The sequence below is a fragment of the Hirundo rustica genome, chromosome Z (genome assembly GCF_015227805.2).
Source record: "Hirundo rustica isolate bHirRus1 chromosome Z, bHirRus1.pri.v3, whole genome shotgun sequence".
Classification (NCBI taxonomy): domain Eukaryota; kingdom Metazoa; phylum Chordata; class Aves; order Passeriformes; family Hirundinidae; genus Hirundo; species Hirundo rustica.
Window position 1 is genome coordinate 72,239,253 of NC_053488.1, and position 130,740 is coordinate 72,369,992.

The window sequence follows — 130,740 nt, forward strand, 5'->3', positions numbered from 1 at the left end:
CAGAATTGGGGATACAGTGAAACGAACCATAACATAAACTTCTTACAAAAATCTAATAAAACAGTTCTGCACCACCACAGGGGTGGCACTCCTACCAAGACTGGAAAGGTAGGACCAGAATACATGGGTGTTGGTGGATGTGATTTTCAAAAGCCAGCTCAGGAAACAGGCAGTTCTCCAAAAGTACCTGTTATAACTACCCATGTAGAACTCTGCAAAATGGGCCTGGCTGAAAAATGCTGTTGATCCAGGACAGAGACAAAAAGACATTGTGCAGGTACTGTTGTGTTCCTCGGAGGAATGGTTTTTCCCTCCAGAGTCCCCCTGAAGCCTGTGCTATGTAGTTTAACCCTTTTCTCCTATCCTGCCGGCTTCTGACCCTATTGGCTCAGGGCCAATATCTTTCCTTGGCCCAAAACTAGATATACCCCTGTCTTTTCCTGTTCGCGCTCTCTCTCTCTTCTCGGGCTCCTGGAACATCACATCAAGAATAAAGCTTGGACTGGAGCTGGGGTGAGAGCCACTCTTTTGAAATCTTTATTCTGTCTCTCTGAAATATATTTCCCTAAAAACCCTGAATGACTGAGCTAGCGAGAGCCGGGGGGTGGCAAGAGGGAGTATATTTTCAAGGTACCACACAGCTAAAGTCAACGCTCTCTGCAAAAACCTATGCTAGTTTCTCTCTGTTTCCTTCTTTCTATCAGTAGAGAGTCCACTTGCAGAGGTCCTCCTGGAGAGTTAAATTCACTGCTTAGAAGGAGTGAGACAGCTCTTTTTTTGAGAGCAAAAAAGCTAAATTTGAAAGCAGGTTTTCCATTACTCATGTGGTGGTTTACCCTGGTTTGATGCCAGGTATCCCCAAAGCCTCTCTGCCACTCCTCTCCACAAGTGGCATGAGGAGAGAAAGGAAGATGAAAGGTTCATGAGTTTAGACAAGAAAGAACAGGGAGAGATCACTGCTGATTACTATCATGGGCGAAACAGACTGAACTTGGGGATATTAGTTGAATTTATTACCAGTGAACTCAGAGCAGGGTAATGGTAAAACATATAGTCAAAAACATTTCTCCCGCACCCCTCCCATTTTCCTGGGGTCTGTCTCCTCTCCCAGTGGCACAGGGAGACAGGGAATGGGGGTTGTGGTGAGACCATCACACATGTCTACTGCTGCTTAGGGAGAGGACCCATTCCCCTCTTCCAGCATGAGGTCCCTCCCATAGGAAACTGCTCTCCATTGACTTCTCTAAGATGAGTCCATACCATGAGAAACAGTTCTTCAAGAACTGCTTCAGCTTGGGTTCCTTTCCACAGGGTGAAGTCATTCAGGCACAACCTGCTCCAGCGTGGGTCCCTGTCACAGTTTAGGAGTGGTATTCCACAGTTTAGTTTCCCTCCGAGACTTTCCAAACCACCCTGCTGCTCACTCACTCCCCCTCCCCTCTCTTCTGCCCCCACTGTGGGTGGCCAGAGAGAATTGGAAGCAGAAAAGGCAAAGATCACTGGTTGAGATGAGAACAATTCACTGGAAACAGCAATGAGGTAGGGAAAAAAATAGGAACAGAAAAATATTTATGACAAGTTATTAATATTGTAGAGATAGAGGGTGACATGAAAAAATGCTCACCAAGCATGGGACAATCAAAAACAATGTCAGCCAAGTTCCCTATCCTGCTACACTTTCTGGGTTTTTTACCATGAGCCATGCTCTCCTTCCCAAAAGTCCATCTTCTCCACCTCTGGCTGTGACTTGAAGTAGTGTAGAATAACAATCTAGACATGCCTACATGGCTTCAGGCCCTGCCCTGCCCCCCCCCCCCCCCACTGTAAAAAAATTAACTCAGAGTCCCCCAACAAGGTCATGATTCCAGTATCAGGAAACCTGCTTCAACATGGGTGCCTCCCTGCATGGGTCTGCAGGTCCCTGATAGGAGCCTACTCCAGAGTGAGCTTCCCACGGGGTCACAGCCTCCTTTTAGGCATCCCCCTGCTCCAGTGCAAAGCTCCTCTGTGGGCCACAGGTGGATCTCTGCATCCCCCACAGATCTCCATGGGAAGCAGAGACACAACTGCTTCACCATAATCTGCATGACGGGCTGGAGAATGTCTTCTCAGGCGCTTGGAGTACCTCCTCCCCCTCATTCTCCACTGACCTTGGTGTGTGCAGAGCTCTTCCTTTCACTTTGCACTCCTCAATTCTCTGAGCACATCTGTGCAACTATTTTTTTCCTTCTAAAATATGTTACCAGAGTCATTATTACCATCTGTGATTGGCCCTGGCCAGTGGCAGGTCGGTCCTGGAGCCATCTGGTGTTAGCTCTGTTGGACACAGAGGAAACTTACAGCTGCTGCTCACAGAAGCTACCCCTGTAGTTGCTCCACTGCCAAAATCTTGCCATGCAATTCCAACACAACTCAGTTCATTCCTGAGCTTTCTTCTGACTCAAAACTAATTTCAGACAAAAGGGCAAAAATTACCTCTTCTCCAGCTCTTGCTTATCTCCCATGTTCAATACTATGTTTTCTCTTTCCTACCTAAAGCAGGGCCCAGTCATGTTCAAGGCTTTGAAATTCCTTATGCTCTAGGTATAAAATTATCACCTGCCATTATCAGTCTATTGAATGACTGTCCTGGTTTGGGACAAATTTGGGAGAAAACCCCTGTATAGGATCCCTCTAAGGAAGCAAACTCAAGTGGCCCCTCCCTCCAACCGGTCCGCTAAAAAAACCTCTTTGGAGAAAAGTGGAAAAAACTATTTTACTAAACAAATTAAGTGCATACAAGTATAAAGAATGAATAATATGAAACAATAAAACCTTTCCTTCTGAAGTGAGATGGCAAATTGAGAGAGTTCTTGTCATGGCTGTAGCTCGGCTCTCTCTGAGTGTCTCCTCAGTCCCAGTCCCTCTGGCGCTGCTGGAAAATGCCGAGGTCCAGGCCCCGGTGGGCCGCAGGTGCAGCCCCCAGTGCTCCCCTGGGTTTTCTGTCCACAGCAGGTTTAAACAGTTCCAAGAAAAAGGGAAAAAAAACAGTCCAGGGAACTTCTCTGCCCTAGCTAGCTGAAACTAACTAAAAGCAAAAAAAGATCTCTGTCCTGCAGTCTCTCCAAGCCTCCGCCGAACACCCCGAGTGTAGAGGAGTGTGGAGGAGTCAGGCAGTTTTCTCAAAACAAACTCCGCGCTTCTCCTTGCTCTTAGAACCAGTCTTAAAGGCACAGGACTCAATATAAGTCCTTATATAAGTCCTTATATAATATAAGCACAAACAGAACAGAGAGCTGGGGATACAAGCATCATAAAGTTACCCTAGGACAATGACTTATTCAATAAGTAGCTGTTCATGCCTGTCATCTTCCTGAGGAGACTGAACCCTCCACACACATCTCAAGTTGCCTACTGTTAAATTCCCCACTTTCTCTAAATGTAGGATAAGGAATAGTTACATCAAGAGAAAGGGCTTGCCCAAGTCAGCACTAAGTCAGAAGTTACATGAGAACTGATTCCCAGCTCCTCTCTCTCCTCGCACCCAAAGCACTCATTATTCAGGTGCAAAGTGGATGTGGAGTCCAGCTGCATGCATTAAGTAGCTTAACACAGGTCACCTTCCTTTTGATTCCCGGTGTGCAGAGTTGCCCTGCATTTTTTAAAGGGTTTCTTTTCCCATCAGTGTCTTGAAAGTATTGAGAAATTTTCACCTGCACTCACATTTTCCACTCTATTCTTTAATTCATTGTTCCTCCAGAGTCTTTGCTTTTGCATGCTTGTTTGCACTCAGGACCACTTCACAGTCTCACTTCCAGTTCAGCATAATATCCACATCATTATGAAACCCACATACAGCTCCCTGAAAAAATGTACCATATATTTCAGGAAAGGAAACAAGAGTTATTAGTCTTGTATTTTCTGTTGTAGTGGATTTCTGATTTACAATGTCCTCCTTAGAGACTGATATGTGCTTTTTGTTCCACTGCATGGTCAACCCAAAGACAGAAAAGGGGAAGTAAGACTAAGTACTTGCAATAGCAGAACTGCTTGATGGAATCTGCATTTAAATAAAAATATATAGATTTTGCAGGACATTGAATTAAAGAAAGGAAGTGTAATCTGATTCTTATCTCATCTCTCCCTCCAATAACTTACTTGAATTTACCTTTTTTTACCGTCTCATTTTTTTGCAAAGAAGGAAAATGTGTAATGCTGGAAGTGTAGGGTCTGTTAGTTGGTTGGATGCAAATATCAAAATTAATAAAGTCAAGTAAAGTTAATAAAATTCTGATCAGGCCTCATCCTTGGATAATCATATTGTCTGCACTAGAGTCATTTAAATGAGACAAGTACCTGATCCGGGATAATTGTTTTGGATGGAGAAACATTTTATTAAGGTCACCAGAATTGTCCTGGCTACACTGACAGGCTTGAAATTATTCCCAACCTGCTCAAGTTATAGAGCTGCCACTGCAAATGTAAATGACAAGTACTGAGAAGGGAAATAAGGATTATTCAGCAGGCAAGAGCACCCCAGCCAAACAACACTGGCCTGAGTATTTGTGTTCAGAAAGTGGCAAAGAAGATCTATTCTCCAGCATCAGCTCAAGCATCATCTCTTAGCACTGTTATGTTTCCTGGCCTCTTAGAAATAAAATTCATGCAAACCTTGGGGACAAAAATTTTTCTGACAGGTAACACCTTGCCCAGACTGTGAGTGGTCACCCCCAGGGTGTGATATTTTAAAATTACCTACCCCTCTGAAGCCTGGTTGTAGTTTCTTACTGGGATATATTTGCCCACCACAGATAAACACAGGTCTTTAGATCCTTCAGAAGTCTTACTGAGTTCAAAAATGTCTGTTGGCAGCTCCAAACCTTCTAGAGAGAAGCTGCTGCTGCTGGGCACTTTTCATCCCCTACATGTGAACTTTGACACAAGAATAAGCAAAACCAGCACGCTTTTTTTTTTTTTTTTTTTTTTTTTTTTTTTTTTTTTTAGTATTAGTGAAATTTCAAGTTCTCTGGATCCTTTTCCATTCAAGGCAATGGTTTCTAACTAAGAATCAGGCTCAGTGAAAAAAATAGAAAATCCACCAAATGCTAGAACGAGAATTTCTTTAAAGGCATTTGAAAATAAATTACTGGCGGAATTAAATCTGCACTGTCACTTCTGAGACTGGCTTCTCAAATGAAAATGCTAGCCTGAAGACCTGTGTTTCATCTCTTTATTATTCAAAAGAATTCAAATCAAATAAAGCTATAAGAAATTAGGGTGGGTTCCTCATATTAAAATTATCACTCAAGTGTTAAATTTTAGTGCTTTATTGCATTACGCAACTTTCCAGGTTGCCTAACTGATGCGATATAAAGTCAGAGAATTGGTGAAATGCCAAGAAAGACACATTATCTGAGATCAGGTTCCAGGCCCTGAATGCAAAATAGCTGTAACCAAGAGCTATGTCTGTAGATCTGTGATTTGGTGCAGAGGTTTCCACAGGTCATACTGTAATTTGGATCAAATATCTATTTCAACAATAGATACGTGTGCAAATTCCTCCAAATCCAACCTATTTTTCATCTCACTTAAGCCAGGAGATTTAAGGCCCTGTCTTATTTTCTGGTGTGCTTTTCCTCTGTTTTATTTATAAACTGCTTCTCCTCAGGTCTTCAGACTGGCAGTTCAACAAATCAAGCAGGCCCTGCTAATAACAAGATGATTTGGCTACAGCAGTTGACCAGGCAATAAAGTTAAAACAAATCCTTCCTTCTTCTTTACAAACGTACGGCTTCTCCAAAGGGTCTTACACACGACTTGTTCTTGGAATTTACTGGTGATTTCATAAATATGAAATTACTTATTTTATTAACATGAGAGAGCATGTCAACAACTCTATCAACACTTAATTAACATGCAAAAATAAAGTTGGTCTCTGTAGATGAGTATTTTCCCTCTTCCAGCCAAATCTGTTCTTCACAGTTCTGCAGTGGCATTGGCCTAGCTACAAACAATTACAAAAGTCAGGAATGGTGTATGAAGAAAACACCCTATGCAGTACTGTAAGGAGACCACAATAATCAAGGGAGCCATAACATGTAATCTGAAATTGATTAGGACAACAGTCTAATTATATCCTGGAGAGACCCAGAGTAACTGTTCAGGTCTTACTACAAAACTATTCAGAGGCAAATGCAAAATATCTTTCTTGAGAAACAGACACAGCATTCAGGAAGAGCGTGCAGTCTAACTCTTGCAAACTAAAAACCACTGCCACTGCAGATCCAGTCAGGTGGAGCAGTCAGGTGGGCACAGCAGGCTGAACTCACTGAGGCACGTCTGAAACCTTCACTGCATCTGTGCTCATGAGCTAGCTCTGGTTAGTGCTTGCTCAGAACATTAGAGTTCGCTGAACCTCCAGAACAGAGAGAGGAACAAGGCTAGATACACCACAGGCACTGAATGCATTTGTCTTGCCAGAGGCCTGTAGTAGTATTCTCAGCAATCTTCCGGCTTCACCAAGATGCACCAAGACAAGTATTTCTCCCTTGGTGTGTGAAGTGGGTTTTCTCTTAGTGAAGCTGTTCTGCTGCTCATCTAGGTGCTTTACATCTGCTTTGCAAAAGCCTCTTGTCTCACAGTGACGCTCTGTGTTACTTGGAATACAGAGTCTTAGGATCCACAGAGAACTTTACCTAAAAAGGGACATCTTCCCTATGGAGAGTGCTTGCTTTTCACATCAATTATCATCTAAAGAGAGCCCACTTACACTGTGGGTTGAATTCACTGGGAAAATACTCCCTTACTGCTGCTTGACTGTTACTCAGGAATTCCATCATCTTCTTTGACTGCCAGTGATACAACCTGGTTCTGCTAAGTGGGAGATAGATAGAGGCTAATGGACATGCCTCCACTGAAATGTAGGAAAGATAGCAATTCAGACTTGAAATTGTTAAAAGATCCATGCAGTGACCAGACCTACTCCTGCCTCGAAGGCCTTTGTTCATGCATTCAAACTTCATTACAAACAGCATTCCTATGAACCTCTCCCACCACAATTCTTCATCAACCAGACTAATTTGTGTTCTTCCCTCACAGAACTACTGCAGCTAGCTAGGTTGTAAATCCAAGCCCATCTGCCTCTATATCTCCACAATGAACACTGAGAGGAGTAGGAAGAGAGGAGAAGAGAAACTCAGAGCCCATCTAGCCAGAAAGCTGAAGGTACTGACCGCTGCAGACAGGCAGAAATATCCCAACCCATGCTTTAAAATCTCTTAATGGGCTCTCAATTTGGCCCCAAAATCCATATCCTGAAAGGTGACAGAGAAAATCCTATGAATAGTGATAAAGTTAAAATCTTTTGTACTGCAATTGCACATTGAATTCAGCTGCTTACGTTTCAGTGATGCAGCCCACCACAGAGTGAGCCTTCACTGATGCAAGGATATACCAGTGATGTGCATTGTCAGTGATAAGAGCTCAAAAAGAGATTCACAGGAAAGGCCTGCATAGCTGAACCAAAGTAAAATACATTTCTTGTGAACAGAAAGCCATGGACGTAGGTTAAAAACATGCTAGAGTCCTTCTACAACTAGAAAACATTCTCTCGTGATTTTCTTCTAGGTTCATTCTCGCTGAAGTTCACATGACAAATCCAGTGGTCAGGTAAATGTGTGCTCCTGCAAAAGCAAAAGAAAAGCCAGTTATTTTACAGTCACTTCACCTAAGAACTGGATGCAGGGGAAGAAGAATGAGGCGCACAGAGACCTCACCTCATGTTGATGCACAATGTACAATGGGCTCATAATCACTAATTCCAGCTGACTTTCCATTCTAAAATAGGAACACAATACAATGAATTCCAACACCAGACCAAAATAAACGACCAAAAGTCCTCAATTTTTGATGATTAAGGAAGAACCAAACTTGCCTCACAAGCAGGGCAAAACAAAACTGGCAAAAAGAAATCCTTCCAGAGCCAAGTACAGAACATTGCCTGTGTTTATACTCATCACAGGGCAAATATCCTAAATATTCTTAGCAAAAGGGAGAAGGTGTGCCAATGCCAGAGATGGACCTCAAAACATTACAAAGAAGTAATATTTAAGCAGTCAGCTGTTGTTATCTGTGAACACAAAAACACAAAAAAATTACTCCACTCACCACTCTGATTTGTATAATACCATTAACAGGTTTATCCATTTGGTCAGGCAGGAATAATCTGTTATTGATCTGACAAGATATCGACATACGACCACACATCACACATCTTCAATTCTATAACAGGCCAATAGAAAATCCCAGGGCATGCTGAGGTTTTTCCTCACTGACAGTGATGCATCTAAAGAAAAGTAACAAGTCCTCATGCATGGAAAAAAAAGTTGAGGAGGATTCCCACATATTTCCATAATCCCCTTAAGAAATACCATGGAAAGTTTGTGCAGTTGTGCAAGCCCACTCAAATATCTCATAATACATTTACTTATTCTCACGAGAACAATCTCCTTTTTTTTGCCTTTTTCATTAACTGGAAAGCTCCAAATAAACATCTCTGAAGCTATGCTTTTTTCCTGCAAAGACCTGACCTAACAGCTCTGGTTAACTTATTAAGGCTTGTGCATACATCTGTTTATTACTTTTTTTACCTCTTAAATTTGTCTCTCTTGCTGAGCAGCCCTTAAGTAGATATCACTATAAAACAGGGATCCTTACATTCCACACATATTGGAGTATGGTGAGCTGATAATGCTGCTGTAATGTGAATCAGGCAGATAATCCTGCAGCCATTTGGAAGGTGGAAATTTTTTACTTTAAGGTAAAAGCCTGGCTGACAAACCTTTGCCTAATATTTTTATGTTTGGTTATTCAGCTTAAGTCATATACAGAAAATCCTGTTTCTGGGTTAACCATCCAGACTTTGTCTGGGTCAGATGTAAGTTTGATTTCTTGTATATGTTAGATTTCTGGTTTATGTGATCATGTGTTTGTGGTCGTTTGACCCTGGCCAGATGCCAGGCACCCACCAAAGACATTCTATCATTCCCCTCTGCAATTAGAGGAGGGAGAGAAAGGAAAATGAAAGGTTCATTGGTTGAGATAAGGACGCGGAGAGATCGCTCTCCAAATACTGTCACAGCAAAACAGGCTTGACTTGGAGAAATTAATTGAACTTATTATCAATCAAAATCAGAGCCGGATAATTAGAAGTAAAACAAATATCTAATATCAGTACCTTCCCCAACCCCTTCTTTCTTCGCAGCTCCACCTTCTTGCAGCAGCACAGGGAGATGGGAATGGGGGCTGTGGTCAGTTATTCGCATTGTTCCTGCCACTGCTCAGGGAGAGGAATCCTTCCCCTGCTCCAGCACAGGCTCCCTCCCACAGGAGACAGTTCTCCATGAAATGCTCCAGACTGAGTCCTTCCCATGGGCTACAGTTCTTCATTAACTGCTCCAGAGAAGGTCACAAGTCCTGCCAGAAAAGTGCTCCAGCACGGGCTCCTCTCTCCGCAGGTCCAGTAGTCCCTGTCAGGACCCTGCTCCAGCATGGGCTTTCCACAGGGTCACGATTTCCTCTCAGTTATCCACCTGCTTCCACATGGAGCTTTGTGGCTGAGGGTGTATCTCTGCACCCTCCATGTAATTCCTAGTTCTGTGGGGGACACAGCCACTTCACCACGGTCTTCACCGATTTTTTCCTCCTTACAGACGTTACCACGGAATCATTACTTCCATCTCTGATTGGCTCACGCTTGGCAGGTGCTGAGTCTGTTCTGGAGCCATCTGGCATTGTCTCTGACAAATACGGGAGAAGCTTTCAGCAGCTTCTTACAGCAGCCACCCCTGCAACTGCCTGCCCTCCCCTCCTCTGTACTAAAACCTGGCACTGAATACAAAACACAGCATTTCATTTCCACAGTGAATTAGACAAAATACAAAGAAAATAAACTATGAAATGGGGTTAAAAGTAACAAAGACATTTTACCAGGCAAAAGGAAAGTTTTGCAAATTATCAGGCCCATATGCTGCTCTTCACATTCATGGATTTAACTGCACCGTGAAAGACGGGATCAGCAAAAAGCAGGACTGGTTCACTGAACTGCTGAATATGATACAATTTTCATAGCTGTGTAGAGCCAGTGACAGAATAGGTGAAGTGACCTTATAGGTAACTCAGATAAAAATGCCTAATCCATGCCCTGGATCTTTGGCCAGTCTCCGGTGAAGAAAGACTGTCTTCACCAAAGTTGTTGATATTTTTTGTATGAATATCTGGGCTCATAAAGACAGTCAGGAAACAATGACTGATGGATATTCTCAATCTCAAGTCAATGCAGAGACATAACTTTTCTGAAAGCTGTATTTCCTAAGGATTCAGCCCTCTGCTGCCCATTACAGCAATACCTAGGACGCTGACCTGCAGTGAGCCAGACATTATCTGAATGTTCATGTTTCCAAATGGCCCATGTCATTGAATATTTCCAACCAATTCCTGTATCTCATGGCAAAACCACTTTCCCTGACCTATTGTGTAGGTGGTTCTGACAGATGGGAATGTTGGGTAGGTTCCACACTTCATACTTGTAGGAGGGTTAGCTCAGGTATTTCTGTAGAACCATTCTCTCCAATTATCAAATCCCAATCCCCTAAGTATTTTCCAGGATCTCTGTTCTGAAAACCAGTCTAAACTCCCAGAATGCAAAACCTTTTAATAGAAACAGCTCTGCATTGATGTAGAGCCAGATTTTTTCTGCTTGTTTCATATTAATCCACAATTTCATTGTATAAAGTTACAAAAAATTAAATAACATCCAGTTACAGAATTTTGAAATCTGTTCTGAAAAAAGGAAGGGAGCAAGCCCACAATTAGCATGGTCCTTAATGCAGTTTCATAAAGCCTATAGCAATTAAGTTGCAAAGTGCCATAATTTACGTGAACAAACAAAAACAGGAGTGGGTGTAGGAGTGTTTTCTTCATAAACAAAATAAATGTCACAGACAGCTCTGATACAAGACAGTACAACAAGCAACAGCAGGGATGGCATTGCTCAGTGAGTCCGGCTACTGCCTGCAGACATTCAGGTTCTTTTCAGATGAGCCAGGATTGGTGAAAGTGAGGCTGGAAAAGGATGGACTGTTTCTATCAGAGGTTCACGTGCCAGGGACAACAGTTAAAATACATCCAAATCTACATCAGTGCCTGGCTCCAGAAAGGGCATCAAAGAAGCAAGATGGAAGTTGAGAATATCACCTCACATTTTAAGTGACAGCATGTGAGTACACTACTGAAACATCAACAGGAATGTCAAAAATCTCTGTGTTTTTACATTTTACTGGGCAGCAAATCAGTACAATGAAAGGGTTCTTAAAGGAGACCCATAAATGACAACTCTGCTCTTCTTCCCATTGTTGCAAGAAGTGTCTGGTCCCCAGAAGAAGAGAAAAGAAGAAATCCCTCTCAGAAGCCTTTTTTGTGGAACATGTGTCCTTAACTTAATTGGAAAAAGCTGCACCCTCATCAAATATCTCATCAACAGCTCGTGTGGCTGCTCAAGACAATGGGACCAGTTATATCCAAAACTCCCTCACAGCCTTTGGGCCAACCTGTCCAGTTCTGAGTGTATAGGGTAGGGTTTAGCCCAAGTTTTCCTATGAACATCTGGTCCTTCAAGTGCTAGGGAGAACATGCCATTTTCCCAGACAGCCTTTCAGCTAACTGCCTGACAGGTAAAGGCTCTGGAAGCCCCAGATTTCTTCAGGCAGGCCGCTGGAAACTAGGAGAAACTTGACTCAAATGTGAATTCATAAGCTGCAAGGGAAATGTATTATTTCCCCTTTCTCATAAGTGTGAAAAATATGTGAAAATGTCACAATATCCCCTTTGGAGACAAATTGCAGCTTTAACCAGCTCACCTCTGAAAATTGTCAGTGTTCTGGCATACGTGATGCCACTCTAGACAAAACAAGCATAGCTCATCTTCCCGTCTGTGCACACAAGCTACAATAGCCAAGGCTATAGAGAGGAATTACATCATGGCTCAACCTCCTATCTCTGATCCCTTCACCCTTCCCTCATTAAAATTGGGAAGAGAATGCACATTATCATCAGCTACAAGGAAGGCTTTTACTGGTAAAATAGTGTGACTAATGGTGTTTAAGAATAGTAAACGGCCTTTAGAAGCATTAAATTCCCCAACAATTTCACAGCTAAAAAACTGTAGCAAAAGCAGTTTTGCTAAAGTTCTGTAAATGTCACATCAGCATTTCATAAAAATGTTTTCCAGCTGTTTTCCTATATTTTAAGTAATATTATGTAGTGAAAGGGCTGAAGCACTTGCAGATGCCAAGCTTTCCTAGAAGAATAAAAATATTCCAGGAAAATTGTTTCGTTATTTCCAAGTCCTGTAAAATTTCTCAACATTTTTCAAAAACATGCATTGGGAAAGACTAACAGCAGAAGACATGCCTGAACAGCTTCCGTACTTGGCCGGGGCCACCCACTTCACACCAGAATCCCCCCCTGCTGCATGAGCCCTTCCAGAGCAGAGGGAGAAAAGAGAAAACCATGGTGGGCATTGTCCACGCAATTGGATTTGTCACCTGGTGCACAACAAGCCACTAATTACGCATTGACAGAGACATTGATTACTTTTTTCAGATTTGTGCTGTGCGCACAGAGGTTTTTCCACAAAAAAAGCGTATTAGTAGGACCCTCAGCACCACTGTTTATACACTGAAGTTCGAAGTTAGTAACTTCCCAAGTACAGCCCACTTGTTATGACTGGTTAATAGTTTCCATTTAAGCCACGTAATCCTAACTTCTACACATGCCCAAGGGAAGGCATGTGTCATTCTTACTTTTAGGCGTGACTTTCAGTATTATAATGCTGAATAGTTCCTCTAAGGGATACATGGACCTTGAGTCATTTGCCATGTTTATTCAGTGACATTCATAATAGACATACAATATCTTCATTTATATAGATAGATTCTTATAGATTGGTTTCCGGATGTCCTTGACTAAGAAATGCTAACTGTTTGTTCCACTGATTAGGAGTCTTTTCTTCCTGATATAGGAGAGTCTTAATTAGCCAACCTAAAGTATTTAAAGTACATCCCAACTTAAGATAATTTCGACATATTCCTCATGCTGCAACAGTGGTACTGAGAAAAACTGTTAATTTTCACTCTCAGAAATCACTCCTGCTGGCTCAGTCTAGAATGGAAAAGGGCTCTACTGTAAATTAGATATAGTCTTTAAGGTAAAATCAAGAAAATACAAGCAATTTTGCCGAGACATTTGAAGTTCAGTGTCTTCTCTGTGCTTAATTTTGCTGCTTCACTGTACAGAGAGATTGGGTGTATATATGAGTATTGTACTTCTGCTTGCATCCAGAGCCAGAAATATCTATGACTCATGCATGTTAATCTTCACCTCCTGTGATCATTAAATTCTACCAAAATCCTTTCTGCTGGGGAAAACTTCCCTTTCTAGCTCTCATGGATGCAAAGAAATGTGAGCGCCCTGTTCACACTTCCCAGGTTTGAAAGAGATGAAAATTTTCTCCACACTTTTCACAGGTTTTGTAACCTTTTTTAGGCTTCCCACCACCATAAACAGTGGCAGTGCTTGGTCCCACTGGGAGAGTCTGGCCAGGGTTTGAGCACTGGACCCACAGTGCGACTGGAGGTGAATGCACCATAGAAAACACTTGTGACAGCATGGCTAAAAACAGCAAAATATACACGTACACACTCATTCAGTCTCCTAAAAGAGAATGGTGGGAGTCACCCAAATGTGTCACTCACAGCTTCTCCTGGAGGAAACTGTGAATAAGGAAAACACAAACCTGTTTTTAAACCCTGGTGGGTTTTTTTATTGTTTGTTTGTTTGTTTGTTTGTTTGTTTGTTTGTTTTGTTTTGTTTTGTTTTGTTTTTTTCAACTCCCCTGCCTCAGCTTTGAAGAAGGTGCATCTGATGTCCTAAATTGTAAAAGCCAGCAACAACCAACTTCTTCCGTCCTTGATTTGCAGGTACAGTTGTTAATCTTCTGTGGCTCAGGACAAGCTTGCCTTTACAGAGCCATCACTGCATTCTCAACCAAAGCAGGGATGAAACAGACACGTGCCTTGTCCCCCCACACCTCCCAGCAGCTAGCTTCACTCATCAACACCTGCAAAACCTCTCAGAGAAAGAATTGGGTCCTGTCTGGCATTAGGAGGCCAAACACGGTCCCCAGCACTGCCATCCACTGAATTAGAAGTACCATGACAGCACATGCCAACCCAGCTCAGCTTCAACCAACACCGGAACACCAGTAGGTCTTAAAAATGTTTTGAATTCTCCTCTTCCCCCTGGATGGAAGTTATTGCAAAAAAAAATGTAATGCACAGGAGTGCTAGAAAATATCAAAATCATTTAGAAATAAAACAAAGACTTGGAACAGACTACAAACCCCTCTGCTCATGGTCTGATGTATCTGGCAGAAAGCATAACTGTGACATTACAGTTGCACTGGACATGGCGACAAATGACGACTAAAACAAGTATTTGTGACTTTTATCTTTAAAACACTTCACAGGTGTTAAAAGAGTCAGAAAAGTAAATCTCTTGGGCAGGTCTGTATTTCATTACTGCATAGTCAGTGCAAATTCACTGAGACAAGACGCTGAGCTTCTTCTCACGGATAGCAGTTTGGCTCCTTATGAGAGATAGAACTCTTGCCAGCTTAAGCAGTAGATGGACATTCCTCTTGGATTTGATTTGATATTTGCATAGATTGAGTAAATTTTCATATCCACTACAGTGCCTGTCTGTCCTACTGAGGTAGTTGTATTCGAGCATGTATCTTTCTCCTGCAAGATTTCACAGTTTTGCTGAGTATGGCAGCTCAAAAAATGCCCCACAGCATCTTCTATAAACAAATCAGCTGCTTTTGCACTTGATGCCTATGGATCTTCCTTCATCAACATGGATTATTACTTTTTAAACCCAGACATACTAGCCTTGTGAAGATTTAAAGCCCTCAAAGGACTGAGTAGCTACAATTGCAGATTTGACCTCGGCACTGCACTACTTTCAAGTAGTTTCCTACTTGTTAGTAAGCGTCCTACTTATGGAAATTTTTCTTCAGCACAAATAACACAGGAGGCTACTAAACCTTTCACAGTACTTAAAAGCATGTTACAGGTGAATGCAAGAGTTCATATAGTCTCACCCTCCTGCTGTACTAGCTAATTTGAGTTATTTCAGTAATTTGAGTTATTCAAGTTGCTTTGTATTTAACCACAGGACTTGGGACCTGGCAATGTCATATTTCAATTACTAGTACCACATGCTGATTTCACTGGAATTTTTAAATGTCTCAAATTTATTTGGGCTGAAATCTTCTGATGCATTTCATTCCCAAGGTGGTCTGAAATAAGAAATCTTCTCACAGTTGCTTCTAAATTCTGCTTCCATACAAGTCATATCACTTCTTAGCATGTTTCAAATGCAAACTGGTAACTCAACAGTTAACCTTATAAGACTCACTTTTTAGTTCTCTTATATCTAGTCAACCAATCTGAGACCACTAATGGGACTATAAAAAGGAAATCCACATAATTGATATACTTTTCACAGTGTGCAATTGACTGAATAGAAAGTTTGCTAAGCTACAGCTGTTCGTACACTGCCTGGTTCCAGTAATGCCATCACCATAAGAAAACACTGAGGTCTGACTTGGTCTTTCGTTCTCTCTGGCTGTGGATTCTGTCGTCCACAGGATACACTGGAAAGTTTGTAAGAGCTCACATGGGAAAAGCTGGGCTCCATGGGTATGAGACCTCAGCTATGAATGCTTATGCTTCACCAGCTAAGGAAGGACAGGCTTTACAGATTCCTATTTCTATTCCTGTTAAGGAACTTTTATCCAGAACACTCCTTTGAACTACTTTTTAAAATCCAGAGTTAAAAAAATCAGGAAATGCATTATTAGATGAAAAAGACTTTTATTAAATCAACACATCTACAGTTTTCTTATTCACTGCCTCAAATTTGATTTCAGAAATCTTCAGAAAGGGGATAAAGAGAAGGTTTTGTAGTCCAGATACTGCTGGGTTAAATAAAAGCTCTTCTAATGCCTTTGAAATAGAAACTGTGTCTTCACACATAATAAAAGTCCAATGAAGAACAAATCCAAAAGAAAAAGTTTTCAGTTTTCCACTCCAGTGTACTTTCAGATTAAAGGAAATCAACAGCAGCTGTGAGATTCACATCAGAAAGATCAGCTTGTTTATGTATAAGCACAGCTCCCCGACCCCCTGAGGATGTCTGTGCCATTCCTGGGAACAGGTTGGACTGGCCTGAGGGCAAAAAAATTTCAAGAACAGAGTACTCAGCAGTGATATAGACTTTAATCTCTGGTAAGCTGAAGACTTGGTGGAAGCAAGGGAAAGTCCCATACTTTTGCAGAACCTGTTTTTTAATTTCCTCTCTATGCAGTAAAACTCAGAGAATACATATTTTCTTTTCTTTTCTTTTCTTTTCTTTTCTTTTCTTTTCTTTTCTTTTCTTTTCTTTTCTTTTCTTTTCTTTTCTTTTCTTTTCTTTTCTTTTTCTTTTCTTTTCTTTTCTTTTCTTTTCTTTTCTTTTCTTTTCTTTCTTTTCTTTTCTTTTCTTTTCTTTTCTTTTCTTTTTTTTTTTTCTCTTTTTTTTCCCTAGCTTTAATTATTCTGCAAAATTCATTTTTCTGCTTGGAGAGGTGTTCCTTCTTACAACAGAATGGGGTTATCTCCCTTAGGAGAAATGTTTTAATATATTCATATGGACCAAGAAATGGACTATGTACTTCTGTTTACCAAGGTACTCTAAATTGTTGAATTACATATATTTGTATTTGACAAGGCCATGGAGAAACTCACCAGCAGGCTGAGCCTGGGAATCTGGAGAGGACCTGGTATGTCAGAGTTTGAAAAGGTCCGTTCTTCACAAGAGTGCACTAAATTGTAGAGGTAAGGATCTGGGACACGCTTGGCTCAAGTGGGCAGGAGAGCCAGAGATGCAAATACTGGTCACATAGTGTGTACCACATTAGAACCATTCTTTCTCAAAGATTTGACTGCTTAGAGGAATATTTTCTATTATAGATTTAGACTTTCTTTTTCTCTCATTTTATTGCTGCAAGCATTGACTCTTTCCAGCAACTCCTCCTTGGCGTATTTCTGGATTTGGAAAAAAAAAAAAAAAAGTCAATTCCCTTCAGAGATCTATTTTCAGATTCAAACTTATTAGTAATTCAAGCTCAACTCCATCTCTTATCCACACCTACCAAATGCTGTCTAAGATACTTGGCACACAAACACAGGAGACTGAAATGGGGGAAGACTAGGAAATCTCGTCTTCCAGACTGTCAAAATTTTATTTTCAAAAAGAAAATACTTTCCTTTTCACAACAGAATCCTTCATGACAGAGCATGAACACAAACACCTGGGCAGGGCTTTGAACAGAGTACACTGAGCCATTAGTAACTTGTAATTATTTTCTTCCTTTAGTTTCCAGAGTTGTCTCCCTGAATAAATGGTACACATCGTGAAGATGATTTCTTCATGACAATTTAGCTGTGTTGATTCTGTGATTCGGAGTTGATTTTCACAAGATTTGTTACATTTCATTTGGAGATCAATGGGCTACATCTCTCAAACTGTCAAGTTACGGGCACAAGCACTGACAGGAGTTTTGTTTCAATACAAATTAAATTGCATAAGAAGTCAACAAAGTTTAAATATCAGATAATACTGAGAGACACACATCAGCACTAAAGCACACTAAATGATTTAGTACATACTGTAATAAGCAACAGAGAGTAAAATTATTTTTAAGGTACTCTAACTTGCCAAAATCTTACCTGACTGTCCGTAAAGTATTGTAGCCTCCAGTTTATAGCAAATCTCATCTAGAAGGAGTCAGCTGAGACTACTGAGTTTTAGAAAACAACATACGGACAAGCAGACAAAACAGCATTCTTCCATTCCATTTTTTGTAGAAATCAAAGTGTTCTATATGAGGTGGTATAGTTTTCCTCTAAATGCTTCTTAACAGAGGAATCACCAAAAAAAAGTCACATTTCTTACCACACACATAGAAAATGGATTTAGAAAATCACATACTGTTCACACTGCTCCTGCATAAAATTTAACCTGCTGGGGTGCCTTGAAAATTCTCCTCCATATATTCTCTGCCAAGTATCAAACTCCAGAACTTCAACTGAATGAGAATGGACAACTTACACATGTTCTAACTTTCCTTTAACCCATAAAATCCTGAAGGCTCTGCAGAAAACATTACCAGAATAATTCACAATTAATTCCCTGTGGAAAACTCTGGACTACCCCTTAAAATTCCTTGTACAACCTCTTAATGTCTTTTTGTATGTAGTACATGATGAAAGACAGACCAGGTATTCACAGATGCTGTCTTCCCTCAGCTACACCTAACACATAAAATGTTTCAAAAAAAAGGTGAGAGAGGAATATACATTTTTGGGATCAGGAAGAACCACTTGCTAGCAGTGATCTTTGTTCTGGCTATAAAGGGGTTGAGCTAGGAGGGACAGAGTTTGCTGATAAAGGCAGGAATTATTTCACCAGCAAGATCACTCAACAATTTAGATTTGGAAACAGGGACCGCATAACTGAGTGTAATACCACTGTTACAGTGCTGTACCTCACAGTCATCTGCCTATTTGAGTGGGCACTGCAGAGAAAACTTATTATCCTGGTCTTCTGCTAATGATGGTGAAAAGCTTTCATAGGGCTTCCTGAAGTGAGCTGCAGAGGTGGAGGTTTGACTCCACTTGGCAAGTGACAGTCTGGAAATCTCAGCAGAAAGGGTCATGCACCTCTCCTCTGCAACTTACCCTGGCTCTCTGTGGCAGCCCAACACCACTGACATTCTCTTTTGGGAATCACCATTGTGTCTGTGTGATGAGAAATGAGAATAGTCTTGGAGAGGCTGGAAGGTCTCTAAGAAAACAAACCTGGATAAGAAAAGCAAATGAATGAATATAAAGCAGGTTATGTGTTCCCAAGAAGACAGCAAGGAAGAGGCGGATGGGAAAGAAGGCAGTACCTATCCAATCTGCACACACACATGGCAAAAGACAGACCCATCCAAAACATAAAATTCAGTGAAAAACTAAAAACCAAATCATTGCTGGTGGTGAGGGTGGGGGGAGTCTCTCTAAATCCTGATGAGAGAGTTGGTGTAAGTCTCAAGGAAGACCATAGCAGGTGAATGGACAATTGCATCAACTAGCCAAAGGATACAGAGCCAGTCTCTGTGATCAGTTAAACAAACATAAGTGCAGGAATGATCAGTGGATCCCGGAGAAGGATAAACACAACCCAAAACAGTCATCAGCCTACAGCCAGTTGTAAAAGCTCAGTTTTCTGCCCATAAACACAATGGTGCCCATAAACACTTTTCAAGAAAACACAAGCTTTATATTTTTCTTCGTTTTAAAAACATTTGTAATTCAATTTTGGTACTTAACTCACTTCTTTTGAAATGTATGTGTATGTGTAGGCTGGTGGTTTCTTTTTTCCTGTTTCCAGTCCACAGTTTATTTTTAGACCTAACCTTTTGTTCTGAATCAGGAGGGAATAATAAAATAAAGCAGTGAAAATTCCCACAAGGCAGAAAAAGAAAAAAGGAGAAAAAATATGTTGCAGAACACCAGCTTTTGAGGATGACACAGAGCAACCTCACCCTACCTCAAGCCCCTAGGAGATCATCCCCGTAACTTTTCCTGTGGCATTATTTTAGCTCGCCCTCCCTCCCCACAGAGTGCTGTAGCCCTGACTCTCAGAAGCTTTCCTCCCTGACCACATTACACAATGTTTCTGTTACTGTGCTCATTGCAGGTTGTTGCAATGTGCAAAAGCCCCATAGCAGGTGAGCTAGCTCAAACTTCCCCATCTAAAATCAGTTTCATGGGTTGGTGAAGGCCAGAACAGCAGGTTAGAAAATCTAATTGCTTAGAAAATGCTGTAGTCTCAAAACATCCTTTCGGGACATAGGGAAAGAGGGAAAAGTTTTACTGAAATAATTCCAAATAAAGAAATCTGCTTTATACAAAACGCACACAAGCAATTCTGTGTACAACTGACGTCACTGCTGACAAGTTAAGCTGTTTATGTTACCAGAGGGGGGGAAAAAAAAAACAGTAATGGAGAGCAGGTTTTCACTTGCAAGTGGAATTTAGCTTGTTTTTAGGATAATACCATGGACACAAGTTTCTCATGTTTACTTCCTTAGTCTCTCATTTCAAAAAATATTTTTCACAAGAGATTGATTCCTTTGTTTACAATGCAACAGGCACAATTTGGCAGGACAACAGATGCTGACATTAGAAAGCTAGACTTTGCATTGTATCAAAATTTAAATAGGCAAAACTACTCTAAATCACAATCTGCTTTGGCATTCTCCAAGCTCTCCTCAGGTGCAGAAACTGCACCAAGAGCCACCTATTGTCATGTGGTTCAGAGATTGCATCGGCTCTGGAGCACTTACTCAGCATGGCTTGAAAGAAGCAACATTGGCCAGAGACGGACAAAAATGCACACTGCACATGGATTTTACCATTCTTTCCGTGAAAATTTTTTTCCTAATGTCCAACTTATATTTCCCTTGATGCAACCTGAGACTGTGTCCTCTCGTTCTGTCAGTTGCTGCCTGAGGAAAGAGACCAACCCCCACCTGTCTACAGCCACCCTTCAAGAAGTTGTAGAGAGTGATAAAGTCATCCCTGGGTCTCCTTTTCTCCAGGCTAAACAACCCCAGCTCCCTCAGCCGTTCCTCACAGGGTTTGTGTTCCAAGCCCCTCACCAGCCTCGTTGCCCTCCTCTGGACTCACAGAATGTCTAGGTTGGAAGGGACCTTCAAGATCATGGAGTCCAACACATGACCTAACACCCCAACTAGATCATGGCATCGAGTGCCACATCCAGTCTTTTTTTAAACACACCCAGGGATAGTGACTCCACCACCTCCTGAGGCAGACCATTCCAATACTTGCAAGAGCAGTGACTCTCAGAGTCTCAGTTCTTTCACAAATGTACTGCCCAGATGACAAACCCAGTCAGCTCATTCGCTGCTTTGTACTTGCTGACTTCAAGCCTTCACAAGTGCAGGGGTTTGGCCATGACTCAGAATGTGGTTGCTAAGCTGCACCTGCTTCCTCAAGCACACCAGCTGGGAAACAGCTGCCCAAGCAGAGCACACCTATCCATTTCACTCCATCCTCCCCAAAAGATGTCCCACCATCCTCACAGGCAGTAGACATGTGGGAGGATGCCTGCTCAAGGGCACTTCCCAGGAAATTAGGTATTGCAGGCCATAACGCAATCCATTTTGCAAAAGGAGTAAAAACCTCACAGGAAGCCGTGCCCATGTCTTGATGATGAGCATCCTTAGATGCCAGCTTTCTCTGTTCTGCTTCTGGAATAAAAAAGGAATGAATGAAGTAATTTTCTAATAGAGAAAAATCTGCCAGAGGAAACAGACTGCAATGAAACATTTGCAAACACCGTTTTTCTGGCACAGAAACTCCTGTTTCTCCAGCCTTGTTCCCAACTACTTTCAGCTGCTTCCTGAGATAAAACAGTCCCACAAGGTCCCCAGATGGTCTGTGTCTTTGTCTCTGGCTCTTCTAATTTTACCAGTTTCCCCTATCATCTGTACACTGAGGCTCTTGACACAATCAAGTGGAGCCCCTGCTACCCATCTGCTGGCAAAGTTCTGCTTCAAGGCAAACCCCCCTGAATTTAGCAAACTTTTTTCTTCTCACATATAATCAAGCAAGCTGAGCATATGGACAAGGCAATTCAAGGGTGTTAAAGCCAGGGCCAGGAGATGGCATTTGTTTCTATTCTGCGCAAAGCTCTGTCAACAGAGAGCCAAAAGATTTTATCACTCAAAGTCTCCATGTTTGGAGGGGGGTTTCTCCCATGGCACAACCTGACAACTCCTGGTTCACGCCAGGAGAGACTCCATCTCCAAGCATCTAGACACATTGAAGCTTCTGAAGAAGAATTTTCCTGTGTTTTGCAGAAATTTGATGCATATCATCCATCAGTATCTGGGTTTTATCTACAACAGAAGAAAGTTCAAAAACCCTTCTAACATTTCATTCCGATGGTTTATGTGAACTCCAGAAAGCTTTGGAAGTACATACATTTTCACCACTTGTACATAATGGCTGAAAGGATTTATTTTGTTTCAAAACAACTTTCCCAAAGTGTGATTTTTGGTTTTTGTTTTGTTTGTTTGTTTGTTTGTTTTTTTGTTTTTGTTTTGGTTTGTGTTTTTGTTTGTTTTGTTGTTTTTGTTTTTTTCCCCCCAAGTGAGATAAACCATAGCATGATTAAAAAGATAAGACTATTTCTTCTCTGGTGACCTCATGTGACTGTCTTGTATATGTACAGGTTTTGCAGTTTGCCTGGTTTTCCTCTTATGGTTTCAATGAGTCCCAGTTTCCACTTGATTAAAGCACAGAAGAGGTTAGAAGCTATCCCTTTACTTTTTTCCTAACTATTAGATGGTGCGTCTTTGAAAGGGCCTCATAATCCTCTTCTCCCAGTTCATGGATCTCACTTGCTGGTGCATGTACCACAACAGCTTTTCTTCATAACATCTTTTCACCTCTGGATCATTTTCCCTTCTCTTTGTGTCACAACAATGCACAGACACTCTCTATACTGCCATGTGAGCCCTGCAAGAAGAGCAAGCAGGTCATTCTGAATCACATGCCTGATAATTCAAACCAACACCAGGGCACAAGGGAGATGAAGAGGCATGCTCAGCTAAGTGCAATTCTGTTTCCAGGGTGTCACAGGGCCTCATCACAGTGGAGCAGTGGAAACTGTGAAGCTGACTGGTATCACAGAGGTGTCTAGGAATAACTGTGGTTCAGCTTATTAATCCTCAGAGGCTTGGGAATTGCAAAAGAGGAGATGATGTCACGAAAATGTTGTGACTTTGAATTCATTCTACCAGCATCACTAACCATTCAACCTATTTAGGGAAAGCCAGCTCTCCAGTGAAAGAACACAGTGAATTACCTAGAAATTCACAAATTGAGCTCTATGGTTTTGGGGGAGGGCTGGATATATCTGTATGCCTACACTGGTCTTTTAAAAAATATACAGAGGACAGGAAAGATCTGTGGTGCTCTCACAGCTCTTTTTCAACTACCTTTCTTTTAGTTCAATAACTAAAAGAAAATGCCTTTGTTACTATGAGATGAACACTGCTAAAAACTGAACAGAAAATTATGGAATCAGTGATAACAGCTTTGGAAAGGGTGGAATTCTTGGCTTTATTTTTTAGAACTTCAGAAGCCTTTATGATCTGAAGAAAAGGTTACAATTTTTCTATTATATCAACAGAGAAATAATCACAAGGTGTTGAACACTTAATGCATCTCTAGGCCATAAGCTTTCCAAGGTGGCAATAATTACATTTTCCTGTCTGCAAGGCCTTTACTGTAATGAAGCCTTCACTCTATTCTTCACTCTATTAGTCACACCTAAAATGATAACTTTCTGCTATTATTACTGATGATTGTGCAAGGCTTTTGGCAATGTTTGGTACCATGAGAGAAGTTTAACTTCTGATAACTGGGACAAGAATAACACAGGAAAGTTTCACATAAGGGTGTACGTGTCCTGGGGAGAAACTGCTGGAGGAAGGAAGGCAGGAGGGCAAGAACAACTGAGGCAGTCGTAGGGCAGATGGGATAAGCAGTTGTGATGGCCAAAGGTAAATGTAGAAAACTACGCTGGATGCAGCTCTGCAATCAAGTGGCCAAGGTGTATCCCCCAAACATTTGTTTTCTTGTGTACTGGGAGAGAATTAGCTTCACAAACAGAAGCTTCACTACCATGGGTTATTTTTTCTCTCTGCCAGAATAGTTTGGCACCCATAAAACACCACCACAATGAGGGATAAATATCCATACCACTGTGTGTTGCTGTGTGTTATTTGGTTTCATATTAATATTGGGTTTTATAATGGTTTCTTCTGTATCCCCCCACCCATTCCCCTGGAAATTGTAATATCCCAAAGTCTGTCCCCGCCTTTCCCCCAGCCCATCTCCCACATTGTTCCCAGCCCCCTTCCTTGAATGTAATACAACCCTGTTCCACTCCCACCATATCAGGTATTGGCTTGTCCCTGCCTTTAGCTCCTTCCCTGGATATAAGTCACAGACCATGCAGCCCCTGCTCTCTCTTGGTTTGGGACAGGGCTCCTGACCCAGGCTGGGACAGGAACACAGAAGAAAGACTGAATAAAGGCCTGGTTTCACCCTTGGATCAAGTGCAGACCCTCCTTTGCATCAACAGGAACTCACTCTCTCTGCTAAGGGAAAGGTTCTCAGATGCTCCTGGGTTTTGGGACCCTGAGGAAAAATCCTCCCAACTGTGGTTTTTCTCTCGAGCTAGCTGGAGCAAAACCAGAGCCGGGGCTCCATGAGGGAGACAAGCCACCACCTTGAGTCTATCATCAATTCTCCTCTGTAGAAGCAACTGGTTTTGATTTGAAAATTAACAAACATGACCTGGGTGATTGTTTTTATGTTTCTGCTTCTTTAATTTGTATTTATTATTATTTTATTTATAAATAATTAACAAGGAGATGGAAATTCTTCTCATTTCTCCACTTTAGCCAAAAATCAGACTATGGATAACTGTGTGCCCCTCCCAAAAAGCAGCATTCTGTCACTAGTTCTCCCATTATTCCTGAATAACTTTTCATTCCTCACCTGATTTCCTTCACACAACTTTTGTCTTCATTCTTTGCCACTCAGAGTTGAAAGCTCCTCTGTTCCTTTTTTGCCCAGAGCTCTAAAGGACAGTGAAGGTCCTGTGTGTCCATCTCTCCCTCTGATTTTTTTCTCAGGCAAATCTATATTTATCTGACCTGATTAACATGTCCAGACTCTGCTGCTGACTGGGAACCTCTCTAGAGACAACCAGGTCACCAAGAGCCAAGAGCCATGAGACCTTGGGAGTCACGGGCCTGCAAACACTCTCTCTGTATCTGGCAAATTCACCAAGAGTCTTCTAATCAACTGAGTTTACGGGGCATGGATAAACCACAGGCACTAAGGACAAGTCACAGTGGTGTTTGTCAAGGAAATATGTGCCTTACTAACTTATTTGTGTTCTTGGGATGGCCTGGTAAACAATGCCAATTTGAAACAATTCTGATGGCTTTCAACACAACCCTTGAGAGATACAACTCTACTGCAGCATGGCAGGCTAAAGCCCTCATATAAACGGTTGAAAGAGAAAAGATAAAGAGCAGGAGAAAGTGGGGGGTTTATTTCAACAGAGGAAAATCTCAAGGGAAGTGCCTATCAGTGACCTTTCAACACAGTCCCAAATAAGCTGTAAAAGATCAGGAGAGAAGAGGGAGGCCAGAAACTTCACTAGGCTAATCACAGTTATCCAGTTATGACTTTATATATGTATCTGGTAATATCAAGTGACTAGTCAATAAAAGAGCAGATTAAATTCTATGTGGATAAGCATAAATTTATGTTCATGGGTGGAGAAAATACTGCCATCAATTTAATATATAAAATGATGGTATCTGAATCAGGAATCATATCTTAGCTGATGATACACCAAAACCACCAGCTCTGTACTCAGAACTATTCTAAACCTTCACATTCTCAGAATTATTACACAAGGAGTGGAAGACACTATAGAGAACATAATTATTAGCTTCCTGTAAAGATGAATAAATCTTGAGTTCTCTGCACAAGTTGCCATGACAGCTCACTAGAGCTATAGACCTGTAGTTAGGTAAGTATGTAACTACGTAACTCTAATCCAGATATAAACTACAACTTGCTTCCCTGATCTGTTAACTGTTGCCATTGAATTTATTTGTTATGCACTAGCATAGCACAGCATCTTGGAGACAGCACTACAGGCCATGAAATGTGTAGAATTAATACCTGAAGGAAGGAGGAGTTTACAGGGTAAATAACTCTTGGGACACTGTATTCACTCTTTGCAGCATGTTTTCTAGGCCATATGCAAAAAACCTATCTAACTATAGAGTATAAAGCCTAGCATGCGGGAACAGAAGCACCTTACAAAATCAATAGTGTCAAAAGACGGACATAATTAAAAACAGAATCACTATAATCCTGCCAAGACTTGGCTCTGGCACACTGTAGGAAACAAATCAGAGCAGAGCTGTTCCAGTGGGTTCATCAATATCCTAGTCAAGCTACGGTAATTTTCTAAGTTTTGCTATTGCCTCAATCAAGTAATGCTATTTTCCTCTTACTTCCTTTCCATTTCCTCTAAAGAAAAATATGCTCATTTCCATATAATCTCAAAATGCACAGGTTCCAAGTCTTAAAAGTAACTTCTGGCTGTTGTCTGATCATAAACCAAACTGTCTTTCCCCCTTGCTATGCACCACATTTTCACTAGAAGTTTCAAAGTTTTACACCTAGTTTGTTTCAGTTTGTGCCAGAGAGAGGCTTAAAGCAGAAGTGAATGCTGTGAGCAGCTGAGGTCCTAAGGCATCTCTCCATCTCTTTTATTTCATTTCCATTTTCAAATGCGTTTTAAGCTGTCTTGTGTTAGTAGTGATGGACCAATCACAGCATACATTATCATAGCATGAGAGAGGCTGAAATCTTTACTTCTTCTAGCTGAACTAGGAAAATTTCCTTCTCTCCCTCTCAGACTTTCTACTTTCCCAAAGTGGGACGGAAGCACATTCAAACAGATGTCATGAGTGTGATGGCAAATCAAATTCAGCTATCAGACAGAAGAATCAGAAGCCTGAAATGGCCAATCTTCTGAAGCACCCTGCAGAGCTATCAGTGAAATGTGTAGCTATTTGCCCTCATCCGTAATGTGCCCTGCACACACACTGTGCAGTGAATCTGAGAGCGCTGCATTAGGGTCCTTGTCAGGCAGGGGAGGATAGTTTCTTGGTTTTGCTAAATGAAATTCTTCCCTGTTGATATGGCTGTCAAGATTTCCAAGCAGCTTTCCACCTTCCCTTGTGCAGTTCCATGAGAGCTGTCCCAGACAGCCTTCTCCAACTACACAGCCTCAGGAATCTTATGCATGCAGATCAGAGCTGCTGGTGACTAACCAAAATGTTTGCAAGAGGTATCATACAGTTTGTGCCTCCAACTGCTTGGCTGCTTACCAAGTGTCACTCTAGGTTACTTTGCTATTAACTCTTCTTTTAAAGAGTCTGCAGTCTGTTCCCTAATGAGGCAGAGAAGCTGGCAGTGAGGGCCTTGGGATAGTTCCTCAGAAACCTCCTCGAAGCCTCCGGCTCAGACCTGATCCTGCAGACCTAATGAATAACAGCGACAGCTGTGCCTCCAACAGGTGGAAACGTCTGCTTCTGCAGAAGATGTTAATTCACATCTTACAACAGCAACATCAGCAGCACGTGCAGGTGGAGGGAGCCCGAGGGAAGGTGAAATTTAAAGCCAGCCAGAGCACAGTGGAGCATAAGTGCCCAAGTCTTTGTCTGCGAGCCTGCAGACCTTAGAGGGATTTCATTCTGTACCAGCCCAAAGGGACACAGTTTACTTGTGACAAAGTTTGTGTGGAGGATGTTCCTCCCAGCTCTCCCCAAGTTTTTTCTATTTCCACTGAGGTGAATGTTGTGAAAACAATCTTCCTGTCTTCCTGGAGATGCAACGAGAGGATGCTCTACTGCAGATAGCTGCAGGTTTGACTACACTGCTCAGCCAAGTCAGACATGAACTATTCTTAGTCGAAAGCTGTGTTGGGATTTCAGATGCCACAAGACAAGGATCCATCAAGCAACAATCAAAAAGTGTGAAATACAGTATTTCACTTAGAACCATGTTACATGATTGGATTCAATCTGTAAAATCAATGTGCTATTCAAGTGAACTTGCATCCAAATCTGTTACAGGGATATCACTTTCCCATAATTTTTATAATTAGTCTGTCACAGCAATACTCTCTCTTCCCCCAGCAGAGAGGTGTCAGGAACTCCACTCTTATCTCCTCTTTAATCCTCACTGTGACTAAGTTTTTTACTTCTCTAGTGAGAAAGGAGGGCTTCAAACAAAATAACTCAAAACTCCTCTTCTCTACACATACTACCAAGTATGGTAAGCTTAGTAAGCAGTGATTGTGTCTGTCCCAAAATATTCTAGTCATCAAAACCTGAAATGATTTGTTCTTCCCATCTCTGAGCTTCTTTCTTTGTCTCTTGTCCAGGTGGAAATGAAGACAATGGGAGGATCCCATCCACTCTATTGCAAACTCCATAGAAGAGCATTGAATAGAAGACATGCACTATTCCTAACCAGAGAGAAAGATCTTATCTGTAAATCCATGAGCAGGATGTTTTAAAGTCGAGTTTTGTTTTCTTAAACAAAACTGTGTTATTTTTATCCATTTCTTACAGCTTGGCAGTACAATAAAAATTATCTATTCTGATGCTCAGTCCTTCTAACAGCAATAAATCATAGAGAAATAAGAAGTGCAAGTATCAAAATAAGCAGTGGTGCTTTCCCCTGTACTAAATAACCAGCTTGACTTCCTTAGTCTTGATAGGTTAAAAAGTTTAATTAAAAAAGAACACACTTATCAGACCGCTTGCAGAAAACTCATTTTACCATAAATTTTAAGATAGAAACTCTCTCCTGGGGCAACTCTAATTCTGTTTTTTGACCTGATGTGTGGAAGTAGACTAAGCAAAGCAAAGGTATAAATGACTCAGGCTAAAGAGGATAGCTGGGAAACGTGCAGTGACACACTCTGCATTAATAAAGTAATAAGAGAATGGCTTTCACCCTCAAATAAGGTGCAATATACAACAATTTTGCAGAAAAAAATAAACTTTATTTTGCATTGGATAAAGAGATATTATAACACATCCCATAACATTACACAAAATAGATGTTTCTTGACTATTTGTAAGGGTGGTTTTGTTTTTTCTTTTTTATTATCCACCCAAATTACATTACTGCAGTTTGACTTTCAGGCTGCAGCCTCCAAAATTAAGTAATGGAATTTAAGTGAGGGATAAAGTCATCGATTGGTGCCGAAGTAGTTTCACTAATGTACTTTGGGTAATCCTGCCAGATGGACTGGCTCGTAGCATTAACCAAGGGCAGCCAGAGCAGCCAGCTGCCCTCACAGAGCCTCGATCTTCACTGTCAGCAGGAGTGTGCTTCACTCTTCACAGTGGGAAGGATCTGGTCCGGGGCGTCAAAATTTAAAAAAAGGACCCTGATTTTGTGAAAGGTAAATTTTATGGTGGCCCAGTGATGTAGTTGTGGATGGGTGGTGCAGTGCAGGCACAGAATCACAGAAATTACTAGGTTGGAAAAGACTTCTGAGATCAGCAAGCCCCACATTTTGACCAATCAAGACTACTTGGTCTCAGTGCCATGTCCAGTCTTAGCTTAGACACCTCCAGGGATGGCGACTCCACCACCTGCCTGGGCAACCCATTCCGATGCCTAATCACCCTTTCTGTGAAGAAACTCCTTCTAATGTCCAACCTAAACATCTACTGGTGCAGTTTAAGACTGTGTCCTCTTGTCCTGTCACTTGTTGCCTGAGAGAAGAGGCTGGCAACAGCGTCTTCCAGGGTGTTGTAGAGAGTGATAAGGTCACCCCTGAGCCTCCTTTTCTCCAGGTGAAACACACATAGCTCCCTCAGGTTCTTCTTGTAAGACTTGTGGTTCAGACCCTTCACCAGCCATGGTCTCGCTCCAGAGGGAGGAGCCTTGTGAGAAAGCAGTCTGTTCCAGCACTGAGGGGAAAGTCTGAAAGCACAGGTTTCCCCAGAACCAGAAACAAAAATTCCTGTGTAAAAATATGCCTGGACCAGATGTCTTAAATGCCTTGTGCACTGAAAATGCATCACCCAAAGTATGTTATATGGAAGTGAAAAGTTAAGTGTGAGTCACTGCACTACAATTTACATGTATTTAATTAAATACAGTACTCTCCCATGAGGAAATGTGAGTATTCTCATAAGAACTGTAAGAGATGGATGCGTAGAAAGAAACATAGTAGATTTTTGATATAACTAAAAGCTAAATGATTAATGTCCTCTTTTGGACCACCTTTTTGCTTAATCAAAGATGTTTTATTTATTTTATATGTTTTATTTAAAAAGTGATCCAAAATGGATGGATCATTTTTTGAAACCTCAATATATTACTCAGAAATGCTTATATATTTTAGTTTGTCTACATTTATAAAACAGCAGCAGACTGCAAAAAGAATTATGTGTTTACTACTACAGCTCTGCTAGGGGATCCTCAGTAGCAGTTTGTATTGGCAGGTCGGGGAATGCAGAAGAAATATGAACACTGAAAATGTATGTGCTGTGAGCTAGCTGTTTCAGCTGCCTCTCTAAAAGAAATCTAACACAAATTTTTGTTCAAATAACCCATGACAATGCTACAGCAGATTTGAATGAATAAAATCATCTAGAAACCAAGATCAGAAAAAGCTGCTCACGACAATACCTCAGGCTTTAGGACTGCTTTATCTTCCCATTTCTACATACCTGGAGAGCAATGCTAACCAGCATGGACAGGGTCACGGGAGAAATCCATCAGCAGTGTCCATGCACATATTCATCTCCCAGGTCACTTCTGTTAGAGGCTCTGACAGATGCATCCCTAAATCTTTGCAGCCACAGTGTGAAAAACAGAGACAGTCTGCATGGAATGAGGATGCAAACCTCTGCAATGACAGAGGAGGAGTTTTACTCAGTTTTTCACCAGCCTGCCCCTGACCACTGGCCAGGCCCTGGAGCTCTGAGTGGTGACCATTGGCATACAATGGGACCGTGCTGCTGGGCAACTGCACAGACACTCAAATCAAGGAACTCTTTTCTTCTGAAAACCTAAAGGAGCTGCATGTTAATCAGTTAATCAAAGCACAGCATTACCAGAGCATAGTTGTCCAAAAGACAAAGCAAGGTGAGGAAAGAAAAAAGGATATTTCTTCTTCAATGCAGTGAAATTTCATAACTTCCAAAAATTGCTGCTATAAATTTAGTCTCAGAGAAATACAGCTGATGACTCCACAGTTCACATGCTGCACAATGGCCAACCTGCCAGTGTCTTCCTTCTAGCACTCATGTATCAGTTCTTTGTCATCCAGCTACAGGAAGAGATCAAACAGGCAGCACACGGAGGCAACTATGGACATGACTATTTGGTGTTCGATCACTTTGGAAAATGCTAAGGTTTACATCCATGGCCCACAAGACGAGAAACTCTCAAATAAATGCTCCCTGGGGCAGAGACTCATCCTCTCTCTCTCAGAAAGAATCACAACTTCTAAGAGTTAAGTCAGTGTCTTATACCTTGAAAATTTTCAAATGCTCTCTTCTGTCTCACAGGTAATAGTACTGAACAGCAGCACCACTAGATCACACCACGCAAAACACGAGATACATATATACTTTTGCAGGTGTCAATCTCTCAGTATCATTTCTGATTTTTTTTTTTTTTTCTTTTTTTTTCCCCCCCTCAAAGAAGGAAAGGCTTTTGTGTAGAGAGGCCTTAAGAGAACAACCCGGGCTTGTATGTCTTCTCTGTGTTTACCTTCTGAAACGCTAAAAGACACAAGCACTGCGAGAAGGAACCTGCTGAATTATTTGTGTTCTGGTAGAGGGTCTGAAGGGCAAGAAGAGAAGAAACCAGTGATTCTTTATTTCTGCCATTACATGTCTTTGCTAAATCTTGAATTGAAGTGATCCCCGCAGAGGGTTCAGAGTTGACGAGTGACACATAAAGGTCACTCACGGCTTTGGCGGTCGGGTCAGACACTCCATCCCACTGTCCCTCCCGATTATCCGTCTCCTTGTCAATTTGCCCTTATGGGAGCTGCGGAGCAGGCTTGACTTCTCATTCCTTTCCAACAGTGCCGCTTCCTGGTTTAACGGAACCACTGCAGTTTTTCATTTATAAGAAAAGCTGGGATGAGGACTGGACATGTGGTTGAAGAAGGAGGAAGTCAGATAAAATTTGTTCATATCCTCAGGAAAATTTCAATAACTGTTTTGTTGCCAGTCTAACTGGGCTCAAATCTTCCATTTACTCTTCCTAACTAAATCTGTGGAGCAGCTACAATATGCTTCAAATGTCCCCTGCTAGCTCCCTGGGAGAGATGAGAGAATTTCTGCTCGCTAAAAAGCCAATGTATTACTCAATTAGCCCCTTGAATTTTACATATTTCTACTATCTTCTCATAATTTCATATACTCCTTTGGAAAGTTAAATAAAATTTGCAGCTATGGAATACACAGGAATTTCTCTGGTTTTCCATAGCTGAGTTTATTGCAGATATCTCAACTGAAAGTTTCCTCGGGCCAACAGTTAATTTGCTTCAGATATTAGATATGAAATCTCACAGAATCCTGCAGTCCTCAAGTGTCTCTCTAAGGTAGGAAATGGTCAGCTGCAGGCCTAAAAAAGAAACATTTCAATATGAAGGGACACCATGAATATTTAATCATTTGCATTCATTGCTTTTCAGGGTACCAGAAATATCTGGAGATCATATCTGTCTTTCTCCAAATATAAGACAGGTGGTGCTAATGAAACTGCAGTGGGTGGGTTTTAAAAATACCTCCCTGCAGAGATTTTTAGGAGTGGTTTATGTGACTCTAATGCAGCTTTCCTCCAGTATTATTTATAACCAGCCCAGCCATCTGCGGTGCCCTTGAAATATTTCATTATGTCAGCATATAGCATTCTGCATACACTGCTGGTTCCTTCTGGTGCAAAGCAGTTGAATGAATTGTACTGCAAAGAGGAGCTTTAGGTTATATTCCAGAAAGCCAATGAAAACCTGGAAGAAGCTCCAAAACGATTGAGACATCCAGGACTAACTCGACTTAGACTCACAATCTGTTTCTATTGCAAATCTGGAAAAGATCAGCTTTACCTAAGTATTTCCAAACTTACTGCCAAGCAGACCATGAGAGTTCTGCTTGCCCTGTCCCCAGGCCCCTTCATTTTGTCCAGTATTGTAATCAGTGAGCCAAATCTATTGAAGTACCTTCATACCCACAGACTACACATAAAAAGCATGGCTTGATGAGAGAAGTTTTACAGAATGGTTAGAGAAAAGCAAGGCTGACCAGGATGAAGAGAAGACATCAAACATTAAACCAAAATTAGCTTTTTTTATGCTCCCTGGACTAGGATGTGCTCCACAGAACCCACCATTAGGTCAAGAAAATTGACTTTTGAAAGCACCAGGGTGGACATACACCCGGAATGTAAACCAGAAGGAGGCATAGCATAAAAAAGCCATTTGTTTAAGTGCTCTTTAAATGTCAGTCCTCCCTCCTGTGACATTTCACAAGAGTCCACCCCGACTGTGACCCCACTTCCAGCCTGTCTAGAAAGCCTGTTGCTTTGAAAAGCCATCAGGTAGCTGCCACATTGCTGTTAGTGCACTCAAAGCCTGTGGGCGGCTCAGCTTGTAATTTACTTTACCAGCTATAATCCTTTATTCTTGCCCTGAAGAAATATATTCCATCCCCAGCAAAGCTGAACACATGAGGAGAGGAATCTGTGTAAAGCACTTACCGAACCTCATGATGATCACCTACAGAGGCTTTCCAGGAAGAATTATTTTTCCTGCAAAGGTGAGCACTGCCATCACATTGTAAGGGACGGGAAGTATTTAATATAGGCATGCTTGATAGCATTAAAAGTAATAGGCCTCTTCTACAAAGTAGTGGTGGGCTTTTAAGAAACTTTATTCAAAATGTCTCGGAAAATTCATAAAGGCGCAATATCTTACTGCAGCTGAGCTGAGGTGTGCTTCATTGTCCTTTAAGGATAGCTTGCAGCAGTGAGCAATAAGAGAAGCAAGCAAGATCTGCAACTAGCTCTTGTCTACCCCTCCTGCATGTCCATAACAGCAAAACTGAATCACTTTCATACCAGGATGTTTTAGTTTTAGCCTTTATTTAATTCTGACACAGGGACACAATGGCAGGAAAATTAATGACTTTTGAGGACCCTTGTCCAACCCCTCTGAGGACTGTCCCAGGAGAAGCATAGGGTGTCATACCCACCCTCATGAGTCATTCAGGAGCAGCTCTCCAGATCAGGTGTCTGAGGAGTTTTGCTGTCTAGGGCTATGAGATGTTTTATGAAATGCATGGGAAAAGCAGTTCTGGAAAGCACAGGACTTATTATGGGATGTTTAGGGAAGGAAACAAAGGCAGGAAAAGGGAGAGGTTTAGGTGATTTGAAGGGTGAAAAAGCCATCATAAAACAGAGCTGTAAAGGGATTTAAAAGGATCAGGTTTGTGTAAACAGTCAGCTTGTGTAAACAGCTTGTCTATGTCTACCTATGTCTTACGGTGCTGATACCTAGTGTGCATCTATCGCATCTTTCCTAGTGAACTCCCTTCTACTCCTTTCCTGTGTGAGGGGCACTCAGTTCTGTGTGCGGGTGTCTGGAGGATGGTGAGTGATGTCTGTGCTGGTCAGTACCAGGAGCTGGAACACAGCTGTGGCCTCCAAGGCATGTATGCCCAAGCAACAACAACTGGGGAGACTGGGATTTGGTGTCTAGCTATTGAACATGCATTCAGTCCACCTTGTACTGGGTAAATGCTTTCTGTGAATGACTACAGCTGAAGCTCAGAGGCCTCAGCATACACAAACACACACAAGAAAGTGCAGTCAACATGTTCTGCTACTGGTGCCAGTTCTGAGCTTTTGTTTCATCTTTGGTTTCTAGTTAAAAGTGCCTGTGTTTCTCAAAATTTTTCCCTAACAAACACACTTTTGTGAGCAGTGTGCTTTTCAGCATCTGGGGGTTTTTCTGCTACATGCTATGCATGGCTTTGGCTGCTCTGAAACAAGCTGCAAATGGCTAGCAAGGAACATATTTTTAAAATAGACCCATTGCACAGTAAGGCTAAAAGCAGATGCATGAGTGTCAAGGAAAGTGCATATAGCTCAGCTTTCATGTCTGTTATCAAGAATTCAGGTTTATACACAGTGGAGAAGAAAACCAAGAAGCTTCCTGAACTACAGTTCTAATGATTAAAGAGATGTGTTAGCATATAGCCAAGTGTACAGTGATAAAGTCAGCTGTCCCTAGTGCATCATATTATCTGCAGCCATCTTCTACCCCATCCACTACTCTTTTTCCTGAGGCTGTCTGGCTGGTAGCTATCCATAAAGCTACAAGGTTGTCTGTGGATACCCTTCTTGCTACTTCCAGGGCTTACCTCTCCCACTGGCCACCTCAGAGGCGATCCAAGGACCCTGGAACCCCCCAGGACACAGTTTCTTCCCCCCAACCCTGACCCCAGCGCCACCCCCCCGCCCCCGAGCCCCATTGCAGCTGTGACTGGCCACCTCAGAGCCCCCTTTCTAACCAAAGACCTCACTCCCTTACAGCCACAGGACTCAGTAAGGGCCTCCTTGCACAGCTTCTGCACTAGGGCTGTTGGGTCACCAGGAAGTGTGCAGGGGCACACACCCAGCACCTCCAATATGCAACAAGACATTAAGTGGTACACGACACAAAATCCAAAGCAACCTCATGTACTGGAACAGGCATGTCCCAACTCATCTCTCCTTTCCATTGTGTTCTTTTCCAATTACACAGCACTCAGAGGTGTGTAGACTTCTCAGACATCACAAGTAACCCCTGTGAAGCCCATATTTCTTTTGTTGTCTAAGCACAGACTTCACTGTTTCACAGTCAGCTCACCCTTCCTGATGACCTTCAGAATCTCCTGTAGAATTCCATTACGTTCTTTGACTTCAAATTAAATCTATCATCGGTAACAGTGGCTGTCCTCTCAGATCCACAGCCACAACAACTACATTTTATATGTTGCAGGCATTTACTGTGTTGGGCAACACACAGTTCTTACCTCTTCCATGAATTATGGATAATGATTCATTAGTAATAAAATCAGCCTCCTCTCCAACCCTAATACAAAATCCAGAAAAAAGTAGATAATTTTTAACATTATGAGTACCTGTGTCTGCAGAACCTGATAAAAAGAAAAAAATAGGCATGCTTGATATTGTTAAAAGTGCTTCATCATTACATCTGCTTACAAAAATCTCTTTTGAATGCCTGAAAACTATGTGCAGGATAGATTGTGAGCAGCCTGGCTTGAGGCCTTTAAAAAAAGGCAAAACCTGTTCAAAAGTGTGGAGAAGAGAAGGGCAGAATCTCTGACCTTTGCCTTCCCCCACCCACTACCGCCTGCTGTGAGACATCCCAAGGTGTCCAGGAGCCAGGCCTCCAGGAGCTGACGCTGCCACCTTGAGAAGAACCCTCCAATCCTTCTTCCTTGGATCGAAGTCTTGAGTGAGTTGTGGAAACCTCCCATCTCCCTGCCCCTGCCTTCAGTGATGAGATGTACTTCGGTGATGCGAGTGTACTGAGGCTTGACCACAGGGATCAGGCATCGCACCTGCATTTCGGGGGATGGGCGGCTGCTTTCCAGCTAAGCTGCTCTTGAGATTGGAGAGGGCAGATAAGATGCTTCAAATGGCAGAAAATAAGAAAAAAAGGCACAAACTGCTTTACCCCAGCCTGATAGGAGTGGCAAAAAAAAGGTAACAACAGTGTGGTGGTAAGCTATAGCATAATTTTTTAAGTAATTGTAGCTTTTTCTACTTTTCTCTTCTTTCTCTTTGCCTCTCTTACTGTTAAGTAAAATTTATCAAATTCATTGGTATCAGTGTTTAACCTCGTTTTGGTTTTATTCTTGTTTCTGGGAATAATTGAACCTTTGAGTTCGTCCTGCTTTATTCACAGTTTTCTTTGCTCCTCCATGGTGCGGGTGGATTGTAACAGCACCAACAGAACTGACTCCTGCTCCTAGCATGAAGCAGGAAGCTTTCACCAGCACCACTTACAACATGATGTGCAACATCAAATGGGCCACAGATCAGAGTAACTGAACAGGGAAAGATGGAGAGATGAGGCCTTGTCATATCCAGCAGGGACAGCTCCCACGCTGCAGCAACAAAGGCAGTGAAACAAGAAAATAAGGCCCAAGGCAAGTTGAGAGCACACTTTCTTAAGAAGGACCCTCAGAGATCAGACAAACAATACCAAGATACCAATTAGCTATGGAAAATGCTGAAGGTGGGACCCTTCTAGTATCTCAGACCTGCAAACTTTCATTAAGGCAATGTGATGTATCCCAGCTGCCCATCCCAGCCAGGTGAGCAACTAACTCCTTGCACCTCTTTAGCCTCCAGCCATTCTGATTAAAACTGGCAGAGTTACTTGCAAGACTGTGAGCCTGAATAGACAACCTTGTCGGTAAAGGATATTCTAATCTCAGAAAAGCTCTTGAAGAGAGAAATAGTGAAGCAGACCCTGTCATATCAGAATGCACAGACTTGGGAGTGCTTGTTTTCTAGGGAAAGAGGAGACAGTCATCAAAATGAGAAGCCTGTTTTCTCTTGAGTCACAACAAACAGGATCTGTTGAGGTGCTAGTGAAGCCTGTTATCTCTTGAGCCACAACAAACAGGATCTGTTGAGGTGCCAGTGGCAGACGATCCAGAAACAACTCATTGTTTTTCAAATCAGCATTGACCATTTTTAAGCAATGCCCACTGCAATGGCTGCAATAAAATCTAGAGAGACCCCCAAGGCTGAGCATTTCTGTTGAAATCATCTAGTCTCAGGTGTTGCAGTCCATAACACTGACATGGAGAAAGGAATCTTCTCCAGAAGTGTGAGAGCAGGCCCACGGGATACATTCTACCTGACATCCAGATTTACTAGTGTACTGGTCTCTTTCCAGGCACTTCTGGAAAACAGCAAAATACATTTAAACAATAATCCAAGTAATGCTAATACAAGCCATTGCAGATGGTTATAAAGGCATTGCTTAAATGGGAAAACAGAAGCATTTGGACAATACATTGTATTACAAAATACACCAAAGCAGAACTTCTGCTCTGCACCCTGCTGAGAACCAGTAGAAAAGACCAGAAGTAGAGACATTATTTTCTGCATCAGTAATCAGCAACTGTTCCCAAGTGCAATGGAAACTGTCACATGGCGCAGCCTTAGAGCACCCAGAATCAAATTTGTGTTCTCTTGGAACTAGGATTCAGGAAAGGGACAGTGAACTGCATAAAAAGAGAAACGAACAAACAAGTAGCCTTAAAGAATTTCATGAGAACGAAGTTTCCCTTTCTTCAGCAGTGTGAAGAAACAATTACAACATACAAACAGGGGCAGAAAACAACAGGCAAGGCTTTAAGGACAGCATCTCCTCATGGAAACCACCCAATCAGTCTTCGTACTGAAGCCAATGGCTTTCATTTTTGTTCTGTTCTTATTTGCATGTAACCACTATTTTATCAACATGTAATCACTACATAAAACACACAAAGCACAGACATGTCCAATTCAAACCCTTCAGTAAAACACCTCTGCATAGTGACAAATGCAAGCATATTGCCATGTGAAAGACTAGACATATTTATACAAATGTGGACATCTTCCTCGTAGTAGTCAAATCTCTCAGACTACTCTTGTAAACCTTTTTCTCCACTAACACCAGATCATTGCTTGACTTTCTCAAAGAAAAACTAATCAAATGGAAGCCTAAAAAAATCAAGAACATAAAAAGCTAAACGAGGATGATATTGGAAATCAAAGACACGCAATGACTTGTTACAGAGGTATGTAGAGATTTGCACTGCAGAATACCTCTATTCATATGTGGCACTGGATTAAGCCTAACTTGAGTTGAGACCAATTAAATCCTGAGTGACTATGTCTACACACGGGTTTAAACAGCTGAATTTTTCTATCTTAAATGCACATATTCAATTGATATGGATTTTTTTTTTTAACAGATTTAATCCCAAGGAAGAAGTTACTGAAAAAAAAAGAGGTATTCCACTCAAAGCAATGATCTTTTATAGCAGAATTGTCAATCAGCAAAGTAAGAAAATATCAGTTTCTTATAAAATAAGAAATACCAGTAAAAACATTTTCATATTTTATTACCTCTGGGAAAAAAAATGTAGCTAGCTCCTACTGGCTGCAGGGTAGGTTTATGCTTTCTGGGCTAGTGAACACAGTTAGCACAATTTCTTTTTGTGATGTTTGGGAACTTCAGTCAACTAGGAAAAGGTTTAAGTCTTTATTTGTTAGAATAACACCACGTTCAGAAAATGAAGGGAGACAGGCCATCACTGGTTGCTTCACAGACAGATGGCAGCAAACAGTAGCACAGAGTTCAGGTAATTATTAGAACCACTTACAATTAAGTCATGGAAGACTTACAAAATGTAACACTTGCTGAATTAGTGCTAATTTTGATTCACTTTTAAGTGACTATACACAGGCAAGGGGACTTTTATGCAGTTAGTCTCTCATACTGATATTTAAATGAAGCTAGTAAGTGGCAAATGCCTAATTTCCTCAGGATAATTATGCATGGGTAATCTTAGTGCGAATAAGAAATAAGCATATGACTAAAACTTCCTAACAAACCAAAAGCATAAATACAGGTGCTGCCCTCTCGGCACGTAGAGCGGTTCACAAGCTATACACCTGCATTACTGCATGTAGATGCTGCAAGGAATTCAACTACTGTGACATCGGTTCTGCATTGTTAATGTATTCTCTCAAACAGTCATTTGTAAGGGCATGGTTGAAAGGAACACATACCGGTCAGGTAAGTACCTTTCAATCCAGGTACATAATGGCACCAGGATAATGCTGTTTTCCCTCTTGGTGACTGAAGCCATTTCACAGAACCACAGAATGTGTACGTTGGAAGAGACCTTCAAGATCACGGAGTCCAACACATACCCTAACACCTCAACTAGATCATGGCATCAAGTGCCACACCCAGTCTTTTTTTAAACACATCCAGGGATGGCAACTCCACCACTTCCCCGGGCAGACTACTCCAGTACCTTATCACTCTTTCCATGAAAAACTTTTTCCTAATATCCAACCTATATTTCCCTTGGGCAGAGCCTGAGAATGTGTCCTCTCATTCTGTCAGCTGCTGCCTGGAGAAAGAGACCAACCCCCAGCTGTTTACAACCACCCTCCAGGAATTTTAATTTCCTGTCTGGCAGTTACTTGACACATACTTGTCACAGACATACTGCCAGTGGAGTAATACTTTAGGCCATCCTTGTGTTTTGAGTAAAAGGCACATTTTATGACAATGCAATGTCCCACCATCTCTGTTTCAGTCACACTGCATTTATTCAGTACTATGATGACTGCTAGTTCCTTATGTTCCTGGGAGAAAAGGGGACAAAAACTTCCAGCCTCACAGCATTTCAGTTAGTTTCTCTGCTTTTATTAACAAGCATATAATATTCATTGGCAAAACACTGGATACAAGCTTCACTATCATAAAATCAAAACATTAAGCATTAATCCCCAAAAGGCTTATTCAGACAAAACTAGCCACCAGTAGTACAGAAATTACACAGCAACACAAAGCATAAAAATTTGTAAACTTTTAAACGAAGCTAAGCCAAAAATATGGTTTTACACTCTGACATTTCCAGAATCTTTATTACACCACATATGAGGATAAAAGGCTTAGTGGTTGCACTGGCTAATTGTCCCTTAACTGCAAAATTATCCTGTTTGCAGAAGGAAAGAACAAACTTTCCTTTTGTCCACATAAGTCACTTGAATTAAGGATTCCATCAAACCAATACTTTCAGTTTCAAACAGAAATAATAAAAATAGCGGAATATCAGTATTCAAAAATGAGGAGTTCTTCCTTCAGCCATACCTTTGTTTGAATGAATGATCCCACTACTTATTGTGGCACCATCCAGATTATTAGCAAAGTCACCAATGAAAATGTTCATAGAATTGGACATTTGGTTCCTACCCTACCAGCAGGACATGGACAGGTCATTGTGGCTTCAAAGATTTCCAAAAAACTCTAAACAGGATAAAGTATAGCGCAAATAGTAGAGTCATATCTTTAATTTATATACAAATAAACCAGTAAAACTTTACCTATTGACTTGCCACAAGACCCAAGTTCCTAAGTAATTTTTGTCCTGACTTCAAGTTTTGATTAGAGCAGAGACTGAAGCATTGTTCCATGTTCTTTAATGTTGTTCTCTGCAGCTTTTTCTTCAAAAACAGATCTCAAGACCCAAATAATAACTAATTATATTGTATGCAGGGAGACACATGTGGGAACAATTTCTTTCCCTGTTACCAACTTTAGGCAGACTAACTGAAGTTGCATTAATATTTTCAGTGAAACATCCAAACTGGAGTGATTACCTGAGGAAAAGCAGAAACTTGGTTTTTCTGTTCAGTAAAGCCTTCTGTACAAAATGTGTACCTAAGATTCATCTCACTGATGTACAGACTGGGTGGCTTTTTCCTATTATATTTATCTCAATGTAATATGCAGAATGCTGTAAAATAGCAAGTTATATTTATCATCTAGTAGAAAAAAAAATCTGTAAATCCCCTAGGACTGTGTTGTTATAAAGACAATAAGAGCCAGATAAGCTTTCAAAGGCTCATAGCCTATTGAAAAAAATAGCACCATCACAGTTGTAGTCTGATATTTTTTATGGTCCCATATCTCCTGAGTGACAGTGTTGTGTATACTATTGCACAACGAGTAGAAAAAATATTCCCAGGTGTGATGGTACACAAATATACCAGACCTAACAATGGCACAAAACATTTTCAGATAGGCTGCAAGTCTTGTCGATTGCTTCCACAATTCACATTAAGGTTTCTTGCAAGATCGTTTATTTTAAAATATTGCTGACAGATAGTTCTTGTACTTACAGACATTTTAAATCCCCCATTTCACTCTTAAAATAAAAAATGGTACAAAGCATAAAACACACACGCCCACCCCCAAGTAACAGCCTCAAATAAAACTCCATTTGAACAAGTGAGAAAAGCCATCTACATTCCTTTTAAATGTAATGGTAAGTAGATGCTACATTTACAATTTAAACATAAGCCTAATAAATGCATGTTTCAAACCTATTGCACAAAAGCATAAGTAATGCTCCTTATTCATACGAAACAAAAACATACAAATGAAAGCTACTCAAACTCAATGTAAAAGGAAGAAGCTTGTAAAAACATGTTAAAATTTCATTTTATATGCCCGTAAATAAAGCTGGACCATGGAAACCAAAAATACTTGGATGGTAAAATAAGACAGAAGGCTTAAAATAGAATAAATAATTTTATAAAGTTAATATTTAAACCCCCAAATCTTATTTAAATTTAATATTATATACTCTATCTGAATTCTTTATTTTTAATGTAAGTATATTTAATGAGACTCTACGCCCAGGTGATTCATCGGTCTCACTGCTGCTGAGGATAATGCAACAAGATACTTCCTTACTGCAACTATTTACCAGCGTAAGAAATTGTAAAAACTACTTCACAGTAATGGCATCTTCACAAAAGCCAAAATAAACTACTATGATCTCACCAGGACTAAGAAATATCTATGGCCGAGTCCAAATTTTAGTTCAACTTTGAACAGTATGAGGGTTACTTTACCCAATATAATCTTGATATAAATTGTCTCTTAAGTGTCACAGAAATTAAACAAGTCTCTGACCCAAAGAAGACCTTGCTCGACATTGTAGTCTTTTAGTGAGACTAATATAGTACAGACACAGTCACACCACTCCCAAGAGCAATTTTTGTAGTGAAGATGTTATCACATGTGATTCAGAAAAACAACTGAGTAATTTTGGAGTTTTTGTTGGTTTGGGGGTTTTTTGTTTGGTTTTCTTTGCGCTTTTTTTTTTTGTCTCTTTTTTTTTTTTTTATTTTTTTTTTTTTTTTTTTTTACTTTTTTTGTTTTTTTTTTAATGGTTCATTTTTATTAAACACATTGCAAAAGCAGTTACACACAATTACAAGCAAAAACCCCAGCTATAGGTATTAATACTGGCTTGAATTTATGTATCCATATAAACAGAGTTTTCTATATACTGATAGCACCATAACAAATTCAAGTGATTCTAAAGATGGTTATAAACTTAAAAGTTTTGTACTGTAAGTCGTTACAGCAAGAGATATATTTGAAAGGCTTCTCAATTTGTGTGTTTGTAATTAATTTCTCAGTTGCTCAAGTACACAAGGAAGTAATGAAATGCCAATGTAGTTTAATAGCACTGCGTCAATATCTAGTCATACAAAAGTTTTCTGCAGTACACACACTTGAGGTAGACAGATCTCATTTATGTGTGTATATTTTTAATTTGTGTGTGTGTATATAATATATATTCTGATTAAGGTGGTTAATCAGAATGCTGTCTGGCAGCTTTAGTTTTATGTCTACATCAGGTACAGCCACTGTGTGTATACTCTGGGTGCACAGAATGAGGACCCTTACAGTCATGTCCATATTCTCAGTGCTTCAGTGGCAAAGCCAGCCTCTTATTTACACTACAACAGTAACAACCACGTAAAAAACAGCTCCAGAGAGGCCCAGTATGTCAGCTTGTGTACACATCCATATCACCTGCATTCACTGCTTTCATGGAAAGTTTTAAAAATTATAAATACATGATGTCATTTGTTCTTTTCTGCCAGATGAAGTAATGCTAAACACAGAGAAAAAGCTGAAAATACACCAGCAGCAAGACAAAATCAGAACCAAATTTGATTCCATGAATCACAGACATGCACACACACAACGTCACACAAGAATAAGATGTGGAGCTCTGCATAACTTAAACATTCAAATGCAGCTATCTTAAGACTTTCACCTGCGAGGACAGCATCATGTTCTGGCCTTTGTACGGCTCTCCTTTCCAACTTCACAATTCAGGAGGTTCCCTCTCATTCTCTGCTCAAATAATTTTATTTTTTTTTTTATTTCCTTCCTACTCACATCTGTGGCTGTAATCAAAAATAAGGAGCTCTTTTGTCAAAGGTAAGCACAAACAGCAGCAAAGCTGGGAAAGGAGAACTGAAGACTCCAGGGAGGGAAATTAAGGGAAATGTGCTGAGGAATGCAGCACTTTGAGAACTCAGGAGGAAGAATATTTAAAATGCTTAGATTAATCTCTTGCAGTATCAGCTTCTGGTAACCAAGTAACACTTTCCAGCAGAAGAAGCGGATGAGCACAGCAAGAGGAAGCAGGGCTTCTTATCCAAAGACAACATTAAAAAAAAAAACAAAAAAACAAAAACAAAAACACAAAAACAAAACAAAACAAAAAAGAGAGAAAAGAAAAAAACCCACCACCAAAACAAGGTTTAATAATAAGAATAGCAACTAGCATTTTCAGCTGACAGGAAAACTCTTCCAAAAATCAGGTTAACTATTTCCAGCTGGCAGTATTAGGGCATACACTGTTTTCAGTGACTTCACACCTGTGCCAGACAAATGTTCTTACAATCATACTATGGACAAAACATAGTGGGTATAACTTGCAGAAATCACTTTCAACTACTTTTTTTTTAAAGCCAATTATTTCAAAAAGCCTTACAAAAAGTGCAGTGAGCCCTGCCAAGTGCCGTTGAGGGTGCTTTCTGTAACATACATAGTAATATGTGTATATAGATGTATGTACCCACACATACATGAATGTGTATCACCTTGCATCCATTAGGGCTGATGCAAGCAAAATTATTAGTTAAGGCCAAAAGGTGCTAAAATAATCTTGTCTTGATTCCCCCTTCCTCCTCACCCCATGTAAGCTAGGAATTGCAGTAAGGAAAAATGCTATGGTTTCATAAGAAAACAGCTAAAGAAATTTAAAGCTGCCCATAATATCTGAGGAAATTTTATTCAGTGAAATGAAAAATCTGCAATACTCCCAAAATTGTCCCAGAGCCACTGTTTCAATAGCTAGTGATAGCAAATTTTCTCTAAATTAAAAACTGATTTCTGCAAGCCACAAATACATAAGAAATGCTTGTTTCTTAAGAAATTCACAAATCTAGCACTTGTGAGTATTTATCATTACATGGTGCAATTCATACCATAGCAAAATATATATCACGGCACATTAAAATCAACTAAAATTATTTCTATTAGTCTTACCAAATTAACACGTATACAGAAGTATCTAAACTTTATTAAAACACAAGGTGAGGGAGAACAATAACTGGGCAAAAAATGACAAATTTATTGGTTTCCCAGATCTTCTTAAGTTTTCAATGCAGCATAATAAATTATTACCAGTCACTGTATTATCAGGTATGTTCAATGCTCTACAGAATAACTTGAATAAAGCCAACGCAATCAGGCATACTATATAAGACAATACCACTTTGCAAAAATATAGTTTTTAAAGATTTAGAATGCAAGAAGTAACTAAATGCAACTTGGTGTCAAAAGCAACATATTTATATCACCCCACAACACTACTTTTTTTCTGTGTGTAACTGTAAGAGACAAATCAGGCTGAGCTACATGGAACTGTGAAGTGTTTTCAGTATCTGTAAACTTAATGCTGGTAGTGTCTTGCTGAGTTGAAACTTCTTTCTTCCATACAAAAAAAAGTATAAATATTGTCTGCCCGGAAGTCTAGGTAACACATCCCTAGAAGAAATATTCAGGACAGTCCACTATGAAAGCCCTCCAGTCTTCCAAAATTATTCAGCTGGTTTGTGTCATGTGATTAATGATGCACTAAGAAGGTGCCAGATGATAGTCTCTGCAAAAAGCTCTGTCCAGAAGGACAATAAAGTTCCCTTACAGCAAGTCCATTTTGGGTCTATAATGTAGCAGTAGAGGTGCTTTCTGCAAGACAGAAATACCAGTAAGTTAAGTAACAAATCCAGAACTAATCTATTCAGTAGGAAAAACTTCTGTGTCATAAACTTCAATTAAAGATGAGAGCAGCTATATGATCTGTCAAAAATTCACCAAGACAAAGACAAGGTGCAACTTCACCTGTAGGGCTCAAACAAGTGATAAAGAACCCTTTCCCTTTTATCTCAGGAGCAGATCTGTTTATCCTAGAAAACTCCCTGAAGTAAGGGACTAGAAAGCAGCATTATAGTATGTGGTACTTAATATTTAATAGCCTTCACTTGATTCCTCTTCTGTGAAGGCATCCCTTGATTTTTTTTAATGAATAGGCAAACTTCTAGCAATCACAATATCCTGCACCATGGAGTCCTATGTCTCATGAAAACAATTACTTCAGCTTGTTTGTTCTGGACTTCCATGTGTCAGTTTCATTTTACATCCACCACCTCTTCCACTTGAGAAGGCAGTTTACTCTTCTGCTTTCCACATGACTCACAATCACACAAATCTCTCATAGATGAAGAGTAGACTGTACAGAATTGTACATCAATTATATGTTCCTGTTTGGTTCTCTCCACCACATCGAAAACCCCTAACATTTTCACTGTATCCTTTTATCTATACATACATTCAACTTCAGGTGTTTGTCACTCAGAACATGTAAAGACTTAATCCAATACTTTATTATCTATCTGTCACTAACCTAAATAATGACAATACTGTCACTGCACTGTTAATGAACTATTCAAATCCATTTTCAGGTTATTCAGAAACATCATATGAAACAGATTTCAGCAGGATTGCATTTGTGACATCTCTGCATTTTTAACACCAACCACTGACTTTATCCTGTGACTCTTACACAGGTCAATTATTTTTTAACTCCAAGACAGAAAAATGCTTCTCTACTCCCATGTGGACCTTTTCTAGATATGCATCCAAAGCCACCAAGTGATTTCACTTCAGTGTACACTGTATGCTCAGAATGTGTTGCTGCATTACAAATACAAACTTCTTGTTCCAACAATTCCATGTATACGGATACTAAAACTGTTCAGTGTTGACTTCTCTCCTAAGTGTTCTGTTTCACTATTCATTCTTACTGCCTGAAGGGGTTAAAAATAATTTTTGTAGCTTCTACTTCCTCTGCCAGACTTAATAACAATTTGACTGCTAATGCAGTGTTTCCTTTTCTCTTGCAATGAATACTTAATTGTCCTTTCCTTCATTTACTGGAAACAAAGAAATACTTGGTGCCTAAGGATGTCATAGTAGATATTTATAGAAGTACTTTTCATAAAGGTATACTGCAGTATTGTTCCAAATTACTGCTATTTTATAAACATTTTATTTGGCCACTGCATGATTTACATTGAACTGTTGTGTCATACCTTAAATCTCCATCTAGTAACAACTACAAACTTGAGCGTGTGGTCCTTGCCAAGAATCTCTTCATTGCATAATATGTCCAGCTGACAAAACAAAGGTAACAGTTAATTCATTGGGACCCAATACATCAAACAACACATTTCACATAGTACTACACATTTGAAAAGAGATTTTCACTCTGAAGATACTGGAACTGGTAATCCTGCAGTTACCCTGCAGACAAAAATCATACAAGGAACAAAAAGATAATATCTGCTCTCAACATAAAGTACTGAAAGACCATGTCAATGCCTGCCTAGGAAATACAGTATATGAACTTAATACAATACAATATATGAACTTAACTGCTTGACTTATCTTCCCAAGCACTAGATTTCACAAGTACTAATGTCCTTTCCTGAAAGCTTCACATGCTTTTAAAAAGGTTGAATACATGAACAAGGAGAGAGAAATCTCAAAGAAAGCTGCTATTTAGCATACTATGAATTTCTTTTTACTTAACACCAGCCAGTTGACATTGTTAAAAGAATAGACTTCTTAAAAAAAAAAAAAAAAAAACAAACACTGTCTGCCATATACTCATATGCTATATTTACAGGGGTTTTACAGATACTCAACAAATATTTTTTGTTTTCTATCTCAGTTTTAAAAAAATCTCGATATTACAAGTGAAACAGTGGGTATTATCTCAAGATAAAAGCATGAGGATCATATGACTACTAATCAGCTCAACAATGGTATCTGAACATGAACTAAAACCAGGGAACATGTAAGAAAACAGTAAGCTCCACCAAGGTGGAATATAAAGTGGCTTATATTAAAATGCTTTGCCCACAGCCTAGAAAGGCCTGAATGTACATGCAATCCACTTACATAGGAATAACTCAAACCTGGAATAGTCAGTATCAAGCAACCAAGTGACCACAAGCTCAAGTTCTCCTTCTATGTTACTGCTGAAAAGTTTTTCTTTCAGTAGAAACCAAATATTTTTAAGTCACAAATTGGTACAGTGGATTGGAGGGATTATATATATATATATACCAAAAGAATATATTAAAAAAACTTCTTTTGAACAATCCTTGTAGCTATGCAGCAGTTGGGCTAAAGCCAGGAGTCAACCACCTCCGAGCCAGCTGAGGACAAGACAGGATACATGGTTTTGTTTCAGGAAGACTGGCAGCATTTGGGGATATACTTGAACCATAAGACAGAGAGAGTTAGTTAGAACTGTACAAAGCTATGAAGGAAAAGTGATAGAGATGCAAATTGGCTGTTGACAAGTTTGAGCGGCAAGGTGTTGACACACTGGACTGGAAAGCAGATGATTTGATTTGGATGAAATGCCTTAATGAATTTCAGTGACTCAGTGTCATAATATGGAATTGAGAGATGCCAAGCTGACAGTCAACTGAGATGTCCAGAAACTGTGACCAAGATCCAGCCAGGTGATAAACAGGAGCTGCATTCATAGTTTGCCACTGTAAATTTTTGAATCTGGGCTAGGAGAAGTGCAAAGTATTGCCTTTCCTTCTGTATCTTTCAAGTTAAATTCTTCCAATGATTCCCTTTAAAGACAAGGAAAAAGTAGGCATTTGATTAATACTCTAGTTGTGGTAGGCAGCAACTTCAGATTGAGCTTCATGAGGAAGCAGAGAAAGTATGTGTGGTGCTTTCTCTTCAACTGGGCTTCAGTGTTCAAGTGTTAGTTTCTGTTTGGCCCCTGTAGAGTGCAAACTTCCTGAAACACTGAGGATAAACTCAACTACAACCTGTCAAACAAATCGCCTTGCCAGAGTCCATTTCAACACACGTGGAAGCAAATAACCAAGCCTTCTAGCCTTTATAAATGCACATGAAAAGATGCACTGCAAACTAAGTGGAAAGTTTTGTACAGACCCAAGAAAGGACAAGAAAATTGCTATATAACATATAATTCAGGAAGCAGTGTATGCTTCTGTTTTCTGAAAACAAAATCAGAATGAAAGACATTATTTTGCAAAGTAACAAACACCCGCCTTTGAAGTTTTATATCTGTAAGCTTTTTTAAAAAAATTAAAATATACCTCATTAAAAGAAGAAAGGTTGAGTTTTTTGGCAATGAACTTCTTTAGGTGCAAGACTGTTGCTTGTGCAGAGCAACGAATCCATTTTCGTTTCAACCCACGCAGTTTGCTGCTATTGCACTCCAAGCAGATGCTTACCTTCAGGAAAAGGCAAACAATCGAGAGTTGGCTGCAACAATTTTCTGCAGTCCCCCTTATGAATTCCACATACAGTTTTTATTAATCCCATAAAGTGAAGTATGTACTAGTATTCTGTAAATTGAAATGCCTATTAAAAAAACCACATTTTCTAAGATCTCATAAGCTGAGTGTTATGTAATAAGACAAAAATATTCCAGTAGTAATTTTTGATGTTGGAACAAGGCTGCTTCAGTGCAAATTCATGACTGTCAATAGCTTAAGATGACCATATGTTAAAACCTAGAGCAAAAGAAAACAGTAGGAAAACATTGCCAATTCTTAATGATTGCTTCTAACATAATTTGTTACTGTTAATGCAACTGCTAATTAGTTTAACATGTTTAAAAAGCATGAATACAAATGATAATGATAATTTTTTCAAATTCTCACTTCTTTTCCCATCCAGCTACTCATTACAATATAAACTCTTTGTGATTATACAATTGTATTGCACTTGGAGGATCTAGTAACAAGTACAATCCCTTTGAAAGTCCCCTCACATGGCAACTGAAAATTAACCCTATTTAAAGTAAACCTAGACACATAACTGGAAAACATAAAAGGCATGGCTCGTTTATCCCAAATGGAGTTTTTGCCTTTGTGTTTAAAACTGAACAGTGGGCTTCCCTGCTTTTATAATACTTTTATGATATAGGGCTAACACTGACTTAGTATTAAAGGCTGAAAACAAAATATATAATAAGTTATGAATAGTGCCATTAAGGAAGCTTCCCTGTCTGTCCATCCAGGAGCCACTCCAGCAGTCACATTCACACCATCTGAGCTGGGACTGAAGCCCTTTCACAGCTACACCCCTCATACTCACATTCAGACCACGATTCCTTACCAGCTCAACCCCAGCTTTCCCATAGCAGATTTTCAGACATCCAGGTCCTTCAAATAGCTTAATAATGGTGCAATAACTGAGTAACAACAGCTTCCTCTGGTTAGGAACCCTGAACAAAGGGTTGAAAACCCCTGGGCATTTATACCCTCACAGCACCAGAGTCTGGGGGTCTCAGCGTCCAGTCCCCAGCCTGGTGCCCTAAGTCCCTGTGCTCTTTCCTGTGCCAAGGGTTGGCAGTTCATGGCCTACTGCCTCGGGCTCCCATCCAGAGCTCAACCTGCAGCTCTCATCACAACTGCACCCCAAACTACCTGCACTGAATGTGTTAACACTGCCAGAGATTTAATTTGCAATTATCAAACACATTCAGCTCAATGTATCATGGTAATACTGCGGTACACTCCTGTAGAAGGCGGAAAATTACATGCATGTGTTTTGACAGCAAATTTTGAAGACTCATAAACAGTCAGAACTATAAAGACATTTGCATAAAGATTTGAATGTATTCGCCATTCCTGCCAAAACCTGAAGTAAAACCTCATGCTTACAAAAAAGCATTGCCCAAACTGCATCATGTTTGTATCAGAGAACAGAAAAAGTAGCTTGAAAGAAGCTTATTTTCTTCTCTGTTAGAGTATCAAAGTTACCAAAGAACAACAGCTGAAACACAAGATAAAACTAGAGCATGCCTTATGAGCCCACCTGTTCATCACTTCGGTGGTAGTCATTATCTTCTTCCTGTTTTTCCTCTGAAGTTTCTTTATTTATATTTTCATCTGCTTTAGTTTCACCTTAGATAAAAAAACCCAGATATATGGGATACATATATATTATTTTTTTCTATAAACGCCAGATATACTCAGCAGCAGCTTACAATGCTAATACAATTAAAACATCACATTTCAGGACTGCAGTATAGAATAAGCTCTGCTATTCCCAAATTGTGCTTATCAGCTCAAGCAACACTTACAGCCAAGAGGAGAATACCTATGGAATTCAGCTGCTAGCTGCCCAGAAGCTGGGTAATTTCACAGTCCCCATGTAGGCACTACTACAGAGACCGACTCCGCCACAAGCAACACGTTATTAACAGCTAAAAAAAAAATTCTGTGCACAAATAAGGGACAAGGCAGCAATCCTATGCTGACTCTACTTCTCACTGTTAGGAAACAATTGTGACCATAATATACCCACTGGGCACATACTTCCAACAGATCTGTTTATCAATTTACTAGCTGTCACCCACCAAAGACAGAATAAATAATGGACTATTTACCATTTCGATGAGAATCTAGGTGCTGTTTTGTAGAACATGTCTCTCCTTTGATGTCCCCTGGAACTTCCATGCCCAGTTTGTGATAAAACTCCCTTTGCTTTTTCATTTCCGCTGTTTAAAATTGCAAATATTAATCCCTGTAATAAAGTTCTAATGCAATATTTATGAAATTATTCCAAATCTCTTCCCATTTAAGGATTGCCAACAAGTGGTGGTGGTGTCATTATTTACTGTCTTCTATCTTTGATACCGAATCAAGTCATGCTTCATCTTATTTTCCAGAATTACAACAGCATAAAGTTATCTGTAGAATTACCACTATACCATTATGGCTAGAACAAGATGGAATTTAAAATACAGTAGCTAATTCTGAATATCCCCCATTTTGAATATGACCATATTTCAGTCAAAACACTGGTTTTGAACTTTTATTTATAGTTCTGATTTTCAATATCTTAGAAATAATTTTTGAAGCATCTATTTATCTACTTCGAAGTATCTGTTTATTACACTGATATTTGGAAATGCTCTGGTTAAAAAGCATCTTAAATACATTAAAATACTTTCTTTAAACTAAAGCTTTAACATACATTAAGACAAAAGAAACCCACTGAGCAATTTTAATAAAGTATTTCTTTAGTTTAATAGATCTAGTGTCAAAGGGGGTTACGAAAACAAGAATTGGAAATTCCTGTTTCTTTCTGATAAGAAAGAACTCTCAAAATAGCAGAAATGAAAAGCAGTTCTGCATTGCATTTTACCTCTGAGAATTCTAGAAAGCTTGCACAACAGGTACACAATTTAACAAAAAATTATGGTATGGTAACATTCAAAAACTGAATGTTCTGCTTTACATAATACCACTTTTGGAAGAAACATCCCATGTTGCCTCTCCCTACACCCACACCTAGTCGCTGCTAGTACAGGTATGAAATTAAATTAATTGCTAAAAATTACACAAGTGACGGAGTCTGGTTTTCCACTATATTTTTTCTCAGGTGCCCCCCCACTCCCTTTTTCATCACTTGAAACTTTTTTTTAATATCAAAGAAGTAGGCGAAAACTGACCTTTAAAAAGGTCACACTGCAACTTACCTTCTTGGAGGCCTGGCACAAGTTTGTAAACAATATCTTGCATTGTTCTGTCATGACTAGCAAGCAAAAACAAAAGCAAAGGCTTAAGTTCACCATCTTGAATGAAAACATTTCTCTTTAAAAAGTTCCACTAGTAACCATATGCAAAATTCTCTAAATTCACCTAAGAAGAATTCTACTTCTCAATCAGTATTTCTATTAAACCAGAAAGAACAGCAACACAAAACAAATTATGAAAAAGTACAGACTAAGAAAGTAAATGAAAGTTTGAGAAAGACTCCACTTTGGAGGAAATCACCTCACTGAATACGTCCTTCTGCATCAAGACATGTCACTAATAATCTAAAATTCTTTTCCAACTTACAGACAAACTTAATTTTTTTACAAAACCATCAAGGATAGCTTGTTTCTCACCCCTATAGACTAATTTCTCACATTTCTAGATTAGTTATCTTTACTAGGATTCTTCTAAAATGCATGAGAACAGTTCACAAAAAAAGACCACAACAACTAAATTTTACTTTGTTCTTAAAAGACAACTTTTTAACTGTGAGAAACACTATGTAGCTAAATAGCCTGTAGAAGTAGTGTGGCTCAAATAAAAAAATCCCCCTGCAAGCAGAACAGTAGGGTCAGTTAAGATTCTAAACTTTAATCCCTGACTCACCTAGAAAAATCCTGTTCTACTCCAAAATAAGTTATGGTCTCAAAGAAATTAAATATTACATTAAATTCCAATTAAGAAATAGCATAAAGAAGCATTTCAAGTGTCTGCCTTGGCTGCTGCTATGTCATTAAGCCCGAAAGAGTCTGCAGTATCAAGTCCTGCATCTGACTTGAACAGAAAAGGCTTACTAGCGTAGTCCTGGGCTTCTCATCACGTGACATGATCTCCACACCAGTGGAGATCAGTACAGAAGTACAGAAATGGTGACAAATCAAGACATTTAAAAACAGTAATGACAATATTTTAAGTAGCACTACAACAAGATTCAGAATATCACTGATCCTAAATTCATATCACTGATCCTAAATTCATGTTATTTTCACCATTTGTACAGGTTGGCATTATAAAGTGTCAGATATGTACTGCAAACACATTGCCAAAAACATTTCAACAAAAATATGTAATTAAGACATCACCATTACATCAAAGGTGACAATTTGGGTGCTGGATCTTACAAATTATCTTTAAGGTCCCAAAGAATTTTGAGATTATATGATGCTATTTAACAGTATTTAAAAATGTAAACAAAGAGATACATTTGGTTTACCTATTTTCTATTCAGATGGAGACGAGTAGGAGTTTAAATCTCCATTTTCAAACACATTGTGAAATTCTGGACTGTCAATTATTTTTTAGAAAGGTAAGTAAATACATCCAAAAGTAGGCTGGTCTGTTTCAGTTTTGATGGGGCAATATTTTACAACTAGTTCAAGCAGCTTATTTAAGTTGAAGTGTATTCAACAACAAATTACGAATGCCTTCTAGCTGTTCTCAATATCATGTTGTTTCCTGGTCCCTTTCTGCACAAAAAACAGGTTTTTGAACCAAAGCAAACATGTTGTCTTACATGTCATTTATTCATTCTTGCCTATTTGCATCTACCTGTCCCTTTAATTATACACTCATATAGGATATTATCAGTATGTGATATAAATGTGGAGACAGCATACTTAGTTTCAGGCTCCTGAATGAGGATGAGCTTGAGCAATATAAGTGTGTATGGAATATTGACAGGTTTTTGTAACAGCGCAATCAGACTCATTTGCTATAACCATTGCTTCAGAAGTTGTTATAGAAGAGAGAAAGGCACATTGAAAAATTATATGAACACAAGAGCTTTATAATGGAAGACAAAACACTACTTAATATGCAACAGCTAATGCAGACACATCATCATAATGTATTTTCATCAACAGAAGTCACTATACCGCAGTAAAATGAAAACACTCAAAGAAAAGAAAGATAATGTCTTGTCCGACATGAAAAGGAGGAAAAAAACCATTAAAAACACTTTGTGAAAATGCAATTTGACTAGGCAGATGGAAGATAAGGAGGTGATTGGCAGCAGCCAATGGTTTTCACCAAGGACAAACCATGTCTGACAGATTTGGTAGTCTTCTATGATGAGGTTACAGAGACAGTGGATGAGGAAAGGGTGAGCCATGGCATCTGCCTGGATTTGTGCAAAGCATTTGATGCTGCTCTGTACAACATCCTTGTCCCTAACTGGAGAGACATGGATTTGACTAATGCAGCACTTGGTGGATAAGGAACTGGCTGAATGGTTGCACTCAAAAGAGTTGTGATCAATAGTTTAACATCCAAGAGGAGACCAGTCCGGACAGGACTGGTACCTCAGGGGTCAGTACTGGGACCATTGCTGTTTAATATCTTTGTTAGTGACAGTGAGATCGTGGGGACCCTCAGCAAATTTGCCAGCGACAGCAAGTTGTGTGCGGCAGTTGACACGCTGGAAGGAAGGAATACTTAGGAGGTGGGTCCACATGAAGCTCAAAGTTCAATATGACCAAGTACAAGATCTTGCACCTGGGTTGAGGTAATCTCAAACACAAATACAGGCTGGGAAGAGAAGTGATTGAGAGCAGCTCTGAGGAGGAGAACTTGGGGGTAATAGCAAATAGGAAAATCAACATGACCTGGCAATGTGCACATGCAGTGCAGAAAGACAACTGCATCCTGGACTGCATCAAAAGAAACTTGGCAGCAGATTGGAACAGGTAATTCTGTCCTTCTACTCTGCCTGCAAAAGACCATTGCTTTCGGCTCTGAAGCCCATAAATAAGAAGTTGGAGTGAGTCCAGAGGAGGGCCATGAAAATGACGAGAGGGATGGACCTCCTCTCCTATGAAGACAAGCTGAGAGAGTTGGAGAGTTTGGAGAACAAAGATTGCAGGTAATCCTCAGAGCATCCTTCTAGTACATGCAGGGAACCCACAAGAAGGCTGGAACCAGACTTTTTACATCGGTACATAGTCATAAGGACAAGGGGGAATGGTTTAAAACTAAAAGATGGCAGGTGTAGGTTAGATAATAGGAAGAAATTTTTCAGTGAGTGGCAAGGCTGGAAGAGGTTGCCCAGAGAGGCTGTGCATACCCCACCCCCAGAAATGTTCAGTCCAGACTGCATGGAACTTTGAGAAACCTGGGCCAGGTGAAAGGTGTCCATGCCCATGGTAGGGCAGTTGGAACTAGATGATCTCAAAGATGCCTTCCAACCCAAACCGTTTTATGATGATTCTATGACATTCTTATTCCATTCTTATTCCTATGACCTAAGCAGACCTTTGAAAGATTAACTCAACAATAAAGCTGAAAATTATTTCTCTCATTACTGTCAGATGCTGAAAAGCATAACTGAGACTAATTTTTGATAATTTTGTAGAAGTGTAATTCCTACAAATGTTTCATATGTAAAAATTTTATGACCCAAGCATAAAAAAAATGAGAAATTACTAAATCCCATTTAAAAATCACACAAAAATTGAACATTTAAGTGTATAGTTTGCTTGTTTTTAAGTCTGGAATAAGCTACCATGATAAGGCCTTGTACATTCACAGCAGAAGTTTAATCCTGTATCTCCTCCCCAATCTCCTTCAAACTTCTTTCTAACTGTTGAACATGCTGATAAGCAAGAATTAAAATTTTGGCAGAAGCTGTACTGTATCAAAGGGGATGAACCAGTCCATAGTGAAGCTACTTGCACTTCTGCTCTTATACTTACCCAATATACTGTAATGGGTGGCTCTGATGTATAACAATCCTACAGGTTGGACAGGTGTTGTTTTCCTCCAAATATTTCACTAGGCAGCTTCTACAGACTAGAAACAAGGACATTCACAATTAAGAAAGAATAAAAGTAGCATATAAAAGCAGCATAATAAATGTCTGGTTTTATACAGCGACAGAATGCACATTACTGAAATTTACATGAAGTTCATTTTTTTTACATCATATGTGCATGATGTCTAATCATGCAGAATACAGTTTCCAGTATGTTTCATTAATTTTCTTGATACAGGGAAGGGATGCACTAGAATTACAGTATCCATACCTATCAAAAGCCTTCTTAACACAGCATACAACACAAAATTTCACTTTGAAATTTACTAGAACAATGATTTCTCGCAGGTCAACATTCTGCTTGCATGGATGACATTACAAGAATTCTTTGTCATTAAGATACTAAACAAAACATATTTGCTTTAACCTTGGCCACAAATAGAACAAATGTGTGTGGTGGCAATAAAGCCAACACAAAAATAAAATTCCAAAGCAGGAAAGTGGATATCTGGGTGTTACTTTACTTCTAACTTTCACAGAGTACACTACAGCTAAACTTCCACCAGAAAAAAAATTATATTGACACAGTCCCTCAGTAAAATGTCCTGCTAGGAGTTGCTAAAGCAGTCATTCACTATTAAGCTGCACATTTCTATATGCACACACACAACCACCCATCTTTTTCCAAAGTAAACTATTTATACACAACTTTCCTCTGTCCTGCCCCAAAACAGTACTCATAAAATACACTACGACATTATATCCTCACTCACTTGATGTTACAACTGAAAAAAAAGGGTATGGAGAAAAGAAGGGAGGTTTACTTGATGTGCACTAGTTCATGTAGTCTTGGTATCAATTCACTTATCACACAAAAAAAAAGGATTTCCATAACTATAGTGCCATCTACCTCTCAAACAAGAAGACAGTACAGTTACATAAGCACTGGTTAATTAAAAAAATAAAGTAACAGTAAATGAAGCATTATAACTTTGTATTGTGCTTTCCATTTACACACAGAACGACAGCACTGTTTGTGCAAAGGTTAGACAAAGCCTCATAGCTATGCACATTAAGCACACATCTTGCACAGCAGTTTGTTCCAGCAGAATGCCAAAACAGTAGATCCATTTGCAAAAGTGAATCCAAACTCCATTCCTCCCAGGTCAATAAAAGCAAAATCTGACAGAGGAAGCAGGGACAGGTATCCTGGAAAGAGTATAGGGATGTTGCTAACTTGTGTAGGGAGGGGTCAGAAAGGCCAAATCATAGCTGAAGCTGAACTTGTCAAGGGATATGAAGAATTATAAAGGCTTCTGTAAGTATGTCAGAAAAAGAAGGTCAAAGAACGTGTATCCCCCCACTAGATAAACATGACTGGCAAATCAGTAACAATGGACAAGAAGAAAGTTGAGGTACTCGATTCTTCTGCCTCAGTCTTCTCTAGCAATTTCTCTTCCCACAGCTCTTGCATAGTTCAATCGCAAAGGAGGCACTGGGGGCATAAAAGTCCCTTCCACTGTACGCAAAGATCAGACTCATGAACACTGGGAACATAAACACACCTAAATCCTTGGGACCTCATGGGATGTCTCCCAGGGTCTTGAACTGTCTGATGTAGCTGCCAAGCCACTCACAGCAGTAGTCCTGACAGTCAGGTGAAATCTTCGGTGACTAGAAAAATGAAATACTGCTTCCACTTTTAGGAAGTGGTAGAAAGGGAGAGACCTGGAAACCACAAATCTGTCTCCCTCAACTCTGTGCCTGAGAAGATCATAGAGAAGATCTTCCTAGAAGTTGTACTAAGGCACGTGGAGGACAGGGAGGTGACTCCAGACAGCCAGCACAGCTTTACCAAGGCCTCTGAGTAACTTGATACAGCTGAAGATGGCACTGCCCATTGCAGTGGTGATGCATTAGGTGACTTTTATAGGTCCCTTCCAACCCAAAGCACTCTGTGATTCTGTGGTATCTAAAACATTATCCCATGTCAGCACATCCTCCAGCTTGAACTAGGTAAACACTGACTCCTCCTAAAATGAATTGATCACAAGTAGGCAAATGTTCTGGCAAGTTTCAGTCTGAGCACAGCATTAAAATAAATGCCACTAGATGGCTTACGAAGGGTGCTGCAGCCATCTAGATTCTTTTTTTCTGGGGTCAGGTTGGGATTAATAAACTCTCCTGAAACTGGAAGTCTTTGGAGTAATGGATGGACAACATGGACATCGTTCTGTGGTCCAAAACAATATCATTACTAGAGTTTTCCATTATCTTGATTTTCCAGTGTCTCTGCTCTCTGTTTACCCAGATATACGGGCACTGATTGTGGACATGAACTGAGCTGTACATTTTCAGATTTCTTAAACGTATCAGAGAGGCTTCATCAGAAAAGGAACAGGCAAGTCTAATGCTCACTTTTTTATTTTAACAGTTTTACTTCTCTTGACTTTTTTTATTTCTGTATCTGGTTCAAGTTGACCTTTTATCATCCTGATGTATCCAGAAAATGATGCCTTTCATAATGTGGTCTTTTCCCTTTCATAATATAGAAGGACAGCTTTCACATGTAAACACTAACAAAATTGACACTACAAACACAAAGTTTAACAAGACCTGCATATATTATCTAGCCTAAAATTTTAATCAAGGAACAGACTAAAAAAAAAAAAAAAAAACCACCTGTTACTACTAATGAAGTTTTTCACAGCAATTTAAGAGGCCTACTCATCACCAACAAGCTAAAACCACAGCAGAGAAATAAGCAGGAAAGAAAACAAAGCCACTTTGTTTTCTCCTGAATTCAATTTTACAAAATTTTTCCCTGTTCCTCCAGGACTGGACTTGGTCCTCCAAATTATTTTCACTAAAGGACTCAAGAACTTCATTTACTACTGCAGAGTCTTTGAATGACTGAAGATCAGGAAATTAGAGAAAATTTGAAAAGTTAAGAAAAATTTGCAGTTCTGAGTAGAACAGAATGAAAATTTCAAGGTGGTGTAATTTAGATGAGAATTCACCATCTCAGCAGACAGGGTAATTTTGTGATAGTTTTTACAAAGGTGTTTTTCCAGGAACATATATTATTAGCATTATCTTACACAATACAAACAATGCCATGTATGAAGTTTTGTTAAAAAGACAGGACCCCTATGCCTCTTCTCACAAAACTAATTCTACAGGGCACAGAGGGAGGCAGTATTCATAAAATAGAAACTGTCAAAATAAGGGAGAAACAAGCCAAAATAACCCCCAAACAAACAAACAACCACAAAAACCCCAAAACAAACAAACAAAACCCAGAAAAAGTAGCATCAAAAGATAGTATGGTATACTCCCAGACTTTTGCAACAAGCACTCCAGCACTGTAGATTAATCTACTTATTTCCTCCATAAGCAGATATAAGAGATGGTGCGGATGGTATCACCTGAGGGGTATTTCTGAGGTTTTGGGTTATTTATAAAGAAAATGAAAAATCATCTCTCTCTAGCCCTCTGTCAGACATATTAAGTTGTTATGACACTCATTTTGTATACACTCTTCTTACTAGCACCAGTAAAGAAATTTGGGCAAAACTAAGTATAAATCTAGCTCTGATAATAGCACCATGGAAATTGAGACATAAAGCAACAAGGCTCCGGAGAGACCTTAAAGCAGTCTTCTAAAAGTTGAAGGGCACTACAAGAGAGATGGAGAGGGACTTTGTACAGGAGCATGTGCTGACAGGACAATGGGGAATGGCTTCAAACTGAAGGAGGATAGGTTCAGATTAGATATGAGAGAAAAATTCTTTGCTCTGAGGATAACTGGCACAGGTTGCCCAAAGAAGTTGTGGACATCCCAGACCAGGAAGCATTCAAGGCTGGGTTATATGGGGCTTTGAGAAACCTGAGCCCATAGATGCTGACCCTACCCATGGCCAGGGGGTTGGATATAGATTCTAGGTTCTCAAACTATCCTGTGGTTCTTGGAATTGTAGAACAAACCATTCTACAATCCTAGATTTTATGAGGATATCCAGAACGACATGAAGTGTGGTAAGTACAACAAATTCATCAAGGCTGATAAACAGCTTCTAAATGGAATATAATAAAAAACATAATCACTGACAAATCATGAACATAGCCTTTCCCCTTTGTATGTAAGGTGAAGAAGTCTGCTGACACTTTTTGTTTTACGATAAGACACAGTCACCAAATAGTTGCCTTCCAAGAAAATTTAGGACTAAGACATTAAGTTAATTAAACAACATGCTAGCTTTTTCAGAATAAACATAAATAGTTTGGCAGAATAATTTTAAGACATGGGATGCACTGCAAAATTCTAACTCATCCTTCACTCACATGAAAGTAGAAATACACAAAGTAACTTAACAACAAACAAGTAATTTATCACAATGTTTTGGAATATAAGCTTATTTCTAGGATACAATACAACATACTAATTCTTTATTGATAAACTACTCTGCTTTCTGCAGAGGAACAGGAGAGAAAGGGACCTCTGAAAGGTTCCAGGTGAAGAACATATGCTACATCAACTGTCAATGAAGACAGAATTAGGTATTCAACATTCCATGAAGACAGACTGCATTCTTGAATATTTACATTACCACCTACTGTATAAGGCTTTGAGTTTATGCAGCATGGCTTTAATGTTCCCTTCATTTGCTTTGTTAAAAAAGCAAATCATCTGTTAAAGAAAAGCAGTGTAATAAAGCACATGCTATTTTGGCTGGTGCACAATAGGTATTTTAAATTTCAGCTGAAAACTATTACAACATGTTGCACATCAAGTTTAAAACAAAAAACGAAACAAACAAACAAAAACCCCAGAAACAAACAAAAAACCCCCAAGCCAACCATTTTAACTTAATTACACTTCTACTTACAAGTATGCAAGCATTCTGTTACAGTAGTAGCATCAATCAGGTATCCATTGCACAGACGACAGGTTATATGGGCATTAATGTCCCAAAGCTTAATCTTTCTTGTTAGCATCTTTGGTGTCTGTGGAAGAGACATATCACAAAGTAACATAGCTGTAGCCATTTGGGAATAAATTATTAATTTGTGTTAACCCAGCTTCAGACTTTTGTACAATGTACATGGACGTGCGTGCACGGCGGTAGCACTAACTTTTATGTCACTTCAAAAAAACCAAAAACTGTAAACCCCACACTCTTTTACAAGCCAGCAGTGGAAAAGCACAGAAAATGCCCTTCCAGTATGCTACTAATAAGTTCCTTTACCAACCAAGGAACTCAGATTTAAAGGTGAAACCCTACTATCATGGTAACTTGAGTCATCATATTTGGTATAGGAGTGATGGAAAAGTCATGAAATATGGAGGGAGAAAATCTTCAAAGTAATTTCAGATTCAAAAGCATTTTGACAATTGAAAAGCCAAAACAACTGTTAGGTTTAACCATAGTTTCAAGTGTTTGCCTTATGTCACTATGTTAAAGCATAATTTTGAATCTGTCTCTCAATAATGGGGCTGAAAATTAAACCTTCTGAAATCCCTTTCATTTAAACACAAGATAATTAAAGTCTACATTACAGATTAAAAAAATTTCATTGGCAGAGGAGCAATTGGTTGTGCTAAAACTTGAACTAGACATTTTTCATTTCTTTTGAGCATGGGATGGCATAAACATCTTTAAAAGGAAAAAAATATAGAAATCAAAAATTAAAAAGCTCATTTAACTTTTTTTTTGCAGCAACCCCTATTGCTTGGAGAGAAAACACCACAAAGACAAAGCCCATGCCTTTACAAAAAAAACCCCAAAAACAACAACTTATCTTTTAAACACAGCTGTATTATATTTTTCAAAATATTTTGAAAATTGTACTGTTACCAGAACCTGACCAGCATTCTAGTTAATTAACAGAGCAGGCTATAATTACAACCTACTACATTTGGTTCTCACACTGCAGAAGTCACCAAATTACACTGTTTTCCTTGAAAGTGATTTTGCTGTCCCAAATACTCAAATACTGCTCACAAATACTGCTTTTCATCTACCTCAGTTTGGAAAACATTTCAGAATTTGACTGACACATGTTCCTCAAGTTTCACATAGAAATATTGCAACAAGGTTGTCTGATCTTTAGTTTTGTCATCTTTTATTTCCCCTATGTTCAGTGAAGTGGTACTAAGAAAAAATAAATTCCATACCAATCTGAACTATTCAGTGCAGAGAAGTCCCATATGTTCCACTATAAACTATGGAGAAACATATCCAATACTCAGCCACTCAAATCTGCATTGTCCTATACAAAAAGGACTAGGAAGATTTCCAGTTCTCATGGTTAAGAAGTAAACAATTGCAAAAAATGAAACTTATTTTATAGTATTTGAGACTTAGTTTTAAATCTAGTGATCTCCCATTAGAGAATAAAAGAGTAGCTTGGTTTTGCAGTAGAAGAAATAGGTGAGAACCAATACTCAGGAACTGAATTACTTTTCTAAACTGTAAAATTATTTTCAGCCCTCTGAAAACCAGACACATTAAATCCTTGCAAGTTAGTACGTGAGTTAAAAGCTACTACATGAGGTATATAGGTTCCTGCAGCGGTGAGGAAGAGCTATTTAACATCACTCTTCAAGAAGAGCTCAGGGAATGGCATCAAGACACCAGTTAAACAGAAAGTGAGCATGCTAAAAAACACAATTAATGACAGACAAAAGAGAAATTAGCCTACACAGATCCTGAAAAAGGCAGAATCAATACAACTCTAGTTACTTGTCTAGGCAGGAATTCAGAAGATGTTCAGGATAACCACAGGCAGAATCCAAACACTACTAAGGCAGAAGAGTCAAAGCCTTAACAGTGAAATCTGAAGCAAAGAAGTTATTTTCCAGAAAAACATTTACAATTTTTCCTCAAGACATTACAGATAAACATTACCACTAGATGAGCCATCAACAAACAAAAAAAATCAGATGGGGTATACTATTATGAGAACAGTGACAGAACCACACAACAAAGTGTCTTGGATTATGTAACCTAAAAATGTGTATTCTATTCCATCTGCTGAAAGCTGGGTTTTGGGAGATATTTTATCCTTCTTACTCCAAGGGGGAGGAGGGTAGATACCTTCAGATAATGGCCCAGCCATTCAAACCAGGTGGGGCAGTGTTTCTTATCTCTTTCACCACCCCTCCATCCTCCAGGGGGACATCTTCTGATAATGGGCCATTAGGGCCCACCAATGACACGACACATTCCATCATCCCATTGTGAGATGCTCCACACAGTGGGTGAGGACCCAGCTGTTCCCAGCTAGATAAAAACTGGGACTGAAGGACACAAGGTATCCATTTTTTTTTTTTCCACTGGATTCCCAGAGGAAGACTGGACCCATCTCATCACCACTGGACTTTCTACAGAATCACCTCTACTCCACAGAATCACATCTGTTACTCCAGGAGGACTTATTTGGACTGCTTCCAACACCCTGACCAACAGGGTGTCAGATTGCATCCTGAGTCTGTCAGGGCTTTTTCCCAGGATCTTTGTTTGCTTCCTTGCTTGTGGTGCTTTTTTTTTAATTATTATTTTTATTTTTATATTCCTAGTAAAGAACTGTTACTACTATTCTTTGCCTGAAGGCCCCTAATTGCAAAATTGTAATAATTTGGAGGGAAGGGGGTTTACATTCTCCATTCCAAGGGAGGCTCTAACTTTCCTTGGCAGACAACTGTCTTTCAAAACCAAGACACAAAGGAAAAAATAATACAAAATAGTAATGAAGTCCATTGTGCCAGGGAAGAAAAAAAAAAAAAAAAAAAAAAAAAAGAGGATAGCAAGAATAAAACTCACTTTTCCAACGTAACAGGAAAAAAGTCATACACATTTTCGCACTGGAAAAAATGAGTATCTTCTAGAACATCAACAGCAAGCCTATCAAATCATTCTTATGAAAATTTCATACACCTTTCACGGAGGACAGAGTCTCTCTCATTAGATGTTTAAAGGACTGAAAATAAGAACTATTGGAAGAAAAAATGGAAAGGTAACAGTTCTTCTCCAGGGCAGTAGACACCTCAGTTTCAAAACTGATAAAACTTACAGTAGGCGATTTCTTCAGAAGTCTTGCCCCACACTGCTTTCTTGCAGCTACTATAACAGGAAAAGGACCTCTGCTCATGCAGAGATCCAGACATGTTTGCTTCAGTACACCTTGAATCTCCAATAAACAATGCAAATTTAAAGATCTGTAAGCAAGCTATCAGTGTCAGACCTTATTTAAGCCTGCGTTTTGTACAATTGTGACCCATATCCTCTACACTTGGGAAAAAAGAACTTAGAATGCCTCTCCTGCTTTTCAAAACAGTTAACCTGTTAGAACAAGAAGGTTTATTAAAAAATAAAAAAATATAAAAATAAAATTTTTAAAAGGCCAGATCACTTCATATCTATTTACAAAGGTAGAGAGAAGCTCACAAAAAAATGGCATGTTATCAAGATGTCAGTTCAGTCAGATAACATAAATACTCAGACTTCACAGAAAACTTGAATAGCTTCCTAGAGGGAAATACAAAGAAAATTTTAGCAGAACTAATGACACATATAAAGAAAAAATAGAGACACTAATGTTACAACCTCATACAAGAAATTAAATTCACTAATCATAGGAACTAATTAAAAACATAAAGTAATTCCACATTATGTAAAGTAATTCCACATTTATCACCTGCCTGTTTTGTATCACTTTAGGGGGATGTAAATAACATAATTGCAGATTTCATAATCAACTATTTTTTTCCTCATTATTATTGCATTTGAAGATGATGCACAGTCATACTAGGAAACAAAAAGCTAAGCTACCACTCACAATGCCTAGGAAGTAACTCTCCATGGGAATAGGTGGCTAATACACGATGTCTTTCATGTTTCTATGTGAAATACATTTATTATCAGCTCAGAAGGGGTACTAGGCTACTTGAACCACACATCTGCTCTTGGGAAAGCATCCCAAGATACCCATGTTTCTATAGCCCAATGCAAAACAAAAGTTAAGCACCACTTCTATCATATAAGACAGTCAAGTTGTTAACTACCCATTAAAAAACCCCACACTAAGCACTTATTTTATGTAATCATATATAATCTGAAGTACAGTACTGCAGGAGAAAAAAATGTGCATTAGATCTGGAGATTAGAAGCAAGCAGAAGGTACAAAGTACTCCCACCACGTTAATGCAGACAAGTTTATCATAATTGATATGCCAAGTCCTATTTCTATGTTATCTCAATCCCAGCTTGTTATAAAGACTACCAGTTAGTTTAACATTCAGAGTACAGAAATGAATTAAAAAGATATTTCTCAAATATTTAAGATTTTACATCAGTCTAATCACCCTGAAAAATTCAATTTTTTTGAGTTTATTGAACATGCAAATATTGAGTTTATTAAACAAGCACCTGAAGGCCGAGTTAACCTTTTTTAACTGCTGGCCTCCCATGAACACAAGATGACATGTCTCTTGACAAAATCTCAGTGTCCTTCAGAAGTCCCAGTGTCTGGTTTTATTATTACGCAGACTCTCAAAGAGCTACTTTTAGCATATTAACATGTAGTAGTGTAAAAGAAGCAAAGCATGTTTGCCAGGTGCTGGATTCCTCTCAAGTACTCTGAATGAAGTGATATCCTCCTGCTTAAGCTGCTGACAGCTTCAGCACATGCAATTAATTCATGCCAGTAATATCAAACTGGAACTAAACAGCAAGACTACACAACATCCAAAACATCAAGTCTGACTAAGAATCACACAACCTATTTTTCTATTTTCCAGACAAATTCAGGCCTCCATTAAACACCTTCCCTTTGAAAAAGGCGCATTTTTTCAAATCTGAATTCCAGGTGATCTCTTTCATGAAACTCATCTTCCCACCTCTCAAGTAGTTATATGCTGAAAAGCTAAAAATGAATTCACATACCTCCAAAACAAGTAATATAACCTTAAAAAAAAAAAAAAGCATACAAGTCTAAATACATATTCTCAAGAAACTGCACAAACAGTATCTGGATAACACACTGAGCCAGTCTGACCTCAGTTTACTCTGCTTTGAGCAGCTGGATTACTTAGAATATCCTGAGTTGGAAGAGACCTATGGAACTGTCAAGTCCAAATCCTTCCCTGCACAAGACATCCCTAATAATCACACCATGTGCCTGAGAGTATTGTCTAAATGCATCTTGAGCTCTGTCATGCTTGGCGCTGTGACCACTTTCCCGAGGAGCCGGTTACAGTGCCCAATCTCCCTCTGTGGAAAGAAACTTTCCCCAAAAGCTAACCTAAATCTCCCCTGACACAGGTCATGCCATTCCCTCAGCTCCTATTACAGGTACCCACATTACATGAAGAACATGATTTCCGGATGCCTTTTCCAACCTGAATTATCATATGATCCTAAGAACTTACAACCTCAGCCTATCCATGTAATAAACAAGCTGAACTTCTTACTATTTTGACTGATCTCAAGCTGCTGCTGACTGTTAGACAATCATAATCAGAGACATCAACTCAATGAAGTTAGCACAAGCTCAACATCTAAAACTGGCTGCTGTAAAAAGAAAACACACAGAATCACGTTGACATTAAAGTCACGCACACTGGCTTGAAGCAATAATAGGAGATGATAAGTTTACTTTTCCAAAGCACAGCTGAGGCTGATACCTCCTTGCCTAAAAATATATTTTAAAAAATCAGACCAAAACCATATCTCCCAATGGACACTTTTTTATTTTTTTACAGAAACTCAATAGACTTTGTAAGATTTAATAAGAATAGCAAGCCTCTAAAAGAGTCTATTTACATTTGCCTTATTTTGTAACGTGATCCATCATTCACTGTAGAAGATAAATGCTAAAGAGCTTCTAAATCTTTCACACGACCACACAAGTTCAGAAGCAAAAGTTTCACAGAAAGTTACCATACTATACAAAAACAGGTAAATTCAGAGGACAGACCAAATTCTGAACGTTTACAGTATCTTTTTCCAAACCTAATTGTTCATTTGAACACTGCAAACCTCAGGCTCCCACTAAACCCTCACAGCAGTGAGCAAACAACAGAAAATACCATACCTTAATTTAGTTTTTAGATAGCCAAAGCCAAGAAAGGCAAATCTCTGTAACACAGAAATTCTTTTGTTCTTCTAGATTAAATTGTTAGTTCTGAGATTTACCTGCTCAAATAATAACCTATGACAGCAAGCAGTCTAAGACTTTAAGAACTGTGGATAACTTTGAAACTTTCAATCCACCGACCAAACCATGACATTGGATTAAAAAAAAGTAAAGTCTTGTTTTGTACTTAGTCAACAAATGAGCACTGGAGCCAAACCACAGTTCTTCTCCCTCAAAACCATGTTGCTAGGATAGTAAGAAGTCACTTCTCAGTTCTATAATCATAAAACCCTTCTCAACACGCCAACCAACCAACAAAACAAAACAACCCCCAAAACCTATACATACAAAAAAGCAAAACAAAACCAACAACAACAAAAAACAACCCAGCCACACAAAAAGACACACAACACACCAACGTGAGCCTCAACTGCTTCTACAGGAAATGAAAAATTCATAAAAAGTGTTCCTTCATCACGTTACATAGAATCATAGGATAATGTTATGGCTCTAATGAAGTAACCTCTCCAAGCTGCTCTAATTCAACCTTGCACTCAAAGCAGGCCCACTTAAATTGAGTTAGTGAGCTATTCCTGCTTCACTCAGAAAATGTTCAACAATGAAGATTCCACAGCCCCTGTGGGCAACCTGTTGCAGGGCCTGACCACCCTCACCGGCAAAAAATGCTCCTACCGCCTCATAGGCATCTCCTGCATTGCAACTTGGGTATCAAGCCTCTCATCCGACAAGAGTGCACCTCCAAGAGCTGTACAGTACCCTCATCTTGATTTCTGTCCACAGGTTGAGTTGAAAATAGTGATAACATCTTCCCTAATTCTTAGCATCACTTTCTTTAGCACTTCTGTAAACACTGCGTAAGAAAAAGCAACACTGAAATCTTACTCAATAGCTGAAGAGCTACTCTTAACCCAAGTTTTAAGTACCTCATCCTGGTTATTATTCTGGAGGCAGAACAAATCAGCACTTCACTGCTTTAGATAAATAGGAAGCCCTCTGAAGTGCTTAAAAAGAATTGAGAGATCCTGTTTAAAAAAGACAAGAAAATACTCACACAAATTTTTCTCTCACAAAGACAAAGTCTACTTTTCTAACACATGCCACCACATCTGCTTGAAATGGATGGGAGACCTGGTAGAAAAATTCCATTTTGAAGAGACTGTTTTCTTAGCAGCTGCCAAGCAATTAATTATTCAGAAGCAACACACCAACAATGGAGAGAGAAGAGACTCTTTCAATGCTGGAACACAAAGCCCCAAACAAACACAGAAAATGTTCCAAACATTCAGCTAACATGAAAAAATATGATTTCCAAAAAGATTACTATTTCCTCATCCTGGTTCCAGATGACATTATTTTAAACCACACTGTACTGTTGGCACTGTGTCAGCCTCTCACTGTCTGGAACTCTTACAAAACACAAAAAGGGAGTGAGGACATTTACCCAATCTAGACTATATTCCCTATTAAAAAACAAGCAAACCCCCCCCCACACAGAGTCAGGAGAGGCTGGAAGGGGATATGCACATTTCAGAAAGCCAACTCATTTTGTTTGTGCTTCATCCACTTTGTTGACTAAGGCAACACTGTCTTAACATGATCAAGCAGTTACATGCCTCTCTATAAAAATCATGTCACTGATAAGACAAGCCTGCATCTTGGTACAAGCTTTCACATTTCAGAGAGATGTCAGCACTGAAGCTATTACTCATGCAAGATTACAGAGAGGATCAGCAGAGGGACTCCTCAGAAGTACAGCCTTATCATTTGTATAGACACCAGTCCAAAATATTTTGGCCTACATGAGGCATACCTCTTAAAACAGCATTTCTTTTCAGAGTCTGCCATCCAGAGACCTGAAAAGACAGAAAAATAGTCTGAAAGTTAACATCCAAAATTCCTCAAAATACAGCTGCCAAAAAGAAATACTCAGCTCACTAAATTCACCGAAGTATTTAGATATCTCTATTAATTTAAGGTAACAGTGGGGTAGAAGCACTTGCAAGCAACAAAGGGGAAAAAAATTGATCCCAAAGAAAAAGAAAGAAAAGATTTAACATGTCTCCTACCAGACAAGGAAAATCGCCCAAAAAGGAAGTCCTAAGAAGTCCTATTACCATTTGATGGAAAAATAAAAAGGAATTCATTATCTCCCAAAATGACAGGGAAAATAACCAAATAAATCAGCAGAAATCTTGAACAATAACCTATGGACTAGAAAGTCTGTAAGAAAATAAAATATTTTGAATTGAAGATGCACATTTGGATGGGCAGCATTCTCAGTTCTCAAGCTATGTTTTCAAGAATCTGCTCTTTGTATCTTAATCTTCCAAAACATTTTCAAGGAAATAATTCGTTTATTTCCATAATCTCTAGGTATTTGCTGGAATAAAATTATATTGAAAGAAATAATAAAAAAGAAGACCTTTACTCTTTGGCTAAAGATGATACAATTTCACACAAATAGATTAATTTGACAGAATAAGCAATTCTTCTTATTGATTCACACAGGGAAGATTCAGCTATTACAGAGACACGTAAAGAGTACTGCTAATTCCATCTTCTTGTTCCAAAAAAAATCAAAGGCACAGCCTGTAGTTGATTTTGCTATTATATTGCTAAGGAAATTATGGGGGAAAAAAAAGAAAAAAAGACAAAACAATATATTAATGATAGCACTTGATGAAAACTCCAGAACAATGCCAATAAAAATCTCCTTGCAGTTCCAATGTGAACGTCTTTGATTGAATTCAAAATAATAATAAAAGAAATACTATTAACTGAAAGCAAGGCAGAGTTGCAGGAGATGCTCTTTTGTTGGAACCCACAAAAAAAGATCCCTGTTGAGGACACAAAGCTCTCATACAGTAGAAAAACTCCCTAAGACATTGTCATTTAAAAGACCTATTTCTCCAGAAAAATGTGGAGAACAGACTCTGCTTCTAAAGAAACAAGCTCAGAAGCTTATCCCACTCCAAAAGAACATCACAACATGAACTTGAGTAACAGTCTTCCAAAATTACTTGTCACGCATTTTCCCTCACTGCTGCTGGAAGAGCGGTGAGCATGAACTTTGGTTCATGAGGAAGAAGGAAGCAGCACTCAATTTGTGAGAAAAAAACCCCAACAATCAGACTGGTCCTAAATCATCACCATATTCTTCTGTTCTTGTTAGAGGGTGGTAGTGATGCACTTTGAAAGCTAAAGACAGGGAAACTCAGTTCCCTTTTAGATCTAGATGGTTGCTGGAGACTGGGCAAGTGGATCATTCTCCTGATACTGTAATAAATTAGAAGTGAGTACTAATATTTTCTTTAGAGGATTTCTTAAGAGCTGTGATTGCTCTTAACAACTTGCAGATTATCAAACTAACTGCTGTTTGTACCACGTAGCTTTGCAAAGCAAAACAGTAAGTTATTCGTACCAGGTACAAATCCAGAACCAAAGTGAATGGCAGATTTACAAACCATTACAACTTTGCTCTATTTTAACAGAATAGGTATACGTATTTCACTGAAACATAGCACAGTAATGTTAATTCATTAAAAAGCAGAAGTATAATGCTCACAGTTGGGAAACCCTGGGGAAAACAGCTAAATGTAACAAATAATAACAATTTTGCTGAATAATTACTGAAAGGTACTAAAGTCATAGAGGACCAAAAGCTGAATGACAACAGTACTGGAAGCAGCAGATGTACTTCAATTCACAAGGACTATATTTAAAGTGAAAGTCACAGCTCTAAGAACAAAGCATTACAACAATAGAACTTTGTTCAGATTTAAAAGTAAGTGTGGAAAAGGAAATTTTCAAATCTGATGCTTATGATTGTGTGGCTTACATTGGGCATAAGCATCTCACTTTGCTACTAGCTGCACACTGGTGAAGCTCAATAGACAAACCTAAATTTTCAATGAGCTGAACTAAACTGAAGAAAAAGAATACAGCCCTCGCTATGGGAATCAGTTTCATTATGACTGATAAAGAAAAGATGACTGATTAACAGATGACTGATAAATATTCATAATTTAACATTTTAAATATTAATTTAAATACTATCATTAAATTCTTAAGTACTGTTATATATGTTCAATTTTAATACCTGTTTCTATCTAAAGTCACAAATAATACTAGCTCAATGGGCCTGGAAACAAAGTATTCCGTAAAGCCAGAATTAAAAAATGGCTCATGCTTTTGTGAGCACAACCATGTAATGAGAGAACTAATGCAATTAGTTATTAGAATGAAATCAAATTCACACTTCCATCACAATGCAAGTAAAATATTGTATGGTGAGAGATCATGAAGAGATACAAGCACAAAATTTGTCTTTTTCAACTAGCTGGATTGAAACAAAAATAGTCTGTAATTCTGATCAGTCGCAATAGAAAGATAGCAGTTGTTAATGACTGAATAGACAGTTCCCTATTCCATAAGGAAATTTATTTAAAAGTAACTTATTAGAATAACATGCTGACCTGCAACAGATGAAGAATAACAGCCAAATGAAATTAATTAAAAAGCTTCACCAGCTTAAAATAAAGTCCCTTCCTCTTTTGCAAGTTTTTCCTTGTAGGGCAAGATACTTCTCAGTCATAAATTTACTTCATGAGAACTGGAGAAGGAGTCATAGTCCTACTTCCATTGCTAGAAACGTCAATAGAGCCTGTACAGTATTCTGAATAAGAATAAAGATATTACCTCAGGTAAGCAACTCAAGATGCAGGACATGATTTCAACAGATGAAAGGACAAAGAAAACAGTATTGTGGTTGCTTTGCTTCAGATACCAAAGTTTTTTTATCCCAACTTTTGTCAGATGTATGTTGTTGAACTTTTATTTTGAAACAATATATAAGCGACTTATAAAAGAGAACAGTGACTTCCAGCATTAATAGTGAGAAGTTTGCACTGGGTTTAGCAAAATGCAGTATTAGAAGATAACTTGTCTTTCAAACTGAGTTTTAAAATATTGTAAGCTCCAATAAAAGTTTTATGTTGTGTTTGTGAAGCACTGTTTCATAAAAGAAACTACTAGAAACAAACCTTTCTGTTGAACAGAAAGAAACAGAATAAATATTTAAATTTGCTCTAACAAGCCTAGTTATGAGCACAAGTACAGATTTTTATGACTTAATTCAAGAGAATAATTACATGCTAAGGCAGAAAATATATCCATGTGCTTTTTTAATTATCATACCAACAATTTTTCACATTTCAGTGGAATTCCTCACAAGCAGTTTTTCTCATTCCTGGGAATGTCCTAACACCACCAGATGGCGCCAGTACTCTACCTTCAATAAAGCAGGTAGCTGCATCTTAATAACAGAACACAAAAAAAACCCAGGACAACACTGAAACAGAAAAAATAAATTAAAAGAACACATTCACCACCAGTCTCACGATGGAGACTTCCAGATCCTCTGGTGTCCCTGGCAGCCATCCAGACTGACTTGGTCAACCCAACAGTCAGTTCCGCAAAGCTTGGCCTGTTTGTCAGCATCACTCACTCAATTTACTGTAATTGCTGGTAATATAGACTATGGATTCAGCCAAGCACATCACTAAACCATGTCCCTCAGTGCCACATCTACACATCTTTTAAATATCTTCAGGGTTCCAACACTGCTCTGGACAGCCTGGTTTGATGTCTGACCACTATTTCAGCACAGAATTTTTTCTGAATATCCAGTCTAAACCTCACCTGGCATAGTCTGAGTCTTTTATCACTTGCTTCCTGGGAGAAGAGACTGATCCCCCTGTGGCTAGAGCCTCCTCTAAGGTGGAGAGTTAGAAGGTTTTCTTACTCCAAGCCTCCTTTTCTCCAGACTAAACAACCACAGCTCACTCAGCTGTTCTTCGTAAGATTTCAGCAGCTCCTTTGTCCTTCTCCGGACTTGCTCCAGCAGCTCAATGCCCTTCCTGTCATGGGGGGCCCAGAACTACACACAGAACTCCAAGTGCAGCCTCACCCGTGATGAGTATAGGGGGAAAATCCCTCCCCTCGTCCTCCTGGCCACACTATTGCTGATACAGACCAGGATGCCATTGGCCTTCCTGGCCACCTGGGCACACTGCTGGCTCATGCTCAGTTGCTGTTGACCAGCACTCCCCTGTCCTTTACTGCTGGAAAGTTTTCCAGCCAATCTGCCCCCAACCTGTAGCACTGCACTTTGTTTTGATCCAAGGGCAAGACATGGCACTGGGCCTTGTTCAGTCTCATACCACTGGCCTCAAGCATAGCAACCTATCCTGTCCACATAACCCTGTAGAGTCTGCCCCCTAAATCAACAACAATCAATTTGGTGTCATCTGCAGTCTGACTGAAGCAGCACTTGATCCCCTGATACAGGTTGTTGACAAAAACATTAAATAGAACCAGCACCAATACTGAGCCCTTGAGAACACCACCTGTGACCAATGGCCAGCTGGATTTAATTCCATTTCCCACCAGTCCCTAGGCTTGGCCATCCAGAGAGCTTCTTCCCAGCAAAGACTGCACTTGTCCAAGCCATGAGCACCCAGTTTCTACAGAAGACTGTGAGAAACAGTGCCTAAGGCTCTACTAAAGTTCATTTAAACAAGATGAGCCCTTCCCTCATTCACTAAGCGGGTCACCTTGTCACTGAAGGAGATCAGGTCACTCAATCAAGATTAAAAACTAGTCAATACAAGGCCTATATGAAAGTTGTCAGAATGCATTAACCTTCCATGAAGTGACTAGGAACAAAATCACCGAGCCTTCCTATTCCAAGCTAACATCCACATGTATTTTGTTTTTACATATCCTAATACTTGAGAAGGACAAGGTGGGTGGGGATGCTGGGACATTTCACTGTTCCTTAATAAACCAGGAACTTTCTTTAGCAGGGATAACTTTATAAGATGCAGGAAAGTTATGGATTTCTTCCCAGTAACTCGTATTATTGCATGCTTGTGTCAGAGGTACTGCTTCCAAGAACAATGCTTACAAAACACATTCACAAACCCTGAAAACACAACTAGCAAAAGAGAAGGTGATAGGAGAAAAAACTGGAGCAGTACTTAAAGCTCTAGATTATCACATTTTCTCCCTGAAATATTCCCTAAGTCTAAGTTTATCTGTTTCAAGCACAGTTTAAAGGAAATAGCAAAAGGGGAAAAACAAACAACCAACCAACCAACACAAACCCGCCCCCCCCCCAAACAAAAAAAAAACAACAAAAACCACCACAAACAAAAACCAAACAACCAAGGACAAAAATCCCACCTTATTTTTCACACAGCAAGTAAAAGCATCCTCCATAAAAACTTATTAAATTTTCTAATTTACACAAGAGCATTACTCATGCCACAAGAATACCAGAGAAAATAGATTTTTTTAAAATTTGTTTTTTAAAAAAACAAAGCTTATGATCTTAGTTTTAAAGTGACTGTGAGCTGGTAACTGAAAAGGCTGTTCAGATTTTGTTATTTGTTTTTTTCATTTCTAGTCTTGGTTCTGGAACTAAACACAAGTGAAATGTTTTTTTCTCTCTCCCTGCAACCAGCTAGCAATCCAAATAAGTTCTATCTGAACACTTCTGTAGTAGAATTTCCTATACATAGGAAGTATAACTTGATCTTCAATATTGCTACCCAATAGACTAATTCAGGGATGAGCTTTATGCTAGACATATTTTTAGTCTAGAAGTTCTTACTATTCACTAGCTAATTCATATTTCCCATTCATGAGCAAAGACAAAGACCTGACAAGTCAGCCAAAGCACAAATAATGGGCTCTTTAGCCAATTTATTGTAATTAAGTTTACCATGTTATTTTAGAGAACTTGGATCATGATTAATGGTAATGCCAGCTATCACGTAATACAAAACAAAGAAATCTTCTATATCACACCACTTCCATGAAAACATCCTTAAAAATTACCATGTAGTATTTATTTCTTTGATCTATTACACTCCAGAGAACCTGGCTCTTTTCTTGAGGACACTTGACTAACTGGTTAAAGAGAAACTGCTTGGGGTGTATTCACACCATTACTAATAGTTGCACTAAGGTGGCTTAAGAAATCTTCATCCCAAAGCAAAACACATTTACTTTTACACAGATTTATTTCATTTCAATGCAAAATAAAAGACAACAGTGATAATAAATGACATGTTAAAGCTGACATAAATGTTTGAGATAAAGTAGAAGTAGCATCAAATTTACTCATCTATTCTTTATTCACATCACATACTTTCTTTTATGGTACAATGAGAGTCCGATCTATCTGGTACTTCTCCATCAAACCCTTGTTTCTGCCCAGAGAAAATGAAAAAGGCACTGCAGTAAATTGCCAAAACAGCAAAGATGTTCAAAATTTCTGTCTTACTTGTCATTCGTGAAAGACAATAAAGAACTGCAGGATTTCATTGAGGCAGGAGAAATAGCAGTGAAGTTGAAGTCTAAGTAACTGAATGACTCAATACTGAATCCCACACCCCTTCACATAAATTTTGGTAATGTTTGCTGTCAATCAATTTGTAAAATGAAATTATGAATATAAAACACCACCTTGTCCCAGCTGTCACAGTAATTAACTTTCTTAGAAAATTTGTAAGACATAAATACTATTAAAATATTAAACATAAACTTAATTCCCCACACACAAAGCCACCACCATCAACAAGAAGAGCTATTCAATCTTAGTTTGTGAAATACCTTAAAAATCTCATTTACTAGATATGTGTTTAATACCAGGGTTAAATACAATGACATTCTGATAGAAGGTTTTACTTCAGTAGTTTCTTATACGGCTTCAATTTGGAGACTTTATTAAAATTAATTGACTGCAGTAGAATCCTGAACTGTGAAGCAACCTGTTAAATTTAGCTAAAAAATGATCCATCAATTTGTTTACAGCCAAAGAGATAAACAAATACCAAAATCTCCAAAGTTAGTGTTCTTTAAATTTTCAACTGACAACAGATGCTTATAAAGCACTAAATTAAGGAAGACATATTGAAAATAAGTAAGTACACATTATTCCTCTAATAAAATCTACTAAAGACAATAAATAGGTATTCGTCAGAAGAATGGCAAGACTAGGGAGGTATAAGCCATTTTTACTTCAAAAACACATCCACAGCTTCACCTACCAATAACATAATAGAACACTTAAAAGAAGAAAGATATAAACCCTGCACTGAGATTCATATTTTATTTTCAATACAGTTTCATTAAGATTCATTATAAATTTGAATTCACAGATGCCAAGACTTAGCAGCGTAAAAACTCCCCATGGACAGATGGACAGTGCCTTCCATCCAAACATGTGAAAGCACAGGCTTCAAACATTAACAATATTTACTGCAGCCATACAGTATAAAACATAACAATATTTACTAATCAGACAGAGACCAATCCAGAATGTATCATGGGCCAACTTAAATGGCTACAGTCTGCCTTAAGTGCAATATCGTAAGCCACTATGTAAAGCATTTTCTGAAATAATGTTAAATTCTACATGAACACCTTAAGGAAGAAAGGCTGAAACTGGACCAAGTATCAGAACACTGTGGGGGTAAAAAAACCCTCCATCTTTCCTATATTCACCTATCACAAGCTGGTCTGAGAGGGCTGTATGACTGTTACTTACAAGATAAGGAGAAAACAGAAAGTTATTTAAATTAAATATACACTGGAAAGAAACCACATGTGTAAACTATCTAAGAACTATGCTTAGGTGGGCTTTAAAAAAAATCTTCCCAATTACCTGTAATACACTTATACTTCAGACAGAAATGTAGAAATGTAATCAGGCACCTTGTTTGTCTACTTAAAGACAGTGGGAGAGTGAAGTTAACAAATGATCCAGACAGTGTTTCCAGCTTTTTACAGTTTCTCTAAGATGGAGCCTTTGATACAGCAAGGTCACAGTGAACACAGGAAAATTACAATAAATGTGTTTTTTTCTTCTCAGTATGCCAGCTGCAGAAAAACAATGTAAACGGTGTTGTCCTGGTTTTAAAAGACAGTTGTCTGCCAAGGAAAACTGGAGCCTCCCTTGGAGGAATGGAGAATGTAAACCCTCTTCCCTCCAAATTATTACAATTTTACAATTAGGGGCCTTCAGGAAAAGGTATGGGAAATAGGATTAACAGTTCTTTAATAGGAATATTAGGAAAAAAAAAAAAAAAAAAAAGGAAAACACAAATGTAGTCGTACAAAAAAAAACAAAAAAAACAAAAAAAAAAAAAACAAAAAAAAAAAAAAAACACAAAAAAAAACCCACAAACCACGCAAGGAAGCAAGCAAAGATCCTGGAAAAAAGCCCTGACAGACTCAGGATGCAACCTGAAACCCTGTTGGTCAGGGTGTTGGAAGCAGTCCAAATAAGTCCTCCTGGAGTAGAGATAGTCCTGGAGAAAGTCCAGTGGTGATGAGATGGGTCCGGTCTTCCTCTGGGAATCCAGTGGAAAAAAAAAAAAAAGGATACCTTGTGTCCTTCAGTCCCAGTTTTTATCTAGCTGGGAACAGCTGGCTCCTTCCCCACTGTGTGGAGCATTTCACAATGGGATGATGGAATGTGTCGTGTCATTGGTGGGCCCTAATGGCCCATTATCAGAAGATGTCCCCCTGGAGGATGGAGGGGTGGTGAAAGAGATAAGAAACACTGCCCCACCTGGTTTGAATGGCTGGGCCATTATCAGAAAGCATCTACCCTCCTCCCCCTTGGGAGTAAGAAGGATAACACTTCTCCCGAAGAACAGTTTTCAACAGATGAAATGGAATACACATTTTTAGGTTACATAATCCAATACAGGTGTCAACCCTCAAGTCTGACTTGCAGCACAAACATTATTAAACCCCTCCGATAAAGACCACCTGTAACCTCTCCAAATCTTTATTACAGAAGCCTGCTACAGAGTTTTGTTGCAAGACAACATCATGAGGAAAGAAAATGAAAGTGCATTTTAAATGTACAAATGGGAATTCAATGGAGCAGAGAGAGAAATAAGCACCCTGCTTCTTTATAGGAAGCTGGAGACAGATTTTGGCATTAGCTGCCTTCACCCCTGAAAGCAAAAATCAAACATACTGCAAAAAACCTAAAGACTAAGGTTTTTATGATGTCAAGCTATGATAATTAAAAATTGTAGTATAATAATATGCATAAAGCACCAATACTAAATCAGAGTTGGCATTTTAAAAGGTTCTGTTTAGAAAGAAGAGCAAGGAGAGTAAAAAAATAAGAGAACGGCAGATTTTTAAAGTAAGGAACATGTACATACACACTAATCCAACAACCTGGCCTACATACTTGATTGCTTCCCACCTACCATCACAACTGTCAGCCCCAGTGTGTTATTCCCCATATCCTTCCTCCTCCACTTTTTCCACTGCCTCAACATTCCTTAGAGTCAGACAAGGGATAAATATGTATTACATCCACCCAAGACATACTGGAAGTGTTATTATGGAAGAGATCACCTTCCCATAGTTCATCAATAGGAAGTGGCAACAGGTGACAGGCACTTCTTATCAGAAATGAAACATCATAATGAACATAAAGTAATGCATTATATGAGAATTTTTATAGGTACTTTTAATTGTCTTTCAGAGTATTAACTTAAAAGGTTACAGTAAGTGCAGTTATAGTGCTTTTACTTGAGCTTGTACGTTACAATACAGATTTCACTGTAAAATTAGATCTTATCTTAAAATCAATATTCAAAATTTATTGAAACTAATCCAAAGATTGCTGCTGTTACAAAAGAAAAAGGATTAAAAGAGAGAAAAAAAAAAAAAAAAAAAAAAAAAAAAAAAAAGGGCTGACTATTGGGAAAAAAAAAATCATCCAAGAGAAAGAAACATTAATTATAAAGGCCATGTATTCCTGTAGCTAGCCAAAAATGTACAAAACACAAGATAAATCCAATTCTCCGAATACTTTCAGACTGGCTTTTTTTTTTCCTATTAATTTACTGAAGTGTATTAGGATACTAGGGTTTGGAGTATTGTTTGCTTATATAGTGGTCTCCAAGTCGTCATCTCAAAAGCAGCACACTACAGTCAGTATTCCTAAATTGTATTGGTCTTACATATTAATATCATAAAGCTAGACTGTAAACCTCAACAAAGGAAGTAAAAAGGTGAATAAACTCTTCTAAGTTCCTTCAATGACACTTAAAACAGCAGTAAGCATACTACCAGAAAAATACAGAGATATTTAGTATTGTGAATTCCTAAAATTTAAACATGCTCTTTCCAAATCAACATTTTCTTCATCAGGCACTAGGAGGCAACTGGCTAGCCAGCCAAATTTCAGATGCAAGATATTGAACTGCATTAGTATGAAACCCTAAAAACTGGATCAGATTTACAAGCTTTTGAACTAGGACTGAATTTCTGTATCCTGGGAGGAAAAGTGTCTGGCAAAAGATCTGCAATGAGCAGCAGTGTATCTGGAAACTCAGACTTGAAAGCATATGAGGTGGCCCTACTGTAACACCTCAAAATTTTCTAAGTTCTGTTATATCTGCAGTGCTAGCAGCTAAGGGAAACGTGATTCTCTCATTTTCAGCTCCAGCCTTCTGAATCATTCATTCCTTTAAACTTCTGAGACAAGTAATGTAGTGGGCAGGGCAGGAGTCAGCAGCACAAAACCAGAGAGAAAGAAAGGGTAAGACATAAAGGTTTTGAAAACAACAAAACACCTTTAAAACTTGGTGTCTTGTACTGGTTCTGGCTGTGCTTGTACTAAGTATCACTGAAATTAGGAATGTGTACTTAACTTACTACAATATTAAGCCCAATTAGAAAAAGGATGAAATTTTAATCCCAATAATTTCATGCCCCTCTTTTACACACCCCAATAGACCGAGTACCATTTCCGGGGGGGGCGGGGGGGGGGGGAAGAAAAAAGAAAAAAGAAAAAAAAAGAAAAAAAAAGTTAAATATAAAGAGTCATAGGGCAAACAATTATTTTTCACAACTTTTGTGCTCATCATTAATAGGGAGGGCATGGTTTCTAAAACTCACTTTGCTGTCACATGCAAACACCTATAGTTTGTATTTCAGCCCAGCCACTACCTTGCCCTCCACAGAAACTATTTTGACATAGTTGTTTTCTCTAACAGCATGTATTCAATGTATCTATATGAAATCATGTTATGGTAGTGTAAGCCATTTCCATTTAATTCCCATTTAATTCTGGTAAGGCTTAGGCAGCTGCAGCATAAACAGAGAACTACAGCAACAGGAAAATGAGGAAACACTGCTTCAAAGAAGATGTTTTATTTGGTAATAGAAAACCTAAGAGAATCCCATGCATCTGTAATATAATCCAACTAGAAAAGGTGATTTAATGTTCTCAAAGTTCTAAAAACCCAGTTATTCTTTGTTTTTATTTTGGTGAATTTTTTAAAAAATCAAATGGACTTACTACTGTATCTGTGGTTTATTGCATAATACCTGTATATGCACAAAGTCCTATATAGTCTAGTAAGGTATACATTTAAAATACTTTAGTTAATGAAACCTTTGCTTAGAAAAGCTTTTATAAATTACATTGTCAGTAAAATTCCATGTAAGAAAAATATTTTGTTTCACTTTACATTAGAAAACATGTTTTCTTAACTGACATCTAGCTTGTCTTGATTAGCAGAACTTTAGGATTTCACCACTGTTCTGTTCAAACCACCTCTTAGTAGAGTCACATTAAAATAGCATCTTCCAGACAGATAGTGCTATTTCAAAGCTTAGAGGTACTTTGGGATTGACTCAAATATGTGGATGGTCTTCTCCTGGATTGCTAAATTCACTTATTCACAAGGAGGTTAATGGAGTACTTGAGAATGCTCAAGCAAAGAGGATGCACTGCACAGTGAAAACTTATATTTATTTGACAGCAGAACACCAATAGCGGCTCCACAGTCTGTGAAACCACTTGCTTCAAAACTCTTAATTTAGGAGCTTTCCAGACCATTCTTCCAATTAAAACATGCTTAGTTGTTCAGACCATGAGATGCTCATGACAAGGTCCTGACACAATGCTCAGAACAAAGTAACAAATACAAGAACACAGAAAAATATCTGTTCAACAACAGATAAAATTCTCTGCAAGATAGCTTGAATAAAAACATCTGTCTGGCAAGATTCTATCCTACAAAACATTTTCCAACTTCTGATAAAGAAACACTGATTTAGTTACATGCAAATTACTCTTTACATTCTGCTTCTTCCTTTTTTAGTGTTGAGGTCATTTCCAATCAACATGCATTTACAAGCATGGATAAAACTGGGAAGCAGTCTTAGAGTGTCAAAGTTCCTAAAATCTTAAAATATTATAAAAGCAAAGCATTATTGCAGAAGTGAACTTATTTTCTATAATGAACACCAACCACTATGACCTTCTCTAAATAAAATCTGGGTCACTATCAGAAATCAAAATCACTGCTAGAGGCATGAGGCTTTTGAAGAAAAGACTACTCTTGAGTGCTATCCCAGACCAAGTCTTGACGAAAATGTTATAGAGACATTTGTCTCCATAACTGGAAGAATATATTCCAACATTCTACTTGTTCAGAATTCAGAGATGTAAACTGCAAGCCATGAAATAACACTTTGTTTCAAACAGGTCAGGAGACCAAGAGATCCTTGACTTCCTTGACTGCTTGAATTAAAACTGAGATCAAAATCAACCCTGAAACTCATGAAGAAAAAAAAAATCTTCAGTGAGATTTTACTACCTGATTTCACATCACTTTTTGAATATTTAATACCCATGCACTTCAGAGAAGTAATTTAAGGTCTTAACCATAGCTGAAACAGACTGTAATGTTCATTATGAAGACCTCTGCAGAACAGATGGACAACTCAAAATAACAAATGGCTTTCAGTTGTCATTTTAATCGGATGGTGTACATTTGAACTGATTGTTCTGACTCCATGAGGACAAGAAAACCAGGGCTTGAAAGAAGCAAGAAGAGCAAGAAGTCTTATGGATCTGTGCCATCAACTCCTTAAAATCTTTACATTTTGATGATCTTTGCCTTCCTCATTCCACTTACACACGTATGCTTTAACTTCCACTGTTGAAAAATTCTAATCACACAATAAAAATATCTAGTTAGATAAAAAATTAAATGCAATTCTGTAACTCCAGAAATCAACCACTTATTAACAAAGACAAGAAAAATGTTTATCCCTAGTAAGCTGTGCATCATACAGTTGTATGATAATCTGAGTACTAGGGTTTTTATATCTTTCATCACAGTCTCTTTCAGAAACAAAAATTTTCACTATGAATTGTTTCTGAAAAAGAGAGAATACTCCTCCTGGTATCTATTAAAAGGCCCTTAAAAATTCAGGTTTTCAGCCACCTGACTCCACTTACTGGTCCAGGTACACCGGCAAACCAGTAAGAGTAGCTGTTAAAACAGAAATCTGTTGTGAGAGGCCAGAGGCTACCAGCTGGTAAGAAGTAGGAAGGCGCTACAATTCAGCTCAAGGCACATTTTACCAACAATCACTTTTTCACATTTCCATGTAGATTAAGTCCAGATAGCAGCACCTGTTGGTTAATTAATCCAAAGATTTGAAAGAGCCTGAGAAACTACACATCCTTTAGTTAAAAAATTAAGTGACTAAAGCTTTCAGCTTCACTAATCTGTCCAATAATTGCCTCTGTACTGCTACAACACAAGACAAGAAAACATTGCTAGAATTGCTCCAAGACCTGCAAGTCGTTAGCAGGTATTCTGGAGTCCTTCTGGATTCAAACATACAGTAAATTGCAAAAAATTTGCTATCCATGTATCATATAATTCAAATTATAAAGAAGCCTTGCAAAATTGTTTTTTTGTTTCTGAAAGCCTGGGAGGACTCTAAGATGCACTCTGCTCATACACTTCTCCCATTATTCTGACATTCAGCTCCTTCAGATATAAATTGCAGCAATGATACAATACATTCAGTCTCCTTGGAACTCTTGCTGCTGCAGCTCTCTTACCCCAGACACAATCCTCACGTCTGGCAATGTGAAAACAAACGTGATAGTTTGCGTTATTTATTTCATATTAAATTCTACAGCAGGATTTTAACCAATAGAGCACAAAAGGTATTTTTCTTTCCACCTACAGCTGTTCACTTCTCCATTTCTTTCAGCATTTCATTTCCTCAATTCTTAACTTGAAGTCTTGAAACTTTGGTTTTGAAAACATTTTCCATCTTTTTTTCCTCTCTCAAAACAAATGTAATTGTTAAAGTGACATAATTCTCAGTATATTAAGTGGGGGAGAAGAAAGAGGAAGAAGGGAAACATTTGGCACGATGGCATTTGTCTTCACAAGTGATACTTAGAAGTGATGGGGCCCTGTTCCTGGAGATGGCTGAACAACTGCCCATGGGCAGCAGTGAATTCGTTTTCTTGTCTTCTCTCTTTCTTCAGAGCACAGCTTTAGTTTTCCTTGTTAAAATGTCATTATCTAAACCCGTCAGGTTTTTTAGAGTACACCCTTCCGATTCTCTCCTCCCTCCTGCTCTAGGGGAGTGGGTGAGGGGCTGCGCAGGGCTGGGTTAAACCGTGACAGTCCTTTTTTTGCACCAGACATGAGGCACAAAGGGTTCGAGATAATGACAGATTCCATTGGGACATACTAGCTGTTAGTACTGTTCAGCTGGTAAACAGCAACCTCCTGTGCTTGCCATGGGGCTTGCTTTTCTGGCATGTATTAAGTGCCTAGTGCTTGCTTTTTGCTTTCACTTTTTCTTGTACTGCTGCACTGCTTTTCACCTTACAGAATTGTGCCCGGAAACACTTTGGTAACACCACACCGATGTGCCTGGGCTGGCAGATGGCCAGCGTAGTGCCACTGTGATGACAGGCTGAACTGCGGTCTGAAGTTGAGGTGAAGAGACTGTGACACATGAATGCTTCCATGGTGGAGGACTGATCCATCTGCAGCCCATGTAGAATCCCCTGCTAGAGCAGGCAGATGCCTTAAGGAAGCTGTGACCTTGTAAGAAGCCCATGCTGGAACAGGTTTGCTGGCAGGATCTGTGACTCCAGAGGGCACCGACGCTCATTGGATCAGTTATGAACAACTGCAGCCTGTGTCAAGGACCCACACTGGACAAGTTCAGTTGTCCCATTAGGGACAGTCAGTATTTCCCATTAGGGGACCCCACAGTGGAGTAGGGGAAGCACAGAGTCCCTTGCAGCCTGTGGTGAAGACCCTGGTGAAGCAGGCTGTGTCCCTGCAGCCTCGTGAGGATTATGATGTGGACTCTACTAACGGTGGACTCTAAGACGAAGCCCTTGCTACAGCCAGGCTGGGGACAAGAAGAGGAGTTCAATGCAATATCGCATCCTATAAAGCCAAAAGGATCAGGTGTGGAGATTACAAAGTATCTACCACTGAATTGTTATTCCATTATCTGAGTTGTAAGTTACAGGAATAAATATAACAGAAATTACTCAAACTAGTAGAGGAGAAACTTCCCAAGAAGTTCAAAGAGCAGCAGTGACACAACCTGAGCTGACTTTGGTGCCCAGTAATTGCATGCAATTCACCTCCTCTACTGTCCTGAGTGACTACCATAATAGATGGAGCTCAAAGTTATGGAATAAATGAATTCAATGGATCTATTACAGACATTTTGCAGGGGTGGTCCACAGACTACAGGAATGACATCTGGGTATTTTATCAAAGAGTGGGAAGGGGAATGGTGGTTAATGAGCTTGTATTGAATAGTGTGGGACCTGAGCATGATGTAAATGGTATGGAATAAGGGGTTAGAATCTGCTGGTTCTGAATAGGGCAGAGCTAATCCTCTTCACAGTGGCTAGTATGTGGCTGTGTTTTGGACGTGTGCTGAACAGTGTTCATGTTACAGGGATCTACTTGGCTGCTGGCTGGAGTTAAACCACAAGAGGCTTTTATGTGTTATTTACAAAGACTGGAAGATTTCTCCTTGTTAAATATATGCTAGAATTAATATTCTATTAAAAGCTTCCCTTTTTTAACAAGGCGACCTACAAATAATTTTAATGATACATTAACCATTAACAGCTGAGATAAAGCCACACTTGTCAGTCACTCCAAGCAAAATAATATACCAGGAAAAAGTCGTCACTTATTAATGAGAGTGCACTTGTCATGAAGCAGCATCCGCTCCTATTCTAGCGGACCCTTCTTCAGTGTCAACCCCGCAGGCCTTGTACTGCACATATGTTTCTCAGGGTTAAGTCTTTTTCATTGAGGTACTACACATGACATGTGATGGACTTTCCTTGAAAGACAGCAGACAACCAGCAGTGCAGGTCCAAAAAGCCATTTCCATCAGCCCGCAACTGAACAGCACAACAGTCCAAAAAATGTGAGACACTGTTCCTCAGCTGCACAAAAAACCCTTAGGCCCATCTGTCCTCTGCAGAATCAAGGGCAATGAGTAAGCACTTGTCAACCCTAAAAAGGCAGAGATAAAACAGCAATCTGGACAAATCAATCCTAGCAGAACTCTCATTTTCTCCCTTTGCACCAATGCAAACTGCACTCAACAGCCTTAGATATAAACAGCCTAAAAGGAAGGCTGCCATAAAACATGTAGTCTCGTAGTAGAAGAAGGAATAGTTGAGAGGGATAAGGAAAGAAATGCACACATTAACAGGTAATAAAAAGGAACGTGAAAAATAGTAGTTTGGACAAAGGAGGACTAATACAGGACAAACAACCCCTACACTCATCCAATAAGCACAAACCCACATCCTGCCAATACAGTAAAACCCCGTCTTTTAAGATCTGAGCTTATTTTGACATGATGAACATACCACTTTCACCACATTAAATCAAAACAGGAACATAAGGAGCAGCCCTAAACCCAGCCATCTCAAGAGGGTTTTTTAAACCTCTACAACTTTTCAGCAATTAGGTGCTGTATCCATTAGAGCCAGCAGACAGCATAGAGATCTCAAAGTATCTTCTACTAAAACACAGAAGAAATTCATAACTAGATTTCATCAGCCAAGTTCCTCACATTTCATATGTTCTGAATTTGTTTTACTGTGTTTGTATTTAGGACTGGTCCCATTATGTGAAAGAAAGATTCTACACGTGCTTGTGGCAGGCTTAATGAAATAATTACATGAGACATGAGCCAGGCATCTCTGAAATTTCTTTGTTACTATGTGTGCTCATGCAAAACAACTACTATACTTCCAAACCTGAATGACTTCAGCAATGACGATTACTCTGCTTTCCAGTTCAAAATACTCTCAGCAGGATAACAGCACTTGAAAACTTACACGTGTAGAAAGAATGATACCTTTAAAGCACTCACATTCTATTTATTTTCATTTCTTTGTCATCATTAGAGATGGTGTTTTGCATGCACGTAGGAATGAAGGGAAGAAGTTAAATGTCTAGCAATATGAAAGCATGCATTATCTTCCTCAATGAAATGACACTTCACAGAAAAAATACCTACAGTTATCAAAACTTTCTGTTTTGATGGGTTTTGCTTTGAGGTTTTTTGCTTGTTTTGTTTCAGGTTGTTGGTTGGTTTGTGGGTTTTGGGTTTGTTTTTGTATTTCACTGTCAATGTTGCAGCAAGAAAGGATTTCCAAAGTTTAATTGTAAAGATTTTTTTTTCATTGCAAATTCTAATTATGTGTCATAGTTCAAGAAAACCTGATAGAGAATATTAATCATTCCTAACATTGCATCAATGTCATTATTAACAAAAAGTTCCTCAAAGTCTGACCAAAAACCAGAGTGACACCATAACACCGTCACTATCTTGTCTGTCAGTGAAGAACACTGCCCACAGTGGACAACAGCATGAGAGGCTTCAGCACTTACACCTGAATTCATTGCTGTGACCTAATCATTGCCATGATGTGACATTTGCCTGTTTATTTAAATGGTGAAAATTTGCTTGGCAGTATGCAGGAGCTGAAAGGTCTAATTTACCAAGGCAACAATATCTCACCAGGAGGCTAGTTTCACTTGTGCAAGAGCCTAGACAAACTCACTTCTGCAGTTTCAGAAACTACTGACTGAAACTATCCACCCCCCTCCTGGAGATGGCCACTTAGAAGCAAAACCTTCTTACACATCATCTGTTTATTTTAACAGATACTACCACAAATTAATCATTAAGGCAACTTTAAGGCAGTACAGGCTTCATATAGCAGGAGAGCAAGGAGAAACTTCAGGAAAAAAAGACAGGTGTAAGAAGAGCTATGTCCACCAACCTGCCTGACAGAATTCTCAAGTGCTGTTTCAACAGCATTCATTAAGATCTTTCAGAATGATAGGCTGTATTTCCTTCCTCAGGTTCATTACGAGCTAAAGTTTAATCAGGAAGGAGTAGCCACGGAAACACTTGCTAAATTGCCAAATGACAGCTGCCTAACTGAATCCCAGAGAAAGTAAGCAGTTACCAGTTTCTCTTACAAGCACCTCAGCACCTGCTGCAAACAGTAACAAAACATTCACATAATCCAACTAGTAGAAGTTTCCCTTTCCACTCTCGCCTACAGTCATTTTGCCAAACTGAAGCCTGTCTCTCTGGAGTCATAAATATAGAAAACACATATTTCAGCAGTGCAAAAGTGAAATTTCTCCTCCCTATCCAGTTCTGGTAATGGTACCCTGCAGTCTCTGGAATAGTTTAGTTTTAGTCCAAAAAATAGTTGAAGACATGTTCTGCATTTACATCTTTGCATGAAACTACTCAGAAACCCTTAAAACAAGACACTGATGTCAACTTTTCTAGGTAATGGGAAATTGTAATTGAATATAAAGAGGCTGGAACAGAAACCTAATAACCACCTAGCTCTTGCCAACTTCAAGCAAAAAGAGACACAACAGGTGAAACAAAGTAACCACACCTAGGTGGAAAACTAGTAAGGAAGCCGACAAACAATGACTAAAATAATTACTAAAATGGCTTTTATGCTGTGAGGAGTCATGACAGCATTTCACATGGACATAACGATTTTCTGATAGAGTGATAAACTTTTTTTTTAATCCACAGTTTGAGATCACAAATTAGCAAATTACAAAGAAAGCAGTGGCAAGTCATTGATGAACTACAGCTTTTTATAATCATCTTTTACTCAGTCTATATAAAAAGGTATCCAGTATTAGAAACATCACTGAACTTACAGAATTCATAAATAACATTCAAAGAGATAGCCATTACCACCCAAAACTATTCAGCTACACACTGATACAAACTGTTCAAAAACCATAAAATTAGATTATTCTCTGAAAAGACTCAGCTTAAACAGTCTGACAGCCCATGCAAGGAGTAAGTAAATAAACAGACATGATCTCTGCTACTTATCTTAATAACTGCATTCCAGATATACTTTTAAACTCCTCTCAGGAATTTCCTGAAGTCAAATCACTTTCATAGGCCCCTGTTGCTTCCTACAACATATTTCAAATGCTATGTGGATGCTCAACATGCAGTAAAAAGAGAAGAAAATCTTTCACTGCAAGTTTTTAACTCCTGCAGCCTACTAGTAGTATCTATAAGCTTGAATTTGGTCCTTCTCTGCAATTCATGAAGACCTCTTAGTGACTGAACTATGCCATAAGAGACAAGCAAAATAAATTACCAACTTTATTAAAAATGTAATAATTTTTTAATAGATGACACCCACACTGACACCTCCCTCCATCCTTCAGAACACAACATTCATCACAGAACAAACATGCACGGGTAAAACTTTGGCTGACAAGGTCAGAAAGGACCACGTGTCCCAGTGATCTCTACCAAGCAAATTCTGAGCATTTGAAAGACTTACTGTTCTCAGGATTTACCATGTATAGATCTCTCCATACTAGAAAGAAGTAAATTCAGAGGAAAAAGAAAAAAATCATTCCTTTGGTTTTGGATTAGAGCTGGGAGAAGAGAGCTGAATTTAGGGGTTTTTTTTCCATTTGAATGCTACCATTGCCAAACTCTGCAGATGGAGATAATGGATGAGTAAGTCAAAAAAAAGGTTACTTATGGGAAGCCATAAATGGCTAAGGAATCTGGGGGAGAAGCAAAAGCAGCTCATTTTCCCCTTGTCTTCACTCTTACCATGAATATATCTTATAATTCCTAATTATAAGGAAGTTAATTCCTAATAATGGAAATTACAGAAGAGGACTCCAGAAAATTTTCACATATACTTATACTCTAGATATCCCATTCTAAAGATTAAAAAAAAACAAAACAAAAACAAAACTATGACACTTTCCAAACACCACCAGAGATTCAATTCATTGGCAACTAATGCTTGTGACTGGAGAATAAATGCTCTGAGAGCACTGGCTTTGGAAGTGTACATCACGTTCCACTATGAAAGTAATTTGACCCATTTGGTGGAGTGATGAGAGAGGAACTGAAGAATGGGGACAGGATGTATTTTCTCTTCCCTAAGGGAAGCAGCAAAAATACTTCATTTGAAGACTATAATCATTTTACTTTATTTGATCACAGAATAGCTTATATAAAGAATTAGTCCTACAATTATTTTCAACCCAAAGCATTGATAAATTCAGTAAATTAGAAAAAAGGCCAGGGTAAAATACATCTTTGTTTAAAAAAAAAAAAAAAAAAAAACCAAAAAACCCCCAAACAAACAAAAAACAAACAAACAAACAAAAACCCACCAAAACCAAAAACAAAACAAAAAAAACCCCCCACACCACACAAAACCCACACCACCCAAAACTACCAAAACTGCTAGGAACCCAAACAAAATATTATCCTCCCTGCATCTGCAAAACTTTGTCCAAAATCAAGCCTGTTTTGGTCATAAAATCATAATCACGCAACCCAAGAGCTATTGTTGTCTGGACAAAATAACCTCACATAATTTGAATAACTGCTAGAGATTAGAGCAAACAAATTTAGATAAACAATTTTCAGTGGCAGTATCTAAGTTTATCCTCAAAATGTTACATTAAAAATGACTGCAACTAATACAGTACTTTTTACACCTATGTATTTCCAAGACAGTAAAATGAAACCCTCAAGTGCCAAGATTCATTTAATACCACATAGAACAGCATGTAGACAGCTTCTGGTGACTTTTATCAAAACTTGAAAGAATCTCACAAGCAAGAAGGTGAAGTGAATAAATCTGCTCCACCCAGAGTCCTTTTTACCTGGTGTGGTGCCATTTACAACACATCTGATACAAACCTATACAAGTCTAGGCTACTTTTCTTGTCGCCAATGGTCAAAGAATGACAAATGAAGTATTTTACTAATATAAACACAATTCTTCTGAAATTGTTGCAGAATAGCCTGATCTTGGGAGGGATTCCTACCTCATTGTAGTCAATTAAGAAAGAAAAGTACAAGACTAGAAACACAAAATTAATAAATTGGTCTGCAAATAAATTACTTACTCTGGTGCTACCAAGCCTAACATTACTATTAACAATTACACATTATTAAAAAAAACATTTCAATTAAATTCCTCCTACTCAATAATAGTTACATTGAAACTTTTGGTAATGTATGTTATTACCACAATATTTCAATCACAGAAAAGGCTTGTGTGGATTTTTCAAGGGAAAACAGAAAAATACTGGGCATTTGCAATTTTACTGAGAACAAAGCATAAATCAGAGAACTTTATTTTACCAACATTCGAACTAAATATCTGTGAAGTATTCATCATCTTATGGCAACCCAATAAAAAACCCATGATCTTTAAGCACTGCTACAGGAGATGATAGTTTAATTATGTATTTAATTCAACAAATTAAACAAATCCATGCAAATGTTACTAAAAAAGGTTAATGTTTATCTCTAAGACCATGGATTTCACTTAGTATGTAATTTTTTACTACACTTTCCATACCAAACAACTTTTCCACAAGTGTATTCTTTTGCACATGGCAAGAACAATTTGCACATGCAGATAAGAAATTTTAAGTGAGCATTTAGCAAGTTATGTTTGCTTTTTCCCAAAAAAAGTTCAGTAAAGCTTAAAATACAGACAGTAAACAACCAACTAGTACAATGCTAAAGGGATAAAAGAATAATCACTTGCTATAGCACTGCAGCTGTGGGGCTTTCCTAAGTAGAGACAGAAGAAGTCAGGCAAACACTGTACACTGGTGCAGGGTCCAGACTTCAGAGGAAAGGAATAACTCAAAGATGGAAAGAAAACCATTTCAAGCATTAAGAAAATGGGTTTGAATACACTGTGTTAGCACTTTCTTAAAGTGATTAAATACTATTAGAAGTATCTTAAACAGTTACAGATTTAACAGGAATTATGCTCTGAAATGTAAATTAGATCCTACTTGGATGCAGGAACAGAGGCATATATACTTTCATCAGCATGCATGATTAGGTACCTACATGGCACATAAAAAATCCCCTTACCTCTTCCTATTTTGAATCCTGAAAGTAGTATCTGAGTTCCTGTGTCTAGAACATAATTTATATATTAGGGGAAAAAAGGGTAAGTGAAAGAAAATCCAGTTACTATCAAAACAAAAAAGTATGAAATACAATCATCTGAAATACAGGAGTTAAGATATCAGACCATCTTGATGAGAGTGCCAAGGTAGAGCTTAAGCTTCTAAATACCTCCATTTTCAAATGGTTTTAGAGAAAAGTCACTCTGAAGGAACAAAGGATGGCACTATGTTGAAGAAAATAAAACCATCCCAAAAAAATCCTGTTCATCAAATCTGTTCTACTGATTGCCACTGCTTAGTACAACAAATAATTTTTTATCATAAAAACATTTTGTATAGTCAATTAATATAAGTTTGGAAATGTCCTTTAACTTAAGTCATCAACTGACCCATGGCCTTTATTATGCCAATCTGTGTACTCAATAGTTCAAATACAACAGTAAGTGTCACATGCAATTATTTATAAATAAAGAATTTATAATTTAGTCAGCCGTATCTTTCAGCTTGTTCTTTCAGGTGACAAACTAGAAAAAACTGTAGAGCACAACACATTACCTGAAAACTCAAACACTGCACTGACATATTTACATGAAAAAATGACATTTATGATTACAAAACCCATATTGTTTGCATGTATATTGTAAAAGAATAACAAAGTTGACCTGTACTAGCATAATATCATCATATTCACACAAAATTTGCATTACATGTAATACTTGTGATATTACTGGAAAATAATCAACTAGAGAAGTTATTGTATGCTGTCTGGTTTTGTAGAGAGGAAAAAAGTTCTTAATTGAAAAGCCGAACAAAACAGCCATTTGCAAGTCAGCAAATAACATCAAACTCATTTTGTTAACCTAAAAAATTAACTTTTCCTCTCTTATTACACAAGTAATGCACAGCATTTTCTCACTGACACCAAACACACAGAGAATACTTTCTGTTTTAAATCAAAATGAACTTAGGCTATTCATAACGCAACTGTTTCCAGCAATAAGGACAGTCTCAGTATTAAACAAGAAAAGATCCTTACTGCTGCCAGAACACAGGCCTTTTTAATGTAGACAAAGTTCTAAGTTACTGTCAGCTAAAAATTCAGAATACAAAATAGTTATCTCTTAATATCATCGGAAATAAATGTCTGCAGGGAGAATTAGCCTTCTCCATGCCACTTTGTGGAGATGAAAAATATTGTCAGAGCTAGTTTAAGTTTCTTTTACTGGCAACAAAACTACACAAAAGGACTGATTATTACTCTTGCATATTGCTTCCTTAGAATCCCTGCACTGTTGTAATGCTACCACACATACCTCGATTTCCTCCAGTTCTCACCCCCACCCCCTCAACAATTTCCCCCACTGGCTCCGTCAACTTATAACTGTGATTTGAAAGAGGCAGTCATAACTTGCGAGAACAGTCATTTTCTGGCACAAAGAACAAGTAACTTGAGCTCACCAGAGTTCGTCATTCCCTCTACTTTTAATGATCAGTACCACCCCCTAACTTTGAAAAGTATTCGTTGTGTTTGTCAAAGGAATAGAAACCCTTAAGTTCCTACATATAGTTCAAAGTTCCTAGTCTAAAGAACTGTTTCTGATTAAGGAGAAAAAAAGAAAAGGCAGAGGGGGGAAAGAAAATAGTGTCATTGAAGAGCTTACTGCTAGTTTATTTGTTCCTACAATGCTGGCTTCTCTGGTATGATTGCAAGACTTCGGGTCTCTACAAACTTCAATCAAACTTTCAGTAGCACATAAGATTTTCAGTCCAATTAGTTCCCACTACACTGAGTATTCCAATTTCGTATTCTGTTGATTTAAGCAAAGATGAACTTATTCAGTAAAATTAATTTGAGAAAAGCTAATTTGCAGTCAGACAATGAGGCAGCATCACCAGCGGCCACTAGGTAAGTATGTGTGTGAGCACACTTTCTATAGGCTCTTCAAAGCAATTATAGAACAAACCACTATTTATAGTGTTTCTTCAGTTAGCAATGAAACTGTGTTACATATCACAACAGGTAAGATTGTTTTTAACACAAAACAACCTGCTTCTTTCTTCTCTTGTATTGTACATAAGACTTTCACACACTAGCTAAACTTGGAGTCTATCACAGCAAGCTTGTATTTAAAAAGGTGTAAGAAACACAAAACCACTTCAAGACAGAGCTTCCAAGTATTGTATAAGCTAAAAGACATGGGCATCTTCTGCCTGGCTTCTAACTTAGTTCAGTCAAACTGCTCTGAGGTTTTCCTCCACATTTCCTTTAAACATGACAGCAAACATAACCTAGCAAATCAGAGAAGTTTCAAACATCATTAAACACCTTTAGCAGCACTGACAAAAAGAGACCAGAGTTTAGATAATTAAACTCTCAGGAATGCTGACAGTCTTAAATCAACTGCAATCTCCAAACACTACCACCAAAACAAGCTTCCACTTAGCAACTACTGAGTTACTATATACATATAATAAACAATAGTTCCAAAGCAAGAAGTAGAGAAAATACTTCTTTTATAAAATACAAGATGTCCTTACACTTTCTTGTAAGCTGGTATTGTAATTTAAGACAGTCGTTGTAAAGCAAAACAATATCAACATGCATGCTTTTCAAAACATCCACTTTGTAGCTTAGAAGCTCCACTTAGGAGTTTCAATGGAAATGCTTCAACTTCTTCCCACAGTGCTGCCCAAGGAGTTCAGGAATTTAACCCAGAATTATTTCAGTCTTGGAAGTTCATTACATGACAAAAGCTAAAAAGGCCACGCTACCTAGATTAAATGGCCATATGGAAAAAAAAATAAAATTAAAGCTATTGCTTAGCTATTCTGCTAAGTGCAGAATGGTTCTTGATGAGAAAACTTACCTGTATCTCAAATATAAAGCTTTGAAATTACCTCCTCTAAATCACCTAAGTAGACAGGAGATGTAAGAGCAGGACAACTGCAGGGACTAAATGCTGTACTTTACAGTCTCTTAGTAGCAGAAATCTTTCATATCATAGTAATGAATTTCTGCCATTCTTGGCATTAGTATTAGGCTAGGATAATTACAAACTCTAAGTTGACTTTATTACAACATTTACAAATGTTCAGTCTTGATTTTCCATGGTGACAGCAGAGTAACAAGATCAAAGCAGCCAGATCAGCCCACAGAAATCCAATAGATTTTCCTCAAAATGTTGTTTACAAAATGTTCTATTTCCAAGCTTCCTGTCACTGGGCACCTATGCATATCTAGAAAGTCGCCTGACCCTTTTCTAATGCACCCTACGTGTTTTCACCAAGTACCTTGCATTCTGCACGGCTTCTGTATTCCCTTAAACACTTCATGAACTGTCTGCAAGTATAGCTTCAAAAGAAATAGAAAAGCTACTGAGAGGGTACAAAGTTTCTGTTTCTATTCCCCTTGGTACCAAAGGTTTTATGAATTTCACAGCATCTTTATGAGACACATGATGAGTATCACAGTTGAGATTCTAATCTGATTTGCCACTAAAAGAATGAACACAAAACTTCACAAGTATCCTACCCCCCCCCAAAGAAATTTAAACTGCTGCTTTTTAAACAGCACACTACCTAGTACTAAAATGACTCTTAACAACATATTAGCATATGCTTAATTGTTCATTCTGTATAAGCAAAACCAATCTAGAATGGAGAACACATACATGGGATGCTCCTTAAACATAAAGGCTCATCTCAACTTTTTTTTTTTTTTTTTTCTTTTTAATTCAAGGCTTTTCATCCACACACTTAATTCATCTGTGAAACTCTGGAAGAAAATACACAGTATTATTTTGAAAAATTCCAAAGAAAGTATTTTCAGAATACTGCAGAGGATGTAGGGGTAAACCATAATAATAATAATAATAATAATAAAATTAAAAAAAAAAAAAAAGGAGAAATTGTTGCAAATATGTGAAGCAGTAAAAGAACATCCAAGTACTTGATAACGCACAACACCCACCTCCTTTGAACCTTATTAACTTTGGGACATGCAAAACTTCCCACTCAGGACACTCAGGATACTGAAGTAACACCAACACTTTCAGGCTAAAAGTGACCAACCTAAAAGGCCAGACGTGACACTACAAATTACTAGGACTCAGTGGTTTAGAAAACTTTCCAGATTTCTTAATACCGAACACATACACATGTATATGTGTGTGTGTGGATACATTTGTCCTTGGACTGTAAAACAATTCAAGCTCCTATACTCTACCTATGACTACCAATTCATTTCCTATTTCTCACGACTTCATATCCCAGATACTCAGCACTGGAGCCACATACCTGCAAGACTGAAGTCGCACACCGAAGGGACGTGTCCCCTCTATCTCCACCTTACTGGAAACGCCATCATCGCCCCTCCACTCAGAGACCCTTTCTCCCCAAGCCGTGGGGTTCTGTCCCCTGCCCAGGCCCCTCCACGCAAGCGGCAACTCCTCCCGAGGTAGGAAGGGGTGAGGCGGGGGCTGTGGGGGTTTCCTTTCCTCCGGCAGCCGAGAGCCACCTTCCCCCGCGGTGGGCACATGCAGCAGGACAGGGATAGACGCTCCCCCGGCCCACGGAGACTCCCTGGCAGTTTCGGGAGCGGAATCCGACCCCGCCTGTGACCACCCCACACCCGCCCCGAAAGTTGCAGCGCGGCCCCCCCAACCCCGGCCCGCTCCTCCGCAGCCCCCCAAGTCGTCGGGGCGGAGAAGACCCTTGTCCCGCACGCCCCGCACCCCCTCCTCCCACCCCGCAGCCAACACCACAAATACCCCGCAGACAAGCGGGGGGGCGACGGGCCCGCCCCGCCCCCGAGCCCCTCGGCTGCCCTCCAGCCTCTCGGCGGAGCAAGGCCGGGACCCCCACGCTCCCCCCCGGCCCCGCACTGACCTGACGGGGGGGGGGCGCGGCCGCCGCTCGGGGCTACAGCGGGGGCTCCCCCCGCCGCCGCCGACCCTCCGCTCCCCGGCCCGTCCTTCTTCGGGCACCACCGCAGGGCAGAGAGCAGAGGAGTCGGAAACGCGAGGCGGAGGGAAACACCGGCCCCTCTTCCCCTTCCCAAGAAAAATTTTAAAAGGAAAAAGGGGGATTTAAAGGGCTCGGCCCGGAGTTTAAAACAAAGAGGCGGAAATAGCCGAGTGCGGCCCGAACGGAGCCGAGCGGGGGCGCCGCGCGCGTGGCGCATGCGTGCGGGGCGCTCACCCGGGCACGGCGCCGGCCGCCCCCTTCTTCCCTCCCCCGGCAGCGGGGCCGGCGAAAGGGGGTACGGAGACCCCGACAAGCCTGGGCCTAAGCCGTGTCCCGGTCACAGAACCGCAGAGTACGCTGAGTTGGAAGAGAACCATCCGGATCATCGAGTCCGACTCTTCTCCTTGCACAAGATGCCTCCTAGAATCGCACCATGTGCCTGAGAGCGTTGTCCAAACCCTTCTTGAGCTCTATCGGTCTTGGTGCTGTGACCATTTCCCTGGGGGGCCTGTTCCAGCGCTCAGCCACCCGCTGGGTGAAGATCCTTTTTCTAATACCTAACCTAAAGCTCACTTGTGTCCTGTCACTGGTCACCAGAGAAGAGATCAGTGCTCGCCAGTCCATCTCCACTGGCGAGGATGTTGAAAACTCCTGCCCTCTCTCAGCCTCCTCCAGCTGACCTCAGCCACTGCTTGAATGACTTCCCCTCAAAGCCCTTCACTGTCTCCATTGCCCTCCTTTGGACATTAATGGCTTAATGCCTTTCTTACATTGAGGTGCCTAGAACTTGAGTACATAGCACTCAAGGTGAGGCCACGCCAGCACAGGGGTGCCCAACCTTGAAAAATCCAGGCAACTTGTGGGCAGGAAGGTGAGATCAGCAAAGGTGGTTGGCTTTTAGGCAGGATGTTCCCATGCATTGCTTCAAGCTGCTGCTTCTCTCTGAAAGGTTTTCCTCAAAAGCTCACAGATGTCTTTTCAGCTGTGGTGAGAGTGGAAATTTGAGTAGGAGCTGGGTGGAAGGAGAAACTTTAATACACATGCTGGTTGCAAGACACACTGGTATCAAATTGTGGGTGGCTCAAAAGGCTCCCAAGTGATGAAATGACAAAGACCCCGTCTTCCTAAAGGTGTGAAGTCATAGGTCAAAGAGCATGCATAAAGCTTGGGAAGCCCATGCCATGTTCAAGTTTGCACCAAACAGCTGAATGTTTAACTTGCAAAGACAAGTACTTAAAAATTCACCTGTCCAAAGACACCAAACCAACCTTCCCAAATATGCATATATTTTGACTGTAATCCTTTAAAATACCTGTTTATTTCCTTCTTTCTTCCTTTCCAACAAAGAACAAGCCATGTCTAAATGACTTCCACCTTGTCTAAAAATGCCATTGGAAATGGGCTATCTGATATGGCTCAAGCCCTCCATGTTCTACAAACTACTGAGCTTTTATTGTGTGCCAAGAGAGGGGCTGTTCTTGGCTCTGGGAGCTATGTTTTCCAGATGCTAAGCCTGAGTTAATGGAAAATATGTCAGCATTTGAGATTTGCTTTGTTTCAGTTCAAGGGTTATGTAGTTACATGAGTGCATCTTGTCTACCTGAAATATAAATTCTGTTTCCAGTTTAAATTACTTTGTATGGGACTTTGTTTTGTGTTGTAGAAAGTAATGGGGCTTCCTATCTGACCCGTGGAACTGGGGTTCAAGTAGCCAGAAGCAAAAGTAACAAACTATAAGAATGTGCATGAAATGATAAACTGTATGCCTACTATTCTTGTTTGGTTGGCTTGTTTTTTCCTAATGTTGCCAGACCAAACACTGAAAATTGGGAAAACCATTAAAGCCATGGTAGATAGGTGCTGACTTTCTCTTATTATAGAATTTTTTTAGAAGATGGCACCTTAAGCGAGATGATATGGCCATGCCTACCAAAACAATCTACTGTAATATAGCCACTATGACAAGGTTTGTGGCCCTCAAAGTGCAGGCAGTGATTTGCTCTCTCCTCAGCCTCATCAGCTAACATCAGTTTTAATGCCTTCTAGCCATATGTGATGTTTCTGAAATATAAGCTTTGCCAGTGACTACAGTATCTAATATCACAACCAGAGTGCCTTTTCCAAACTACAACACTCAGTATTAGAAGAGGAGTGAAAGTTTTTGTTTGCATTGCTGCCAGTGAGCCGTGATCAAACTACAGAATTTCAGAGAGTGGCTGGAGGAGAACTAGAAACTGCATTTAAAGGAGTCTTGAAGTTAGCTTTACATGCATTAGTCTTCACAGTTTTCACCCAAAAAAGAGCATGACATGAACATGGGTAAATTGAATCTCTAGCTTCCAGAAACATGTATTTCCACACTAAAACCATTCATGGAACAGAATCTGAGAACATCTTGACCAAAAAAAAAAAAAAAAATCTCAGGTAAAAGAAGTGGTTTTTATCTTCTTTAGGTCTTCTAACAGTGAAAATGAACTGGTCAGCATAAGCACATTAATAGTAATGGTATAAAGAAAGAAATTACTAGAAACCTAACAAAGTAACACATTTTCATAAACGAAGAAGAAAAGCAGCAAATAAAATGAATTAAGCACAAAGCAGGAAAGTAAAGGACAAAATTATTCTAATTTAAGACTTACTGTATGAACTGTTTAGAAACAGAAACATTGAGAACTAATACTTCCAGTAGTTTCTCAGAGCACAAGAGCTACATCGATTCTGTGGGTCTGTGAATGAGACTGTTTGCATCAGTGAGTGCTGAGAGAGTCTGTTGATGCCATTGCAAGGCTGCTCCCCAACTATTACCTTTATGAGATCATGGTGACCATATTTTACCTGTCTTTGAAAACAGTAAGAAGGATAATTTAGAGAACTACAGCTTCACTTTGGTGCCTGAGGATCATGGTGAGAAATCAAAGATCTCAGAGCTGGGCTCAAACAACTTGCAGCCTAAAACCAAAGAGCTCAAGCATTGACCAGTGTAGTGGTTTTACATTCACTAAATTTTGGTCTTAGTACTTACTTTTTCTGTGGGAGAGACTAGGAGGAAAACAAAGCAGGCTTAACTTTAAAATTAACAAATAGTTTGATTAACATACACTAAAAGAATAGAAAAAAGAAAGTTGGAAAAAAAACTAAAACAGAATGAAACTTCAAAAACACTCTTCCCTCCCCTTACGAACTGTTCACTTTCTTACAAAACAACATAAAGAGACAAAACTTGTAATTTTCAGTCAGTTTCATTATCTGACGATAGTCTTTCATCAATTCTTTAGGGGAAGAGTCTCTCTTAGAGTCATGGATCCTACTGACAACCTAGAACAGTTCTCTTGTGGGTTTTAAACTGTCACAAAAACAACTGCCTGGAGAAACCTGCCTTTGTGACCTGCCCAGGAACAGGTTCCCAAGCTGCTTATGGGTTGTGGGTCTTAGACTTTTGCATACTGGGGTGTCACCTTTTAAAGATGAGTAACTCCAAAGCAAAGGATTCTTCATCTCAAAGTACAGAGGTATCTTCTCACTTCTTCACTGTCCAGGGGGCTTCTCATCTTTATCTCTGTTCAAGCATCTTATAGGATATTCCTTAGTTCATCACAAACACCTTTGCTCAAATCTACGCAAAAATTTAAAAAATCATCTCCCCAAATGCATATCTTTCCTATGATTTAAAGGAATGATCATATATAGAGTTCATTTCCATGGCTCAAGTAAGAATAGAACAACTAACTCTTCAACCCTCTGTCCCAATAGTCTTTTCACTCTTGCTTTACTGACTTCATGCTGTCTCTTCTTTATGTTCACTCTGTCTTTTCTTACTCTCTCAGAGAAGGGCTAAGCTCTGGAAGCTTCATGTTGCTAAGAAAGAGTTAAATCTGCTCAGAGTCTCTGTCTCTCTCTCTGAAGCTTGTGGTGTTAGATGTTCAAGGCCACGCTGGTGAGGGAGGAAGAACTCACAGAAACATCAGAGATCAGAGCACCCGGGCAGTCCGGAATCACAAAAAAACAGGCAGGATCATAAATGCCTTCTCAGCCCACTCCTCGGTCTCAATCGGGGTGACCTCAGCCTAAATGGCGCCCATAGCTCTTATCAGGGGCCAGGCAGAGATCTCTCCCTGCTCCAGAGAAGTCCGAAGAAAGTAGCTGTTACAAAACAGCAACCTCTCCTTCCCCCCCTTCACCCGGGAGCTGATGGAATCCGGCCAGGCCTCAGGCCAGCTCCGCTCCAAAAGGGGGGAGCAGCAGGCCCAACTTGATGTTACCTGTCTCTCTCTGGCCAAAGGAAAGAAGAAAAAGGACCCACTTAACAGGAAATTATGGGGTTTTATATAGTACTTCCCAAAGTCACAGCTAACAATTTCAGTGGTCAGAACAGATGCCAATATTCCAACTAACCCTCTGATAGGTCTCTGTCTCTTCTAAAGCAATTCCCAGGTCCTGACCTGGAGAATTATTCTACATTCTTCTATAACTAAAAAACCAAACTGTACTAACCCATGACAACCAGCTAATTTCTTTCACACAGACAGATGTACCAGGCACAAATTATTTAAACACCATATTCTAATGGGTCAGTTTGTAAGATATGGACATTATCAGAACACGCACAGAGAATGTGTGAGGTTGGAAGGGGTCTTTGGAGATCACTTAGGACAGTCTCCCTGCTGTCCAAAGGAGGTTAAGGTAGAGCATCTGTGTGGTTTCTTATTTATCACCAGACCAAGCACTGCCATTCTTACACTGTAGATTCTGCATGGTCATTCTAAGGACTGAATGATAACTTTGTTCTTGTCCAGGAGCCAATGGAAAACCATCTTTTGAATGTCAGTTTCACCACAGCTACATTCTGGCTTCAGTGATGTGGTCTATTAGTCCTCTGATCTAAAAATAAAGACCTAGAGGGCCTTTACAGGAGGAACTGTGAGCTGCCATCCCCTATGGATACAGCTGCATAGGTTACAGACCAATCAACCAGCTGACTTGGCAAGAGACTATTTGGAGGTTCACTCCTCCCCAAATTCAGACATTCTGAAATATGTTTCAGCATTTTGTTATGCATATACCTGAGCATGAGCATAAGTTTAACTCCATAACTGTCATGCAGCCTCCTGCATCTATAAAATAGTAGGAAATTCTTTTTTCTTTCAATAACCTTTAATATTTGGGGGTTGATGAGTTGATGTTTTTCTCCCTGTCATCCTTGCTAAAGAATTGATAAAGCATTCTCTCAGTCTCTAGCTGAACAGTTTTATTCCTAAACTGATGTGATTTTTTTTTTTTTTTAAATTTAAGGATACTTTAAATCTCAGAGAAGTTTAAACCCAATGATAGATATTTAACTATACCTTCAGTCATTCTAACCCACTTGAGTTCTTCAATTGTCATTATTACTTGGCTTTCAAGGTCCTCCATCTCCCATGGAAAAAAATCCTTCATTTTCTCTCTGGTCTCAAAGTCAAATAAATCAAGATCATTCTCTAGCCAAATCCACTCAACTGTATGAGACACACTGATTCAGCAATCATTTGTAAAAGAGGAAAAAGCAAATACCAGCTGTTTGAGTATCTCTAGTCTTACAGATATTCCCACTGGTAAGTGAAAGATTAGTGCTCTTGCCAGAGCATGTAACTGTCAGCTAGCAATTAGAAACTTCTGGTTATGAAGTCTTCCTCACCAGAAAACCTCTTAATGCTTCAAAAATGAGCGTTAGTTAGAAAAGTGGAAATAGTGAAGGATTTAGCAAGTCAAAAATTAAGAATCTTTTGCAACAAATTACTTACATAAATACAGTTTAGATCTCTTCAATGATCTGGGTTTTAAACACAAAAACTTTAGCAATATACTTTTAAATGATGAAATTTATGCAGAGGGCAGGGGTCAGCAGGGAGAAGCAAAACAGAAACTGTTGCTCAGTACACAGTTCTGCATCTGAGATATTTTGTTCTCAGAACATGGAGCTCAGAACAGTAAGAGGAAAGTTATCAGCGGCCTGCTGCATTGTGCAAGGAAGTGTGTTGTCCCTGTGACTGTCATCTATAGTTATTGCATTAAAACTGAGGAGGAAGTTATCTCCCTGACTGGTGCTTACCTTCCTGACTTCTTCATGACCAACAATTTTAATTTGGCTCTAGTATGCCACACTAAACACTGATGAGAACACTGGTCAGTCTTTTTATTGACTACACATGTACAAACCACAAATATTAATACTTAAATTCCAGCATTTCAGTTTCAGATACACTTCCACATAACCTGTACAAAATCAAAAGCAGAGGTGGTAAACCAGAATTCTTTTAAGAGGAGTAGGCTACAGGAGAAAGGAACATTTAGAAAAAGGGGCAAAAATAATTTCTTTTTAAGTATCCAGCACGTGCTGATTTACCACTTGGACACACACAAGTCTATACAACCAGATGGGACCCATGCAAGGGTACTGAGGCAGCTGGTGGAGTCACTGAGTCATTTTCAATCATTTACCAGCAGATCTGACGAACCATGGAGCTCCCAGGTGACTGGAAGTTATTGTGACACCCATCCACAAGAAGGGCTGGAGAGACAATCCAGGGAACTACAGGCCTGTCAGTCTGACAGTGGTGCCAGGGAAGGACACGGAGCAGACCATGCTGAGTGCCATTACGCAACACATACAGGACAACCAGGGGATCAGGCCCAGCCAGCAAAGGTTTGGGAAAGGGAGGTCCTGCTTGACCAACTTGATCTCCTTCTATAACAGGATGACCCACTTCATGGATGAGAGAAAGGCTGTGGATGTTGTCTCTGTGAACTTTGGCAAAGCCTTTGACACTGCCTCCTGCAGCATTCTCCTGGAGAAACTGGCTGGTCATGGCTTGGACTGGTGTCGTCTTGGCTCGGTAAATATCTGGCTGAAGAGCTGAACTAAGAGAGTGGTGGCAAATGGAGTTACATCCAGCTTGCAGCGGGTTGCAAGCACTTTTCCCTAGGGCTCAGTATTGGGGCCACTCTTGTTTAACATCGTTATTGATGATTTGGACAAGGGAACAAATGCCCCTTCAGTCAGCCTGCAGATGACACCAAACTGAGCAGAAGTGTTGATCTGCTGCAGGGCAGGAAGGCTCTGCCGAAGGATCTGGAGAAGCTGGATCCATAGGCTGAGGCCAACTGTATGAGGTTCAACAAGGCCAAGCGCTTGGCACTTGGGTTACAACTACCCCATGCAGTGCCATAGGCTTGAGGAAGTCTGGCTGGAAAACTGCCTGATGGAAAAGAGCCTGGAGGTACTGGTTGACATCTAGCTGAACATGAGCCAGGACTGTGCCCAGGTGGCCAAGAAAGCCAATGGCATCCTGACTGATCCTGATCCACATCACCTGTTGTCTTTTGTGCTGAGGTGCAAATACTTCCTTCCATGGGAAGACACATACAGCTCATGCTGTGGTCTTCAGCAAGGCATGGGGATTCCTGAGGCCTTTAACAATCTCCTGCTTAAACCTGTCCTGAGCCTCCTTGGACTCTCCCTACTAAGCTTTCCAATTCTCTGCAAGATTTCTCTATAGCATTTTTCACAATGATAGAAAAAGAGATTAATGTTTTACCTTGGAAATAGATGGACATGTCCAGTATGCTGTTGGAAAGCATTTTACCCCATAAATGTGGTCACCTGGTAATTTGTCCATATGGAATTGTTCATGTAGTTAGGAAAGTTCACCACAGGATTTATAAATTTATGATCAGGTTTCTTGTGGCAGGAAGAATAGGGGGACATCCTGATGATTTGCTGAAGTTTGTCAGATCAGTGACAATAGCAGATGTACTGGACTGCAAATGTTTCTAGATGCTGCTGCAGCTTTTGAGATGAAATATGCTGTTGATCAGGAGAGAGATAGGGAGTAAAAAAGGCTCAAAAATAATTTACTGCCATCAACACCTCAGGAATTCAGGAATTCAGGAATTTAATAATTTACTACCATCAACACCTCAGGAATATGTTCACCTTCTGATCATATCCATTTGGCAGACTAGCATATTCATACTGTGACAGCCACAGCCACAAACCACCACCTGACTCTGAAGAAACAGTTATAGTCCATTATGAAAAAGTTATCTTGTGATAAGCTGTATCAGATGGCTGGACTTGAGTATGGCAAGAATAGATTGCACCTGCAGACACAGGGGGAGCCATGTCCTGAGCAGCTTTAGATGGGACTTGATCGGACTTTCTATTGTGACTGTGGTCAAGGGACTACAGAGATTCTGCATGAGACCTTCTGTGCTGAGTAACACATATCATCCTGTGAAATATTTGGGTCTGCATCACTTAGGTAATTCTCACAGCCTTTCTTAAAGCAGGAACTACTAACACCACCACCTAATTACCATTAAGCTCCACAGATGCATGTGAGCTACTCAACTTTAGGCAGCGACTCCTAGGACAGAAAAGGATTCAAATGTGTGTATATATGAAGGGCAAACAGGATGTCTAAAGCTGTTTGATTAAACCAGTTTGCTAGTGACCTGGACCTTTCAAGAGCTGTATCCACACCTAGGGACCACCTTTTATAACTTAACATTCAGTTAGATAATGTGACTCAGTGAAAAATAGCCACCTTGGCAGGGCACTTGGCAAGGCAAAGCACTTCACTCTAAATCAATTTTTTTTTTCTGGTTAATCTTTGTGACCCTGTCTCATGGAGGAACAAGTTTCCTGCTTTTGTGATATATACCTGGAAGAGTTTAAGAGGGAGGAACCTAGGACAAAGAGAAATATTTAATGGTAAGTGAAAGTTCCCAAAGTAGCTATTTTTTTGGATGTGATACTGATACAATTTTGTGGGATAATTGTCCGAATAATATCTTAGACGTCTCAAATTGAAGGCAAATCTCTTACAGATATTGACACTAAATGTGTTTGGACTGTATTTCTCTTTATAATCACAGAACCTACTCATAAATCTTTATCTGGTTCCTCCACTTCTCCATCATCTGATACTGCATAGTGTTTTCTCTAAGTGAAACAATGTCTGAAAACACAGGGACAAGTGGGAAGTAATTAAGGGCAAGGTCCAATCACCCCATGAAATATGTCCAACAAAAAGTCCTTCAGAGTTTGAGCCTTCCCTGAACCCTCTGGGGATTTGGCAGGGAAGGCAGGAAGCAAGAGGAAGTCTTTACCCCAGCTGGGAGAAATCTGTGCTGTTTTTTGCAGAGAAGGCACAGTTGTCATGTTTGAAAACTTGCCAAGTCAAGTGGAGTTCTACTGCCATGTACCCAGCAAGGGAAGGACAATCTCTCTGAAGCAAAGAAACAGCAAAGCAGCAGTTGAGGAACACTCAAATTGAAATCTCACTGTTTGCATGGGCCTCCTTTATCATACTGGCTCTACTACTTCTCTGCCTCTATCTCTCAGCTAGATGAAGAGGAGGAAGAATGACTGATCTTTCATTCGTCCTGTCTGATCAAAGGTTTCCAAGCTTTTCTAGGTCAACATGAGGGAAAAGGCTGTCTGTTGTAGCAGAACATTACTATGACATGGTTTGCATATCAACACCAGGAGACATATAGTTTAGGAACTTCTGAAAGAGGGAGATGGAGAGATTCTGGACTCTTAGGTCTAACAATATAATGGCAATTATAACAGTATGTTGCCTCCATCTTGAACCTTACCAGTCAAATCAGCATCACTCATTCAGCATGCCATGTTTGTTCTATGCAACATTTTGAAAGTATTTAAATTTTAAGAACTCAACAAGATTAAAAAATATATGGGCCAGAGATTAATATCCTTGGAATTTTGCAGGATTGGTGGGCAGGCAAACAGGAATTGTGATTCTGGCGCTGCCCTCAAAACATTGCAATTAATAATAGCCCCTTCTAAGAGGAAGAATGGTTCACCAGAGCATCAGAAATTATTCCTTTCCTGATCTCAGTTAAGAGGTAGAAATTACACCAGTTTTAACATTTCACAGACAAAAGGTGGCTCCCACTTTACTTGCAAATCTGAAAATGGTACATTCCACAAAGGATGGGGGGAAAACGTCTGACTATCACAATCAAATATTAGATATTGACCAACCCTTCCATCACCTCACCCCTCATGAAAATGAAACAAAAATGCAGGATGAAAATAAATACTATTGAAAGTATTAAATATAATTTAGTTACAGTAATCTGATTTTCAGTTTAGTACCATTTTACCTCCTATTTATGTCTGCCCAACTCTTTATTTAACAGCTTTATTTCAAACATTTAGATACATAACAAAGCTGTCCATATCTAGGAGAAAAATGTCCTAGATTTGGCTGGGATAGAGTTAATTTCTTCATAGGTCTGTATCAAGGTTATGTCTAATTATACAAAACTTCTTAGAAGTTTTTCTCCTGACAAAATTGTTTTAATTCTACTAAACTTTGGTACCTACCCAGTAGCCATGGGAACAATACAAGGTGCCCACTTTCTAAACAGCTTCCTAGTTTGTGTCAGTACAGTTAGTAACTGGCGACCAGAAGCAAATGGCCATCCCTGGTAAGGAGAAAATCACCTCTGCTGCAGAACCAGGACTGACATCTAGAAAGAAGAGGCGGCCAATATTTCCTCTGCATATACCCACTGTCTCAGTATTTGCCACCCCTTGCAGACTTTTGCCCTAGGCTGAAGGCTTTTATATTTAAATTATTAAGTAGTTGTACAATTTCTTTCTGCACCACTGGAAAAAGTAGGTCCCACACACAAACTATGGACAGGTTTCCTACAACTCACTCCCTGAACTCACCAAACAGACATTATTACACATCAAGGCAAACACCCTGTACGTAATGCATACCTCAAAACCAACACTGCACTTGGTGTTCCTGAAGAAATTTACTTAAATATTTCTCCTTTCTTCCTCTCCCATTCCTGTTTTCCTCATGCTTGATTTCTGCTATGGAGCAGGTTTACACATCCCTCTGCTTTCATCTGGACATGTACGATGACTAGAAAAGTAGGAAAATTCATGTTTACTTAATACACTGGTTGCCGCAAGAGCTTTGATAAGTTCTGCTTGTCCCTGAACCAACATGTAGGATTTCCAGCAGATTCCTCAAGGATGCTTAAGCCTTACGAGTAATTGTGTGGAGTCAGCACTTTCTAGTCTTTCTGATTGGGAGCATAATTTTCAGTGGAAATGTTTGGTCACAGGTCAGGTTATAACCCACAGGACAAGGAGGAAAATTAAAATCACTTTTAGGGCCTCAGTTCTAAGTGAGGATCTAGATAACGTAAAAAAAAAAAAAAACCAAACCCAAATGCTTTCCTAAGTGGTACAGGAGTTCAGGGCTGATCAGCCAGAGGTGTACGTGCTAACCTTCACATTACGGAAGAAATTTAGCCAGACCTGTTACACTATGCTACACCACAGACAATCTGGACAAGCTGCCACAACCACAAGACTTACTACCGATTTATTACTGCCTATGGAGACAGGCATCAGTGTTTCCACTGACAGCTGTGAGGACTTCTCAGTGAAAATCTTGAACCTTAAGGCCACAAAGGGACATGCAGAGGAATGAGGAACAGGAGTTGTGTTTGGGCCATAATGGTTCCTACCTGCTGTTCCCTTGTCCATACACTGTTCCCCTGCTCCTGTGTGGGGTTCCTCCCATGGCATCAGTGTGGGCCTTCCCCACAGAGTACAGTTCTTCAGGAACAGACTATTCTATTTTGTGTCTCCCATGAGCCACACCTACTCCACCATGGTCTTCTCCATGAGCTTCAGGGAGACTCGAGTGTCTGCCCCAGCATCTGGAGCACTTCCTCCTTCTTCACTGATCTCAGTGTCTGCAGGGCTGTTGCTCACACCTTTTTTAATTACCTTCTTTGCTTTTGTGGCATTTTTGCCTTTTCTTAAGGTGCCACCATCTTGGCTGAGGGGCTCAGCTGTGCTCTCTGGTGTGTTTGGCATGGCCTCTTCTCACAAAGGTCTACCTGCAGCCCCTCCACTGAAACCTTGTCACAAGTGAAAAACTCCACAGATTGGGTCTGGGTTTCTCTGTGGGTAAATAAGGACCTCTTGCTAACTAGAAAAAAGGTAGGAAAGCTGGAGGGAGGTCAGGAGTACATTGGAGCCTCAGCCACTGATGGGAAACAAGACAAAAGAAGTGGACAAAACCATAGAACGCTGAGGAGGAAGGAGCAGATTATAAGATGGCAAGGAAGCAGAGAAATAGAAGATTGTCAAATTAATGGCTGCAGGAAGTGAGGAGGAATGGCCAGGGAGCAAAGCAATGGGTTGTGTGAGAGGAGTGAAAGGAGGCTGGAAGATAGGCACACTGAGACAGGCACCTAGGCAAACTAAACAGGGAAAAATTAAGCACAAATTAATACTAAGGGAGAGAAGAATATTGCAGAGAAGGAGGAAAAAAATTAAACTTTGAAAGTCTGTAGGAGGGGAGAAGGAAGACAAAGAGAGAAAGTGGAGGAAAGAGCATATGAAGTTTGGATTTGTTTTTCCTTAAGTTTTACAGAAAAATGTAGTAAATGTACATAAAAGCCAGTTCCCCATTTATCACTTGCAGATATTCTGCAAACACACTTGTCTTTCACAGAGAAGTTAAAAGCACTGGTAGGCAAAATAAAATGGATGTCCTCCCTTCTGTTTGGTGTGTGACCTGTGACTGAGCCTAAGAGATTGTGTGGCAGTGTTTCAAGGTTATGTGCCATGACCTAAAGCCACCTGGCTTAGATTTATTGTATTTTCAAACTGACACTAGTGCATTTCTCTTACTTTCAAAACAAGGTATGCTGAACTAAGATACAGTTGAAGCTGTGAATTTACATCAGGTTTTGAAAAGACATTTAGAATGCAGGCCTTCTTCTAAAATGCAGCCACTATAAAGCCCAGGAATTTATGGGTTGAGTTTTTCCATATTTTTTTTAAACAGCTTTAGTAAATGAATTGTTGATTTGAGGCCATTAGCCTATGTCCAGCAACATGTACCAAAGCCTGCAACACTTTCAGGCTTATGACTAGCATAACTTTTTACAGTAGTTTAAACTGGAGAATCCTAAGATTTGAATACTATCTACCTCCTCTAAGTCCTCTTCACTTCTACAGTCGCTGTCCCATTCTGTAACTGCACACATGGATAGTTCTTCTACACAACCGTAGAAGAACTAGTTCCTGCAAAACCAAAGAAATAAATCAGCTCTCTAAAAATAGGCAAGCATTTCGCCAGGAGATCTGTAGTTGCATATCTAAAACTCCTTCTGTATTGGCCGCAAAGGAGCTTCCTGCAATGATGCACTCACTGAGCCTAACAAAGGAAGTGAAGGCCTGGCTCCTGTACCCCTTCTTCCTCCCAGGTTTAGTAAGGACTGTAGCTCTTTTCATCTAGAGGGCTACAGTGATGTAGTGTTTCTTGACCCAGCCACCTGCTATCTTAAAACGCATGACAGCTAGAGACTGAGGTCACTGCTTTATTGCTGAATGGCTTGGAGATTGGCAAAGGAAAGCAAAGATTTGGAGGAGGCAGACATAAGCCACTTTTCTTAGGAAAACAAAGATCAAAATGAGAAGGGTACAGCTTAATGTAAAACATACAATTATTTCAATCAGTCATTCCCATAAAGGAGAAAATCTGAATCATGGTTTTGTGGCACACATAGCAGTCATCCACTGATTAACAATCTCTGCCTGGATTAATGAGTCAGCCAAATCACCCACACATATGAAAACTACAGATAACATTTTTAAGAGCTGTCATTTTCCTTGTGGAAAAGGCAGCTCTGATTAATGAATCTTAGTCTGCTAAGGTTGTCAGTCATGGACAGCAACACATTTATCCCTGTTATGAACTCTGAAGATGATATTACTCACCAGTGATTAATGATTTGAGGTATTTCAAATTGGTGAGTATAAGAAACATTGCATAATCACTCTGGAAGCTGGGCATCTCATTTTAGATTCTTAAATCAATACCTTTAGTCCCTATTTAAATATATTTGTCTCTCTCTCTCTTTTTTTTTTTTTTTTTTTTTTTTTTTTTAATAAGAAGCAAAATTGAGTTAGAACCTTGCTTCCATTCTTAAATCCCTTTTAGGTTCCCTTAAGTTTTTGGCTTGAATGAAAGTGTGCCATGTTTCTATGAAAACAAAAAATAAATCAACAAGCACTTCTCAAGTACCAACTATGATACTAGCTTGCTTTGAAATCTGGATTTTCTTAACATTTTTCTTCCCTATTTGTACCTCAAGTGCCACCTCATTAGGACTTTTTGGTGGTTTTGGAGAGCTAGTCCTCACTGTTAACCTGGGAGAATACTAGGCTGGCAGTAAAGAACTTCGGAGAAGGGCAAACACCAATTATATGGCTCCTTGAGCCAGCACTCTCTGAAATCACATCCAGCCACTAATGTCAACCAGGTTTGAGGATACAAAGTTTTGTATTTAAATTTATGCCTAAGACATTTAAATTAAATTTCCATTATATGTAAAGAGAAAGTCAAATCTTCAAATTTATCTCCAGTCTAATGAAGTGGTCAAACTGCTCAATAGGTTGTGGCATGGACTGAGAACAATGCTGGAGACAGCTGAGCCAGGATTGCAGCTGTTCTATGCTCCTCATTTAGAGATGAACAAATTTCTCAGCAGATTTCTACAGGATGACCTTTCACTTTGGGATGGGATGGGTGAGAGTGGGAAGGGGTATTGCTGGGGAATCCAAATCTCTGTCAAAGAGAATTCTATTGAGTGCTGTGGGTCAGAATTTAATCAATTAGTGAAGATAATACTCTAATGGTTAATCTACACCCATTTATTTAAAGATTCAGCTTGGCTCATTTAACACTGGGCAGTTCAAAGATCTGGTGCATGCTACAGCATACAGTTCCCATATGGGTGCTTTTCACTTTCTGAGTTCAGTGTCATTATGACATTTGCATACTGAGCAGCCATCCACGACTTCATTACAACAGCCTCTTCGGTCAACAGTACAAGCTCAATTACCGTGTTATCTGAGATACATATAATGCTCAACTATCATTTAAAAAGCACAACAATCAAAAAATCTGCGAGAGCTCAGAGACATACACTTGAGTAAGTGGCCTCAGAAGTAATTCTGCCTCATTAGCCCCATGTCTAACACCAGATGGACACTGAAAACCCTGAAACTCTCCAGAATACAAAATAGTTCATGATTCTCCTTTGAGGAGGAGAAATTATCTCAACAAAGATTTTTGGCACTTCTGGATTTGCTAGTATGTGTAGCCTTCAAGAGGTGCAGCATGGAGGAGTTACTATGTCCTGAAAATAGGAGCTGTGGAAAATCAGCCCTGCAGAAAACAGTAGCAAAAGACAAAAGTTACTTCCATTTGATGTGATCTGATCCTTTTGGGTCCCTGGATTGTAACTTGTATTATGTGCAAAAAGAAAACGTACATGGTTTGATTTTTTTTCTGACTGTCTTTTGCCCATTAAGAATTTGCTTTTCAGCCCCACTTATGGCCTTCCTAGAGGTGATAGGAAATCCATTTCCACTGTGGTTCCCCAGAGGTTCTTCTCTCTCTTTGGTTCTTCTCTCTCTCTCTGGAACCTCAATCTGTGCTTCCGTGCCCAGGACAGGACCCAGCCCATTACTGCGATATCATAACTCTTCTCCATGTTCTTTTCTACCCACTCACCCCATGAGCCTCCAGTGAGTGGGTTTAAGTACTGACAGGATCCTTGTGCATAGTCACTCTCCCCAGTATGTAATCACCACAGACAGTACAGCTCCATCTGTGCCACATTTCCCAGCATGTGGGGGAGGATCTGCAGACTGCAGGTTTTTTTCAGTGGCAAAGAACTTCAATAAGCTTTTGCAGCCCTGAGTGGGCAAGAGTCAGAGGGCAGTAAAGCAGCCATCCCACCTTTCTTCCCTTCCCAGAAGTCAGCTTTAATATCAAAGAGCAAACTGCAAACACAGGATGAAACAAGATGCCATACTCCTAAAAAGCAATGTCAGTGATTAATAATAGTGTGATCATGCCAAGATGTTTGTGGGTTAGCTTACTGCAGTTCAGATTTAAAAAAGAAAACTGAGAAATATTGCATGATGAGAAATGCACAGAAGACTCACCGTGACAGGGTATTACTATGGTGACCAGTGCAGCGTCATATTTAGACTACAGTGGTAAGAGATGCTGATGGCGGAATCCTGGCTCCTGAAGCAGCTAGACCTTTAAGAGAGCTGAGTACACTTTAAAAGGAGGATAAAGGTGTTTCCCACCGGATAACAAAGCAAAAACACAGACAGAAACACTATCCTAGCCATGCAGAAGTTTAGAACTGAGACATGAGGCTCTTGGATTCCCAAGTACAGCTCTGAGACTACAGCACTAATTTTTCAGTATTTCTAGTGCAACAGGCAGAAAACAAGAAGAAACAGTGGGTGCATTTGTGAAGCTGGATACCAGAGGAATACAAAGAATGTATTTAAACTTCTTATGAGGAAAATATCACAGCTCAGTTGTTTTCAGCTTGCACATTGATGTTTTGTTGCTAAGGAAGTCATGTGAAATCATGGGATATAAGGCTCAGACCCAGGAAATAGAAAACAATCCCAAAGTCCATATCTAGCTATAAATTACACATTATTTCTTAGAAGAGCTAACTATTAAGGGAAACACCTTGTCTCATAGCTCTGTGATAATTTTCCTTTGAAAAACCTTCATATTTTGAGCATGCCGAACAGATATTATTCCATCTTTGTGCATATACCTGTGTTAGACTTCAAGTCTAGCCTGTTCCTCGCTAAGCTGTTTTTTGGTTTGTTTTGTTTTTTCTCTAGTAACATATTCATAAACATCATCTGCTTCTTTCTTCCCTGTATTAGGCCACTATTAATCTTTTCTTGAACCTGCTTGCACCTGGTGCTGTTACTGCAGATTCTACCACTAACTTTCCTTAGCCCGCTACATTAGCCATCATCCAGCTTGACTTGTAGAAGCCTCTGACGCCCTTTATTCCTGTAAGGCTTTCTTAAAGCTTTACTTAGTAAGAATTTCAGCTTATTTGCCTAGCTGTAACATGACACATTAAAAATCTCTTTTTTTAGAACATTACTAACTTCTGAAATCAGCATAAATCAAGGCATCCTAGTTTCATGAGGAACAGGCAGGTAAAATACACTTGGTGGCCTTCCACCAGGACAATCATCACCAATACTACAGCTTCAGGACAAAGAAGCCTCACAACGAATTATCTCTTATTGCCTGTATTTGTCCTCCAACACACTGAGCACTACTCCAGTTAGCTCCAGAATGCTAACAGATTGCAGAGGGTATTTCAGGAAAATTAGCTGAAACAGTGTACAGGAACTGTGGCATAATATTACAGAATATTTTTTTCACAAGAGAATGGAGGTCTGTGATCCACCACTTGCCCCATCACATCTTTAAGCTCCATGCTTAAAGGAGTGCCAGCTGAACCAGGGTGCCTCAGGACTTGTTCTGTAAAGCAGGGAAGACCTACAGGAGTGGAGATCCCATGGCTTCTCAGTATCTCTCTTCCTCAGTCAAGCACCTTGCTGAGGAATAAGGGGCCCCTTTGGTCTCTGGCAAGTGTCTTTGGTGCTGTCCCTCTGTACCTCAGAGAAGAGTCGGTCTCTTTCCTTTCTGTTTTCCCACCACAAAGAAGTTGAAGACATTCAGAAGAGTCCTCCTCTCCCTTCTTGTTTCCCGGTTGAACAATAGTCTTTTCTCCATTCCTTTCCAGATGTTCTGTGCTCCAGCACCTTCTCTGTCTCTGTGGCAACTGCTAGACTTTTTCCATGGAGTCAGTGGCTGCCCAGTTCCAAGGAAGCAAAACTGGGCACAGGTCTCCAGATGCAGCCAAGCTCACTGGTGCTGATGCAAGGAGAAAGACACCTAAGTTTGTGATGAAGTGGCACAGGAGCAAGTTCAGGCAGCTGAGTCTATTAGAGTCATCTGAAGCACTGGCCTTGGTGCTCTCCTGAACTTTACTGGGGAATTCTTGAGTGAGTGGTTTTTGTGTATGAGATACTGATTTTTCCAGGAGGAGACATCAAAGTGTGAGTGGCACAGAATCAGGTGTATAGAACAGTTCCTTAACACTGTGCCAGCCCTGAACGAGAACTTTATAAAACTGTCCTCAAGGCACGCTAGACTAGATGTGTTTCTTTCCACTGTCTTGTACCTTTAGCCCTTTTACCCAATTTTCTTTGGCCTCAAAAGAGGTAAAAAAGTGACACATTTAAAACTGGAATCTATTTTATGCCATGAGACCCCTTAAATATTTGTACTTTAATTAATTTTGGTTTTCATTTCTGTCAGATGCTGCTGTGTGAAAGACTGATACGGAGTCTAGCACAATAAAATTAATACTCTCCCACTGCCTGTCTGCCCAGGGCAGAGGGCTTCCTTGTCCATGAGAAAACCACTGAAAGGCTCCCTAACCTTTACCCGGAATATCTATACACTCCGTACTAATACTTAAACATTGACAAAAGTATTTTTGTTCTAATTTTTGTAAGTACCTTTCAGAAAATGCTCAATGACTTGTCTTTGTACAATGATATAAATGTACTTCCATTGAAACAAATTATTTTCAGGACTAAGGAATTAATCTAAAATTGTCTCTGAAACTTCTTTTCTCAAAAAGACAGAATTAATTTTAGACACAAAAATCCACAGAAATAATTTTAGATTCTTTAAGTAAACTGCTGAATTTGGAGCTGGACTTCAAAAATGATCAGTTATTATTGCATTCTAAGTAGCTTGGGCTTGAGAAAGTAAACTCAATCTTTAGCAGAGTAAATCCCATGGTTCAAACTCAGCTCTTCTGTAATCATTTTAGGTGAAAAATATTTACAAACAACCGTAGGAGAGGAGAAAACAAAATCAGTTCTTTCCTTGGAGTGGCAAGAACTTATTGTTGCAAACCCACAGCATCATTTTTCATATGATGGGGAGGTGAGAAACCACATATAATTACTGTCTGCAGTCTTGGAGCCACTAGCTGCCTTTAATTGCAGAGTTTGCAGACTGTGTAATGCAAACCCTTTGCAATTAAATCCAGCTCACTCACATCTCGCCTGGGCAACTGACCCTCAGTGACGCTGCTGGAGCAGAGGGTTTGGACTGGACCAGGACCTCCAGAGACCCCTGCCATCCTCAGCTGTTTTGTGGCCCTGTGAGGCTGTGATCCCCACCGCAGCAATGAAGAGGCGCTGTCAGCAGCCACCCTAAGACAGCCCTCTTTCCTATGCAGAGCAGCGACCCAGTCAAACCCCAGGTCAGGAGGTCTCAACTCCTTACTCCTGCTCTGTGCCAGAGCCCAGCAAGACCCCTACCAGCTGCAAAGGCAGGGTGAGGGCAAGATGAAGTATTTCCTGTCAGGCTGGAGTCGCTTGGTAGAAGCTCGCACTCCGAAGAAAGATGAAGTGGTGAGGGAGGTGATAATGGTGAAGTGCTCAGTTCAGCATGGAATCCTGAGCTGCAGAGCAGAGCTGCCCCACGAGAGCTGAAACCCCATGCATTTCCTGGCCTGACCTAAGGGATCAAGGAGACCCCAAAGCTTAGAAGCCCAGAAAACACAGACCCCTAGCTGAGATGGGTTAAAGGTTTCTTTCAGGTGACACAGGCTGCTTCTCTGGAGGCCAGTGCTGGTGCTGAGAGTAGCTTTATGTTGTTATGGAAAAGAAACTACTTGGTGATGATGGGACAATTCTTGAGGAACTCCATATTTGCTGTCCCTGCCTATGGGAGGAAGCCCTTTGCAGAGACTGAGCCACCATCTGGCCTCAAGAAAATAGCTGTGATCAGTATCTGGGACATACTGGTGAGACAGGGAAAACACAGGCTCACATGCAGCATGATTCAAGGGTCAGAGCTGCACTGTGCTGGCAGGGTAATGGACAGGAGATACAAGTGCAACCAGAGTGGCAAACATGAGAAACCCTCACAAACACCATAGGCTTTAGGAGCCCTGGCTTCTGGAGTCCTGACTTGCCTTTGTAATAACATTTCCTTGCTCCAAATATCCTCCCATACCCACCCACAGTAAACTACCAGCCGGAAAAACAGGCTGCACATCAGAGGTAGATTTGTTGAGATAGGAGGAGCTGACATGAGTTTATTTTCCATAACCTTTGAGACATTGTTAATCTGAACAAATACATTCCTGCCCTGAAATTACACTAAAGAGTGGTTTTATAGAGTATATGCAGAAATTACCTGGGCATGACTGATCTAATTTATTATGTTCTTTAATGTTCTTGCAAGAAAAACAATCTTGTCATTCTCCTCTGTACTTTGAATCCTGTTTGAAAAGATGCTAAAAAAATAGCCTAACGAGTCGTTCTTGTTGGACATAAATTAAACAAACATAATTCAACTCATTAAATAGAAGCAAGAGGAAAAATTCCTGAACATGGAATGATTTAGAGATGTGGGTATGGCAACAATACATTGTCAAATTTGTGCCAAGCATGAGTCTGAGTAATAATACCCATAAGGGAAAATGCCATGGACAATGCAGATATTGCTGCAAATGGGCATTGGGGCTCCCTTACCCAGTTGCAGTCCCACTCTCTGCGGCAAGAACTAGTTTTCATGGTACATGTAACTGCATGTGATTGTAGAATTTTTACCAGAAAGACCTCTTGAATGCATAAATAAAATTCCAGACTTCTGGAAATAATGCCAAAATCAAATAAGAGATCCTAAAAGCTTTATGACCAGGAGACAATGATAAAGATCACATTTTATTTATCTTAAACAAGTGATTTACCAACTGAGTAGCATTAAGGAAAATAGAAAGCATAGGGATCATCTTTTCTTCATGACTGAATGTTTAGATCAGGTAGATGTGAGGCTAACCAGTAGACGTTCATATTTTGCTATTATGGCATTATCTGAAAAAGGAAATTATAAACCACATTGCCATAGCAGATGTGCTGTTACCTAAAAGTTGTTCATTTCCCAGTTTGCTCAGGACAGAACAGACTTTTATAACAGGCATTTTCCCACTTAGGCCAGGTCTGTAAATTATCTTGTTAGAAGTCTTTTTTAGGAGGATTTGGCGGAGATAGGTGCTTTTCTGTACAAACGGATTCATTACTGTGACATGTGCTGTTGCTCCCGGTTTTGAATTCAAGCCAGGCTTTCTGCATGCTCTTCAGAGGGAATGCAGCAGCAGATTTGGAAAGCTTTTCTTAATTTCTCAAGCAGTAACGCTGCAGCAGCCTAGAGACCTTAGTTTGTTTCCACCTGCCTTTTCAGACCTCTAAAAGATAGGTCTGAATGATTTTTTTATTCCAGCAGAAATCTCACTGAGATTTGACTTTGCGGCCCTCAGACGTGCTCAAGAGATATTACATCTGTGTAGAAGGATAGATGGAAACTAATCCTGCAAAGAGGGAGGCAACTTCACATCAGAACCCTCTATGGCTTAATTACAACAAACACACTTGTGTCAGATGTTTTCATCTTGAAAATTGGGCACATTACATCAACTACTTTTTCCAGACATTTGACATCAACAACACATGATAAACATGCTGATATTAATAGTACTTCTTTCTGCACTCGGACTATGGAAAACTACTACCATTTCATGTAAATTAGTTTTAGCTTTTAACAGTTGCCCTCCAGTGTGTGCAGTATGGGTTTCATCATGTTATTAATGAGATTAGTTAAATTGCATTTCTTTTGCGCCTTTGAGCTACAGGTCAAAGGGAAATTGACTGCCAGTACATGACTGGCTCTTATTACATGGCTCTTCAACCATGTTTCCAAGGCAGACAATTAGTGTCTTTGATCCAGAACAATCCACAGCAGGAGAAGGCCTTCAAAAAAGCATTGCCAGTGTCATAGAGCCCAAGAAGCTTTGGTTTGAATGGTGTTTGTTGTTAGCTCCACATGCATGTTCTCAGCAAGAGGATGTCCATGCTATTAAGATTTCTCTTCCTTCCCCTACCAAAAATAGGATGTCACCAGTTTCTTCACTATTGGCTTGCAGATACTTACCCTACTGAACATTATCTTAGTTACTGTTCCCTGATATAATCCTCCTCATTTTTTGATTTCCTTAATTAGTTAATATGCTGTCACTTCAAATGGTGCCACTTTACCCAATAAAAGCCAGATTAAAGAACAGAACATGAACTATTAATACAGGACCTAAATACATGCTTGAAAAGCTCCCTGAGATCTTCAGTGATTATTTTATTATAAAGTCTTCTATTGCAGTGAACCTAGATGTCGGACCTAAATAAAGGAAACTATTTATACTTTTCACAATAGAATTAGCGTAATAGGTCAACCTTTGAGGCTGCCAACACTGTAATAGAATAGTCAGAGGTCAAAAAAGAAAATTAGTCAAGTTTGAATATATGAATGGCTTTGGTTTTAAGAATGATATCAGAAAGTCTTACACAAAATATTTCTCCTTAGGAAAATGACAATGTGGGAGAAAGGTATATCTAAATTGCAGAGACATGGCTTTTTGATTTCTCAAAGGTGTTTGAAATACTTATTCCCATATAGAGGGAAGACTAATCTTTTAAATAAAATTCAGACTACTAAAGATTTAGATGGGCCAGAGGAGAAAACCTGGCCTATATGCTTTTACAAAAAGCTATCAGAAACTACAGTCTTATCCCCAAGGGCAATTTAGGAATATAAATAAATTGCACCAGAGTCAGAAGTGATGAGTGTATAGCAGCTGACTGCAAGGAAAGCTTGTGAGCATACCACGGTGAAGCACAAAAGCCAGGCAGTGTCTAAGCCTCTTGTAGTTTACAAGCCCATTTCAGACAGCTTCTCTGCTCAAGAAGTCATGTAAGAGAAATGTAATGAAGACACAGTTTTTTCCACTCTTTTTTGTTGTTGTTGTTGGTCCTCTTTCTAGAGTTCAGTCCCAAATCAGAAGATTGCCTTGACAAAAAAAATTTCCTTCTACCCAGTTGACTGTTCAGTAACTAGACAGGCTAAACAGTTGAGGTCATGCTGACTGTACTTGCAGAGGAGAGCGCCTTGATTTTTTGTCAGCAGGAAGCTGCTTCTTCCAGTGTGGGAATGTGGTGTCTGAGGAGCAACAGTAGCTCCTGCTGCAATTCACAGTACTTCTGACATGAGAAAGGTAAGGGCATGCTTTTGTCACAACAGTGTTATTTTCTGGGTGAAAAAAGGGAGAAGTAAGCAACCTCACCTTTATGAAATGAGTGCACACACTTCCCCTCTTCATTAAATCTTTTAGTCTACAAGGAAGCTCATCTAAAAATGCAGTTGATGATGTGTTCAATGTGGAACTGAACAGCTGGATTTTAGAGCATTATTAGAGTAAAATAGATTATTTCTGTGTAGTTTTTTTTTTTTCCTCTTCACATTAGTAATGAGTCAGTATAATATACTGCAGCACCAGCCTGAATGCCTGCATTGGCTCTGCTGTCACAGTTGACCTTTGTTTTACAAGCAACCAGCTCTACACAGGTTACTTTCACTGACCTCTGTAGTATGTCATTTATCCCATTCTCTTCATATGAACCACTCCTCTGGGTAACACGTTACAGTGTTTCTCTTCAGCATGTGCAAAGGCCACAATGACAGCCAAAGATAAATCTCATTATTTCTGCTGGAATAAAAAATTGTTTGGTTCTGTCATATAGAAGCTTTACCATCCATGGAGTCTATGAGTTTTTCAAAGTCAGATGATAATTCCAGCTTCCTAATCTCAAACCACAGGATGTAACCCCCTCATCACTTACACGGAGGCTTATTATTCCCTAAAAGTATTTAAAATTTTCTGTAACAATTTTGATTTTAAAAATTTGTGCTGCTGAGAACATTTAATTGCATTTTCAGCTATATTAGCATGTGTGACAGTACAGGATAGAAAACAAACCAGCCTCCGGTAGATAAAGTTCTAATAAGAGTTCAGCTTTAAAGCATTTCAGTGATTCTGCAGGGTCATAAAGAGAATTTTAAATCATAACAATTGGTACCTGTATTAAATAATTCTGTCTTCATATCTGTTAGTTAGGCATGGAAACAAGAAGTGGGTATTTGCTCAAAGTGAAAAGCAACTGTGAAATTCAGCATGAGAACACAGAAGAGGTTCTTTTTGAAATACTATCCTGGTAAAAAAAAAAGTCTAAAAAATTTGAAGACAGACCTGAACTATACCCTATGTATTTTCCTAATAACTTTGTGATGCTGTGAAACAAGAATCATTAAAGCTGAAAAAAGCAGCAAGAAAATAGGCAAGTTTTTTAACCAGCTGGTTTTTACTTTCTGGCCTAGTGTAATACAAATCTAAACATATTGGTCTTTCTGCAGAAACCATGTATTTTTCATGCATTTCTTCCCAGTATCCACTCTACCACATGAATCTTTTCTTTTGGTCTCCCTCCAAGACCTAGAGTGTCTCTCATGACCCTGAGCTCATTTTGATTGAGTGGACAGTGGGCCAAGGGGCAGTGCATGCCTTGGCTGGCTTGGAATAGGAGACATGGTGCCAACTGCCCAGCTTAATTCTGCTCTTGAGTTTTTGGGGAGCTCACCAGGAAGAATACCTGACCCTTCTCTGCCTTCTCTTACACACAGTACTGTGTCTTCCTTCTCGTCTTCCTGGAGACCAATTTTTATTAAATTTATATGACATCAAAGCCATCGGGATTTCAACCTTCTATCCAGAATGACTGCAGCAGATCAACACATACAAAAAGTTATTTATACAGATCACAGACTTTTCCCCTGGCAAAGGGATGGGCCTTCTAGTGCAGAACTAAGCAAATTGTCCTTCTTTCACAAATACTTACTAGCTCTCATTTTCAGTAACACTGACTACATTCATGACAAATATAATCACTTCGCCATTTCTCATCCTACTAGGCCAGTTTAGGCCCAGTTGTTTTGTTTTATGTTTACTGGTCAGCAGCTATTTCAGAAACAAAAAAAAGGACTGAGATTACTTGCTAAACTGGTTAATTCTGGACTTCTGTGAAGCTTTCACACACCACTTTCTGCCACCACTGTTTAATAAAAATATTGAATAGCTCTTTTCCAATTACACAGACTGACAGCAGAAGATCAGGAGTAAAGCAAGCATGCAGGCATTGTGGGTGTGTTAAAATACTGTGTGTCCTTCTGCAGAGTGATGAAGGATTAATTTTCCTAACACCATGCACAGATACAGGCAAAACAGAAGAGGAGGGAAATAACCTTGTAGACCTTTGCACTTTGTTGTCTAAAATCCTCCTCCAGTTTATATACACCTCACCCAGCCTGTATAACTGTAGCTGCTCTCTACCTCTCCAAATTTGCATAGAGCAGAAGGAATACATTAGTGCATTTGACTACTGAAGGGCAAAACTAAAAACGGTTTTTGAGAACTCTGTAGTTATTAGCAATCAAAAATTACTACATCTTCTTTGGTGTTTCGAATTGGTTTAGGAAGGGAATTCCATTCCAGATAAATGTCCAGCTGAAGGAGCATATAATGGAATGTGCATTCAATGACATGGTAAATTGCACTGAAGAGAAACTGAAATTACCACAAATCAGGTCTTCCAAACACTAGAAATTTAACTAATACAACCAAAATGCAAGGAAGGCCTAGATAAATCATCCAACATTTTTTGTTGTCTTGCAGAGTAAAATAAAGGAAAGAGGAAGAGGAGAGAGAGAAAAGGAGATAGAAAGGCAGAACAGGGAGCTACTGTCCACATCTGTCACTGCTTTCTAGGAAGATATTTCTAGGAACAATAGTATTTTGAGGTATTTAAAAACGATAATGGTATGGCCTTTGTACATAATCCTTAAAGCAGATTTGACTAAGCCCGTTGTGTGCTCCACCTGGATAGCACCGACCATCTCTTCTCATCTTCATCTTTGTTGCAGTGCACCTGGAATTGTAGCCATTGCTTTCCTGGACAATCAGGCATCTGTGTTTGCTTTATGTGGATCCTTACTTCACTCGTTAGCTCCCATTTAACACATTTCTTTGTGCAGAAAACAAAGGACAAATCTGGGAAGTTTCTGAGAAAAAGCCAAGGCTTGCCCACACCCGGGGGCGGGGCGGGGGGGGTGGGGGTGCGGAGCGGGGACAAGGCCCAGACACTGCTGACCCAGTGAGCCACCTTTGTGCTGACAAAGAAATAAGAAAAAGAAAACAATGAAGAGCAGAGAAAATGCTGCCTCGGGAAAACCAATTGTTAAAATTTACTTTTACTTAAAAATGTAAATTGGACCTATTTTGTTTGGATTTTACATTCACTTATTTTAAATGGCACATGAAATTCAGTCGTGTGATATATGTCCTAAAGTTAATTCATGTTAAGCAATATGATATGTAATTGATTCACTGTAAAATGGAATAATACACCATGTAAAATTGATCTACTTTAAGTTTGGTTTAAGATCAGCAAACTAAAGGTGTGTATAGGATTAACTGAGACTAAAACTGCACGGAGGGACACGAGGAATTCCTGCCGGGAGCCGCTTTGGAACAATCCTACAGAAAGGCACAAAAGGACGGAAAAGGGAGATGGGTGCCCTGATGACCAAAGATTAAATCAGATCGATATCTTATCTGTTCCAGCCGATGTTAACATTTCCAAACCTTCTCCAGACACGGCAATCATGACATTGTTCTGCTTTGAGAATCCATTCAACGGAGCCGGACATGAACATGAATATCTAATAAAGCTACCACAAAGCAAGAGTCTTACGGTCTCGGTCCGCTCTCAGCGGAAGACTGTATAAAAACCAGAGGTACTGGACCCAATTTGTGAACAGAGGGGGTAACAGGCTGACAGAGTCAGTTACCGTGTTCACCCAGTGCCGAAATCCCGGGATTCGGTGCTGTCCCTTTTAATTGTGGCTACCGGAGACTGTGTTTAAGTCTCAAAATAAAATTCTAAATTTTGATTTACTGAATTTGGCTTGGCGATTTATTACAAGTTGGATATAATGATTTTGAAATTGTTTCAATTATGTATGTTTACAAAGCCATTGAAGTTGTTACGTCTTTCTACACAGAGAATAAAATAAAATAGTAAACTAAAATGTTATTTCCACTTTGTGATATATGTCCTAAAGTTAATTCGTGTTAAAAGATATAAAATGTAATACCATCCCTATAAGTATGAGTTTTGTTTTAATCCAGTATGCTATGAGTTAACTCAGAGGAAAGTAGCTCGGTAAAGGTACAGGAATTTCTCTTGCCTGAAAAGACAGGGGAGGGACACGAGACAAAACATGATTAGAATTACCAGAAAGGGAGACACAAACATGCCTCTGCCGGGAATCATTAAAAAGGAACAAAGACGACGGAAAAAGGAGATGAGAGCCCGGAGAACCAGATGATTACATCGGATCAATATCTCATCCGTCTCCTCCTGAAATTAACATCTCCACACCACACCTGGACCCAACCATTAACGGCATTGTCCTTTCCCGCTGACTCTTAGACTCTGGAATATTCAGACTCTATTCAGACTCTATTCAGACTCTTAGAACTGGAATATGCATGTTTAATGAAGATGCCTCGGAGGGAGGACCGTCGAAATCCCGAGTTTCTCTCAGCGATCCAGTGTATAAAAAGAGACTGCTGCAAGCCAAAAATGTGAACTTGGGGGATAACAGACTGGCAGAGTGTGTTATCGTTGTTCACCCAGCGCCGACCCTGGGCTCGACGCTGTCCTTTTAATTGTGGCTGTCCGAGACTGTAATTCTGTCTCTCAATAAAATTCCAAATTTTGATTTATCGTATTTGGTCTATCGTATTTATAACACACTTCCATCCTTGAAAAATTCATTCTACAAGGCAGTAATTAAGCTGTTAGTTCACAAAGGATGGCTTTTTAGATAAACTATAATTCCACTTGCTTGTCTTGTATAAATGGGAAAAATTGGTATAACTATAAATGGGAACAAAATAGCTCAAGGATGACTAAATATAAAATAAGAAAATACTTTGAAATATTACAAATTTTTTACATGTTTCATTGGGTGATCTTAGGTTTCAGAAAAGACTGGCAGCAGATATACAGCAGTCAGGAGTTTTTTACTTCACATTCATAGGGTCGATTTTCTAAGACATATGAAATTTATTTCGGCCAAAAATAAATTTGTGGCCAAAATGTTGTGAGGGTGGATCTCTGCATTTGCAGGAATGGTTATAGCTACAAAGACAAATCTGTATTCAGCCTTGGGAGAAGGAACATCTCCACAAGGAGGAGTGAGACAAAGTGTAGACAAGGCTTCAAACTTATCCTGCAGAAACTTATTCTGAGATGAGACTGCATAGTGGACTTATTTTTCACTGGCATTTAGGGCAGGAGAGGTGACTTAACTTCCCATGCTTTTGGCAGTTGCTCGCAGTTCCCTTGCAGTTGGTTTTCCAGGCTCATGGCTGCCAGTGATGGCAACACAAGGAATCATTCCCAGGACCTGCCTCACTGTGAAGATATTCATGCCCTGGACAGCTGATTTGCTACCCAGAGTGTTGGAGATGAGTTTTGCTGTCTGCTGTGATATTTTTTGTGATTTGACTGGCCTGTTTCGCCCTGTTTGTCGAAGCAAGCAGCTAATCTGTGTCTGGTTCAGCAGTCTGCAAACACGCCAGTGCAGTGACTCCTGCATTCCTGCTTCCTCTCCATACCTGCCAGTAATGCGGAACTTGCATATGCAATACTCTCTTGCAGTCTGGGAGATACTGTGCCTCTGTTTTGCTCTCTGCACTCAACAAATGCTCTCCCTTCTGAAATCTTTTGGGTTTTCTGCTGTTTTTAATTTATTATCTGCTCCATGAATGGTCTTAGACTTGTATCATGGCAGTCTTTAACATAAAGATTTAACTGGTTTCTTCCAATTCACCTTCTACACTGTGCACTGTGGAAACAAACAGTATGCTTGCTGGCCTCCAGGTTTGCAGAATGAGTCTTCAGAGCTCTCTCTGCTACAAACCAAACAAATACAGTCTTTAATTAGCATTAAAACAACCAGATTAAATGAAATTCAGGATTCCCTGGGGAAACCTCCTTTTGCTTCTGAGATCTAGCAAGAAAAAAGAAATGGGCAGCGGGTCCATTTATGTGACAACCACACTTTTCACCATATTTTTGTGTAATGAAAATTAATTAACACTTGCAAATTTAAACATTAAAACATTAGGAAATGCCAGAATAAAAATTGCTTGAGCAATCCTAATTCCACCTCCACCCCCATACACACGTTCTGCATATAATGAGCCTGCGTGGCCTTTAATTACACTTTCAGGTACCATGTGGGCTCCTCAGATAGTACAGAATGCACAAAACTAGTAAGTTTGCCTCTTTCTTTCTTTCTTTCTTTCTTTCTTTCTTTCTTTCTTTCTTTCTTTCTTTCTTTCTTTCTTTCTTTCTTTCCATGTTACCAAGTTTTAATGATACATGACAGAGGGACCACACTCCTAACAGCAGGAAAGTCCCCACAGTTTCCTGAAAACCTGTGGCTTAAGAGAGACGAGAACATATTAGCTCTGCAGCACAGAAACCTGCAGTGTCAGCAGCAAGCAGATGTTCCATGCAGGAAGATATTACTAATGCCCCAACCATGATGAAAGGGTTGCAACTTATTTCAGTGCTAGTCAACCCAAAGGTGTACCCCTAAGGTATCTGACTCCTTAGTTCTGCAGCTCAGGACATCTTGTTCCCTACCTCTTGTACTGCACAGCAGATGAAGGAGCTGCTTTTCACTCTGTCACTTTTTCCAGCAGTGATGAGATCTCTGAGGCTTAAACCTAGTGTAAGAACAGACCATCTCAGTTTTCAGGGAAAAAAAAAAGAGACAAATAAGTAGACCAGCTTGGGTGAAAAAGGAATTGTGGCAGAACTCCAATGCAAAAAAAGAATATACAGAAGATGGAAGCAGGGATGGGCTACAAGGAGGAATTTACAGACATTGCCTGGGCATGTAGGGATGGTGTCTGGAAAATAAAAGCTCAGCTGGAATTTTAACTTGCATGTCAATAGTAACAAAAAGAGCTTCAGCTGTTAAATGATAAGCAGCTGAACAAGGAAAATGGCATCTGGTCACTGAGTAGGCTGGGTGTTTTATTCAGAGTGGACACAGTCAAACCTGAGGAACCCAATGCCTTCTTTACATAGCAAGGTCTCCTCAGGGTTTCAGGCCTGGGGTTCATGGAGGTGAGAGATGAGCACGAGTGAATGAGTTAGAAGTTGCTGGAGAAAATGTAGCATGTACAAGTCCATGGAAACACAAGGGCTGTATCCAAGGATGCTGAGACAGCTGTCTGACACCTGTGCAAGGTCACTTTCGATCATCTTTGAGGAGCCATGGATATCCCTGCCAACTGTAGAAATGTTGCACTAATACTTAAAAAGAACTCAAAGAACAGCCCAAGCAACTGCAGTCACACTTCAATCCCTGGGGAAAAAGCCCATGAAACAAGTTCTCTTGCATGATATTTCTGAACACATGAAGGAGAAATAGACAATTATGAATAATCAGCGCAGGTCACCAAGGATAAGTCATAACAGTGAATATGTCTGATTGCCCTTTTTTGGTAAAAGAATGGGATTTCAGGATGGGTGAGAGCAATGGATGTCATTTACCTTGAATTTAGCAATATTTTCGGCTCTGTCTACCAGGGTTCTCGCATTTAAGCTAAAACATTATGGTCTGGATGTGCAGCAAACTGATCCAACTTTGAATGAGGTCAAAGGGTTGTGTTTAATGTGTTGTGCTCTAAGGGCTGTGTTGTGACATCTATCCTAGGACTGATCTGGTAGGAGAAACAATTGCCCAGAGAGGTTGTGCAGTCTCCATTCCTGAGGGTTTTCAAGACCAGATTGAGTCCTAAGCAAACTGGTCTGACTTCACTGCTGTAGAATCCTAGGAGCCAAGAGGCCTAATGTATATGTCTCAAACACCGATAGCCAGATAGCTGTGGGGCAAACCATGGATTGTTGGTGATAATGGCTGAGAATTTTTGGTAATAAAAAACTGAGACACTACAGGATGTGGCTGGAGAAGAGGCCTTAAGGAGGTAGGGTAGCACATTTCTGGGACAAACACCCTTGTTCTGGCTCCTGGAGAACAGAGCACAAGTGCAGGGATGAGGCTGAGAAGTGGGCATGGACCGTAAGAGGGGAATGAGACCACCAGAGATCCCCAAAGCCTTCTGACCCATTTCCAAAAAGGTCTAGAGGAATGGACTGCACAGGATTTCTAATTTGCAGAGAAAGTGAGAAACTTATCTCTGAGATGGGGAGATTTATCTGTAAGAGGTACCCTCATAAAGCCTGGGTGTGCAGGTGTTTCCTGAACATACCATCAGCTGGATTAGTGCTGGAGCCAGGACTGATGATCTCACCTTCTCCCTTTTTTTCTTTTCACTCTCTCTCCTCCTCTCCAATTCATTCCTCTTTTCTCTTTCACCCTACCCCTTACTTAAACCCAGTACCATGTGGTATATATACCAATTTACATGCCAAGAGTGTCATTTACTAATAAAACTTTTTAAGATTTTGTGGCCTCTCTGACTTGAAATTTCTTTCAACCATGATGTCTTGGTTTGAAAAAACAGGTATCTGCTAGAGAGAGGCAGGGCCACTCTAGGAATGGGAAATTCCAATCCCTTCCCTCCGTGTTATTATAATTTGGAAGATTAAAAAAAACTTTTCAGTCAGAGCTATGGGGAAAGGAATAACAGTCCTTTACTAGTAAATAATACAGGACAAACAAACAACAACAGCAATTATAGTAATAGTAAAACAGAACCAAGAACCCCGAGGGGCTTTGTCTCACAAGTCCTGGAGAGTCTGATCTCTTGGGACCCCAAGAGCACCAAGGCGGAACGGTGGAAACTCGGGGCTGATGGCTGGAAAGGGTGGGTTGTCCCGGCAGGCAGGGGGGTGTCCTGGCAGGCGAAGTGAGCAGTGCTGAAGGAGCAGCGGCCACTGGACCCGGGCTGACCCAAAATCCAGCAGGGCAGGCGAAGAGCTCTGAACTCCCCGGGCGCTCCAGCAGACGAAATGGACCGAACTCCTCCGCCAGCCGTGGACTCCATGCAGCTAGCCGTCGCTCGACCATCCTCCCTGGAAAACCGAGCAGCCAAAAAAACCCTCACCCTCAGCTCCTGGGAGCCTTTCCCTCCCCCCGCCCCCCAAACTAAGTAATCCACACCTTCTGTACGGGTTAAGCACCCTTTAACTATTAGTATTTAGTCTCCTAGCAACTTATAGGGGGAAAAATTCCACAGGAAAACTTAACCCCCCACGCATGAGCATCTTCAAATCTTGGATACTCTCTTCCCCCTTAAGCCACAATTTCTGACCTTGGTTTGTACTTGGATGATCCTGTAATTACCATCATGGGGGCTGAATACTGGAAAAGTGCTATGGGTGCAGAATTCTCTTCTGACACTAAGTTATTTCACATCCATTTTTCAACCAAGGTACAGAGACTTCAACTACTCCACTGCTAAAAACTTTGCATTACTTACTGTATCAATTGCATTGTTGGATCTGTTCAGTGTGTCTTAGATATATGCTCACAGATCAGAGACTACAGGTATCCCAGGACAAGTACCAATGAAACAAGAAACTGCTTAACTAAGAAGCAGACATCTGGCTTATGCTTCCAGTTCATAGAAACAAGGACAAGGATGAAAATAGGAATAGGATGTGCTTGGGTATGGGAAAGAAAAGGTGCCAATTGGGAGAAAGAGACTGATAGAAATATTTTAGGAAAAAGCAGAGCACCAGGGAAAAATGAGAAGATGCAGGGCAGATGAGGCCATTCTCCTCCAACACTAATCCTATTGCTGGCCTGGTTGTGCTGCCAGTACAAATGGTGCCCTGTTCATAGGGGATGTGGTATAGAGCAGAGGAATGAGGTTGCAAAGAGCTGCTTGAATTACTCCTACTTTTCTGCAGCCCCAGACCAGTCCTTACAAGGTACATACAGCAAGACAATACATCTAGAAGTATAAGTGGAGAAAAGGATTTCTTTTACTCCCAGGTGTGCGAGTAAATTGTTTGGCTCCAAACATCAAAGCAGTTCTCTTCAGCTGTGTTGTCCTTTTCCCTTTCTGTGGCCCTGTTTGACGCTGTATTTCTGATGGCTGCACCCAAATGGCAGAGACCTCACAGAAAGTATCTTCCTCACCAGCTCCATATTGCTATGGGACCCTATTCAAGTAGAAAACAGCTCACCATGTTATCTTGACATAAATAATACAGAAAGGGGCTAAATAAGGCAGACTTGACTCCGATCTGTCCTACAAATACGAGCTTTTAATGTATTTTACTAACAAAATGAATCAGTAAAGGAATTTCACACGGGAGCTTGGTTTCTGACAGCATTGTTCAGACATCTTCAGTGATAACAGAGATTTTAAGCAGAAAGAGGAGTGAGCATGATGATGATCATGTACACAGAGTCTTAGTGAGGTGGATTTTCACACAGGGCTTATCTGCCAGGAGAGACCAGGGAGAGGATGGAATGCTAGTTCTCCTGGTGAGCACTGGCCACTGCGCCTTTCTGCTGTCCCACACACCTGGGCCTCTTTCTAGCATGTTGCTATGTAAGTTTCTCTGCATGTGACAGCACTGCTGGGTCAGGAGGGCAGTTCACTCATGCACACAACCCAGATCACTGCATGTCATTCCAGAGCAGGGCAGAAGTTGCTGTGCATCAGCCTACAACATACAAACAACAGCACACATTTGTCAGCAGCTCGCACACTAGGCAAACCAGGTCAGGCATTTGTAGACAGAGGA

General features: G+C 39.7%; 1 protein-coding gene and 1 long non-coding RNA gene across 5 annotated transcripts; both read right to left on the reverse strand.

Annotated features, from left to right (window-relative positions):
- Positions 1 to 16,823: 16,823 nt before the first annotated feature.
- Positions 16,824 to 24,902, reverse strand: LOC120765897 (uncharacterized). The gene is made up of 3 exons (XR_005704517.2): positions 24,789 to 24,902; positions 18,882 to 19,001; positions 16,824 to 17,186 (listed from the first exon to the last, which is right to left on the reverse strand). It is a non-coding gene; the product is annotated as an uncharacterized LOC120765897 (long non-coding RNA).
- An 18,027-nt stretch (positions 24,903 to 42,929) lies between these two features.
- Positions 42,930 to 97,184, reverse strand: PCGF3 (polycomb group ring finger 3). Of its 4 annotated transcripts, none has more exons than XM_058424203.1 (10): positions 96,924 to 97,184; positions 91,999 to 92,043; positions 61,359 to 61,476; positions 56,411 to 56,507; positions 52,661 to 52,716; positions 51,566 to 51,676; positions 50,992 to 51,080; positions 49,263 to 49,400; positions 47,202 to 47,282; positions 42,930 to 45,798 (listed from the first exon to the last, which is right to left on the reverse strand). In XM_058424203.1, the coding sequence occupies exons 3-10, from the start codon at positions 61,465 to 61,467 to the stop codon at positions 45,751 to 45,753; spliced, it is 729 nt and encodes a 242-aa protein (XP_058280186.1). In that variant the 5' UTR covers positions 61,468 to 61,476; positions 91,999 to 92,043; positions 96,924 to 97,184; the 3' UTR covers positions 42,930 to 45,750. The 4 variants fall into 4 exon arrangements, with proteins under 4 accessions (XP_058280186.1, XP_058280187.1, XP_039946994.1 ...); XM_058424204.1 differs by lacking the exon at positions 91,999 to 92,043 and adding an exon at positions 69,440 to 69,482 and having other exon boundaries at positions 96,924 to 96,942; XM_040091060.1 differs by lacking the exon at positions 91,999 to 92,043.
- Between the last annotated feature and the right edge of the window lie 33,556 nt (positions 97,185 to 130,740).

Excerpts from the sequence above, each read along its gene's own strand:
- PCGF3 (XM_040091058.1), bottom strand. The coding sequence starts at position 61,491 with ATGTCTCTTCCACAGACACCAAAGATGCTAACAAGAAAGATTAAGCTT. Across the intron at positions 51,081-51,565 it reads CCTAGATTCTCATCGAAATG|GTGAAACTAAAGCAGATGAA; the intron begins GTAAATAGTCCA and ends TTTTTATCTAAG. Across the intron at positions 49,401-50,991 it reads ACCACCGAAGTGATGAACAG|GTAAGCATCTGCTTGGAGTG; the intron begins GTGGGCTCATAA and ends CTTTTCCTGAAG.